The sequence below is a fragment of the Lithobates pipiens genome, unplaced genomic scaffold (genome assembly GCF_037356315.1).
Source record: "Lithobates pipiens isolate NorthernLeopardFrog02 unplaced genomic scaffold, aLitPip1_a1.2 Scaffold_16, whole genome shotgun sequence".
Classification (NCBI taxonomy): Eukaryota; Metazoa; Chordata; class Amphibia; order Anura; family Ranidae; genus Lithobates; species Lithobates pipiens.
Genome location: NW_027507748.1, coordinates 567,142,166 through 567,262,466, shown reverse-complemented (window position 1 = coordinate 567,262,466; position 120,301 = coordinate 567,142,166). Strand labels below are relative to the sequence as shown.

General features: G+C 44.2%; 1 protein-coding gene, 1 non-coding gene and 1 pseudogene across 3 annotated transcripts; 2 read left to right on the top strand and 1 right to left on the bottom strand.

Moving 5' to 3' along the window:
* Positions 1–16,815: 16,815 nt before the first annotated feature.
* LOC143986248 (U6 spliceosomal RNA) lies at positions 16,816–16,918 on the bottom strand. Its single transcript, XR_013276461.1, has one exon. It is a non-coding gene; the product is annotated as a U6 spliceosomal RNA (small nuclear RNA).
* Positions 16,919–17,412: 494 nt separating this feature from the next.
* On the top strand, positions 17,413–94,693 carry CSRNP2 (cysteine and serine rich nuclear protein 2). Of its 2 annotated transcripts, none has more exons than XM_077483678.1 (5): positions 17,413–17,913; positions 72,768–72,942; positions 82,182–82,441; positions 88,022–88,318; positions 92,673–94,693. In XM_077483678.1, the coding sequence occupies exons 2-5, from the start codon at positions 72,783–72,785 to the stop codon at positions 93,507–93,509; spliced, it is 1,554 nt and encodes a 517-aa protein (XP_077339804.1). In that variant the 5' UTR covers positions 17,413–17,913; positions 72,768–72,782; the 3' UTR covers positions 93,510–94,693. The 2 variants fall into 2 exon arrangements, with proteins under 2 accessions (XP_077339804.1, XP_077339805.1); XM_077483679.1 differs by lacking the exon at positions 17,413–17,913 and adding an exon at positions 58,578–58,689.
* Positions 46,967–47,074, top strand: LOC143986325 (U2 spliceosomal RNA; annotated as a pseudogene).
* Positions 94,694–120,301: the final 25,608 nt, after the last annotated feature.

The window sequence follows — 120,301 nt, the reverse complement described above, 5'->3', positions numbered from 1 at the left end:
AAAAAATAAAAAAAAACGAATTAAAGTTCAAATGTGATATATTAAATTAGATAAATTAAAGTGCCCAACCCAAGTGAGTGGATCAAACATAAGTGGGAAGCGGACCTATCCCAACCATTATCCGATGAAGACTGGGAAAACATTTACAAAATGGCACATAAAGGTTCCCTTAACGTCCATACACAGGAAAATGCATATAAAGTGATTTCACGTTGGTATAGGACCCCCCTACAGTTACAACGCATAAACAAACACCTTTCCCCACAATGCTGGCATTGTGTAGACAGCATTGGCTCCTACCTACATATATGGTGGTTGTGTCCCCAAATACAACCGTTTTGGAGAGAAGTTCATAGACTGATCAAACAGATCACATCTTTTGACCTATCCTTCCTCCCCTCACAATTTCTACTAAATCTGCCCTCGCTCTCCAAAAAACTATATTTCCAATCGCTTGCCATGCACATGGTGAATGCAGCGAAACTTTGTATCCCAACGAAATGGCGTTCTACTGAACCCCCGTCCATTGCTGAATGGTTGTTAAGAATCTGGAAAATCACAGAAATGGAAAATTTAATTCATCAATCGCATGATCAACCAGAAAAATATACCACAATTTGGGCGTGTTGGTGTCATTTTCTCTCTACCCCGGAATACAAGTCTTTATCTCAACTGGGTGGGTCTCGGGTGCGGAGCTGACAGGAATCCCCCGTTACTTCTTCCTTTTTCCCTCCCCCTTTCCCTCAGTCCTTTTGTCCTTCTCCTCCCCTTGTCCCCACTCTAACCAGCCTTGTACTGTGTTTTTCATTAATCGATGATCCTAGTGTAAAGCACTAATCTGAGACAGATTTGTAAGCTTCCTAATTGACCATGATAACTATTGTTCTCACCGTGCCATGACACCCTCCTTTCATACCTCGGTGTCCGGTTCAACCCCATTAAGGTTCTAACTTTCTGACCGGTAAATGGATGCCTTTCCCATAAAGAATTTGTACGTCTTACCGGATTCCCCTCAGGACTTCAGAAACACTAATGACATGGGATAAACCACCCTGTGCAAAGATGAATATGCTGACACATGTATTTCTACTGTTGCAGTACATACGATGTGATCCATGATTGTGTCCTCACCATGTTTGTCATTTATAGTTTGATGCCAAAGTGTCATTCTTGTACCTTGTCACACCTTTGATACTCTGTATGCTTCTACCAAACTGGCTGTTGCAGTTTTTACTTTGTTTGCATGTTAAAAAACCCTCAATAAAAATCTTTTGAGAAAAAAATTAAAGTGCCCAACAAAAAGTGCTCCAGACCAAAGAAAGTGCAACAGTCTATTTAAATTGATAAGGGAATGCTTCATTCAATAGATTTCAGTGCACCAAAAAAACTTCCTTCACCGCCGATGTGCTGGTCACCAATCTAATTGCGCGCTTACCAGATAGAGATAATTCCAAGCTCACAACCAATGTCACTAAAGCTCCCGGACAGACCATCAAGGTGGAACAAAGAAACTTCTCCAAAGGGCTTCCACAGGGAAGATCGCTCATAGGGTATGAACAAAAAAAGCTCCCATAGTGTAAACCAGATAAGTAACACTGTATTAAAAAGTTAAATGAGATACTCACGAACAAAACAATAAGAACAGCGTTAAATGACGGCCAGCGAGTGCCCATTCGCTCCAGTCACGTGATGGCGTCAACACGTCTAGACCACCCGACGCACGTTTCGTCATAGGTGACGTTGTCTGGGGTATTTTACAGTTCCACCCATCTTTTATTTTTATTGTTTTTTGCCCAGCGGATAATCCACGTGAGAACTGCTTTATAGTTGTTCTTTAAATCAGGGACTACGATGCCCCCCTGTTTTCTGTCTCTAGTTAGTACTTGTAAGCATATTCTTGGCTTTTTCCCTTTCCAAATAAGCCTAAGGAGTATTGTTTTCCAAGTTTTAAAATACGCTTGTGGGAGAGGTATCGGCAGCATCTGAAATTGATACATGATCTTTGGTAATAGACTCATTTTAAATATAGTGATTGTCCCCAGCCAAGACAGATGTCTAGACGCTATCTTACTTAAGTCCTTTTTAATTTCATTTAGTAAGGGCAGGAAGTTTGATTGGTAAAGCATGTCTGTGGACAGTGTAATCTTGACCCCTAAATATTTTAGCTCTTTCTCTCTCCAAATAAATGGGAACTTCTCCTGATATATAAGTGCCTCCTGAAAAGGGACATTTATATTCAGCATCTCCGACTTAACTGGGTTTATTTCAAAATTTGAACAATCACCATACTGTTTCAGTTCTTTCATCAAGTTTGGCAGAGTTATCCTGGGACATGAAACGAAAAACAATATATCATCACCATATGTGGCCATCTTATGTTCCGCTTCTGCCACCCTGATCCCCCTAATGTCCACATCCTGTTGTATTTTCATCAGTAATGGTTCAAATGACAGGACAAACAGTAGCGGGAACAGGGGGCACCCTTGTCTAGTGCCGTTTATGCATTTCAAAGGGTTCTGAAATGGATCTGTTCACCCTTGCTGTGGGACAGTTGTAAAGCGCCCCTATCCACTGCATATATCTAGTACCTGTGCCTGCATGAACCCCCAGTCTACCCTGTTGAAAGCTTTTTCAGCGTCGATTGATAGGAGTAAACTTCTTTATTACTTTATTTCATGCACCACCAACAATGTCCTGATTCCATTGTCTCTGCATTCTCTACCGGGTATGAACCCTGCCTGATTGGTATGTACTAGTTTGCTCATTAAAGGTTTCAACCTTCCCGCCATTACCTTAGCAAACAGCTTAATAGCATCATTCAGCAAGGAAACTGGCCTATAACTTGAACATAAAGAAGTATCTTTCCCCTCTTTTGGTATAATGGTTATGGCTGCCTCTAAAGCCTCCTTCCTTATTGCCCACTTTGTTCCAATTCCGTTTATGTATGAACATAATTTAGGGATCATGATATCTCCAAACTTTCTATAATATAACATTGTCAGCCCATCCAGACCTGGGCTCTTACCCAGAGGAGTCTCTCTTACTATTTTCCTTTTCTCTTCCTCTGTTACAGGTTCTTCTAACCCAATCCTTTGTTCCTGTGAGATTTTATTTAAATCTATCTCTTCTAAGAAAACCCTGATTTTATCCTTTCTTTTATTTTTTTGCTCGGGCGATTCATTTTTATTAATCGCTTACAGTTACGCATATTCTTGAAAGATTTTAGCTATCCTGATGTGTTGTAACTCATAGTTCCTGTACTATCTTGTATTTTTTCTATGTAATTTACAGCTATTTTCTTTTTTAACATCCTTGCCAGGGATTTTCCTATTTTATTGCCCCACAGATACCTTTCCTTTTTGATCTCATTATAGGCCGACCATGTATCTTGCTCAACTAGTTCTTTCAACTTTTCCCTTTTACAAATAAGAGTCGCCAGATTCTCTGCTTTTCCTATTTTTTTGTGTTGCTGTTCTATCCTCGCAATATCTTTTATCAGAGCATTCTTTCTCCTTTTCCTGCTTTTTTCCTTTCTGTGCCCATCTGGATCAGTATACCTCTAACATAAGCCTTGTGGGCCTCCCATTGTGTGGCTTCTGATATTTCTTCCTTATCATTCATTTTAAAGTACCACTCTAATTCCTGCTGGATATTCTCTTCTGCCTCTACATCCTGTAATAGCTCTTTATTTATTCTCCAGGGGGTTTTTCTATTTGGCTTCTCCTTGTGCTTACCGTATTTTTCGCTCCATAAGACGCACCTGACCATAAGACACACCTAGGTTTTAGAAGTTGAAAACAAGAAAAAAATTCTGAACCAAATGGTGTACTAAAATATTTTCCAGTGCCCATGATATGCAGAGTGACAATTACCATAGAAAATGCAGAGTGACCATTACCATAGAAAATGCAGAGTGGCCATTACCATAGAAATGCAGAGTTACCATAGCCTTACCTGATGTTATCCCAGCGGTCTGCCTATTCCTCCTGTCCTCAGTCCGTCCTCCTCCTCCTCCTCCCCAGCCATTGTTCCTGAGAGCCGACTCCTGCCTTCACCTCTTCCTCTAGCCACTCCTGTCAGAGTCACCAGCCCTGCGTTTCTCTGCCTCTATGGTGCTGTCCCGACGGACAGCTGGCACTTCTCCCTCCTTCATCAGGCCACTATGCACTAGGTGGTTGGGTACGGCTGGGTATCGCCAAGTATGACTGGGTATCGCTGGGTATTGCAGGGTATGGCTGGGTATGGCAGAGTATTGGCTGGGTATGGCAGAGTATTGGCAGGGTATGGCAGAGTATTGACAGGGTATGGCAGAGTATTGACAGGGTATGGCAGAGTATTGACAGGGTATGGCAGAGTATTGCAGAGTATTGGCAGGGTATGGCAGAGTATTGGCAAGGTATGGCAGAGTACTGCAGAGTGTTGGCAGGGTATGGAGGGATGGCAGTGACTGCACTTGTCCCAGAACAGCGCTGTGGGCACTACAGATGCAGCCCACAGCACTGCTGCCATCCGATCTCTCCCCTCCACTGTACAGAGGGGAGAGAGGAACCGGCGTCTTCATGACGCCGGTTTGTTTACAAGTAATTGCTCTGGGTCACATTGAAAATGGCTGACGGGGGCACCAAGATGGCTGCTGCTCCAGAGCTAGGTCGAAGCCGCGGCCTTTCCTAAGGCCGAGGAGCGCTCCGCATGGCGGTGGGGGGTGGTGCCAGCGGCGGGGGGCGGTGTGTATCGTATATTCGCACCATAAGACGCAGGCACATTTTCCCCCATATTTCTGGGAGAAAAAAGTGCGTCTTATAGTCCGAAAAATAAGGTAATTCTCATCATTACTGGCGCGTGATCCGAGAATGCGGCAATTTTAATGTCTACCTTAACTATATTGAGCAATCTATGATCTACCAAGAGAAAATCTATTCTTGAGTACGTCCCATGCACTGAGTGGAATATATAATCTCAGCAGTTTGTATTTTGCGTTCACCACACTTCTATCAGCTGGTTCTGTTTTAAGATATTTTTTAAAGCCTTCAGCAGAACATTCCCAGTCCTCTGTGCACGTGACGTATTGTCGATCCCTGGAGTCATACAAAAACTTTTCCAGGAGCACAGTGGGCAGAGACCCCTCCCTCCCCTCATCTAAATCTTGATCCTTTCCAGAGCAGATCCCTGAGAGAGAACCTCTCCTTTTTTTCCCCTTTCCCTTCTACCCTCCCCCCACCCCACTTCCTTTGTGGTAATTGGCCTTCCCATGACCCATGGATCCAAGGCCCTCCTCCTCCTCCTAGGCTCTTTGGTTCCTCCCCAGAGATTAGACTCTACCTGTGGGTCCTGTCAAACCAGCTGCCCCCCAAAAATAGGGATGACCCTTCCCCGCCTCCTCTCCCCACAGCATTTCACTAATTCTTTTATTCTTATTCTACCCTCTGCCTCCCCTTCCCCCCCCCCCCCTCTGCCCCCCCTTCGGCACCCAGTTCTTTATTTCTCAGTTCTTCTTATTTTCCCTTATAATTGGGTGCCATCTCTGTTCCTCCATGGTCGAAGTGTTGTTTCCAGCCTGGTATTTCGACAAGTGGTATGTCCAATCTGTTAGGTACCTGGTGATGAGCCCGACTTGATGGAAGAAGACTTCTCTTGCAGCTCTGGTTCAGGGACCATTGGAATGGAGACAGTGGCCCAGTGAGCGCAGCGGGGTAGGAGTGTCTGACTGGAAGCAGCGGCTGGTTACTTCTGGATGCTGGAACTGCAGAGAAGATGGTAGACAGGCAGGCAGCAATTAGCAGGCAAGGCAGCGGCAGCAAGGACCGGGTGCAACACACTTGAACAGCAGAAGAATAGTCAGGCGGGCCGGGTCACAACGGATAAGCAGACAGGTAAGTACAGCAGGCAGAAGAGAAGTGCAGGCAGGCAGAGGTTCGGCAACAGGGGTACAGTCCAAAGCAAGGTCAGGCAGGCCGGGGTCAGAGCAGGAGAGGTCAGCGAGGTCAGACGGTAGCCGGGTCAGATATCACAACAGCAGGCAGATAGCAGGTAGTTTGGGTACAGAGCTGCAGACAAACAGCACCGAGCAGATGCAGCAGCCTCCTTTAAATAGGCCCACTGGCGCCAAACCATGCTAACGCGCACATGTGAATGCCACGCACCCGCCCGTTCCATGTGGGAGAAACCCTGACATTGCCCCCCCCCCACAAGGGGCAACCTTTTCTCCATAGTTCCATGCTTTTTCCCCTCCCTGGGCCCCTTCAACATCTCTTTCTCAATGACTCCAGGCTCAGTTGCAGTATGTGGGGGTGGGTCACTAGTGAAGAGGCCAAGAACACCACCCTCTCACTACTAGAATATTTGTCACCCTTACCATGTCACCTGTTTCCTGGCTGGTTGGCCACTACAGCAAGTGACACAAACACAGTAGTCCATAGCAACAGCAATATACCTTCTTAGAACAGCTTATGTGCTTGTTAGACCCATGTAATGCACCTTCTCTAACTGCTCTTCAGTCTCATGTTGTAAACCCTGTTCTTTTTATATGCCTTACATGCACCCCTTTAAAAACCTCAGACCAGGCAATTGAAAGACGTTTTGGGAAACAAAACCATGCAGAGAGCCTCCAGGGAGAGAGGGTACCCTGGGTCCCTGCAGTATCTATGGGTCTGGATGCTTGTGACATAGTGACCAGAATACAGAAGCTGCACACAGGAGGGTGGGAGTCACCCAGATTAGGAGAAGTGAAGCCCCCATCACCTGGGGGCAAAACCCATGGAATATAGTTCAGCTAAAGGGGAAACTGTTCCCAATTCAGTTCTGTTTGCCATGGCCATGATTACTTGCATAACTAGGCTGTACAGCAAAGGGAGGGAGATCTCAGGGAGACTTATCACCCCTCACGGAGCCCAGAAAGGTCCATGCGCCCTCTGATGTGTGCAGGTTCAGCAGCAGCTTGTAGACAATAAGTGTGGGTAGACCTGATATCAGAAAGGGAGATGCCAACAGCAAATATGGCTGCAGTAAATACTGGTACTATCTCACTCACGTATGCCAAGGACTGCACTGGGCGCCTGGCCACGAGCAATATAGATGGTCTGAGTAGACAGCCAATCCCCACACATGCAGACGGTCATATGTGACCCCTACCCCCCAAGATCTCACAAACTGTTTGTATGGATTGGAGCTGTTGCAGCCAAATCTGCTGTAGCAAGGAACTGCATGGATCAATATGTATCCAGCCTGCTGATTAAAGAATCAGTCATGCTCATGTAGCATGATTACCCCCAAAAGAGCCACTGTAGATTTAATTGTTTTTCCCCAAACCGGTGTAGAGCACACAGCAATAGTCCATTCACTCCAGCTCATTGAACAGTCTAGGGGTTTGTCTTTTTGTATTTTATTGCTTGTAGAAACCTGGGAGGGGATTTGGGGTGCTGTGTGAGAAACTCCAAATGCTTGAGCACAATTCTGCAGAGGACAACTTTTTCTCCCTCTCTAAACAGCAGCAACACAGTCTTTCACTCACAGCTGGGAACCATGAAGTAGTCTGCAGGATAAGTAGAGCTAGACTGGAACAGTCTATAGGTTCATGCAACTGAAGTAGCTTTAGCACAGCTACAGCTAGATAGGTTCATGGCTGGGGGGGCATGAAGTAGCTTTAGCACAGGTACAACTAGATAGGTTCATGGTTGGGAACCATGAAGTAGCTTTAGCACAGCTACAGCTAGATAGGTTCATGGCTGGGGGGCCATGAAGTAGCTTTAGCACAGGTACAACTAGATAGGTTCATGGTTGGGAACCATGAAGTAGCTTTAGCACAGGTACAGTTAGATACAGTAGGTTTAAGGCTGGGGACCATGAAGTAGCTTTAAGGGTGCAGCAGAGAAAGGAGGCTCTACTCAATCCTGAAACAAGATCAGCCCATAAGTGCAGCCACTTGTAAAGTAACCCAGCATCCAGTAAAAAGGACACCAGGGGCAAGCTGTCCCCTTCCTCACAACTCGCAGATCCATTCCCCCAGGAGGGAAGAAGACAATCTCCTCTAGGCTTTAGACTATTTAAAAACATCCTAGCCACCAACTGGGCACACCACTAGGCGCTGCTCAATATTCAGGCTGATCATTTGAATTCTCCCTCCCTAAGCCATAGGGAAGCCCTGGGGCTGTGTTAGAGACTGTAGGGGTGGGTGGGTTGTAAACCAGCAAGGGGCAGGGCCGCCCACCAGGTGGGCCAACAACCCAGAAATTAAGATCTACGCATGTCCTTCTATGAACAGAAGAGAACTAGGCTTTCACATAAAGTTCCCTCAGCCAGCTTTACATTTGAAAGGTAAGTATGGCAAAAGTGATCATACTTCTCTTGCGGGTTACAGGAGTCAACTAAGACCCCTTTCACAATGGGGCGTTTTTCAGGGGCTTTAGTGTTGGCCGCTAGCGGGGGTTAAAACTGCCCCGCTAGCAGCCGCATACCGCCGCTAAAGTGACGGTAAAGCGCCGCTAAAAATAGCGCCGCTTTACCGCCGACACCCGCACCGCCCTTGTGTGAAAAGGGCCTTAAAGCACTTGGGCTTTCACATTGGGATTGCAGATGAGGCTTCTTTCAAGCACTTTACAGGCGCTTTTTTTTAACACTAAAGCGCCTGAAAAACGCCCCAGTGTGAAAGGGGTCTTACTTTTGCTCTCCTGTCACCCAGAGTCAGCTAGTAGCTGACTAAATTCCATTCTTAAAAGAAAAATATTAGAATTTATTTTTATTTTTTCTTAAATCATACTTACCTAGGTGGCTGCAGTATCAGTCCGATGCTGCATCTGTCCCCCGCCGGCTCTAAGACTGAGAACTGAGTGATCAAACACCGCTGATCGCTCAGTTCTCACAGCTCCCCGAGAGAGAGCTGGTGACTGTCAGTCACCGGCTCTCTGCTCTGCCCCCCACTGGAGCGATGGGCTGTGGAGGGGGCCGGAGCAGCTACCTCAGGCTCTCAGCAGGTGCCGGTCCATGTGGGCAGATCCAGACCATATGGTTGCGATCTTTCTCAAGCCTGGGATGGCTCTGTGACATCTGCCCGCTGTCTGCTGAAAACAGGTCAGAACTGCCCTCCTGTGGTCCACAGGAGTTGTACAGCCAAATGTGCTTTGGCTGTACTTATCCTTCAACTAATGTGACTCTCTGGGCTCCTGACCATATTGTTGGGATTCACCCAGGGGCCTGATTGACAACTGGGTCCGGCTCTCAGCGAAGGGCTGACGGCCAAAGCCAGCTATGCCCATGCCCTCTCCAGCCCACTGCTCCAGTGAGCACCGGAGGGGCAGAGTGGAGAGGGATGACTGACACATCACTAATCTCTGCTTTGAGAAGACAGAGAACTGAGTGACCAGCAATCACGTAATCTCTCAGTTCTCAGTCTTAGAGCTGACGTGCAACAGCATCCCAATATTACAGTATGGAGTTGAGTATGTGTTTTTAGATGTCCAACCCGCCACAGTGTGAAAGTGCCCTTAGAATAGCCTCTGTGTGTGGGACATCTGCTACAGGGAAGGCAGAGAGGCAGTGTTCTCCTCATGATCAGCGGGCTGTGTTGGCAATGAAGCCTAGTGCTGCTTTTTGGCTGAGGGCAGCTTAGTGGGTGATGAGGCTGCGGAGACTGCAGCTCTCTTACCTCGGTCAGATGAGGGGGAGAGGGAGGCTTCAGCTGTGGACTCGTCCATGTCAGTCTGGGTGACAAAGTCTCTGGGCAGTGGTTGTGGTGAGGCAGGGAGGCCGTCCTCTGCAGAGCCATCGTGGACTGCTGTGTGCTTTAATCTGGGAGGCGGTGGGCAGTGGCGTCACTAGGGTTGGTGTCACCTGGTGCAGCAAAACATAGTGTCACCCCCCTCCTGTCTATCCTGCCCAGCGCCCTGCAGGCAGGGCACGGTCACCCAGGGCATCTCCAAATGGCCCCTGTAAATTAAAGTATAGGGTGGTATAGGGCAGTTTTTGATGGTATAGGGCAGGGTGCGGTGGTATAGGGAAGTTTGCAGTGGTATAGGGCAGGTTGCGGTGACAGAGGGCAGATTGGGGTGGCATAAGGCAGGTTTCGGTGGCATAGGGCAGGCTGGGGTGGCATAGAGCAGGTTGTGATGGCATAGGGCAGGCTGGGTGGCATAGGGCAGGCTGGGGTGGTATGGTGCCAGGTTAGGACTCTATGTAGTAACATGTGCAGCAGTGCAGTAACTTACAGCATGCCTGGAGATGAAGGCGCTCTGGCTGCTGTGTCCTGGTCTCTTTCTCCTTCAGCAGTGGGATCAGCCAGTGAGTGAAGGAGTTAGTGAGTGGGAGGAGTGGAGGAGGCAGCCACACCCCCAGCTCCGCCCAATGCCGGAGACTTTGAAGATTGAACATGACTGGAGATCCCCGAGGCCGAGGGACAGCTTAATACGGGGGCAGTGCTACAGGCAGCCTCCCCCGCACGGCTTGGTGCTCTGCTCACACCGCAGTGTCACCCCTCTGGCAGGTGTCACTCGGTGCGGCCCGCCCCCCCTAGCAACGCCAGTGGGAACCCCTGATGTCTGCAATCACCGCTGGGCCATGATCTGCTGGTGTGCAGGGATCTCCTCGGCGGGCTGAGATGCAGATAGCCGGGTTTTTCACCCTGTGAAGCGGATCACGTGGCCATACTGCTTGGCAGCCAGGACACACCCCCACCTCTCTCCTCTCATGCAGTCCGCTCACCGCAGCTGCGGCCCGAGTCTCTGCAGCATGAGACTCGGGGCTATGGGACCCTGATTTGGGGCTTTAGCCCCAATAGTCACCCCCTGGCGACGCCACTGAGCCTGGTAGACAACAATTTCCCCAGGCTAGGCTATAAAAAGCACAGTGCAGAAAATAAGCTTTTGGTGGCTGTGACTAGGGATGAGCCGAACACCCCCCGGTTCGGTTCGCACCAGAACTTTCGAACGGACCCCAAATTCGAACGAAATTTAGAACCCCATTGACGTCTATGGGACTCGAACGTTCGAAATTAAAAGTGCTAATTTTAACGGCTAATATGCAAGATACTGTCCTAAAAAGGGTTTGGGGACCTGGCTCCTGCCCCAGGGGACATGGGTCAATGCCTAAAATGTTTTTAAAAATGGCCGTTTTGGCGGGAGCACTGATTTTAATGATGATTAAAGTGAAAAAAAAAAGTTAAATATTCCTTTAAATATGGTGCCTGGGGGTGTCTGTAGTATGCCTGTGAAGTGCCACGTGTTTCCCGTGTTTAGAACAGTCCCTGCACAAAATGACATTAAACGGAAATAACATCATTGAAAACTGCTTGCGGTTTTAATGTTATATCTGGTTCCTGCAATATGGTTGAAAACCATTGAGAAAAATGGCATGGGTAGCCCTCCCTGCCCATTACCAGCCCCTTTGGGTCTTGTACGCATATCAAGGAGAACCCTGTACCCATATTAAAAAAAGGAAATGCGTGTGGCCCCCAGGCCCTATATACTCAGAACAGCAGTATACAGGCGGTGCAAACAAGACAGGGACTGTGTAGGTTTGTTGTGTTAAGTTGAATCTGTTTGTAATTTTCAACTGGTACATTTTTAAAGTGTAGCTCCAGTCAAAAAAAAATATTTTTAAGCTTTTTGGAAAACATAGGGAAGGGTTATCACCCCTGTATAATTTGTTTTGTCGTCCATCTTTTTTCATCTCACTTGCTGTTGTCTCCTTCCGTTTGCAAGTAGGAGATGTTTGTAAGTTGGATGTTTGAAAGTAGGGGCCTGCCCTATATGCTCTGCAGAAATGGCGGAACAAGGTGTTGGTTTTGCCACAACATTGTAAGCCCTCAAAGTGACTCTTGGTGGGCGCTGGAGCGCCCTGCTGTGAACGATTATATCAAGAATTGCAATTACATGCCATTGTTGAACAGTGGTAGAAAAATTGACCTTTGGTGGTTGTGGTGCTGGTGCCACAACACTATAAGTCCTCACAGTTACTCTGGGTGGGCACAGGAACGGGCCCTCCTGTGAAATATTATATCAAGATTTGTAATTACATGTCCCTGTTAAACAGGGGCAGAAAAATTGGGCCTTAGGCACTGGTGCCACGACACTGCAACCTCTCCCATATACTCTAGTTTTATTGCAGGAATTAGCCCTGCTGCAAAGCATTGCATCAAAAATTGTACTTAAACGCCCCTGTTAAACAGGGGCAGAAAAATTGGGCTGATGGCATCACCCAGAAACAGAAATGTTCTTCCAACATATCAGCGGAGGAGGAAGAGGATAGACAATCAACATAACAGGACAGTCACTCAGCATCAGCATAGGCAGTCTTGAAGGGATGTGATATTTCAAAAAAAAATTATTCGGTTAAATCAGCTTCAGGTGCTTGGTAGCTGTGGGTGATCCAAGACTGATTCATCTTGATGAAGGTCAGTCGATCAACTGATTCGGTGGACAGGCGCACCCTGTGATCGGTAACAAAGCCACCAGCAGCACTGAAGGTGCGTTCCGAAAGAACGCTGGATGCAGGACAGGCCAGTAGCTCAATTGCATACTGTGCAAGCTCTGGCCGGTGATCCATCCTCAAGACCCAGCCAGAGGATTTTCGGTGGGAAAGGTGTCCAAGTCTGACCTTGCCCCTAGGTATTCCTGCACCATGTAAATCAGACGCTGGCGATGGTTGCTGTAACCGATCATACCTTGGGGCTGCGGACTAAAAAATTGTCTGAAAGCATCAGTCAGACGGCCACCTTCTCCACCGCTCCTTCTGACCGATGCCTCAGCATCACGTTGTCCAGGACCAGGAGTTTGTAACCTCCCAGTCTCTGGGAACACGTTGCACAGACCTTTCTGCAAGGCCTCCCGGAGATGTCTCATCCTCTTCTCCCTCTGCGATGGCAAGATAAGGTCGGCAACCTTACCCTTGTACCGTGGATCAAGGAGAGTGGCCAGCCAGTAATGGTCCCTCTCCTTGATCCGAAGAATACGAGGATCCTTCCGCAGGCTTTGCAGGATCAGGGAGGCCATGCAGCGTAGGTTAGCTGAGGCATTCGGTCCAGAGTCCTCTGGGTCACTAAGGGCAACATGATCCGCAGCTACCTCCTCCCAGCCACGTACAAGTCCACGTGTTTCTTGGGACTGTAAATCATCCCTACAAGACTGCTGCTGCTGCTGATGCTGAGTGCCAACCTCCACCTCCATGCTGACACAATCATCCTCCTCCTCCTCTTCCTCATCCTCTTCCTGTGTGATGGGTGGCACAGCAGGAACACTGTCTGGATAAAGGGGGCCTTGAGAGGCAAGGAAGTCCTCCTCTTCCTGCCTATGTTCTGCCTCAAGTGCCCTGTCCATTATTCCACGCAGCGTATGCTCCAAGAGGTGGACAAGAGGTACAGTGTCACTGATGCATGCACTGTCACTGCTCACCATCCTTGTGGCCTCCTCAAACGGTGACAGGACAGTGCATGCATCCCTGATCATGCTCCTCTGGTGTGGTGAGAAAAAACTGAGCTTCCCTGATCCTGTCCTGGTGCCGTAGTCGCACAGGTACTCATTGATGGCCCTCTGCTGCGTGTGCAGCCGCTGCAGCATGGCCAATGTTGAGTTCCATCTGGTGGGCATGTCACATATAAGGCGGTTCTTGGGCAGGTTCAACTCCTTTTGAAGCTCAGCCAGCCGAGCACAGGCATTAAATGATCGGCGGAAATGCACACAGACTTTCCTGGCCTGCTTCAGTACATCCTGTAAGCTGGGGTACCTGCCCAAGAACCGCTGCACCACCAGGTTAAGGACGTGAGCTACACAGGGCACATGGGTCAGTTGTCCCTGTCGGAGGGCGGAGAGGAGGTTGGTGCCATTGTCACAAACCACCATTCCTGGCTTAAGCTGGCGTGGCGTCAACCACCTCTCGGCCTGCCCCTGCAGAGCTGACAAAACATCCGCCTCAGTGTGGCTCCTGTCCCCCAAACAAACCAGCGCAAGCACGGCATGACATCGTTTTGCCTGCGTACTTGCGTAGCCCCTGGAACGCCTACGGACCACCGCTGGTTCTGAGGACAGAGCACTGGAAGAGGCCATGGAGGAAGAAGAAGAGGAGGGGGTGGAGGAGAGAGGTGTGTCACAACCAATAGTAGCATTTTGGAGGCGTGGTGGCGGAACAACCTCCAACACTACTGCACCTTGTCCTGCATGCTTCCCAGCTGCAAGAAGAGTGACCCAATGGGCCGTGAAAGACAGGTAACGTCCCTGTCCATGCCTGCTGGACCATGAGTCAGCGGTAATATGCACCTTACCGCTGACCGCCCTGTCCAGCGAGGCAAGGACATTGCCTTCCACATGCCGGTAGAGAGCCGGAATCGCCTTCCGTGAGAAAAAGTGGCGTTTGGGGACCTGCCACTGAGGAACCGCACATTGTACAAACTCACGGAAGGGGGCCGAACTTACCAACTGAAAAGGCAGCAGTTGAAGTGCTAGCAATTTAGCCAAGCTAGCATTCAACCGCTTGGCATGTGGATGGCTGGGAGTGAACTTCTTTCGCCGGTCCAGCAGCTGGGGCAGGGACATTTGCCTGCTATAATCGGACGTGGGTGTACCGCTAGCAGAGTTCCCGGAAGCACTTGGCTGTGACACACCTAATTCTACACCTTCATTCCTCTCAGAGCAGGTTTCAGAGATGACTGAAGGTCTAGTGGGGTTGGAGATGCCAGCTGATGAGGAGCAAGGAGAGGTCCGCTTTGTTCTTTGGTGTGGGTCTTTGAGGTACGCTTGCCAACGAGCTGCATGGCAGGTCAACATATGTCTGGTCAAGCATGTGGTGCCCAAGCGGCTGATGTTTTGGCCACGCGAGATACGCTTGAGACATATGTTGCAAATAGCAGCGGTGCGATCTGATGCACTTGTCTCAAAAAAGGCCCACACCAAAGAACTTTTAGAATAACGCGCAGAGGCAGCGCCCTGCACAGGCGGAGCTCTGCGGTGTGCTGCCCCTAAGCTGGCCCCCGGAGGGCATCCTGCCTCGTTGGACATGTGCCTCCTCCTCCTCCTCTCTCCTACCAGGCACCCACGTGGAGTCAGTGCCCTCATCATCCCCTCCCTCTTCATCGCTGTAGCAAACCTGGCAGTATGCTGCAGCTTGTGGAACATGACTGCCAGATTGCTGTCCTTCTTGAGCATCCCCTCTCTCTGCGCTCACGCTACTGCCTTCCTCTAGCTGAGTGTCATCATCAGAGCCCACAAAACACTGGGCATCCTCCTGGAGCATGTACCCAACACTGTGCTCAAAAAGAGTTCAGGAGACTCCTCAGGAGGACGTGGTGGATCTAGGGAAGGAGTCACTGATGATGACATTGAGAGGAGGGAAGACGATGCGTTGGCAGCTGCTTTGCTAGTACCCAGAGACTGGATGAGAGAGGATGAAGAGGGCTTGGTCATCCACTCTGCCAAGTAGTTGGCATGTTGCGGTTCAACATGTCCAGCTGCCGAAAAGAAGGACAAGCGTGTCCCATGGCCACGTGCTGATGACAATGCACCGCGTCCATGACCAGCACTGTTGTCTCAAGACACAGAGCCTGCTTGCCCTCTTTTATCAGCTCGCGCCTGTCTGCCTCTCCTTGCTGGCCTTCCAGACATGGTAATGGCCTGAAGGGAGTTGGGTAAAACAGCAGTGTAATTGAGTCACACAACACCCACTAAGCCCTGCAGATGCCTCTATTAGAGAACAGCAATAAAGGGTAGATACAGGTGTATATTGTGCTGGAGGCACAAAAAACCCACTAACTCCTGCAGATGCCTTTATTATAGAACACCAGAGATAAAGGGGTATATACAGATGAATACTGTGCTGTGCTGGAGGCACACACAACTTCCAATAACTCCTGCAGATGGCAAGTGGGCTCCAATAGAGAAGAGCTATGTAGGTGGATATAGCGGTGTGTACTGGGTACAGAGCACGCAGACAGCACGCACAAGCTCCTAACACTACTGACTGCTAGCTCTATTATAAAAGATAGATCACTAGCTATATAGGTGAGGTGAATATAGCGGTGTATACTGCGGTCAGGGCACACAGACAACAACCACAACAGAAGAGCAAGATCGAAAATCGGCCGATAACGATCGGTGTGTACTGTGTTGAAGGTACACAGAACACCCACTAACTGCTTCAGACGCCAACACACTACACAAGGCCGCCGCGCTGGCGGCCTTATATAGTGTGGGGCGTGTACTACACAGCCTGAGCTATGATTGGCCACAGGCATCCTGCCTTTGGCCAATCATGGCTCTCCTCGCTGCTGGCGCTGTGATTGGCCAAGCATGCGGGGTCACAGTGCATGCTTGGCCAATCATGAGCCAGCAATGCACTGCGATGACGCAGTGCATTGTGGGCTGTGAGAGCCACACGAATTTGGCGCGAACGGCCCATAACGTTCGGAATTCCCCGAACGGGCGAACAGCAGATGTTCGAGTCGAACACGAAGCTCATCCCTAGCTGTGACCATGTGCCTTTACACACTGTAGGGTCCCACACCCAAGTGTTACTAAGAGCACCCCTAGGGCGACCACTCCCTGGTGGACACAGACACCGCCGACCTTCTGTCTTCCCAGTATATGGCCAAACAAGGTAGAATGTTAAAATCAGGAGGTAATGGGCTCCTCCAGCTTTCCTGGGGGAATCACTCCCATGCCCCAACTGCCTGTTGGCACCCCGGTTCCTGTTCCAGCCGGTACTAACCTTCCAAGCCCTCATCACTCCTGAAGAGATTCATAGCCACCACCCCAATCTTGGTCAGGTCAGAAGGCAGCAGAACCTCTGCTAGATCACTGATAAGAATAGATACTACACTTGATCTTAGGCAAAAGGCCAAGAAAAAGTACGGAACGCCTCACGAATGTGCGTGTCATCCCTGCGCAGGGGTCGTGCTAATCGTCTCTGTATCGTTCCCATTTTAGTATACTGGCAGCAGCTGTCTTATCCAACGCCCGGGCACTCCATCATTCTTTCCCTCTTCTAATATCAATCATCTAAGCTCTCCCAGCACAAAGGGGCTGATTGGAGCAGAACATTCAAGCTGTTTCCCATAGCAACCAATCACGACTGGCATCTGATGCTCCCACCCCATTGAAGGAGAACCCGGGTTGTTTATTTTAGGTAACAATTGCACTTTCAGTTCCATTTTGTCCCTCCAGTGTGAACCATTCAACCTCACAGCGAAAACAAAAGCATCCAATCCTCCCCACAGCAACCACTAACTCTGACCACAGCCAGCACAGCAAACATCGCGAGACTTCCCGGCCACGCCCCTACACTGTACTGTAATAGTGATCCCAGAGCCCTATCCGGGCCCCAGTCCTTCCCCCTGCGCTCCCCGTATCATGTCACTTCATTACACCCGTCTACCCCACCTTCGTCCCCGACCCCGCCCACACACTGCACCATCTCCCATCATGCCTTGCAACCGGGCGGACTACATTTCCCGACAGCCCACCGGCGCTCCGGTGACGTCACAATGCCTATAAGTGGTTACATTGTAGCGAGCTCAACCCATTGTTACCGATGTATCGAGCCGGGGCGGACAGGGCTGGACGTGGCTGCTGTCCCCGATCTCTCCCCCATTGAGAATCACTGCAATCCTCCTCCTCTCCCTAACAATCACTCGCCGCCCTGTACTGTGTGTGTCCGAGCAGATCGAGGAGGACATGATCCCGATCTTACACCCCATGTCATTGATGTAGCCGCCGATCTCCTCTCCCTTCCGCCCCGGCTTCGATCAGGCTCGCTGCTGACCAATGCTCCATCCGTGCACAACCAGTCATCGCTGCCTGCCCACCGACACCCCCATAAACACAGGCCGGATCGCCCCGACATTGCAGCAGCACAGCTCGGGACTCGCCCTTCACTAGGCGCCGATCTGCACGTCTGGGGTCCCATCGGACAGCCAGCCTGGGAGGAGGATCCGCGGACACAGTACGTATGGTGAATGTGGATGGACATTTAAATCCCCAGCCTGGGAGGATGGCCTCTTCTCCAATACACCATCCATGACTGGACATGGGGCCCAGAGCACAGCACCCCCCCCCCCCCCCCCATATACACATCACTATAGGGGGTCTTCATATAGGCATCCCATAATAGTCTGCTGGAGGCTCCTTGTATTGCTGTACACAGAGCCTGCCTGGGCTCAGCTTTGTTCCAGGATTTCCCAGCAATCAGCTGCTACATAGATCTGTGCTAATAGCAGGCCTGGCTGAGTGTCAGCTGCTGCAGAACCTCTTATTACTGCCCTGCCTGTCATCTGAACTTCCCAATAGAAGGCATTCACAGACCTCTGTAATGTCATCATCCATCAGTTTATGGTGAGCCTTGTCATTACAATGACACTTAGCTGCAGGGGATCCCACCACCTCCTCCAGTTATTGGAGTAGAATTGAGCTCCCTGATGTGTGATGGAGTGCAAAGTATATGGGAGAAATGGGGGGACTGTGGATGGATAGCTGGCCTACCCTCTATCACAAGGGGAAAGGTTTCTGTGCTGGACTGACATGGGTGACAATCAGGAGGTATTGGGGGAGGTGACCGCCATTGATTGCTGGAGTGCCTGGAACTCCTTTTTTATTGTTGTTGACACAATTAATTCAATGTCAGCTTACCTTGTAATTACATACTGGATGGGAATGAGAGGGCCTTTCCAACTGGATGACTGGGCAGTCAGCGTCTCTAAGTTTTATATATACTGTATATGTGTTTAAAACGATTGCATGGCTAGAAGAATGTGAATCATACCTTATAAGCACATCATTTGATTTGAATTGGTGTTCCTCCAAAGTACAGAGTCAGTTTTGTGAGCTATATATATATATATATATATATATATTATACATACATACACACTGGTGGACAAAAATAAAAAAGCCCATCTGTTTAATTTTTTGATTTTTTTTTTTAAATTAAGTATTGTGTATACAAATACATACATGGGTATAAAATGTACTGTCTGCTAATTTTGTAGTGAACTACCAGACAAAAACGATAGCTCTACTATATGTATGATTGATATTTTAAGGTTTCTAGGTTTTGTGTGTATAATATATATATATATATATATATATATATATATATATATATATATATATATATATATAAAAATGTAGCTTCTATTTAGATATGTTCCTTTTGCGAATGTATGTTTTCTTTGCAAGTTTAGGTTATTGTATTATTTTCTGCTGAATACAGAATTCTAGGTTTACAGCTGTGGTTCTCCACCAAGGTTCTGTGGAAGGGTTCCTCTAGGGCAGGGGTCTCCAAAAATTTTCTAAACAAAGGACAAGTTTACTGACCTTCAAACTTTAGGGGGGCTGGACTATGACCAGTGGGAGTAGAAAATGTTCAGGCATTAGTGGGAGTAAATAATGCCATAGGCTTGGTGGCCAGTGGGTGTAAAAAAATTAATAAAAATAAAATACATCACTGGTTTCAGTGGGAGGAATATGTTAGTGGGAGAATTTGTTTCACGTCTCTGATATCAGTGGGAGTAATAGTACCACATTGTTGGTGTTAGTGGGAGGAATAATGCCCCAAGGGTTGGATAAAGGCCATCAAAGGGCCACATCCAGCCAGTGATCCGCAGTTTGAAGACCCTTGATGGATTCTCCAAACAAAGGGCAAGTTTACTGTCCTTCCGAATTTGGGGGGGGAGGGATGCAGACTGTGGTCAGTGAAGGGTGTTCTGGCGTCAGTGATACTAAATAGTGCCCCATTTTTGCAATGGTTGGATTTATGGCCCATTGTTGGTGCCAGTGGTAGGAATAGTGTCCCAAGGGCTGGATAAAGACAAGAAAATTGGAGACCACTGCTCTAGAGGTTGTTAGGGGTTTTCTGAGCAGTGGTCGATGTATACCTATTAGACAAGTCCCCAGGTACACCAGTGATTCTTTAGGTTAGGGCAGGGGTAGGTAACCTGTGCCCCTCTAGCTGTTGAACTACAAGTCCCATCATGCTTTTGGGAGTTATTGTAACTGCCAGCCTTGCAATGCCAGATGGAAAATGTTGTTCCGCAACAGCTGGTGGGCCCAGGTTGCCTGCCCTTGGGTTAGGGTATCTATAAGGGGGGATTCTCCTCCCTGACCACCAATGTAAGAATTCTTCTAATTGTCAATCACCTTAGTGTACTGTGAGCTGTAGATATATCCATGCAACTGATAAGTTATTTTAATGTTTTCCATGTAAATGGTGTATTTTTTTCTGCTCTCAAACCTCTAACTAGTAATTTTGCCATCATTTCTCTTCCTGGACTATTTGAATTTTTGCTTTGTAAAGCTTTGAGGCCTAGTAGCAAAATGGCTTCAACTCCAGCCTTCAGGTTCTTATCAAGACTGCGTTCTCATAGCTGTTCTTTTTAATCCAGTTCTCCTTGCAAATTGTCCAGATGAACACTTGTTATAACATGTTTTTGGTATTTAAATTCAGAGAACCCCCCCAACAAATTTGTAACTGCAATTATTACTGGTTTCTGCTTGACCAGTGGTCCTTGTCAAATGTGGTTTCAAATCGTATTACTCTGGAATTTAAGATATTTCTGGGACGAATGCCAAGACCTAAATGTATAGGATGTGAGAGGACATTTTCATTGCCACCATGTGTCGCCAGTAAATGTTTCTTTGTAAATTTTGCAACCTTGTAGAGAATAAAGAAAACGTTCTAGTGTTTATTTGGAAGTTGCATTTTCTTGTAATTCATGCAGCTGCTGAGTAGTGTAAGATGTTTTGAAATATCCAGAGCATCCTTTGGGATTGTCTAAATTTTGCATGATGCCTTAGAGGAATTGCAGCAACAGATGGATGCACAAAATAAATCTAACATTTCACCAGCAAATTCTTAGCACCTTGAGGGTGCTTTAATTCATAGTTGTCATTTTAAAGATATATAGTAGATGACTTTGTAATTCTCCTATGGCGGCCAGCAAAGAAGTCTATAGGCATACTGAATGCATCAAGAGCTTGTACTAATATTCACAACAAGGATTAGTGATGTGCACACGGATGGTTGCTTTACAACCCTGCTTAACAAAATCACAAAATGTCATCTCATGTGGGGGTGTCTAAACTATAATGTATTGTAGAGCTATGGCTAAACTGATGTACAGTGCATCCAGGAAAGTATTTACTTTTTCCACATTTTATGTTGCAGCCTTATTGCAAAATGGATTAAATTCATCATGTTCCTCCAAAATTCTACAAACTATACCTCATAATGACAACATGAAAGAAGTTTTTTTTAAAATCTTTGCAAATTTATTAAAAATAAAAAAACACAAATCACCTGTACATAAGTATTCACAGCTTTTGCCATGGCTCTCAAAATTGAGCTAAGGTGCCTCCTGTTTCCACTGATCATCCTTGAGATGTTTCTACAACTCGATTGGAGTCCACCTGTGGTCAATTCAGTTGATTGGACATGATTTGGAAAGACACATCTAGGGCTGCAACTAATAATTATTTTCATAATCGATTAGTTGGCCGATTAATCGGTTAATAACCTTGAAAAAAAAAAGTGTGGTGTATAATTCGGTTAATATGTAAAGTTTAAAAAAAAGACAATTTATTCTTAAATATCTCTATGCAGTGGTAAATATAACCAACTATATGATTAGGGAGCAAAATATCTAATCCACTCTGAGAATAACAGAAGAGATATACTGTGTATACTATTAGAGGATAGAGGGTGAATCTGGTAAATATCAGACTCAGATCAATTTTTTTGTTTTAATTTAAAAAACAATGTCTTCCTTCAAACAAAATGTAATTTTAAGAATGTTCGTTTGAATTTCTAATCATTAGTGGGGTAAAATCGATGTTCATTTTCAACCACAGTGACGGGAAAATTTGGAAATAGACAACTTCTTGGTCAAAGGATTTTAATACAGTGTATGTGGTTTTCGTTTAGAAATTACATTCATTTTAAAAACAGAATGTTAAAAATAAGTGAAAATTTCAAATAACATTCTTTCAGCGAATGTACAAAGATTTTTCGTCTTAAAATTGGCCAGCATAAGGCTCGGTACACACCTATGCAGTTTGCTTTTGATCTGTTTCAGCAGTGCTTTTTGCTGTGCATTTTGATTTTTGTGCACGTGATTTTGCTGCGATTTGCATTTTTGCCTTTTTTTTTTGGGCCAATTTGTTGGGCAGATTAAAAAACACAAATTGCTGCAAAATACATTACATGCTCTTCTGCAGCTTCTCCATTGAAGTATATTGAACCAAAAAAAGCACAGTTTTGCATTTAAAAAAAAAAAAGTCCCTGACCCTTTCCAAATATGCAACGGCTGAAAAAAGCATGGATGTGAATGCGTCCCATGTAAATGAACTGTAGTGCGTTTCTGCAAACCGCACCAAAAAAAACACATAGATGTGAACCAGGTCTAAGATGTTTAGTGACATAATGGGGTTAAAAAATTTTAAATGAGCCCTTTTATAGTACAAAAAAGCAGATAATCACTTCTGTAAGGGGTTATTTTATTTTTATTTTTTTACTGTAGAACTGTGAAAGTAATATTTACAGTAACGATTATTTGCTCGCTTTGTACTATAAAGGGCTCTTTTTTTTTAACCCCATTATGTTACTCGCCGATTATTCGATTATGAAAATAGTAATCAGTTTCATAATCGATTAGTTGTTTAATCAATTAGTTTGAGCCCTACACACACCTGTCTATATACAGTGGGGCAAAAAAGTATTTAGTCAGCCACCAATTGTTCTCCCACTTAAAATGATGAGAGAGGCCTGTAATTGTCATCATAGGTATACCTCAAGTATGAGAGACAAAATGTGGAAACAAATCCAGACAATCACAACAATTTATTTGCAAATTATGATGGAAAATAAGTATTTTGTCAAAATCAAAAGTTCATCTCAATATTTTGTTATATATCCTTTGGCAATGACAGAGGTCAAACGTTTTCTGTAAGTCTTCACAGGGTTGTTGCTGGTATGTTGGCCCATTCCTCCATGCAGATCTCCTCTAGAGCAGTGATGTTTTGTGGCTGTCGCTGGGCAACACAGACTTCCAACCCCCTCCAAAAGTTTTCTATAGGGTTGCAATCTGGAGACTGCCTAGGCCACTCCAGGACCTTGAAATGCTTCTTACGAAAGCCACTCCTTTGTTGCCCGGGCGGTGTGCTTGGGATCATTGTCATGCTAAAAGACCCAGCCACGTTTCATCTTCAATGCCCTTGCTGATGGGAGGAGATTTGCACTCAAAGTCTCACGATATATGGCCCCATGCATTCTTTCATGTACTCTGATCAGTGGTCCTGTTCCCTTTGCAGAGAAACAGCCCCAAAGCATGATGTTGCCATCCCCATGCTTCACAGTAGGTATGGTGTTCTTTGGTTGCAACTCAGCATTCTCTCTCCTCCAAACACAATGAGTTGTGTTTCTACCAAACAGTTCTACTTTGGTTTTATCTGACCATATGACATTCTCCCAATCCTCTTCTGGATCATACAAATGCTCTCTAGCAAATCTCAGACAGGCCCAGACATGTACTGGCTTAAGTAGGGGGACACGTCTGGCACTGCAGGAGTCCCTGGCGGCGTAGTGTGTTACTGATGGTAGCCTTTGTTACGTTGATCCCAGCTCTCTCTGCAGGTCATTCACTAGGTCCCCCCGTGTGGTTCTTAGATTTTTTTCTCACCGTTCTTGTGATTGTTTTAACCCCATGGGGTGAGATCTTGCATGGAGCCCCAGATCGAGGGAGATTATCAGTGGTCTTGTATGTCTTCCATTTTCTAATTATTGCTTCCATGTTTGATTTCTTCACACCAAGCTGCTTGCCTATTGCAGATTCAGTCTTCCCAGCCTGGTGCAGGTCCACAATTTTGTTTCTGGTGTCCTTGGACAATTCTTTGGTCTTCACCATAGTCGAGTTTGGAGTGTGACTGTTTGAGGTTGTGGACAAGTGTCTTTTATGCTAAGTTCACAGGTGCCAGTAATACAGGTAATGAGTGGAGGACAGAGGAGCCTCTTAAATAAGAAGATACAGGTCTGTGAGAGCCAGAAATCTTGTTTGTAGGTGACCAAATACTTATTTTCCACAATAATTTGTAAATAAATTCTTTCAAAAATCAGACAATGTGATTGTCTGGATTTGTTTCCACATTTTGTCTCCCATAGTTGAGGTATACATATGACAATTACAGGCGCCTCTCCTCTTTTTAAGTGGGAGAACTTGCACATTTGGTGGCTGACTAAATACTTTTTGCCCCACTGTAAAGTCCCATAGTTAACAGTGCATGTCATAGCACAAACCAAGCCATGAAGTCCAAGGAATTGTCTACTAACCTCTGAGACAGGATTGTATCGAGGCACAGATTTAGGGAAGGGTATCGAACGATTTTTTGCAGCATTGAAGGTTCCAATGAGCATATTAACCTCCATCTGTAAATGAAAGAAGTTCCTAACCCTCCAGGACTCTTCCTAGAGTGTGCCACCTGGCCAAACTGGAGAGATTGGAGGAGAAGGGTCTTTGTCAGGGAGGTGACCAAGACCCCGATGGTCACTCGGACAAAGCTCCAGCATTTCTCCGTGGAGAGAGAACCACCTAGAAGTACAACCATCTCTGCAGCACTCCATCAATCAGGCCTGTATGGTAGAGTGGCCAGACGGAAGCCACTTCTCAGTAAAATGCACATGACAGCCCGCCTGGAGTTTGCCAAAAAGCACCTGAAGTACTCTCAGACCATGAGAAACAAAATTTTCTGGTCTGATGAAACAAAGATAGGAACTCTTTGGCCTGAATGGTAAGCGTCACGTCTGTAGGGAATCAGGCACCGCTCATCACCTGGTCGATACATCGCTACAGTAAAGAATGGTGGTGGCGGCATCATGCTGTGGGTATGGTTTTCAGCGGCAGGAATTGGAAGACTAGTCAGGATTGAGGGAAAGATGAAAGCAGCAATGTACAGAGAAAACCTGCTTCAGACCTCAGATCGGGGCAAAGGTTCATCTTAGAACAGGATGATGACACTAGGCACACAAACAAGATAACAAAGCAGTGGCCATTGGACAACTCTGTGAATGTCCTGGAGTGGCCCAGCCAGAGCCCAGATTTTAACCTGATTGAACATCTTTGGAGAGAGATGAAAAAGGCTGTAGGTTGACGCTCCCCATCCAACGTGATGTAGCTTGAGCGGTCCTTCAAAGATGAATGGGAGAAACTGCCCAAAAATGTGTGCCAAGCTTGTAGCATCATACTCAAAAAGACTTGAGGCTGTAATTGGTGCCAAAGGTGCTTCAACAAAGTGTTGAGCAAAGGCTGTGAATACTTTATGTACATGTTGTTTTTTGTTTGTTTTTGTTGTGTTTAAAATCTTGGCAAATTTATTAAAAATAATTTCTTTCACGTTGTCATTATGGGGTATTAAAAGTGGTCAGCCTTCGCGCCGCTAAGTGGTAATAAGTGACTAAAGTGGAACAAAATCCAAAATCAGATATAATGAAACACAGATGCTGTGAAAAAGAGCCTGAGTGATATAAAGTGCAAATGCTAACTAAAAAATGCAGCAGGACAAAATAGTAAGCACAAACTATCAAATAATGAATATAAAGGGGTGGGTCCTGCGCAAATCGTGCCACTCAAATAAAATACACAAATTCAAAATAATATAAATATGTGCATACATACAATGCCGTGAAAAAAAATATAGTCCAAAAAACAGCACGCATAAAAATATATAAAAAATATATAAAAAAATGGAAAAAAGGTTTAATGATAGAACAATAATAAAATGTCCGCTACTCAAGGCTCCCAGAACTCTCACCTTTAAACGAAGTGAATAAGCAAATCAAACAAACTCCAGGATTCTCTTATTTCATTCATAAATAATAAATAATAGCCATCAGGAAATCCAAAGGAGGGATGCAATGATACAATTCCGCCACTAGAGGGCCAGTCCCAGCTTCCAGAACAGGTGAAATGGATCTTCACTTCTATTTCACAGTGTATGGCTCAAAATAAGAGAGAGGAGGGGGAGAGAGAGAAACAGGAGACTTCCATAGTGTAGTAGTTTAAAAAACGGCAGGTAGATTTATTAAAAAGCAGTAAAGACTCTCACATTTTAATTGCAAAAACAAGCACAATCAGGAAGAGGGTATAATGACAACTTCCTCCCGCCTTACTCTACTTCCGGTTCGTCCTCTGGCCAATCCCTACGCGTTACGTCATGTGACTTCTTCATGGGGAGTAAATCCTCCTTTGGATTTCCTGATGGCTATTATTTATTATTTATGAATGAAATAAGAGAATCCTGGAGTTTGTTTGATTTGCTTATTCACTTCGTTTAAAGGTGAGAGTTCTGGGAGCCTTGAGTAGCGGACATTTTATTATTGTTCTATCATTAAACCTTTTTTCCATTTTTTTATATATTTTTTATATATTTTTATGCGTGCTGTTTTTTGGACTATATTTTTTTTCACGGCATTGTATGTATGCACATATTTATATTATTTTGAATTTGTGTATTTTATTTGAGTGGCACGATTTGCGCAGGACCCACCCCTTTATATTCATTATGGGGTATTGTTTGTAGAATTTTGAGGAAAATAATGACTTTAATTAGTGATGCACGGAAATTTCGGCCGCCGAAACATATCGGCCGAAAATGCCCTTTTCAGCAATTTGCCGAAAGAGAAAAACGGCCGATAATGGAGCCGAAAATGGGGCGTGGCCTGGGTGGGGGGCGGGGCTCCGCCCCTGGTGACGCCCATCATAGCGCAGGAGAGCCACCTCCGCCGCCTTTTTGATAACAGCGCCGGGAACATCACAGCTTTCATTTCAATTGCTGTGTGTTCCCGGCCGTGCGCCGTCACACGCAGCCCCTCCCCCTTGTCCGGGCACTTAGATAGACAGATCATCCGCAGGATTGGACGGATGATCTGTCTATCAAAGTGCCCGGACAAGGGGGAGGGGCTGCGTGTGACGGCGCACGGCCGGGAACACACCGCAATTGAAATGAAAGCTGTGATGTTCCCGGCGCTGTTATCAAACAGGCGGCGGAGGCGGCTCTCTTCCCTGCACACAGTGCACAGGCTGGCTGCAAAATGGCACACTGGCTGCAATGGGGACACACTGGCTGCAATGGGGGATGCCTCCTGTACCACGTCCTCTGTCTCTGACCATCTCCTGTACCATGTCCCCAGTCTGACCATCTTCGGTACCACGTCCCCAGTCTCTGACCATCTCCTGTACCACGTCCCCAGTCTCTGACCATCTCCTATACCGTGTCCCCAGTCTGACCATCTCCTGTACCATGTCCCCAGTCTGACCATCTCCTGTACCATGTCCCCAGTCTCTGACCATTTCCTGTACCGTGTCCCCAGTCTCTGACCATCTCCTGTACCGTGTCCCCAGTCTCTGACCATCTCCTGTACCGTGTCCCCAGTCTCTGACCATCTCCTGTACCGTGTCCCCAGTCTCTGACCATCTCCTGTACCGTGTCCCCAGTCTCTGACCATCTCCTGTACCGTGTCCCCAGTCTCTGACCATCTCCTGTACCGTGTCCCCAGTCTCTGACCATCTCCTGTACCGTGTCCCCAGTCTCTGACCATCTCCTGTACCGTGTCCCCAGTCTCTGACCATCTCCTGTACCGTGTCCCCAGTCTCTGACCATCTCCTGTACCGTGTCCCCAGTCTCTGACCATCTCCTGTACCGTGTCCCCAGTCTCTGACCACCTCCTGTACCGTGTCCCCAGTCTCTGACCACCTCCTGTACCGTGTCCCCAGTCTCTGACCACCTCCTGTACCGTGTCCCCAGTCTCTGACCACCTCCTGTACCGTGTCCCCAGTCTCTGACCACCTCCTGTACCGTGTCCCCAGTCTCTGACCACCTCCTGTACCGTGTCCCCAGTCTCTGACCACCTCCTGTACCGTGTCCCCAGTCTCTGACCACCTCCTGTACCGTGTCCCCAGTCTCTGACCACCTCCTGTACCGTGTCCCCAGTCTCTGACCACCTCCTGTACCGTGTCCCCAGTCTCTGACCACCTCCTGTACCGTGTCCCCAGTCTCTGACCACCTCCTGTGCCGTGTCCCCAGTCTCTGACCACCTCCTGTGCCGTGTCCCCAGTCTCTGACCACCTCCTGTGCCGTGTCCCCAGTCTCTGACCACCTCCTGTGCCGTGTCCCCAGTCTCTGACCACCTCCTGTGCCGTGTCCCCAGTCTCTGACCACCTCCTGTGCCGTGTCCCCAGTCTCTGACCACCTCCTGTGCCGTGTCCCCAGTCTCTGACCACCTCCTGTGCCGTGTCCCCAGTCTCTGACCACCTCCTGTGCCGTGTCCCCAGTCTCTGACCACCTCCTGTGCCGTGTCCCCAGTCTCTGACCACCTCCTGTGCCGTGTCCCCAGTCTCTGACCACCTCCTGTGCCGTGTCCCCAGTCTCTGACCACCTCCTGTATAAAAATATTTTTTAAAAACAGCAATTTTCGGTATCGGTTTTGGTTTTCGGCCTAGTGTATTTTTCATTTTCGGTATCGGTTTCGGCACCAAGAAACCCATTCGGTGCATCCCATTAAAGTCTTTAATCCATTTTGAAATAAGGCTGTAAAAAAGTGAAGCGTTGTGAATACTTTACAGATGCAGTGTATTCTCAGTTGAAATACATATTGGCTGTCTTTCCTACCAACTGAATTTTGGTGTTCTCTGGACAGTTATGTCATCTAGGCCCTAGATCCTAGGGGACCCTTCCAGTAAATATAGCTAGGTACCTGACTTAACTGCCTGCAGGGCCTGGGGGTGACATTTATGTTTTTAAAGCATATCTTCAATTATACCAGCCTTTTTCAATCGGGGTGCCTAGGCAAAATGCCTAAAAATTGCTGACAAATTGTGTACAAGTCAGCAGATGTATCCTGCCTTTTTGTTACACAAAGCCACAGGTTTTCATTGTGCAACATTACAGCCTTGGGCACTGTGTAGGTCAGCTGCCAGTGTCCTAATGCCATTGGATGATGAGGAGGACATTGGAAACCTTCATAACATCCTTGACAACCCCTCCTTCCCCGGCCCTCTGTCAGCACACATTTTAGCTGCATGAGGCAGAGTAAATTAGGAATAAATGTTGCAATACTAGTTGGAACTAATGTTGGGTGTCCTGCATATGTGAATGCTGCGCTATGTGAATGTCCTGCTTGTGTAACTGGCTGCCAGATTTTCCCAGAACTCTACACTAAGATACAAGTGAGATTTTGAATAACAAAATATTAATAACAAAATTTTCATTTTTGGTGAGTTACTCCAAAGAGAAATTACATCTAAAGGGATGCAGACCTTGCCACACTCCTCATTAGAACCCTGCAGGTGCAGCAGCTGATGGATAATTATAAAACCACTCCCATATAGATTCACTCGGAATATGGACACAGACAAACCGCTATTTCTTCAAAATAAACAATCGGTAGGAATCTGCAACAAAGTTTGTTAAAATCCCTGCAATGTACATAGGTCACCAAGAGGGGAAGGCTTTTTTTTTTCTCAACAAAACCGGAGTTACTCTTTAAGCAGTGTGGTTTAGTGAAGCTTCACTTCAGCCATTAGAGGATGAGCAAGAGCTGTAACCAGCAGCATATAATATCAATGTGCAATGCAGCAGAGTCTTAATGGTTTCCACTGATGATCCCTCTGCCCCCAGTCCCACTGTACATGATAATACAGGAAGCTAATATTAATGTAGAACTAAACCAACAAATTTTCCAAAATGGTGACATTCAAGGCATGCCATGAATAAGAACTATCAGTTACTAGTGTGCTTATGCTGCCTCTATCAGATTGTCAAGCCATCAAATGTTTGGTGTCATAGCTGTTCACGTGTGCAGCACAGTGGTAACTGCAAATCAGAGGACTAAGATGGCAGCTTCCATGACTGTAAATGATTGGAGAGTTTAGTTCTTAAGACATTAAAGTACTTGTTATGTTCTTTTGTTATGTTGGTATGGCCTCTGACTAAGCCTGTAAGGGTGAAATATGTGAGAAAGGGGTGGTCTCCTGGTGGGGATAAACTATGTTGCATTTATGGATGAATAAAAATTGAGCAGAGTAACATGATCGGAGTGTAGCTTCTCTATTTCTGCGTGTTATGGCTGTTAAAAAAAATAAATAAATAATTAAATTGCATTTTCACGATGTCTACTCCACCATTACCTTCACAGTACAACCAATTTTTTTTAATTTATTTTAATTTATTTAAGGTACTTATATAGTGCCGTCAATTTACGCAGCAGTTTTCATATATATTGTACAATCACATCAGTCCCTGCCAATTTATTTCTTCTGGGACGTTGTGAGGCACAACACATATGACCAAGGAATAACTAATTTCCAACATTGTTGTTTAATACTGCATATATAAAGACGATAAAATGGAAACAAGCTGATTTGTAATGGATCCATGTTAATGCATGTCATACATATAGTGTTAACCATATACAATCCAACTGGCATACATCATTAAAACAAAAATTTCATCCATAAACTTGATGCGTTTGGTGGCTTTGTTCACTCTTCAGGAGTTAGATGCATGTATAGTAGGATGGCACCGATATTATGAGGGGGTGCTGATAAGTACTGAGCCTTACCCAGAAAAAATTGAACGTGAAAGCTGTAAATTGCAGGGTGTACTGGCAATTTGTCTATGTTGTAAATGGTGTTTATGTTCAATGGTGTAAAAATCAACTACCTATGATTTTAACTTCTTTTTCAGGTTCAAAGTGAACATGGCAGCACGTTCAGAAAAATTCAATGTGGAAGAGCATAGGACCATAATCAAGTTCCTGTTTCTCCAAGGGAAAGATGCGATGCAGCTCTATGATGAAATGTCGCAAACTTTGGGTAACAGTGGCCCTTCACGTGTAACAGTTAAACGTTGGGTTGGCAATTTTAAAACGGGCCATTTTGATATTGAAAGTGAGAAGTGGGAGGCCTATTTGTCTCTGTGCCTGCAAATGTGACCTGATCATGGAGGAGTGCTGAATATCAGCCAAAAGTATTGCTACATATCTGGGAATATCACGTGAGAGGAGCTGGTGCCGTTATCCTCAACGACTTGGAAATGAGAAAGCTTGCTGCAAAGTGGATCTCACAAAATAACTTTTGCAGGCACAGAGACAGAAACGGGCCTTCCACTGGGTTTCTAATTTTCAACACCGAAATGGCCAGTTTCAAAATTGACGACCCAATGTTGCATATGAAGGGCCACTGTCGCCAAAAGTTTGTGACATTTCATCATGGGTCTACTTCGCACCTTTCCCTTGGAGAAAAAGCAACTTGATTATGGTCCTGGGCTCTTCCACATTTAATTTTTCTGGAGGTGCTGCCATGTTCACTTTGGACCTGAAAAAGAAAGATAAGTTAAAATCGTAGGTAGTTTTTTGCACCATTAAATATAGACAATGGCCAGTACATCCTGCAATTTACAGCTTCCTTGCTCAATTTTTTCTGGGTAAGGCTCAATACTTATCGGTGCCGATACCAAGCATTTGTACGAGTACTTGTACTCATGCAAATGTTCCGATGCTTAATCTGATACCTCTAGGAATGAAGAGGCGTCACTCCCGGAAGTCAGTGGGTGAAGAGAAGTCAACAACACTTTGGCAGGTAAGCTGGCAGGGGTGCAGCAGCTAGGTTCCCAAGACACATGCGGGGTGTTTCGCCAGAATCGGCAACCCATTAGATTCAGTAACGAAAATGACGTTCCGTCAGAACACTGTAACACCCTGCCTCAGCCGTAGTAAGCCTGCAGTCAGAAGGCAGCAGCGGACATCTTGTTACACCCAGCCTATATAGAGAAATTGCTTACTGCGGCCGTGTGCAGGGTGTACCAAGATGGGCGTCGGAGTGTTCTGACAGAACACCACTTCTGTTACTGAAACTGACGGGTCGCCGATTCTAATGGAACACCAGGCATTTGTCTTGGGGAAAACAACATAAAACATATTTAATATTTATTATAAGTTGCAGTGAGGCCCATCTGTGCTCATTAGTTATGCCAATTGCCAATCAGTGCTGCCTTTCAGTGCCACCTATCAGTGCCCATCAGTCAGTGCTGCATATCGGTGCAGTCTCTATTGTGCTTTGAAAACTGTCACATGACATAAAAAAAAAGTATCAGCGAGTACTGGGGGGGGGGTGGGTATCTGTACTTGATCATAAAAAAAGTGGTATTTGTGTAACCCTAATGTATAGTATCTGTAAGATAAAATGTCAGGCATGTTAAAATCCTAATGATATCTCGTAATATAAAGGATAGTTCCAACCTCAAAAGCCACTAGAGGGTCTCTAATACTTACAAATCGGCTAAGAATAGAAATGGAAATATTTCCAAATGGTGATTGCCAGGGGAGTCTCACCCAGGAGCTGTGGAAGTATGACTCAGTGAGAACTGAAGGGGACAAACAGGAAGCAGATTCAGCGTGGGTGGCCAATCCATGATGGCACCCAAAGTAGTTGCTATAAAAAAAGAAGTTTATGCATATAGTGATAAATGAATAATGAAATCAAAATGGGTAATAAGCAATACAAATAATGTGAAATGTTTGCTGCAATGTAACAGTGAATAGTTCAAACATAGTGAGTGTGTGAAAGGTGCAGAAATCTGCACCTAGTGGTATAAGCAAGAGAGACACCTAAGTCTCAAAACTCAGTCCACAGAAAAAGGAGTGTGCCAGTAAAAAGAAATAGACCACCAAGTGCCCGGAGCGGAATATAAAGACAAAATATGGGCAGCCAAAGTGTAAGTCACCAAGAACTTTCATTATACTATTAAATATTAGAGTAAGAAGCGATAAACAAAAATTAAGAGCAGCACTGGCTGCAATCTAGCAGTAGTTGGAGAAAACACGTGATGCGTTTGTGAAAGGTACAAAAAAAACTGCACATGGTGGTATGAAAAGAAAAAATAATTGCCTCCACAGTATCACAACTGTAATATATAAATATATATTATACAGTTTACATACCCTGGCAGAATTAGTTTTCTTGGCCATTTTTCAGAGAATATGAATAGCACAAACACTTTTCTTTCCCTTATGGTTAGTGTTTGGCTGAAGCCATTTATTATTAACTGTGTTTACTCTTTTTAAATCATAATGGCAACAGAAACTACCCAAATGACCCTGATCAAAAGTTTGCATACCCCAGTTCTTAATACTGTGTATTGCCCCCTTTAACATCAATGACAGCTTGAAGTTTTTTGTGGTATTTGAGGATGAGGCTCTTTATCTTCTCAGATGGTAAAGCTGCCCATTCCTCTTGGCAAAAAAGCCTCCAGTTCCTGTAAATTCTTGGGCTGTCTTGCACATGAACTGCACGTTTTGAGATCTCCCCAGAGGGGCTCAAAGATATTGAGGTCAGGAGACTGAGATGGCCACTATAGAACCTTCACTTTATTCTGCTGTAGCCAATGACAGGTCAACTTGGCCTTGTGTTTTGGATCATTTTCATGTTGAAATGTCCAAGTATGTCCCATGCGCAGCTTCCTGGCTTATTGAATGTAAATGTTCCTCTAGTATTTTTTGATAACATATTGCATTCATCTTGCCAACAATTTTGACCAAATTTTCTGAGCCTTTGTAGCTCACACATCCCCAGAACATCAGCGATCCACCTACGTACCTTTCATCATAGGCCTCATTGACTCCTCTCCAAATGTAGCATTTATGGTTGTGGCCAAGCTCAATTTTGGTCTCGTCACTCCAAATGACTTTGTGCCAAAAGGTTTGAGTCTTGTCTCTGTGCTGTTTGGAGCATTGTAAGTGGGATAATTTGTGGCATTTGCGTAGTAATGGCTTTCTTCTGGCGACTCAACCATGCAGCCCATCTTTCTTCAAGTGCCTCCTTATTGTGCATCTTGAAACAGCCACACTACATTTTCAGAGTCATGTATTTCACTTAAAATTATTTGTGGGTTTTTCTTTGCATCCTGAACAATTTTCCTTAAAACTTAGTTGGTTTACCTGGCTGTGGTTTGGTTTCAACAGAACCCCTCGTTTTTGACCTCTTGATTAGAGTTTGAACACTGCTGATTGGCATTCTTAATTCCTTAGATATCTTTTTATATGCCTTTCCTGTTTTATACATTTCAACTACTTTTTCCGCAGATCATTTGACAGTTCTTTTGCTTTCCCCATGACTCAGAATCCAGAAACGTCAGTGCAGCACTGAATGAAAGATGCAAGGTTCTGTCCAGAAATTCATTGATACACACGCACACATCACAGGTGAGGATGGTTACCATAGCCATTCAAACCACTTTGTGTCAACTTCTGTGCATGTTATCGGGCCAAAATCACCAGGGTATGCAAACTTTTGATCAGGGTCATTTGGGTAGTTTCTGTTGCCATTATGATTTAAAAAGAGTAAACACAGTTGATTGATAATAAATGGCTTCAGCCAAACACTAACCATGAGTGAAACAAATGTTTGTGTTATCATTCATATTCTCTGAAAAATGGCCAAGAAATCATAAATTCTGCCAGGGTATGTAAACTTATGAGTGCAACTATATAAAGAACCCAGATGTAGACATACCTTTAAAGCATACTGTCTCAAAGACATCAATAGCGAGCAGGTGTCAGAAGCAAATTAAATAATTATTTGGATTCATGAGCCTAAACAAGAAAGGAAATGCTCAGAAACTGCAAAACTGTGGCCTACACCTTATTAAAAAAAAAAGCCATAAACGTTTGTTGGCACCCTGTTCCCTTAAAGCATGTTATACAGCACAGTACCTGTGCTGTGTCATTTGCCCCCCCCCCGTATAACCTAAAATACCTGGCTGATCCTGCCTGGTTCTGCTCTCCCCCCTGTAAACTGACCATAGTTTATCATGGCTGCTGAGCCCTGATACAGTGGTCAGTTTACGGGCCTCCATAATCCACAGCCCTGCTCTGTCTTCCTCTTCCCCCCCCCCTCCCTGTCTGTCAGCTCGTGACAGTGCTGATCACTCGCCTCCTACTGAAATAACTATAGTATATTCATGACGTCCCCTTTGTTAAATAACAATGTGTGTCCCAGTGTCTGTGCTATATATAAAAAAAAATGCAGATTTCTAGCTTATATCAGAGTGTCTCCCAGCTCTCACATGACTCCTCGGCTCTCTCTCCTCCCCAGCTGACATCAGCGGGAGTTCTCAGCCCCTCCCGCTATCCCTTTCAGATGGGGAGAGGATAGAGGTGAGGAGTCATGTGAGCCCCGGGAGACGCTCTGTTATAAGGTAGAAATCTGCATTATTTCTATATAGCACAGACACGGGGACACAAGTCCTCATTTAACAGAGGGGATGGTATGAGTATACTATAGTGCAGGGGTCTCAAACTGACGGCCCTCCAGCTGTTGCAGGACTACATGTCCCATGAGGCATTGCAAGGCTGACAGTTACAAGCATGACTCCCAAAGGTAGAGGCATGATGGGACTTGTAGTTCTACAACAGCTGGAGAGCAGCCAGTTTGAGACCCCTGCTATAGCGGCCTAACAATTTAGCAGCAGCTGTGCATGAATACTGGCAGGACCTAAGCTTCTTTAACCTGTTGGTCTCAGCTGTTATCTGCACAACCTGGTGGACATTGGCTTGCCACAAGTTCCTCTTAGTATGTTCATAAGATTGTACTTTTGTATAAGAGGCAGAGACCATATTTCTACAGAATATTGTGGCCCTCCAGTTGTGCCATGTGTTCCCTTCTTCTTTTTTGATGGTTGCATTTTTTTAAAATCCAAAATAAGTGGCTTTTAAAAGATTGGGAGGGACAAGTAATAGTAAAAGTTTGTTTTTTAAAAACAAACATGTTATACTTACCTGCTCTTTGCAAGAGTATTACCCAGAGTGGCCCTGATCCTCCTTTTCTGGGGTCCCCTGGTGGCGCACCTGGCTCCTCTTAAGTGCTACCACAGGGAGCCGCATTCCATGGGGGCACTTGTGCGGGTGCACTCCCAATTCCTACTGCGTCCATTGACACAGACAGCGGGTCTCGGGCCCCGCCCGCAGCTACCATGTCACTGGATTTGATTGACAGCAGTGGGAGCCAACGGCTCCTGCTATCAATCTAGCGAATGAGGACATGAGGCAGCAGCTGGAGCTGCTGTGCTCATCCCTGTCGCTGGAACGATCGGGCTCAGGTAAGAAAAAGGATGGCTCGGGGGGATGCTGCAGCACAGGTTTTTCACCTTTAATGCATAAAATGAATTAAGCAGGTGTGTATCATGAAATCAGTGGGTCCTAGCCACAGAAGAAAAAAAATGCGTGCTTAGCGAAAAATTGCGCTAAATGTTGGGCGTGGCTAAATGGGGTTTGGTTTGATAGTCTGAGATATATTACATAGTGTGGAATGCAGTAATGTTAAATAGGGAATGTACAATGCGGTATTTTTATGGCAGTGGGTAGTATGTGCAGGAGAGAAATGGGGTGTGTTTGGTAGTATGTGCAGGGAGAGGGGTATGGAGATGGGTAGTATGTGCAGGAGAGGAGTGTGGCATGTACAGCAGTGGGTAGTATGTGCAGGAAGAGGAGTGTATGTTGGTTGGTATTGTGTGCAGGTAAGGAGTGCGAAGTGTATGGAGGTGGGTAGTATGTGCAGTAGCTATTTTATTTTTTTACAATTATATATTTTCTTTAATCAGCCTTGTTGGTGGTCTTTGGTGAGATATCAGGGGTCTAAACAGACCCCTGACATCTCACTTTTGAGACGGGACTGAGGACACAGATTCCCCAGGCCCTTTCTCAGCCTTGAAGATGAATGGACAGGAGACGGTGGCTCCTGTTCATTCATAAACTTACACAGGTTACTCTGCTCAGTTATTACAGGTCATAGAGCGCATTCAGTAACAGTCTGTGTTTAATTCAGAAAAGAATGGGGCAGTAAATTTGCATATATACCGGCTTCTTCCTCCGCTCTTCATCCTGACACATCCCCCGCAGCCTACGGGAGAGGAGAGGAGGGTAGCTGGCAGACCGGAGGAGAACGGGGGAGCGGAGAAGGAGGACACAGTGGGCTGGGAGAGAACACGGGGAGCAGGGGAGGAAGAGGACACAACATCCCAGGAGGATCAGCGCGGCGAGAGGGACAACTGTAAGCACTGATGGCCATGGCAGGGAGCGAAGGAGAAGCCACTGTCATACAGGAAGATTGGTGCTTACAGCTGTCTCTCTGCTGCATCGATCATCCCCGGCTGTGAACCAGGGGACAATCATCCATGTGTGCAGGGTGGGTCACAGTGGGCCCCCTCCCCTTGGAGGCACATGTGCAGTGAACACCCTGCACCCATGGATGATACGCCACAGCCATTAAGGTGAAAAATCCACAAGGGTTTACAACTCCTCCTTTTATGGAGGCGTTGAACCACCCTATTACACAGGAAGCCTCTATAAGCCTCTAAAGAGGCTTACATCGCTTCCTTCAGTCCTTGGCACCATACTCATCATCTCCCTCTAATACAGATTAGGAGACTAGGCAAAATGGTATGTGGATTTTATAGAATATGGATAATGCAAAAGGATTAGCTAGCATTCTAGTGAGTGCTTGAAAATTAAAATGTTTTTCTATATCAAGATAAATAAAAACTTTTAAACGTAAAATAAAATTTTACACAGATATAAAAAAAATTCTATGCACCCCTGTTAAAATGGCAGGTTTCTGAGATGTAAAAAAAAGATAAATCATTGCAGAACTTTTTCCACCTTTTTAATGTGACCTATAAACTTGAAAAACAAATTGAAATCTTTTAGGTGGGGTGGGGATTGAGTAAAACTAAAAAAACTAAAATAATGTGGTTGCATAAGTGTGCACACCCTCTTATAACTGGGAATGTAGCTGTGTTCAGAATTGAGCAATTACAGTCAAACTCTTGGTGATTAGGAAGCAGTACACACCTGCTATCATTTAAAGTCCCTCTGATTAACCTCAAATAAAGTTCAGTTGTTCTTGTAGGTCTTTCTTGACATTCCTTCCAAAGCATCAAAGGGATCTCATTGTTAAAAGGTATCAGTCAGGAGAAGGTTACAAAAGGATCTCCAAGGCATTAGATATACCATGGAATACAGTGAAGACAGTCATCAAGTGGAGAAAATGTGGCACAGCAGTGACATTACCAAGAACTGGACGTCCCTCCAAAATTGATGTAAAGACTAGAAGGGAACTGGTCAGGAAAGCTGGCAAGAGGCCTACAGCAACATTAAACGAGCTGCAGGAATATCTGGCAAGTACTGGCTGTGTGGTACATGTGATGGTAATCTCCCAAATTCTTCATATGTCTGGTCTGTGGGGTAGAGTGACAAGACGGAAGCCTTTTCTTATATAGAAAAACATCCAAGCCCGGCTAAATTTAGCAAAAACACATCTGACGTCTCCCAAAAGCAAGTGGGAAAATGTGTTGTGGTCTGATGAAACCAAGGTTGAACTTTTTTGGCCATAATTCCAAAAGATATGTTTTGGTGCAAAAACAACACTGCATATCACCAAAAGATCACCATACGCACAGTGAAGCATGGTGGTGGCAGCATCATGCTTTGGAGCTGTTTTTCTTCAGCTGCAACAAGGGCCTAAGTCAAGGTAGAGGGAATTCTGAACAGTTCCAAATACCAGTTAATATTGTCACAAAACCTTCAGGCTTTTGCTAGAAAGCTGAACATGAAGAGGAACGTCATCTTTCAGCATGACGACAACCCATAGCATACATCCAAATCAACAAAGGATTGAGTTTACCAGAAGAAGATTAAAGTTTTGGATTGGCCCACACCTGAATCAGATTGAAAATCTGTTGGTTGTTCTGAAGAGGGCTGTGCTTGGGGAGCAGAGCACTGTGCCCAGAGCCCACGCAGTTGTGTGACATTAGCAAATAATATTCCCCAACGTCTTCTGGTTTCTCCTCCTGGCTAATCGGGAAGTGTGTCCTGAGATCCGATTTGGCCAGGAGTCCTAAGACCCGCTTGGCTGCGTGTCCTGATTGGCCGGGAGAAGCGACTGCTGGGACTTAGGAGGAGAGACGGGGGAAGCTGCAATCTGCATGGGGTAAGTGTGGGGCTGGCGGGTGATGGCCAAGTGATGCGGCTATCCAGTGACAGGGGAAAAATTGAGCACCAGCCACCACTGCGTATGACTGTGGATCCAACTTGACCCTGCGACTTCCTGTCCGACTTTGTCCGACTTTGATCACGAGGGAAACCCCACGCCAAAGTAAAAAAAAAAAAAAAGGGGTAGGGTCTCCCTCAAAATACATATACCCTTATCTGAGCACACAGCCTGGCAGGTCAGGAGCGGGGGGGGTGAGTGAGCCCCCCCACCAGACCATACCAGGCCACATGGCCTCAACATGGAGGGGTTCCCATTCACCAAAAAAAGTGTCAAGAAATAAAACCAGCACACAACTTTTGACAAAGTCCTTTTTTTTTGACAAAGTCCTTTATTAATGCCGCCCCAGCATCTCTTCTCCCTCCAGTGAGGTCTTTATCCTCGGGATCTTCTTCCTGCGCTAATGTCTTCTTCCTCTGGTTCTTCTCGGTCCGCTGATTTCTTCCTCTGTTCCTCCAAATCTTCTCTCCGCTGTCTTCTTCCTCTGCTGATTCTTCCCCCAACGCTAGCTCCTGCTGTAAATGTTAGCTTATATAGCCATGGGGCGTGGAATCTGGTGATGTCACCCAGAGACACCGCCCCCTTGGGGCTTCGAGATGGGCTTCCAAACTTTGATCAAACCCTGACAGCCACAGCCCAGGGTTGTCGGGAAAAGACCTACATCAACATGGGGTCAAGGTGCTTTGGGGAAGGGGGGCAGAGCACCCCCCAAGTTGAGGCCTTGTGGCCTGGGATGGTCCAGGGGGGGGGGCACTCGCTAGTCCCCCTCCCTTTCCTAACCTGCCAGGCTACGTGCTCAGATGAGTCAGGTATGGATTCTGAGGGGGACCTCACATTTTTATTTTTTTTATTTTTTTTTATTCTGGAGTGGTGTTTCACCTCAAGGTCCATACCAGGCCCGTGGTATGAAATTGGGGGGTAAACCCTACGCCTTTTAATTTTGGCATCTGGTTTCCCTTCAAGATCCTCGGAGCACAGGTAGCTTGCTAAGGTTGGATCAGTTAGGGCGATGACCTGAATTTGATCCAAATTCAATGATATTCAGTGGGCTGAAGTAGGACCAAAGTAGTGCAGGAACCAACCAGTTAAAGAGGAACTGCAGTCTGCTCACATCATTTTGTAATAAAAACATCTTTGCCATTCTGAAGCTTCCCTCCAACCACTTTGCATATAATTTTATATATACTGTGATTCTGTACTTGCCAAATATCCTGCAGAACTCTCCCTCTAATAGGTCTGGCTGCATCCATTTTAACTATGAGTATCTGAAGCTGCTGCCTGTTCACTTCTGGATTTACACAGAGGCATAACCTCAGCTCTGCAGCTCTCATTGTCCCTCTTTTGACTTCCTGGAAAACTCTCTTGAGTGAGAAAGAGAGCTGTGCATGATGTCATAAGCCTAGGCCAATGACCAGACAAGAAACAGAAAGCGGGCTATATAAGGTATTTACTGGAAGAAAAAAATGTTTTAATATCCAAAGTTATAACGACAAGAGCAGAAGATGGAATGTTTAAAAAATGACTAAGGACTGAGCCTCTTTCTGAGATTTGTTGTTTACAAGTTAAAAACTGTTTTTATTGTTTTCTAGAAGATTACTTGGAACCCCCAAATGTTATATTTCTAACACCCTAGAGAATAAAATGGCGGTCGTTGCAATACTTTCTGTCACACCGTATTTGCACAGCGGTCTTGCAAGCGCACTTTTTTTGGAAATAATACACTTTTTTTAAATTAAAAAATAAGACAACAGTAGAGTTAGCCCAATGTATTTTATATTGTGAAAGATAATGTTACGCCAAGTAAATTGATACCCAATATGTCTCTCTTTAAAATTGCACCCGCTCATGGAATGGTGACAAACCTTTACCTTTAAAAATCGTCATAGGCAACGTTTGTCACTTAAAACATGCAACCTGTAGAATTTTTTAGAGGAGGTCTAGGGCTAGAATTATTGCTCTCGCTCTACCGATTGCAGCGATACCCTACGTGTAGTTTGAACACCATTTGCATATGCGGGTATGCATATGGAAGCAAGCTTGTCGGGACGGGGCGCGTTTAAAACAATTTTTTTTCTTATTTATTTTACCTTTTTGTTTTGTTTTTTATTTTTACACTGTTTTAAAAAAAAAAAAATTGTGTCACTTTTGTTCCTATTACAAGGAATGTAAACATCCATTGTAATAGAAAACAAAACATGGCAGGACCCCTTAAATATGAGATCTGGGGTCAAAAAGACCTCAGATCTCATATTTAGACTAAAATTATGTTGTCATTTAAAAAAACAAACTGCCCTTTAAGAGCTATGGACGGAAGTGACGTTTTGACGTCACTTCCGCCCTGCAATGATATGGAGACAGGTGGGGACCATCTTCCCCTCACTTGTCTCCATATCAGGCCACAGGAAGGACCTGATCGCTTCCACCACTGCCGATTGTTCCGGAGATCGGCAGGAGGGGCCCTCTCCCACTGCTAAGTGATCTTGCGGCGATTCTGCTGCAGAGACTACTTTTATCTTAAACAGGACCGCTCACTGAAGAAGAGGATATCGGGGTTATGGCAGCTAGCTGCTGCCATAGCAATGATATCTTCCTTCAAAGTACCAACATATATTGTGAGCTGGTCCAGAAGTGGTTAAGACGGCTGTTATAGGGAACCATTGATTTAGGCTGGGTTCACACCATAGCGATGCGGGAACGCCGCGAATCCGCGGCGTTTTCCCGCATCGCATGCCTCCCGCCGGCAGTTCACTCTGCCCTATGCGGACTGCTGGGAGTGTCAATGAAATCTTAATGACACCCCCAGACCAGTCCGCATATCGCAGTGCGATCTGCAAACTCGGACAGGAATCGGATCGCATGGTGTGAACACCCATGCGATCCGATTCTGCTGCGGACCAAAAAAAGGGTCCTGTGCGAGTTTGCGGCGGGTGCGATGCGAATTCAGCCATACTATCTGTATGGCTGAACTCGCATCACACAGACAGATCGGATGTGATTTGCACTGCAGTGCGGTGCGAATCACATCCGGATCTCTCACCCGCAGCGGTTTGAACCGGACCTTATACACGTCATGCGACATGTGCTCTCAAAGTCGTACCAGTGTGAACCTGGCCCAAAACCTGGAGGATGATTGGCTACCATGCACAGCTGCACCACATTTTGCATGCTCCAGTTTTAGTAAATCAACCCATTTGTGTTGTTGACCCAGAAAACATACAAATGAGATGTTAACTGTGGCAGTTTCTTAGCAACTTATCTATCAAAATGCTTCAATAATAAAATCCGAGGCCACTCTCATTCACCTATTTATGCACTGGGTGTTCCTTCCTTTCTCTGATAAAGGATGGGACTAGGTACATTATATTTCACAAAATTTTTTATTTTTTTGTCTCCTCTTCCAACCTGGGGCTGGGGGAGTATTCGAATGTCCTGATTAGCTGCAGTTTCAGGGCATCTGATTGGTGTAACGTGTTACAATGAACTTTGGAGCATCTGCTTTTTGGTTATTTTTCCTGCCCTGCTTCCGCTGTAAAGACTAGGGAGGCTGGGCAGTGGAGTGTTGTGGAACAATTCTCAGGTCTGTGGGATCAAAATCTAAGAACCAGTCCACTTCCACCCATTGTGGTAATACTCCAGTGTTGGGTTTCCACTGTGACTTTTTCCAATCAGCCTCTTGTAACCTTCTACAGGTCTCATACCAGAAAAACCAGACTGACGGACCAAAACCTGCCCCATGTTCTGCCTTAGAAACCCGTTCATTTTAGGGAAAATGATTAATGCCCATATGTTGTCTTCTGGGCAAGAGTTCTAAAATAAAAAAGGGGCTTCCTTCCCAGCCAGCACTGTGCCCAGAAAAGGCATTGTCTGGGAATGACTGCGGTGTATAGCCATTCCAGCCTGTGCAATGTATCTGAAGAACGATGAGTGTTTTAAGGAGTATCAGGGTTGTGGCTCTGCCCTGCCCTCGACACCCATATATCTCTGCATGATTCACATCCGTATAATCCCTAAACAATCCTTAAACAATTGTCTATCATGTACAGTTTGCAAAAAAAAAAAAAAAAACCTTTATTGGATCTAAACCTGGAGTAAAAAAGTATGTGCAGATAGTTTGTGAACTACTGCAGTGGTGGCTTCTATAGATCTGGAGGTAAAGGTGGTTAAATGGAAAGTGAAGGTGCTTCCAGACCATACGAACGTTATTGAGGACTACACTTCCTCCCTACTATAAGGCTCAGTTGTTGCTGCTATGTCAGGGGCGCCCAACCTTTTGTAGAGAGAGGGCCACTTAAGTGAATTGGTAACCGGTTGCGGGCCACAATGAGTGGAGCGGGAGGATGACAGGTCCGTGTCCACTAACACAGCTCACTCTACTCTGTGGGCCCTCTGATCCAATTCGATTTGCCCAGAAGGAAGGGGCAGATCCCTTTCTTTTTTTTTTTTTTTTTTTTTTTTTTTTTTTAGGTAGGCAAGTGTAAACGGACACAAATCCGTTTACATCTGCTGCTCCATAGAGGTGAATAGTAAGTCCGATTGGGTCGGACCAATCATGTGAAAGGGGCCAAAGGCTGCTTTCACACTGATGCGCTGTGATTTGCCCAAACAGGTGCAGCGCAGTGAACCTGTGGATTTTCTGCAGGCTAGCTGCACTTTTCCGTAAACTTCTATTATATCCTGCAAGTTTGGCGCACTTTCTGAAGGCACAACAAACCCGCAGGTAATAACAGAAGTCTATGGCTCAATGCAGGTAACCCGCAGCTGCACTGCACCCGCAGATCAGTTTAAAAGCAGCCCAGCAACCACTTCAAAACAGATATATCCATATATACTGTAAATTTAGTAGTAAACTTACCTTTAATAACCATCTTTCATTCTGGTATTGCTGGCTGTTGCTGAGTGCATTTGGTACCACTCCGCCTGTGACAGGAGCAGGCACTATACAGAAAGCATTGGCTTATGTGGCTCTGCTCCACAGCCACTTGCTTGCACTACCAGTGGCTTAATTCACAAAACTGCTGCTCTGGGATGGCGAGCCAGTAACCCATGATCTGGGCTTGCCAACCTGCCATCTTAGAGTAGGAGGCCAAGGGCCACATATGGCCCCCGGGCCACTGGTTGGGCACCCCTGTGCTATGTTATATCGGGAGACCGGAGATTGGAGTTTTTAAACTCCAAAGCCAAAACTTACAATGTTTTTGGATAGAGAGCAGAATTAAGACCGGTCAGTTTTTCTTTTTTTCAGTCTGTCCCATTTGGGACCCTTTAAAGCAGTTGTCATCAACCCTGTCCTCCGGGCCCACTAACAGGCCAGGTTTGCAAGATAACTGAAATACATCACAGGTGCTATCATTTGCTGCTCAGTGATTGCAGTATTCTAGTCTGCATCTCCCCAAGGTAATATATAAAACCTGGTCTGTTAGTGGGCCCTGAGGACAGGGTTGATGACCACTGCTTTAAAGGTCAACTCCACTTTAGTGGTGAAAAAATAGCAACTAATATAGCGCATATAATTGCAACACAAGTCATATTGTATTTGAATATTATTAAAAAGGACCTTTCCTTTTCAATCTGCAGCGGCTGTAATTTTCTGAGAATGCAATGGAATATGGCTACCTGGAGTTGTTCTGCGCACAGAATGTGTACAGACCACTCCCCAGAAACATTATTTCCTTCTTTTGATTGGCTCACCAATTTTCCCAGAAGTCTTCCTAAGATACAAGTCAGATTTCAGGCATCTCCTGCACCAGAAATGTAATTTTTGGAGAGATACTTTCAATAGGAACATGTCTAAAGTGATGTGGGCCCTTCAGCTTTCCTCATTAACTGTCAGCTGTGCAGCTGCAGAGCACTAATTATGAAGCCACTCCCATTAGACCCACTCAGTACAGAGGCACAGAGAAACACAGAGGGATTTCTTCAGAATAACAAAAGGTAGGAATTTGCAACAAGGGTTGTTGTAATCCTTGCAATGTACATCGATCACCCAGAGAGGAATGTGTTTCTCAACAAAAGGGGAGTTGCGCTTTAATTCCTTTCCCAGAGACACAGCAGGAAGTAAGAGGAGATATATTCAGATATTTGTCACTTAACCACTTAAGGACCAGGCCTCTTTTTCAGATTTGGTGTTTTCATGTTTAAAACAGTTTTTTTTGCTAGAAAATTACTTAGAACTCCCAAACATTTTATATTGTTTTTTTTCTAACACCCTAGAGAATAAAATGGCGGTCATTGAAATACTTTTTTTTACACCGTATTTGCGCAGCGGTCTTACAAGCGCACTTTTTTTTGAAAAAATGCACTTTTTTGAATAAAAAAATAAGACAACAGTACAATTAGCCCAATTTTTTTTTTTATATTGTGAAAGATAATGGTATGCCAAGTAAATTGATACCCAACATGTCACGCTTCAAAATTGCGCCCGCTCGTGGAATGGCGTCAAACTTTTAGCCTCAAAAATCTCCATAAGCGACATTTAAAAAATTCTACAGGTTGCATTTTTTGCGTTACAGAGGAAGTCTAGGGCTAGAATTATTGCTCTCGCTCTACCGATCGCGGCGATACCTCACATGTGTGGTTTGACCACCGTTTTCATATGCGGGCGCTACTCACATATGCGCCCGCTTCTGTGCGCAAGCTCGTCGTGACGGGGTGCTTTTAAAAAATTTTTTTCTTCTTATTTATTTTAATTGATTTTATTTATTTTTACACTGTTTTTAAAAAAAAAAAAAAATGGATCACTTTTATTCCTATTACAAGGAATGTAAACATCCCTTGTAATAGAAAAAAGCATGACAGGTCCTCTTAAATATGAGATCTGGGGTCAAAAAGTCCTCAGATCTCATATTTGGGCTAAAATGCAAAAAAAAAAAAAAAAAAAAAGAGAGAAAATCTGACATTTAAAAAAAAATATACCTTTAAGAGGTATGGGCGGAAGTGACGTTTTGACGTCGCTTCCGCCCTCCTATGGTATAGAGACGAGTGGGGGCCATCTTAGCCTCACTTGTCTCTATGCCCAGCAGATGGAAGGACCCGATCGCCTCCGCCGCTACCGACGGCTCCGGTAAGCGGAGGAAGGTGCGGGAGGGCGGCGGGAGGGGGGGTGGCACCTCTCCCGCCGCCGATAGCGGTGATCTCGCGGCGAATCCGCCGCAGAGACCACCGTTATCGTACAGAGGACCGCCGCCTGAAGAGATGGACATCTCAGTTGTGGCAGCAGCTGCTGCCGTTACCGAGATATCCCTCTTCAAAAAAATCACGTACATCCCCGTTAGGCGGTCCCCAAGTGGTTAAATAGCCTCACCTATTGGAAGGTTAAAGTGTATGTAATGACAGCAAGAGGAAAAGTCTCCTTCGTGCATACGATGAGAATATTGGACGAACGATTATCTATTTTTTATTTATTTTTTGCATGCTAGTCTCATGTCGAAAATGAAGAGGTTACTCAATTTACGAAAGTTCTCCTATGACAGAATACAACTTTGGAAGTGTAATATGTTGTGTTATGAATTCTGACATTTTCCGAGTATGCGTGGTTTTACACTTATGATTTTTTATTTTTTTTGGACAAAAACTGTACTGATTAAACAAAATTTGGATAATCTTGAATTGTACAAGAAAAATTTTCGTGTTTGTCCCTTTGGATAATTTTGGATGAACTGTCGTGATTGGCTCTCGAAAGCTGTCTACTAACGACCAGATTATCGTATGCTTGCTTGTCGGATTCTCTGATCATGTGTACTAGGCTTAAAGGATAAGTTCACTTTTGGGAACATGTTACATGTCCCAATGCTGCAGCTGCTGCCCCATTCTCCCCCCCCCCCCCCCGGACAGTAGTACGGTGAAAAGTTCCTTGTACTAGCTGTCAGTTGTTACAATCAGCGTGGCCATATGGGGCTCCGTTTATGCGGCAGTATCACTTCTCTGCCTTTTGGCTAAGATCAAGTGTAGTATCTGTTCTTATCAGTTGCCAAAGGAGGCGCTGTTCCATCCCTAGTAGAGAGGGTTTGGTCAGCACTCTCCGATGGCGTAATTAGCATCCGGAAGGACGGTTTCGGTAGGGGCCACGTCGTGCCGCCCGACAGTAAACTGGGGGCCAATGCATGGTTTTGCCTGAGCCGTCTGGAAGGATGATCCTGGTGAGGATGGGTGCTGCCACTGGTCTGACCCAGAGGGTCGAGTACCTGGCCTTCTGGCCTGGATTGGGGTAGTTCTAGCCCTGGACAGTTTTTCGGGAGAGAATACCGGCTGCTCTCTACGTGGGGGGGAGGAGCGGTTAGTACTTCCTGAATGTAATTAGGAAGGAGTGATGGGAGCGACGGTGGAGCCTGATGGTAAAGGGCTCTCACCAAGCTTCCTGATCTTCATGCCTTCCTTTCTAGGGTGGGGGCTGCTGTGGTCCGGACCGTGGGTCAGGGCGGTCTTGAAAGCCTATGGAGTATGTGCCCCTGGAGTGGCAGTCCAGGGGTGCCTAAGAATCACTGTGAGTGAGGGTCACTTTGATTTTGGGCACCAAGGTCAACGCACCATAACACGCTTTTTTTAGCGCCTGCCTCTTGGGCCGGGCCTTTTGGCTGGGACCAGAGGAATTTTTTATTCCTGGCCGGAGGGCCTGGTCATTGTTTCACATAATGACCACCTTTTCACTCATCTCTCCACTATCCCTTCCCCACTTTTTATTTATTTTCAGTGTGTGTTTGTCAAGTCTTGTTTTGTCATTTTGCACGTTTGCTTTGATGAGTAGGGTCACAGGTCCCAGGGCCTGTCCTGAAAGTCTGCGGAGGGGGTGGACATGGCCTTCTGGCTTGGTTCGCCCTCTTCCTTAGGGTTGGGGTCTCCCTTCGGGGGAGCCTCACCTAGTATTTGGGTGGGTTTGTCTCGGCAGACCTTCCAAAGAACGGGGTCTGACTGGTTTCGGCCAGGAAGACCAAGTTTTAAGTGTCCTTGTCCCTGTCAGCAGCCTAACGCCCCGGGGAATTCAGGACAAGGCCCTCTGATTTTAGAGGGCTTGTGTACTCGTCTGCACTTTTTTGTGTCACTCTTTGTGTGTGCACATTTTTTATGCACCGGGTGAAGTTTTTGAGTGTGTTTTGCACGCCACAGGCTTTCAAAAAAAAAAAATGTTCAAGCTTCCTACTCAAACCTCTTTATGGTGTCTAAGAAGGGCAGACTACAACTTGTCTTGCATCTCATAATGTTTGATTGTTTTTGTCAAAATCTGCAAATTCAAGATGCCCATTTACCACAGGTTCTTGCACTTCAGAGAATTCAGTATGCAGCCTTGTCCTTGTCCACAGCTTCTCGAGTGTTCACTAAAACGTTGGCACCATTGTTAGCCGCCTTGAGTTTGTGAGGCATATGTATTATAACAGTGGTCATCAACCCTGTCCTCTGCGCCCACTAACAGGCCAGGTTTTGTGTATAGAAAATGGGAAAAATTCCCCCACAGTGGGGTTTTTAGGCAGCAAAAACATAAATGTAAAGGAGTATTGTATAAAAAAAAATGCAATATTTATTAATATAGGAAGATGTAGCACACTGGTAAAAACATGAGCTACACTGTGCAAAAATAAAGTACCGTATATACTCGAGTATAGGCCGACCCGAATATAAGCCGAGGTCCCCAATTTACCCCCAAAAAACTGGAAAAAATTATTGACTCGTGTATAAGCCGAGGGTGAGACATGCCTGTCCATCCCTGTGTGTCGTCCATCCCTGTGTGTGTCCATGCATCCGTGTGTGTGTGTGTCCATGCATCCGTGTGTGTGTGTGTGTGTGTCCATGCATCCGTGTGTGTGTGTGTGTGTCCATGCATCCGTGTGTGTGTGTGTCCATCCATCCCTGTGTGTGTGCATGCATCCGTGTGTGTGTGTGTGTGTGTGTGTGTGTCCATGCATCCGTGTGTGTCCATCCATCCCTGTGTGTGCATGCATCCGTGTGTGTGTGTGTGTGTGTGTGTGTGTGTGTCCGTGCAGCCTACCTGTGTCCAGCCTGCCTGTGTCCGTCCAGCCTGTGTCCGTCCAGCCTGTGTCCGTCCAGCCTGTGTCCGTCCCGGCCTGCGTCCCGTCCCGGCCTGCGTCCCGTCCCGGCCTGCGTCCCGGCCCGTCCCGCAGCTCTTCGTCGGTGGCCATTCTAGGATTCAAAAGCCGCGCCTCCGTCGGTGATAGGCGGAACACTCAATTTCCCACTGACTGCTGGGAAATTGAGTGTTCCGCCTATCGGATGTCCGTGATAGGCGGAACACTCAATTTCCCAGCAGTCAGTGGTCCGCCTATCATGGACGTCCGCTCATCCTCATACTACGGACGAGGATGAGAGGACGTCCGTGATAGGCGGAACACAGACTGCTGGGAAATTCAGTGTTCCGCCTATCACAGGCGAAGGCGGAGACGGAGGCGCGGCCTTTGAATCCTAGAATGGCCGCTGTCTGTCTGCTCGACACGCTGATCGGGCAGACAGACAGCGATGACTCGAGTATAAGCCGAGGGGGGCACTTTCAGCCTCAAAAAAGAGGCTGAAAATCTCGGCTTATACTCGAGTATATACGGTAAAACAAAATAGAAAAATGGGTGTACATATGCAGACAACAACTTCATACAAATACTGTACAGAATTAACGACAGTGGAGATAAGACTGATGTGTTTCAACCCAACATGGGGGTCTTCTTCAGAGGGGTGGCCCGCTAGAGGGAAAGAACATTGTGAGAACATGTATCAATTAATAATTCTATATAGGGATTACGCTCAGAAGTTGATCGGGGGGCTGCACAGGGGGGGGAGAGGGTGGGAAGGGGGGGGGGGGGGGGACTGGGGTTTTTGGGACCCTTTGTATGTTCTGTATGTGTTTAAAAACTGTTCAATAAAAATAAATTTTCAAAAAAAAAAAAATAATTCTATATAGTATGGATACCTTGTACTGTAGTATAGTTACCCAGTAATGTACATCCAAAGAGATAGAGAACATTTCCAGTGGAGATCCCTCTTAAAAACAGACCACTTGTCTCTCCCCACATGGGGTTCCAAAGCCCTCAGTCGCCGCCGTATACCAGGGGGAAAAAGGAAAACTGGGTCCAATGGTGTGGCTTACGAGAGGTCACACTTATAGCTACCCTCCCATAAACAACAAGGGAGGGAGTGCAAACATCAGCAGCCAGAAGGTAGACAGGTCCTACCTGCAGCGAAATTCCATGCAAATGTGCAATTAGCATAGCATGCACAAAATTAAATGGGCAGGCAAGTACAGTGCATAATTGTACAGTGCGAATTATATACACACACACACACACACACACACACACACACGTCTGTATGTGTTGAACACAGAGGAAGATTTCAAGTAGTCCCAAGTGCCCAAGGATAGTATTGCTCACCCATGGTTTCTGTGTGTGGGGCTTTGAGATAGTGACTGAAAAAAGTGAAAATGACACTCATCTAAAAACGAATAAATGAGTGAAACAATCAAGATTCAAAACAAAAAGTGAGCTACATAATATGTATTTAAATTAAGGTGAATTGTAGAGTATATGAGAATGGTGAAAAGAGGCAATAGGTGTATACTGCAGTGTGTGCTGGGGTGAAAAAAAAGGGGGGGTGCAAACACTAGTGTAAGACAAAAGGTGTACACAAATGCACAGTGAATATGTATAAAACACAAGACATGCAAATGGGGGGGGGGGGGGAGTGAAAGAAAATGTATGTGTGCCGTGAGAGGGAAAAAGAAATGGCAGGACAGGTACACCCAGACCGCAAAATACACAAGGGCTGCTAAGAGAAAGTATTACCTGGATATATTACATAGAGGACCCCGGTAGAAGGAGACTGTAAGTAAAGACCCCACCCGGGATGGGTCTTAAATACAGTCACTCCCTAACACTCAGAGTGCAAAAAGGCAAAAATCGCCCATCTATAGACAAATCAAATCATATGAAAAGTTTATATATCAAGCCTTCAAAGAAATGTTACAGCTAGATAAAGCTGGGATAATGCCCAGCCAAAATAGCAAAGGATGCATACCATTAGAGGGCTGGGTGTTCATATGGTCTTCCTCGTGTGGGAGTAGAGATAAGTGACACCTCCCTGTATAGGAGGCATTTATAACCCCAATGCGGCATCTGCACACCTGCAGGAGATCAACAGCAGGCGTGACCCGCCCACATGCCAACCTATCCCTACCTGATGGTGCATGGCCGCCAACCAGGCTGGCCTTGTGTGGCCTCCCCAGTGTCCCGGAAGGACGCGAGCAGCCCCGAAATTACATCATTCCCGTCGCAATTGCGTGACGTCCGTGCATCACGTGAACCCGCGTGGCCCCGCGCATGCGCCGTGAGGCACAGCGTTCGGGAATGTCCAAGGATGCCGCCTGGCAAGGGGGAATGCTCCCAACGAGCAAATGGTACCAGCCCAGATGCCTGAATCTGGAGACATAAGGCGGAGGTTTTATGTATTACCTTGGGGAGATGCAGACTAGAATACTGCAATCACTGAGCAACAAATGATATCACCTGTGATGTGTTTCAGTTATCTTGCAAACCTGGCCTGTTAGTGGGCCCTGAGGACAGGTTTGATGACCACTGCATTATAGGGTACCTGAACAACCTACTGCATGCATGAGTCGTAACTCAGAACTGGAATTCAACCTGTCCTTTACCATTTGGACTTTTTTATGCCTGGAATACCTGGGGTGGTCTTTTATTGTCCAGCCAGGCCAAGGTGTTACTTCTGTTTGAAAAGCAACAAAAGCTACAACTTTAGGTTTATCTACTGTATGTTCGCAGGTGATTATCAATTTGCCATTGCATGTCTTTTCTGTCTCTGGACCGGTGATCGAGGTAAGTGACTTTGACAGTCATTTGGTTTCATGTCTCGGCTCTCCTTTTGGATGGCAGTCTGAGCGGATTTACCCAGTCTACTGGGTCTCTGGTTTACTTAGATTTCTTGTAGCTTGGAGTAGTCCCTGTGTAAAAGAGAGTGTGTGAACGTAACAAAACAAATGGAGGCAATACTGCTAATGTATAAAGGGTGGGTGGTGTGAAAAAAAATATCAAACATAAATCACATAAATAGATGTGTGGAGTAGTCCCTGCTTCCCAGCCATTTGGTGGAACTTTCAGTGATCAGGCAGGCCTTGGATGATCTCCTAAATGGCCATCTGTGCCTGTCCTATATAAAGTCTGGTGACTAGATTAGGTCAGTTTCTACACACCCAATAAATCATATTAACCTGTCCTTGTCACCTTTACAGAATGGCTGTCTTGTTTACAGGCCATTTTATAGAACATATATTTAACCTATAAACTCGGAGTTAATGACCTTGCTGAAGCAGAAGGTATAATACCAAATAAATGTCACTTATTCCTGCAGATTTGACAGGCGGACTTTTTGCATGCTATTCATTGAGCGATGAGTACATTGTAATTTCCAGCTAATATTGTATAGCAGTCATTCTTTAAGTATCTTAAATTGAACTATTTTTTTCAGCAGGATGTTTTCAATTCTTGTTTTTGTGCTCTGACCTATGAACAGAGTTGTCGGCATTGCAGGCAAAAGATTGGGGGGGGGAAAGGAGGTATGACTGGAGAAGTTGTATGTCATGGAGGCTATGAAAGGGATGGGAAAGGCGGGATGTTATTGAAGCAGAAGTGAAACTAGATCCTTGGCTGTTCGTACAGGAGCATATTTCCTAAGCAGGTTATTGCATATATGTCCTTGTCTAACCCGTCTTCCTTGAAGCTTTCTGTGCTTCAATATTGTGCTGTTTGGCAGCCCATAATGTCAAATAAGGGTCTGTACAGACTGCAGTGCAGGTGTAATGTACTGGCGTTCTAGAAAGTGATGGTACTTTGGGGAAAGTTAAAGTGCACGCTTTTATTTTCTGTAGAAGCAAATGTTTCCAGGCTATTTAAATCTTGTTGCATTTTACATTAGTTTCACCACCCAAATGTATACTTTATGACCTATCTAGCTAAGTCCTAATGCATTGATGTAACTCTGGGGTCTCCAGACTTTTCAGTATGAGGACCACACCACAAAATTGGCAAATATTCACGCACACAAAAAAAATCAATTTGGTAAATGAATAACTTATTTTTTTTTTTTTTAATCATCATATGATTTAGAACAAAAAAAAAACTAGTAAAAAAAACATTTCCAAGTAAACCTGAGCCCCTCAGTCTCCCCCCTTACAGCAGCGTTCCCATCAAAGGCTTCCTTACATTGGCCTTCCCCTTACATCTGATTACCTCCTTACATCTGCATCCCAATCAGAGGGCCACTTAAAATCTTGCAGCAGGCCACAGTGTGGAGAACCCCGACCTAATAGCTTGTGTCTAAGCTTAATAAGCTGTGTCTGAGTTTAGTTTTTGTACTTAATAATCATACTGTAGGTACTTTATCTGCACAGAGCCCCTTGGTTTTGCCATCTATACTGCAAGGGTTAAAATGATGGGTTGGGTGTTCCTAAATACCTTTTTTAGTGGCTGTAAATGCTAATGATTTGCATTTTTTCATTAAAGAGGTCTTTCACACTGTGGCGCTTTTCATGCGTTTTAGAACTAAAATAGCGCCTCTCAAGCCCACCCCAGTGTGAAAGCCGGAGTGCTTTCACACTGGGGTGGTGCACTTGCAGAATGGGGAAAAAAAAGTCCTGCAAGCAGCATCTTTGGGGCAGTGTATACACTGCTCCTCCACTGCCCCTGCCCATTGAAATGAATGGGCAGTGCAGCCGAATCGCCTGAAAAAAGCTTCGGCAGCACCGCAACATGGGCGCGCTATTAACCCCTTCGGCCGCTAGCGTGGGTTAAAAGTGCCCCACTGGTGGCCAAAAAGCGCCAATATACAAGTGGTAAAACTACAGACGCTATACCACTAAGGCCCACCCCGCCCCAGTGTGAAAGGGATCTAACTGCCATTCAAAATGTGTAGCAATTTATCTTCTATAAGCTATATCTTTGGTTCAGGAAGATGTGACTGTATAAGGTATTAAACAGACCTGTATAGAAAATGTGCAGTGTTGTCCTACTTCTATTACTTCTAAATGGAGCAAAACTCTCTCCAAACTTTTTACCCTAGAAAAAAAACTTGCAATTTTCGGGTCTTGGAACCCCAGCTTAAAAATATAGCCACAGCTCGCTGATCAGGAATTTGTAGAACGATTTAAAAAGATGAATGAAGACTGTGGCTAACTAGTGTGTTTGCCCATTGCAAATTATTTTAACGCCCCTTTTGTTTTTAACAAAAAAATTTCAGTAATTTTGAATTAATTATGATTAATCCTGATGGCTAAGGCCGCGTACACACGGGCGGATTGTCTGCCCAACTAAGTCCGACAGACAGTCCGTTCAAAATTTGAATGAACGGACTTGACCACACACGATGAGCAGACAGTCCGCTGAAAGCGTGCGTGATGACGTGTACAGCACGTACGACGGGACTAGAAAAACGACGTCCTATACACTGCAATGCAACCTTCGGCCGTGTAAATCCTTTCTGAGCATGCGCCATACTTAGTCCGTCCAACTTGCCTACACACGAGCGGACTGTCCGCTGAAACCAAGTTTGGACGGACAAAACCAAGTTTGAACGGACAAAATTACGTAAATTCCGTAAGACTTTGTTCGTCAGACAGTCCGCTGAAAAAGTCCGCTGAAGCCCACACACGAGCGGATTGTCCGCTGAAACACGGTTCAGCGGACTAAGTTGGACAGACAATCCGCCCGTGTGTACGCGGCCGAAGGTAGTAAAATTTGTGGCTTCCCCCAACATTGGTGGCCAATGTAGATGTTTGTTGTTGGTTATTGGAAAGTTGCCCCTTTGCATTGGTGGCAATGGTAATTTTGTCAAAAATATTTTTGTCATAATATTCATCCACATTACGTTTAGTGACAAAAAAAACTAAAATAAAATTTGAATAAAGCGAATTGAAAAACTGACGAAAATCAATTCCATTTTTTGTCTACAAGCGAAAATGGAATTTAAATGACAGGGAGGTTTACCCACCTGAATTTTCACTTTCACAACTCCATCTGTCAAAGCCCCATCCTCCTGATGGGCTTATTGATTGAGAGACGCAGATTCCTTCTGGCTGCCTGGGAGTTCTGGAACAATGCCCTGCAAACCACGTGCTGAGTGTTTCTCCTCCCAGCAAGGTAGCAGTGCTTAGAAATGTGTAAAATAGCCTCCCCAGACCAGTTCTATGCCCTGTACATTCCCATTTACTTCCCCATCCACTTCCCCATCCCCACTTCATGTTGCTAGATTTTTACTCCAGGGGTATATGAGTTTGGAAATTCTAGAGAAATGCTTAAATACTGTAGCTGCTGACTTTTACTATTGGGGTACTTACCTGTCCAGGCATTCAGCAATGTCCTCACCCATGCTGATTCTTGAAATGGCTCTCGGGTGCTGCCAGTGACATCTTGGCTAAGGGATACTGGCAGTGGAGCCTTGCAGCTTCACACCCGGTTTCCTACTGTGCATATGCTTTCTCAATGGGACGGCGGCAGGGGGGGTGAGTGGTGGTAGGAGGTGGGGCAAACTTTTGGCTCGCTTTGCGGTGGCAAACTAAAACAAAAGTTTTAGTTTGGTTTTGACAGGTACCCGCTCCCCAAATGCCAAATGTGACAGCAAAGGTGGGGAGGAGAGGCTGACAAGTGGAGTTTCCCCTTTTGGGTGGAGCTCAGCTTTAAAGAATGCATTTTAGTCAAAAGACTTTGACTAAAACTAAATCAAAATTTGACCTAAAATTAACACGGATTGGTGGTCCATGTAGGTGAGGGATAAATTTGCCATAAGCTGCTCTAGCCTTACTGCTACCACTGCATAGGTGATATAGGGAAAATCAAGTTTTGCAACCCAATTGTGTAAATACAAAAGTGGTCCTTTCAGTTTATCCAGCAGCAACGCCAGTTGTTTAAGATAACATAAATAACCAGGATGTGAAGGCAACTGCACAGAAACTAATTTACTTCACCCTCCGAGTTGACATCTTGCTCCCAGAAACAGATGCTGGATCTTCATGATGCCTTAACAAAGATGGTGGCATCTTTTTGGGAAGATGAATCTCTAAACTGTTAAAAAATACTTAGTATGAATGCATGTGCTTAACATAAAAGTACTTTGGTGTTTAGTCCACTTTTATTTACAATGTTGATGCCTGCGATCTGCAAAGTTGTTGTTTTTTTTTTTTTATTGTAGGTGGGAATGTTTTGTAAAATGCATGTGAAACATTAACTTCACCAACGTAGAGTAAAAAGAAATTACACTATTTGCTGGAATAGTATATCCGTGCACCCACAAACAATGTTGATAAGAACAGTGAATAGACAATGATTTGTTATCTTCAGTCAGTGCCTGGTGATGTCATAGTTGGCACAGGCTGCCAGTGAGATGGCCTGGTAAATGCATTTCCACTGCTCCAGTCATCCCCTTGGCAGATTATTCCCTCATCACAATGAGAATCCTGATCAGAGTTAGATGAACTTGTTTAGAATAGAAGAGGGGATGGGTAATTAAATGGGATTTGGCAGGCAGGAAACAATCTATTCCATCACTGGCCAGCACTATGCAGAAATGGTGGTTTCACTTCTATCCATGCCATTCATATGTGGCCATGCTTTTAGGAAGTGTTACTTATGTTTGCATAAAGTTTTACAGTAATTAACAGTTGTCATTTGTCCATTAAACTTTACATTGTACTCATTTATATTTTTCCTAAAAACATTTTTTTCCTAAAACATTTAAACTGCATCCAAATATGGGGATTGATGGACAGTTTATAAAATATATTCATTTTTCTTTGGAATAAACATTTAATGCATGAAAATGAATTCTTTGTGTACTGTTGGTTAGCTAAAGAGACAATAAGTCAATGCTGCTTTATTTGAGGCAGAGATCACAAAAAATAAAAACAATCCCCTGCTTGTTAATGTCATAATATGCTAGTATGCATTGCATACTACATTATGAAAGACTTTCTATAAAAAAAAAACCTTCAGCAGCACACTGTCACCGCTGTCTGGGCTTCCACCTTTAGTTGATCTTTTCGGGGTTCGCAGGTTCCGGCCATTTTAGGGACCTAGCCGCGATGACGTTGCTTATGCACACGGAGTCATGATTGCAGCACAGCGCTCTCAATGGACAGTGACATCGGCCCAAATTATGTGAAAATCACCTAAACGGTGCACATTTAGGAGATAATGTTACCTACAGGTAAGCTTACAATAAAGCTTACCTATAAGTAAAAGTGACAGAACGGAGTTTACTACCACTTTAAGGCAACTGCCAAAGGCAAAGGAAAACTTGCTCTTTGGTATACAGTGCAAAAATATGTAGAGGTGACTGGACAAACGTGGTACAGCTTTTCAGTCCCCACTATGCCCAACATACAAAGTTTATGTTAGCCTGTAATGGTTTGTAACTTTGTACAGCTGTTTCCCTGTGTTAACCCCCCATGCAATTCCTCCAAGAGGTAAACTGATATTATACCAACTTCTCTTGCAGAGTCTTACAACAGACTCACAATACAAGAGTCATGGGTGTTCCCGCATATTATTCCTCTGCCAGTGCAGGAAAAGTAGCAGGAAGATCTGTTCTCTACATGTGCCAACCCTTCGCTCTTCCATTTATATAGCTCACATTATTGCACAGTGTGTATTAAGATAATATAAATATACACCTGTAACAGTATAGTACAGGTATAGAATTGTACACCTGAACCACAGTATAGTAGAAGTATAGGAGCATACGTTCGCTATCTGTCCATTGGATTGGATGACAGTTGGATGGAAACGGACATGCAGTCCGTTTCCATCTGACCGCCCCATAGAGGAGAGCGGGCTGTGTCTGTGTCAGAGCGGGCACGGCCCTGTCATCCGCCTGCTTGGTGGGAATCTGCGGAGAGATCCCCCGCTGAGCATGTGGATTCACCCAATGTGAAAGGGACCTACTACAGGAGGTGTTACCAGCCAGATCACCAGGTGAAAACTGAGGTGGAAAAGCCTAAAAAAGAAAATGAATGCTGCCACCACATCTAATGATTGTTGAGCTGCAATATATTACATTTTTGGTTTTGGGTTTAACACCATTTTAAGTTTGCAGACTGCACTGGCTGGTTGCCAACTTGTTCTGCATCTGTTACTCATAGTATTAAAGCCAGGGACAGCTAGGCACTTTGCCTGTTTTTAAAATGAAGTCAACAGTGGTCACCTACTTCTCAGCACAGGTTTTCTGATATTTTTCTGTCAATGCACTATAACGTGGTCTGTGTGCAGTCTGATTTGTTGCCAAGGAGCCGGTTAACGAATTAATTTCCTTAGACCCAGGCAGTAGGGACCTTTCATCTTCATCAAATATTATTTCCGCTCAATATGTGAAGGTGTAGTAAGGAGGCAGTGATGTGAATTCTATTTCCCCCCCTCACTATGAGCCCCCCTTCAGGATTATCTGTTGCTGGGAACGCCAGCCTACGCTGCTCTTATTGGATGCAGTCACTCAGTGTTACATAATTTTGCTAATTCTCCCCATCTACTTTCCCCGCCTGCTTAACATCACGAGAGGAGACGCATGCTGGATTCGAGCAACACTGCTCTGCGTTTCCCTTCTGAGATGTGGCGTATCCCTCTGTACAGTGAGCAGCCAGCAAGGTACAGTTTCAATGCACTCCTAAATAGATCTATAGGCTACTGTAATGTATATTTCCAATGTTCTACAAGATGATTGTATGTTTTTATGAGCAGGGCTCTCCTCATTCTCTTGTCTTAAATTGTATTGTAACTGTAATGTCACATTATTTTGTAAAGGGCTGCATAAACTTGTTGCTACATAAATCCTTTAGAATAATAATCTAGACAGCGCAGATTGTTGACCATATACTATGCTGGCTAGCTTTGATTTCTCACCATTATAGGTTTTCTGTAAATTAAACACAAATAATGAATTTAGGAAAACCTATACTAAAGTATGGAGGCTGCCAGATTTCTGCTTCTGAAGTTGCCAGTTTCCAGGCAGTCATGCTGATCTGACAAAGACCTTTAGGTCTGATATGCTCATGGATTCCAATAAAGGGTGATGTTTTATCTTGCATAAATATGTATATCCTCTTGCAAGTTTAATGCTGATCTGTCAACTTCAGTCCTCAGCTTGCTTCATGCTTTGTCTTGCTCAGTGATGGGTACTGAAGCCTGACATGGCCAGGCAGCTAGTGGTTGCTTAGGCTTGGCGATAGCAACCCTCATATTCTCTCATTACATGTTTACTTTAAAGCCCATTTGCAGGGAAAATTTAATTTAAATGGTACATTGTGCATCATGTACTTTACATTTTAAGTTTTGATTCCAAACACCTCTTCCTTAGCCATTCCATTGTGTAATGGATCGCAATCACGGTTTCCTTTATAAGCCAAGCTTATTTCCTGCCCTGGGGAGCAGATATTTTCCCCTGCTCTTTATCTTCTTGTGTACTGGCTCCTCACCACCCATGTGAGTTCTCCTGTCTCCAAAGCCTATGAGAGAGGACATGCCACCTTCACCATAATGAGGTGTCGTCCACAACATAAAGGCTGTGACATGGACATCTGAAGCAGGGCCCCAGGAAGTGGAATGGGAAAAAAGATCATCACTTGAACTTGACTTCAGGTAAGTAAAATGAGCATTTAGATCTTTTTTTTCCTTGCATGGTAAAATCCACTTTCTAATGCAAAATGGGACCCCGGCAAGGTTGTCCCTTGTCCCCCATTGATAAATTGACGTGAGAGTCCTTTCTTTGCAGAATTAGGGACCATCCTGATATCACTGATCACTCTGTATGGACACCATTTTATTTGAATGTCACAGCATATGCCGATGTCCTCCTTCTTCATCGTGAACCTTTTGACCGAGCTAGACAAATACAGTTCACTCTCTAGTTTCCGCATACATTTCCAGAAGTCTCAGGCATTAAACATCTCTTTACCCAAATACTCAGTTGGACATCTAATTTTCCATTTAAAGGGGTGATGGCACATATTGGATACCTGGGCACAAATCTGTCCAGGAATCTAGGTGACGCTTTTGAGAATAACTCCCCTCACCGCCCCCCCCCCCTTACTTTCAGTGATTAAATGGGACAACTGGCACAGAGAGACCTTCTCATTGGTCGGCAGATGCTTTATTATTCAAATGTACAAAATGCCTTGCTTACTGTACCTCCTGCAAGTTCATCCCTAATTAATTTCTTCGAGCCATCAGTACAACATTCTTAAAAAAAAATTATGGGCCCAAAAACCATTACATTTGCCCCAGTCGATCCTACGCCTATTGAAACTACAGGGAAGCAGGGCGCTTCCAGATATCGCTTCCTCCCAGGACACCTGCCAGTTAGGTACAGTCATTGAATGGTGCAAACAATGGCATTCTGCTATTGACTCTCCCCTGGTGCCCGACTGGGATTCCTTTTGGCTCAGATTACATCCTACCATTGGTAAGATCTGGTGCATTTTCTCTAAAGTGTTCAAGAGCAAATACATTTTTCCACACTTCTCCCCGTTCTTCCCCATTTTAGCTTCACGGCACTGACACATGTTGGTTTCAAGCTAGACATATTTGACCTTTTCAAATAAAATACAACTTTCCTACTTGTTGGCCGTCTCTCGTCTTAGTGTCATCTTTCACTTGTAACCTCACAGAATTTAAACGGCTGTGTGATGACCAGACGCCCTTGCAGGACACAATCTCTCTGATGTACTGTCTAGTGATTCTAAAAGCTGAAGGTTTTTAACCTTCATGCATTCTATGCATAATGGTAAAAAACAAACTTCAGTCTGCAGCATCCCCTACAGCCTCCCCAATACTTACCCAAGCCAGATTACAATCCATTCATATGCACAAGTGCAGCTTCTCTCACGGGTTCTCTGTCTCTTCATTGGCTGAGATGACAGCCAGAGTGGGAGCAGGGGGTGGGGCTGAGCCCTCTTATGTGAGTCTTGTGGACACACAGAGTGGGGGCTCGGGAGCGAGCATGCACGAGTACCCCCAGCAAGCGAAGAAGAGGAGGAGGAGGAGCCAGGAGTATTGGAAGAGAATTACTCCCCTGCTTACAAATCCCTAATGAATATGACAGAAGCATGGTAGTTATGCCTAGAGACGTGTGGACCCTGCAAGACTCCGTGGGGAGAGGAACAAGGTTTTACCCTTCCAACCCACCCCACTCCCCCTTTTTTCTTTTTGCTTTTGCCCCGTCCTTTAGTCTGCTCTGCTCGAATTTTTGTGCATGCAGAGCATTATACATATGTTGTATGTGGTAGTCACTTTTTTTTGTACTTTGCACTGCTACAATGGGTCCAGTGAATAGACATGACCATATTTCTCTCCATGGTTGTACGCCTTTATGGTGGTGTGCCATTGGTCATGGTACTAAGTCTTCTTTTCCACCATGACACATTAGTATGACCAGAGTGGATCTTTCATGTATACCCTTTGTACTTTGATATAGTGAAAATAAAAATAATGACTTGGGTCAATTTGCTTTACCAGGTAGAAAATCTGTCTCCAAACTGCAGTCTGATCTTGCTGACTCTCAGCACTTTACAGAGCACATGGAATAATTTCCATTGATATCTTGACCTTAAAACCCAACTTCTAATACAATCTGGCCAAATCAATGAAGTCCTAAAAGTCTTTTTTTGTAGTAGTAGTATTTTTTTGTAGTAGTAGTGTCGAATTCAGATAAGCTTCTGCAGCAATTGGCCAGTAACATTACAGCTGCCTTGCATCGACTTTTTTAAGGTAGCTCATGCCTTTGCCAGCACTGTCCTCATTAGCCTCAATGTTCTTTGATGGAGCACAGGTTATTTTTTGTGTTAAATGGCAACCAACTTCCTGTGAACCCCCAGGGCATCAATAATGTGCACCCCTGGTATTATGTAATCATGAAGCCAGTCTGAACCCATGGAATAATTCTGAAAGGAGCGTCATGCAGTTGGGCAGAGGGAACCTGCAATAATGCACAAAGATTTTTAAAAAGAAAAGGGGTGGCAGGTGGGCATAAATTGGATAGGGAAAGGAGAACTGGAGATGGACTTTAGACGTGTGTATTGTACCTAAGCAGAATCTCTACTTTGTCATGCCCAGCTTTCAGTGACATTAACAAATTTGCTAAAACGTCTAGCTATAACTTCTGAATAGTAGCTGTTGGTGGCTTCTAAACAGGTGTTTCCTTTTCTGTGTATCTGTCGTATAACGGATTGAATAGGACAGGTGTTCAAAACAATGGCAATATGCTTGAAGTATATCGAAACGTCTTTTTTTTTTTTTTTTTTTTTTGTGCAGTAACCCTTTGGGTAACAAACACAACAAGGAATTGGTCACACACTGGAACTCCAAATTATCTCAATGTTATCTTTATTGTCAAAGGGGTCAGACAGATACAGGCAATGGTAGACATTTCACAAGAGATAGCTTGCTTGTTTACAACCTTCAGGTAGTAATCCTGTTATTTGTCCTTGCGACTGTGCGAAAACTGCTCTGACCAAAAACTCTCGCTTTTTTCCCGGGAGTGCTACTGTGAGACCGGAATTGAAAGCACACATTAAAAGCGAATGCAAATATTGATGTAAATTCTGCAAAGCATTTTAGTGTCAGGTAAATGTGATGGATACCTCTCCATACCATCTTCTATTTTTAAGGTGGTTCTGTCGTTTTAGTAATTTATTTTATTGAAATAGGATATGCCCTAGTTTGCATATAAAGCTTGGAACACTGGTCATAATTTTCTGCTTTTAGGTCAAATGAGGAAGCAGATCACATAAATGGTCGCTTTTCCTTTCTTTTTTTTCTTTTTCTTTTTTTTAAATACTAATACACACAATAGTTGTTTTTGACAATCCAATATTAGCCTATTTGAAAATTCTCCTTTCATGTTGTGAACTCTACCTGCCTGCTGACCATCTCTTTCCTATCTTTTCTAGCTGACAAGCCCCGGCAAAACCCAGATGAATCCTTCAAATGGTCATCGCTGACCTTTTTCTTAGACACACGTACTGCCAAGGATCATACCACAACCAAGCATCGATACAGTGTACTGATGCTTGGTTGTGGTATAATCCTCGGCAGTACGTGTGTCCAAGAAAAAGATGTCAGCAACGACCATTTGAAGGATTCGTCGGGGTCTTGCCGGGGCTTGTCAGCTAGCAAAGATGCATGCTCTGTTTGTGAGACACGGTAGAGGTCCTGCCTGGTGATTATCCCTCTATGCCTATTGGATTGAGCCATCTCGATTGTCTCTGGTTCCTAACTGTAGAAGGGTGCTGTGATTCTATTGCTGATCGGACATTGACCTACTCTACAAGCTTACATAAGCTTGCCGTTTGGTAAGCTCGTATTTTACACGGTGGTGGATTGCACTTAGGGTGTTATTTGGATGATTAAGATTTTCTGTTCACCTTCACCGTCCACTCATTGGATTTTCTTTTATGGACTTATTTTCACCACTATTATTATCACAATTAATACTTGTCACTTTTTGTAGTCAATTCAATCTTTGAGGCTAACTACTGCTTTTGTTATTATTTTACCGCAGCTTTTATTTCCATATTATTGTCTTATTTGTGCATATCTCACAAGCATGGAGCTGCAGCTATTCATATATTGTTTGATTCACTGTTAGGGTTTATTAGGCAGCGCGGTATTTATTTTGTGTTTTCTGTGGCCCTTAACATGCCCTAGCATGCATTTATCATATTATTATTTTTATTATTGGTACTTATATAGTGCTATCAAATTTCACAGCGATTTAGGCTGGGTTCACATTTAATTGGCACGCGGCTCACAGCAGGGTGTCCGGGTGCATCCCTGTTCTCTGTTACAGGGACAAATCTGGCCTGCATTTTTGCCTGAATTGAATTCGGACCTGAAACGGAGCCAAAGACACGCAAGACCTTTGCAATTTGCTCTGCAGCTGCCACGGAGATGTGTGAACTGGCTCCATTCAGAGCTGATAGCATTCTGTGTTCAGGTTGGTACTGCTCATAGACCTAATCCAGGTGTAGGCTGCATAACCACTTGCCGAACAGCCGCCACAGTTTTGCTGCGGCAGAATGGCACGGCTGGGTGAAACAACGTTATGTAAGATCGCTCCGCCTGTGGCCACTAGGGGCACCTGCTGCTCGCCCCCGGAACCAATGTGAGTGCCCATTGGTCACCGACACCGCCCGGCTCCCACGATTACTTGTGACACACCGAAGGGAGAAGAGACTAATCATCTGTTGATACAAAGTATGAACAGCGATCTCCCCTAGACGGTCTCATCCCCCCCTTCAGTTTGAATACAGAGAGGAAACACCGTTAACCCGTTGATCGCCCCCTAATGTTAACCCCTTCCCTGACAGTGACATTTTTACAGTAATCCGTGCATTTTTATAGCACTGATCACTGTATAAATGCCAATGGTCCCAAAAATGTGTCAAAAGTGTCGGATGTGTCCGCCATAATGTTGCAGTCCCGAGAAAAATCACAGATCAATGTCATTATTAATAAAAATAATAATAATAATAAAAATGCTATAAATCTATCCCCTATTTTGTAGACACTATAACTTTTGCACAAACCAATCAATATACACTTATTGCAATTTTTATTACCAAAAATATGTAGAATACATATCAGCCTAAACTGAGAAAAAATTAGCTTTGTTTTAAAAAAAAAAAAAAAAATGGGGATATTTATCATAGCAAAATGTACAAAATTTTGTGTTTTTTTTTTTTTGTTTTTTTAAATCGTCGCTCTTTTTTTGTTTATAGCGCAAAAAATAAAAACTGCAGAGATGATCAAATACCACCAAAAGAAAGCTCTATTTGTGGGAAAAAAAGGACGTCAATTTTGTTTGCGTGCAGCACCGCGCAACTTGTCAGTTAAAGCGACGCAGTGCCGTATCGCAAAAAATGGTCTGGTCATTCAGCAGCCAGATCTTCCGGGGGTGAAGTGGTTAATGGATTCCAGGTGTATCCTAGCTGTGTCCATTATCTGTTACCTAAGCATAACCATATGTCTTCCCCCTCCCATAGACCAAAGGTCACCTGAAAGACCTTCTGTTGAGACAGATTCCTAAAACCTATAGACTTTAGCATCCTGTTACCTCTGGCTAAACAAGCTTAGCATATATACAACACAAAATACAAATGAAATAAGGGTTTGATCAGTTGTGATGTTTTCTAAATCAGACAACTTGTATTATTCTAATATGAATTTTATTTTGTCATTATCTATTAGTGTATCTATCATATATACACCAATATATATACACAATTATTGTATATATGTATAAATTCATGACTTGAGTTGGGGGTGTTCTCGATGTCTCAAAAAAAACCATCAAGTGATTCTGGTCTCCTATACCTTCTGTATTGAACTGTATTGTAATTGTATTGTCCCCCATTATATTGTAAAGCGATGCGTTAACTGCTGATGCTATATAAATCCTGTATAATAATTTATTTTGTTGAGAAATCTGTTTAAAAAAACAGCCCCCCTCAAGGCCAGTCCTACGATGGGACCCAGCGGGACCATTAGCCTGGGCGGCAGGTTCTGAGGGGCGGAACATTGACGCCCAGGAAGACAGTGGTCCCACCTGATCGCTCCTTATTCCGCTGTGTGGATGGCCTGGCGCCGCTGCTATTACATGTAATGGCAGAGCACAGTTGGCCGCCCACCAATCCTCTCGGCGGCTCCCCGCCTTTGCTGCTGGCAAGAGAAAGTCAGCTGACAGGCTGACAGCCAACAGCATGAAGAGGGAGGAACTTTCTGCTGAGCAGAGACCCCATGATGAAAGGGGGATCGCTATAGGTGCAGCTGACAATGAGAGAAAGTAAGTGCCGGCGCCACTATCTCATCTCCATCACCCCTGCCTGTGTCTAACCCCCCCACCACCCCTGCCTGTGTTGTCTAACCCCCCTGTATCTAACCCCTTCCCTACCACCACTGCATGTGTCTAACCCCCTCCTTACCACCCCTGCCTGTGTCTAACCCCCTCCTTACCACCCCCGCCTGTATCTAACCCCCTCCTTACCACCCCCGCCTGTGTCTAACCCCCTCCTTACCACCCCCGCCTGTGGCTAACCCCCTCCTTACCACCCCCGCCTGTGGCTAACCCCCTCCTTACCACCCCCGCCTGTGGCTAACCCCCTCCTTACCACCCCCGCCTGTGGCTAACCCCCTCCTTACCATCCCTGCCTGTGTCATCTAACCCCCCACCACTCCTGTCTATGTCTAACCCCTTCCTGTGTCAGCACTTCATTCCTGAACCCAGGCAGCACAATGTCTTGAGCCGGCCCTGGTCATGGCTATCTTGAGTAAGGTCAAATGATTCATGTAACATTTACTTTCTCAAACCCATCTGCCTTTAGCTTAAGCATGCAGGCAGGAGGGTGTGCTTGGTTGAGAAAACCCTTCCTGGGATGTAAGACATCATGTGCCTAGGCATGAAAATCAGGAAGTAACCGAAGAAATGCAAAAAAAGTTTAAGTTTAAAACAGGAAAGTATATCATATTTACTTATCTATTAGCAGCATAAGGATTAAAAATAGTTACTGTTGATTTGGAGAGTGAAGTTACACTTTAAACTGTTGGAATGTGGGACATAATTTCTTATCATTTATAGCAACTGATCATCTTTTGGGTTGTTGCACTAAATTACTGTACTTGGCACATTATCATGGCCTTATGTACCGTGTGATTAAAAAATACACAATTCAGTTTTAGGACTGATGTATCTCGGTTGCATGCACTGAAGCTTAGGTTCACACTGACAGCGGGATTGAAATCGTACGAGTTCAGCAGAAATAGCACTATTTTACAACCACATGTCAGTCTGACTTCATGAGCAATTTCAGAGAAATCTGTGCGGGTTCCTACACAGATGGCTATACAAATCGCATGCCGTAGTCGCCAAATGTAGTACAGAAATTACTTTTGGGAATCAGTGCGGCAAAGTTGGCTTCGCACCGATTTGGACTGTGCCACTGCCAGCAATAGCCATTACTTTGGCAAGCCAAATAACATTAATGTGAACCTAGGCTTAGAAGGGGATTGGAAGACTTAAAATGCGGAGGAAAAATATGCCTAGATGTTATAATTATTGAACCATGGGTGGTGGTAGTAAAATTGGTTTTGGTTTCTCAATTTAATGTTAGCAGGGCAATGGGCATCCAAAGCAATGTATGGGACAATTAGCACTGGTGCTAAATAAGAGAGCTCTGGATTAATATGTAAGACAACCTGGTACAAAGCTATGCAAAGTCTAGTGTCAGGTGATGGTAGCAATCACTATAGTGTGTTCTGCTTACATCTTTCCTCTGAATTTCTCTGCTTTTAGGGGCTTCACTGCAATTTTGTGTCTGCTCTTATTAGTCAATGACTGGAAGGCCAAAGTTCTGGGAGAGGAATAAGGGAGTGCTTTTGTGGAACTATTAAAGGGGGGGGTGCACGTTTTGATGCCTTTCTCGTTTAAGTGACATCCAGAACTCTTAAAGCAGGCCTTTATTCATTTTTTCAACTTTCCATCTATTAAATACTCTGCCCTTGTTTTAACTTTAAATAGTAAGATACATTTTTTTTCTTCCAGTAAATGCCTTCTAAAGCCCACGTCCTGTTTCTTATCTGGTAAAAAGCCTAGGCTTATGATGACATGCACAGCTCTCTCCCTCACTCTCGTGAGAGTTTGCCAGGAATGGAGGGGGGTGGTGAGTCATAAGAGGGCCAATGGGAGCTGCAGAGCTGGAGGTGTGCCTCTGTGTAAATCCAGGAAGTGAACAGGCAGTAGCTTCAGCTGCCCACAGTTAAAATGGATGCAGCCAGACTCAGTGGAGGGACATTTCTGCAGAATATTTGGCAAGTACAGAATCGCAGTATATATATATAAAATAATATGCAAAGTGGTTGGAGGGAAGCTTCAGAATGGCAAAGATGTTTCCTGGTGCCTCCATGGCAGCATACTGGTGATAGAGCTCCGCCTCAACTCCTCCCTCAGGACTAGTGAATAGCATAAATTAAAGGCATAGTCCCTCCCCCAACATTCTCCTTTTTTTCCCTCATACCTCTTGTGCTGATGAAGAGTAGCAGTACGTCCATACCTCTGCTTTTGGCAGCGTCCGCTGGGTTTAGCCTTTCCCGTGTGCAGCCCCTGTCATTGGGCCGCTCACAGCGCTGATAAGACTGGGAATCCCTCTGTGGATCTGTTGGGGTCTTCTTTCAGTTTCCTCACAGGAATGCAGTCTGCCACCATATCCTATGACGAATGCAGAGGATTCACAAAAAAAATAATTAGGTATGAGACCAACTATACGTGAGTATAAAAAAAAAAATGCAATCGCTGGCCTAACGTGGATCTTTTAAATCGTAGCCCTGTCCACTCCAAGAGGTCCAGAAAATCCTAGAGGCACTGTGGTGACGACAGCCCAGACCGTAGGTCTTATTCTTAATGCCATTGGGTCCCGCTCCTCTGGTCGCAGATCCCATTCTTCACGACATAGATCAAGATCCAGAAGATGAGATTGGTCCCCCTCTCCTAGGACCTATACAAAGAAATGCTGGACCTGTGGGGCTGCTCTGCTGCCGAACAAAGTGATCTGTAAAGACTGTATTTGCGGACTATGCATCCAGCCACAAGCTAGAAAGTCAACATGTTGTGGACCTGCTCAAAAGAACAACGAAGGACTCCTCCTTCTCTGAGCTTACGGCTTAGGTTCCCAGATGTCCCAGGTTCAGGATACAGAACCTAATCGTCCTGGTCTGCAGTCAGAACTCCCCTGCCTCTCAGGCCGACCCGCTAGAGATTCTCCACCTGAGGACTTTTCAGGGGACTCTTCAGAAGAGTCAGATCCTTCTGGCTTCAGTCATTTCTTGGTGAAACCATTCTTCCAGGCAGTCAGATCTGCAATAGCCTGGGAGGACGCAGAAGGACCTCCCCAGGAATCTAAAAGCTACTTCCCGTTCCTCAAAAGGAAGCAGGTTTTCTTCCTTTTGATGGGGGAAAATTAGTCAAGTTATTCAAAATGAGTGGTCAAAGACTGATAAACTTTCATTGGGCCGTTTCAATAAGTTATATCCCTTACCATAGTCGGGAACACAGTTGCTAAGCTCCATGCCAGTGGTAGATGTGTCTGTGTTGCAACTCGCAAAAAATATAACTCTACCAATGGAGGATTCCGCTTCCTTCGAGGATCCCCTTGACAGACGAATAGACCTGGACCTCAAGAGAAGCTACTTAGCCGCAGGAGCAGCGTGTAAGCCAGCGATCGCCCTCACCTCTGTCTAATGCCATCAGAGCTTGGACTGATAATATTGAGATGGATTTGCGCCAGGATGTTCCCAAGGGGGATATAATTAAAGCCTTGGAAGAGATCAGGTTATCGGCAGACTTCGTCGAGGTAGCAACCATAGACTCGATTAGGTGCTCAGCAAGGTCCATGCTGCACTCAGTAATGGCTAAGAGGGCTTTGTGGCTGAAACTCTGGATGGCTGACTTATCTTCCAAACAAAATTGGTGCAAAATACCTTTCGATGGTAAGGAATTATTTGGAGACAAGATGGCTAAAGCTATCCAGGTATAAACGAGTGGTAGCCGTGGTAATAATTAGCATTTGTGTAGTATAGGCGATGCTTAGACACTGTAAAAGTTCTAATAATGGAGCTGATCTGAATAATGTTTTTGAAGTGCTGATCTGCACAATACTTAATTTTACCCATTATGAGGTCAGAATTTCTTTTGACAGCACAGATATCAGGAAAAATACATATGCAAAAATGCTATGGTTTCCCTGCTTGTCCTTTTTAAATGCAAAAATATTACCTTTTTACTAGATTTTCTTGATTTTATGGGTGATAGATCTACAACATTTTTCCATTTTTCCATGGCCTGCTTAGATTTCTGCTCTCTGGGTTGGCTCAGTTCTGTAAGCCCATGCTGTTTGCCTGATATCTTTCTGCTTCTGCAAAAACCAGGAAGTTACCATGGCAACCAATCCAAATGACGAGGGTGGGGGAGGCGAGATGCATTCAACCTGCTGAGGAGCAAAAACATAAAGACCTAGTCAGGAGAGAGGAAGCGGAAATTCTAACATTACAAATCATGCTAGAGAAGCTCTTTTATTAAGCCCCTCTTTGTTAAAAGCAGTACTGTGTGTTGTTCTGATGTATTCCAGCTATTTTACTTATTTTCAGTAGGAAATTTAAGGAGAGCCCGTTTGCTTTTGTAGAAAACCATTTTATTTTAAGGTGTACATCATCTAAGCAGTTGGCGAGATATTTGGTACAGTTCTTCACAAAATGTCATAAATTCCTAGTTTAAAATTAGAAAAGAAAATGTGGAAATTGGAAAGAAAAACGACGGCTTACCATTTTATTACTGACCCAATGGTGACGTTACCAATACTATTTAAAGTGATTGTAAAGGCTCGTTTACAAAAAATATAAAAATAACAAACATGTTATACTTACCTCCACTGTGCAGTTGGTTTTGCACAGAGACCCTCTTCTCGGGTCCCTCTTTGCTGCTCCTGGCCCCTCCCTCCCTATTGAGTGCCCCCACAGCCAGCAGCTCTCTATGGGGGCACCCGCAGCCACAGCTCCATTCAGACATGGAGCCCCGACCCAGCCCCCTCTCTCCCCTTATTGGCTTACTGATTGAGAGCCGCGGGAGCCAATTGCGCCGTTGCTGTGTCTCAGCCAATCAGGAGGAGTGTCCCGGGGGTCTTAGACATTTGTGGACATTACTGGAGAGAGAAGGGGCTCAGGTAAATAATCGGGGATTGCTGGGGAGGTTGCTACACACAGGTTTTTTGATCTTAATGCATAGAATGCATTAAGACTACTTTAAAGCAGAACTAAAGGCAGATATAAAAGACACATTGTTGCAAGCCTTGTTTTCATTAATTAGTCAGTAAATGTATTTTTAAATGCCAGCAATGTAAGTAAAGGAATTTGAATTGTTATCGGGCTCTTGAAAGCCCTGAGCAGAGCTCAGGTGAAGGGAGTTGTAGTACAAGGAGTCAGAGTTCGTGCTAAGTAGTGGTTTGCTGACAGAAGGGAAAAGCAGAGTGCCAGATGAGTTTATCAATCTGTCCCAGAGATTTGTTGAGGACAAGTTACATTTATTTAACTGCAGTAGAGAAAAGTTTGATCCCCTGCCTTACCAGACAGGGCTGTGCTGTGTGGTAGAACTATTTAAAGTGGCTGTAAAAATCGGACATGGAATATGAACAAAGCATATCCCTCTATAGTGTGTACTTGTCTCCATTAAGAGTACTAAGTGTCATTTCTGTCTGCTGCTTAGTTCCTCTGCTATCTGTATGGGTGACTTCTGACAAGTTTTCCTGACACCAAGAGAAAAATGATGGGGGAAGGTGCTCCAGCTGATTGACGGCCTCAGCTCTGTTCCTGTGTGCTGTTTGGAGGGGGTGTGTTTCTCTTCCTTCCATGCAACTCCCAGAGCTCTCCTCCCTAGATTTTATCTGTGTGTTAAGTGGTTGCCTGAAGTTGTGGTATGCATTTTTTACATCAAACTAGCACGAATACCTTAATCTGTCCTTTAATGAGCCTCTTGTAATCCCATGTACAACATCATTCAGATTATTAACCACTTGCTGCCAGATCACGTACCTGGTACATCATTTGAGTTCAAGTGGTTGTACCCGGGGTGATGCTGTCCCACCAGGAGACCTGAGCCACTAGCCGGCATGTCTGCCCACTAGTTGCAGACCCAGTGAATGCCTGGATCAGCTTTGATTGGGTCACCACTATGGTAACCCGGAAGAGATGACATTACATCATTTCCAGTTTACCGTCATCTTAACGGCACCATTTTTTGAAAATCGAAATTATTCAAAAAAGCCGATTGTTGTGTTTTGAATGCTTTCAAGTGCAAAGGAGGATTTGGAGTCCTATTGACCCCCAGATCCCTCCCTAAAGAGACCTGTCACATGTCTATTGCTGTCACAAGAATGTAAACATCCTTGTGACAGCAAAATAAGTAATCAAAATCACGATCATGGATTTGATCATTGATCATTTGGTATCTATTTACTCGGCGCAACATCATTTTTTATATTTTACAAAAAAAAAATCTGTTATCTATTGTTTTCTTGCATTAAAATTAAAAAATATATATATTTTCCCAAAAAAATGCATTTGAAAATCCGTTGAGCAAATAATGTGTGACATAAAAAATTGCAAACCCACCAATTTATTCTTTAGGACCCCTGCTTTAGAAAATATATAAGGTTTGGGGGTTCTAACAATTTTTCTAGAAAAAAAAGACAGATTTTCACATGGAAACAAAGTGGCAGAAAATGAATGTCTGGTCTTCAAATGGTTAAAGGAAGGGGCAATACTAGAGTTTGGGGCTCTTTTGGTTTTTACATTGCTAATTGTGAACATGCTTACAAGTGGGGAAAATCCACAGATGACCACATGCTGCCTTTGTATTTTTATATCATTGGCTGAGGGAGCCTTGGTGACCCAGGTTCTATTTCTTAGTTGCAGCAGAAAAGGCAAAGTCGTTGACCTGTGCTGGTTGCCTGGATGACAGGCTGGCTGCACACAATCACAAATCCTTTGGCAAGTTAACTTTTATGTATGTAAATTTCAACCGTGTTTTTATCATTTTATTTGGAGTTCTTTTTTTATTTTATTTTTTTAACAAAATATAATTGTTCGTAGCTACAGTTGTTTATGTTTGTTTTCTGCCTGGTTTGCAGGCCACCCTTAAACAAATGGATGCTGTGACGAGCCGAAGCCTGAAAAGAAAATTTGAAGATGTCGACGTGGGCTCCCCTATTTCTACCCCAAAAGATTCAGATGATGAAATCTCAAACAGTGACAGTGCAGAAAGCTGTGACAGCATTAACGCTCCCACCACCACTGGACTTATCCGTAAGTTCCTCTAAATATAAAGCCTACTGCTGGAAGACCACCTTGTCAATGTAAATAACTCATTCATATTTTCAGAGATCTTAAAAGTCTACTGGTCATGCGTGTGCAACAATGGAGGCCATTTTGTGATGGAATCAGTTATTCAGAAAATGCAGTTATTTGGTCTTGTGCCATTCCTTTGTGTCCCATATCCCAGTGATTTCACTAGTCCCTCTTGATAAATAGGCCTTTTTTTTACGTATGAAATAGTCTGTTATCCTCCCAAATATTGCTTGATGATGCAAATTTGAAAGTATGCAATGCAGAAAACCGCATTTCCTAATTTAATTGTAATCTGTATCAATTCAAAACCCACTTTCTCTTATATTCACAGACTGACACAGCTTCTTCTGTTTAGACCATTGGGTTGTTATGCCACTTTCAGGAGAAGACTAAGCATAACATGTGATAATAAAACTAGAACTTTCTAGTTCTGCCCAAGGGGCGGTCCCTTAGGTAACAACCCCTCAGCATGCTACTGCAGCCTCAATTTTATTTTGCCTAGTGAAGGAGAAGGACCTAGGAACCCTGACGAGCCTATCGGTCCATCTTTTTTTCTGCAGAAGCTTGGCTTTTTGCACAAGATGATAGATCCTGTGATCTGCTATCAACAGCTGGCTGGGTGACGGGCTGGATACCCTTATCCTTGTAGTCTCCCCAGCCTGGCCATTGAGGGTGTGTAGACCAGAGCTCTGTGCTGGGTCGGCCACGACGAAACCTCAGCTCCAGAGGTGATCGGTGAGCTTTTATGCTCTGGGGGGCACATATGACCGGGCTACTGATGTCTGCGTCACAGTGTGCCGAGGCCAGCAGCCATCCTGTACTGATCAGAGAGTGGGTCTGTATGGGAATGTCTCCCGGCTCTTCAGGACTGGTAAGTACAGCTCTCCCTGCCTCGGTGGGGCTGAGCAGTTGGGCATTCCCTGGGAGGTCGATTTGGGGGTCCCTCACCTCCCTCTCTTCTCTCTGTCCCCATCTTCCCTCCCTATCTTCCCTCCCTCCCTGTGGGGGATGCTGCATGTGGCTGCTGAGCGGTGTGTGTGTGTCTGTGCAGGGGCTCTCCGGGGGGCTCTCACCTGTGGTGGGGCTGCGCTGGCTGACTGTGTCCTGAGTTCTGTTTCTCATGTCGCTGGAGGTGCCTGGGAGGCTGTGTCTCTGTCCCTTGTAGCGCTGATCACCGCCATTTGTTCAGCTCTGTCCCTCAGGGTTTCAGCATCAGCGGACAAATCTTAGGTGTGGGCAAGGGAAAGCATACTCTCCTGTTCTTCAGTGGTTCCCTGTGCTCTGGTGGTCATTTTCCCAGTGTTTTATGTCCTTATACTGGACGGCCATTTCCTTTGAGCCTGAGCACATTGCAAAGTGGTTTCAGCACCATTAGCAGCAGCTTCTACTGACACAGAGCAGATCCCTCTGCACCTGGGAGCCAACAGAGACCACAGGCACTAGCTGGATAGCGCAGAACTCTTCAGGGTGGTGAGTCCTGCGGGAAAGAGCCCCTCAGCCAGCAGCAGTAAGGAGGGTGGGATTGCCACTATCCTAAGTCCCCTTCGAGTGGCAAGACAGGGTAGGGTCAGCATGGCTTCAGAAACTGGTGTTTCTTCCCCTGAAGTCCAGGCAATTTCAAATGGTTCGCCTGCGGAATGCGCAGTTCCCTTGGGCGCCTTGTCGGTGGTCCTCAATTAGTTCGTTGCCAAGATGGAGGCGGTGCGTGGCCGCAAGGTGCTAAAAAGCGGCCCCTGCCCCCCCCCCCATCCTCTGGGGAGAGCTCTGACACAGACTCGGGCCCTGCTGAGGCTGGTGACCCCTGCTCTGTCATTTCAGATGACGCTGATTAGGACCGTTCGGACAGTGAGGATGAGTCCCGTCCGGGTCCGTGCGTGACAAAGCGTTTGTTGGAGCACTTATCACAGCTGTGAAGATTCAGGAGCTAGCAGATCCCTCTGCTGATGTAGCGGTCCCTTTTGGTTCCCGTAAGCCAGCCATTCACCTAAGGTGTTCCCGTATCTGACTTATTGAGACAAGTTCATTTACAAGGAATGGGGTCGACTGCAACGGACCTTTCGGTCCCCAAATAGATGGCGGTGCCCCTTTGGGGAGAGCCTTCTCAAAAAGTGGTCGGCTCCTCCGGTCGTGGACCCCCCAGTATCCAGGTTAAACAAAATAACCACGATCCCGGTAGAGGGGACTTTTGCATTTAAGGATCCCACGGACAGGAAGGTCGAGGCAGTGGCTCGTTCCTTGTTTACGGTTGTGGGGTCAACCATGCACTGGCATCTGCATTTGTGTCACAGACACTGAGTGGGCAAAACTGTTGCACTGCAAATTGGGAGAACAGCAGGCTTCTCCTGTCTGCGTGGAACTAGCAGACCAACTAGTATATGGCCTTAAGTACGTTTGTGACGCGGCCCTGGATACCCTCCCCCTGTTATCCAGGGCTTCAGTGTCAGCAGTGGTGCTGAGGCGCCTGATTTGGTTGAAATGCTGGTCTGCTGACCAGGCATCCAAAAAAGCCCTGATGGATCTTCCCTTCCTTGGCAACCGGCTCTTTGGAGCCTCTTTGGATGACATTATTAAGAATGCCACAGGTGGTAAGATTACTCTACTCCCACAGGCCAGGAAGGCTAAGGAGCCATGCTGTAGGCAAAGGCCCTCTTTTTCCGCTCACAAACGGCTTTTTCGCCTGCCCGGAGCTTTGGGTAAACGTCCCCAGCCCGACAGGATGACCACGGAAAGGCAGAAACGTCCCTGGAACCGCAAGCCTAACAAGCCTGCAAACAAAAGTGCTACCGCATGAATGTTTGCCCCCACCCATGACTTGGGTGGGGGGTCGCTTTCGGGAGTTTGCAGCCCGGTGATCCTCTCGACTGTCCGACCAATGGGTCTGCGATCTGATTTCCTATGGCTACAAGATTTCCTCTCTTGGCCGCAAAACAGATTCTTCCCCTCCAGCATACCCATTTTCCCGGCTCGCTGGGAGGCCCTCTTGGGGGCAGTAGGGGACCTGCTGAATCTCGGGGTGATTGTACCTGTTCCGGAATCTGAACATTTCCAGGGGTTCTACTCGAACCTGTTTGTAGTTCCCAAGAAGGAAAGGAGTATGTCCAATCTTGGATCTAAAAGCCTTCAATCACTTTGTGAAAGGGCAGAGATTCAGAATGGAATCAGTTCGCTCAGTAGTCGCTGCACTCCAAGGGCACTCCCTGGCATCCTTAGACATCTAGGATGCACACCTGCACATACCCATATGCCTCTGGCATCAAAAGTTTCTGCGATTGCAGTCGGGGAAGCCCACTACCAGTTTGTGGCTCTCCCTTTTGGTTTGGTATCAGCCCTCCGAGTCTTTACCAAGGCATTGGCTCCTGTGTTGGTGTTGCTAAGGCAAAGCAGGATTGCGATCGTGGGTTACCTAGACTATCTCCTCCTGAGAGCTTCTTCCTCCTCAGAGTTAGAAGAGGATGTGGCGATCACCATGCAGACCCTGCAAGAATTTGGGTGGCTGTTGAACCTAAAAAAGTGATAGTACTGACTCAGCGTTTGGAGTACCTAGGCTTGCTACTGGACTCCAGGGAAGCAAGAGTGTTTCTCCCTTCAGATAAGCTGCAGACTCTCCGTGGTAAAACTGCTGATGAACCGCAAGTGGTCATCGCTGCGCTTCTGCATGCGAGTCCTGGGACTCATGGTGGCCTCCTTCGAGGCAGTACCATATGCCCAGTTCCACACCAGAGTCCTGCAGAAGGGGATCTTGACAAAGTGGGACAGATCTCCGTTGTCCCAGGATTGACAGATCCAGGTGAGCCAGTTAGTCAGGGGTTCCCTGATTTGGTGGCTGAGGTCCCCGGTGCTTCAGTCCGGGAAGTTGTTCCTACCTCTGAAATGGATGGTGATCGCAACGGACACCAGCCTATTCGGCTGGGATGGAGTGATGGGAGTTCAGTCAACTCAAGGCCTCTGGTCCACAGAGGAATCCAAGTTGCCGATCAATCTGCTTGAAATGAGAGTGATCAGGCTATGCCTCTCCACATGGTCAATGAGACTGCAAGGGCGTCCGATCAAGATCCAGTCAGACACGAAGGAGGAACAAGAACCCTGGCCGCCACGCGGGAGGTTGCTCACATAATTCAGTGGGCAGAGTGACATGTACCGGCCCTGTTGGCCATTTACATCCCGGGTGTGGAGAACTGGCAGGCGGACTATCTAAGTCGTCGGATGCTGGAGCCAGGAGAATGGGCGTTGCATCCAGAGGTGTTCAGGCTACTGTGCCTGTGTTGGGGCACACCAGATGTGGATCTTCTGGCCTCCTGTCTCAATCGGAAGGTGCCATGCTTCGTGGGCAGATGCGTCAGACGCGCTGGTGGCTCTGTGGGATCAGTACCAGCTGATCTATGCCTTTCCTCCACTGAAACTGTTACTAAGTCTGCTTCGCAGAGTGGAAGCCGAGGGGATCCCAGTAATACTGGTTGCCCCAGATTGGCCTCAGCATCCTTGCTATGCAGACCTAGTGTGCCTGGTGGCAGACGCTCCCTGGTGACTGCCGTTGCGAGAGGACCTTCCGTCTCAAGGTCCGATTCTCCATTCTGCTTTACCATCGCTGGCTTTAACGGCATGGCTAATGGGAGCCAGGTGTTGAGGAACCGGGGTCTGTCAGACTCTGTGATCCCAACTATGTTGAGGGCATGGAAATCTTCTTCTTGGAAGATATATCTTCGTACCCGGAAGGCCTGTATCTCCATGTGTGAGGAGAAAGGATGGCATCCGCGCTCCTTTTCTATATCCAGGAGCCTGCTGTTTCTTCAGCAAGGGGTGGACCAGAAATTGGCGCCATTAAAGGACAAATATCAGCTTTGGCTGTCCTTTTTCAGCGACCCCTGGCGTCTCACTCTATAGTGAGTACTTTTGCTCAAGGGGTGTGACATGTAATCCCTCCGGAGCGTCCACTGTTACCCCCGTGGGATCTGAACCTGGTATTATCGGCACTTCAGAAACCGCCATTTGAAAATATCAGAGTTTGCCCTGTTGACTCTTTCCCAGAAAGTGGTCTTTCTAGTGGCTATTACATCGGCCAGGAGGGTTTCGGAACTAGCGGCCTTGTCCTGCAAGTCGCCCTATCTGGTTATCCACAGGATAAGGTGATGTTGTGTCCGCAACCGTCTTTCCTGCTGAAGGTAGTCTCGGCGTTTTCACATCAATGAGGACATTGTGTTGCCATCTCTGTGTCCTAAGCCGACACATCCTAAGGAAGTGGTCCTTCATGCTCTGGACGTTGTTCGGGCTTTGTCTGCCACGGTTCCCTTCCGGAAGTCAGACTCCCTGTTTGTTTCGGTGGCTGGTCCACAGAAAGGCATGGCGGTCTCGTCAGCCACCACTTCCAGGTGGCCGACAGATTGTAGTACAAGCCTATGCCTTGAATGGGCAGGTGCCCCCCTTTCCGGTCACGGCCCACTCCACGAGGGCAATTGGAACGTCTTGGACCTTCCGACATCAAGCGTCTGTCACTCAAGTGTGTAAAGTGGCAACCTGGTCGTCTGTCCACACGTTTACAAAGTTCTACAAGGTAGATGTCCATGCATCGGGTGATGCCTGTTTTGGCTGCAAAGTTTTGCAGGCGGCTGTATAGTTGCAATTGCATATGCAATTTTTTCCTTTTTTCCTGTTTTTTGTGTAAAAACGCAGTACCTTTAAGTTAATGCACTGTTGCATTCGTTACCGCAGTTTTTGGTGTGGTTTGAGGGTAGTGCTTCTCCGTTGAGGAGCACCCTGGTTTTTTTTGTGGTGGTTTTTCCACACACTATTTTTTTTGTGGGTAAAGTTTGTAGGAGCTACCCACATGTGATGGTGGATGAAGTTTTATGCTGTTTTAGCACCCCTCATTTTGGCACTGCTTGGGGATGTCCCAATGGTCTAAAGAGAAGAAGCTGTGTCAGTCGGTGAATATAAGAGAAAATAGGATTTTTTGTACTTGCCGTAAAATCCTTTTCTCTGTAATTCACCGACTGACAAAGCACCCGCCCCTCGTATTTTTCTTTACGTTATACTGCTTGTTGACGTACTGAGGCTGCAGTAGCATGCTGAGGGGTTGTTGCCCCTTGGGCGGAACTAGAAAGTTCTAGTTTTATTATCACATGTTAACATGTAATGCCTAGTCTTCTCCTGAAGGTGGCATAACAACCTAATGGTCTAAAGAGAAGAAGCTGGTCAGTCGGTGAATTACAGAGAAAAGGATTTTACGGTGAGTACAAAAAATCCTATTTTTATTAAACACTTTCTCCTCGGGGTGCAGGTTACTAGGCATAGTGGGTGTGGTGCAAGGTGGAAAGATTGGGTGCCAGTCACTTTTAGAAAAATTAACAAAGCGATTTTATTTCTCAACAGAAAAGGTGGGAGAGAGGGGTTAGGGCACAAGACACCCTTGGGCAAATGCAATAGCAATTAGGCAAACTCTGCAGGCAAAAATAGACCAAGCAGACCGCAATACAGAAAGGGGACCTTTAAGCTGAATGCAGCAATCTGTATCTTGTAGCAATTGCTGTCTCCTATAACAAATTCTCTCAGTATCCCACTGTACTCATCTTCAAGTTTTACTCACAGCTACCTGCTGCATTCCTGGATAAGTCTCCACTGAAGCTGTCCCACTTACTTCACTGTCCCCGGCTAGTGAAACTTCTGCTCTGGTACTCCTTCAGAACTTTATTCCTTCTACACTTGCCTCTGGCAACAGGAGAGGTTGCCCCCCTGGCAACTGCTTCTAATTACCTCTGGCAATGAACAGGCTCCCCTGGGGCTGAGCCCCTAACACACGTGGTTCTGCCCCAGGCTTTGGGCCTAACCTCTGCTGCTCCTCCTTTTTGGACTCTTGAATTACTGAATAAGGCCTCACATAGACCTAGCAGCCAGTAGAACTCCAGGATAGGCTTCAGGCTTAGAAGCCAGAAGCTGTTTGACACACATCCACCCAGGTGCAGCCCTGGGCGAGAACACCACTGATCACCTGTCTCCTTCTGAATAAATAGCTTATCCCAGCAAGCAAAGTGGTCAAAAGAAACTCCTGCTAATTGGCTGAGACAAAATATTTACTCATTACCTAAATTCACTGTAATCCATCATCCTATTGCCAAATGCAACAGTGCCACCTATTGACAGAAGAGAGACTACGAATTAAACAGAAATCAGTGGATCATGGACTACCAAATAGCCAGGCTAGTTACCACCTAGCACAACTAGATTTATTAGCAGCCCTGTTTAGGACCAGGGTGTTACACTTGACGTGACTATTTGTATGCTTGTATGTAGTAAGTGTTTTACTGGGTCAGTTAGAGGTTATAAGATGATGCCTGTAAATTAAAAAAAGTGATCTTTCTTGACATTTAAAAGTATTACCGTTTATCTCCCAAGTAACATTGAACTCATATTTATAATTTATTTGTAATTTAAATGATATTGAAATACTTTTTTTCAGGCTCATAGCTTGTATTTGTACCTACTTTTTAAGTAGGTGAAAGAAAAATAATTTTGGTAAACTGTGGCTCCAAAGCAAAGGTTATATTATGTATAAATGAAAACACCAGGACAGTTACATATATAGTATAGTTTAGTATAGTATAGTTTCTGTGCATTACTTAAAGCAGGTCACTCTGAAGCTTCTTATAAATTGGCCTTGTGTATGGTTTATTTGGTTTAGCTGTGGCATAGACTGCACCCAGTACTGTTTTATCATATCTTCTGGTGTGCACACATACCAATGCCAGTTGCATTATGGTATGAGGATCAGCACAGAGGTCAGTCAGCCACAATCTGCTCCATCATGGGTTCCCATTACATTTCGGAAGTCACAAGTGGAGCTTCAGCATTCATGTATACATACATGTGATATTCATTTGACATCGGTTTGTGTGTACTGCTTTAAAATTTCTAGTTTAAAATTCATACCGAGCCTTCCATCAGAAATGCTTCACACCGAATGCCGGAAGCAAACAGTGACTTAGGACACAATGGGGTTCTGAGGCTGAACATTAGGAATAGAGTTGTCCCTTAAAGTGTTCCGAAACCCACAACACTAAAATCAGTCTGTATATGCAGTAAAGCATGCTTGTTATACTCACTGTGGAATCTAAAATGTTAATTCTCTGCATTGTGTAAAAAAGCTGTTTGATCCTGTCCTCTGATCCTCATCTTCTGACTCCAATATATGTCCTGATATTTAGAGAGATAGGAGACAAGCTGAACATTCTCAGTTTGGTGTCTGTTGCTAGAGTTTTTTTTTTCTTGGATGAGTGCATGTAATCAGCACAGGGCCAATCAGTACTGTCCAGACAGAGAGAGGGTCAGGGGTTCTGCAACCCCATAGGATAATCAGAGTAGAATGAAAACTCCTCCTACAAGCATTAACCAGACCCTGATAGACGTCACAAGACTGCTATGTACTGCTGATGAGACAAGGTATATAGCAGTTTATATTTACTAAATTTAAATGTTCTGTGTACTGTGGGAGACATTTGTAAAATACAAGAAAAAACGTATTACTTATCCAAACCAAACAGATTTTAGACTATTTTTGACTTTACAGGCTGATGGACCTCCACTTGCCTGCATTATGCGCCATTCTAGTGGAAAAATGTTACAATATAGAGTCATTAAGATAGCCAAAGGGCTGGGTAGGTTATGATAGTTTCTCCCATCACAGCCTTTCTTTAAAAGGGTGCTTCTTCACTTCTCTAAACATAGACATCATGAGGGCAGCTGACTTTGTCAAAGGCCAAATTGGATGGTTTTCCTCAAAATGCTTCTCCAAACACCTCCTCCTTGACATCCCTCCCAAAAGCACCTTTGTCTTTGGTAGTCATTGGCTTGCAACTAGCATATGGCACGTAAAGTTAGAATACCTGATTTGCATACTTGTTCCAGGTCAGCAACCCAAGAAGCCCTTTCAGTCATTTACTTATTGCACTCTAGTAGTTCAATGATTTTAGCTGGTTGGCTGAAAGTTATTGTTTAAGATTTTTAAAACTATGATCTGATTTTTTTTTTGCTATTCATACTTCATTGGCAAACACACATTCGTTTTGAAGAAATTTAGAAAGATTTTATTTTCTTTAACGTTAATTTGAAGGTGTACATTAGATCTAATGTTGCTTTGTGTTTAGCAGGATCTTTTGTAAATGTCTTCAAAATAAATTTGTAATACATATCTGTCATGGTTTGTTCAGCGACATCCATCTTGAAGAGGCAGAAACTCCTGAGACAGAAGAATGTGCGCTTCGACCAAGTGACTGTATACTACTTCTCCCGGCGACAAGGTTTCACCAGCGTGCCAAGTCAGGGGGGCAGTTCCCTTGGCATGGCGCAGCACCACAATTCAGTGCGGAAATATACCCTGTGTGAGTTTGCACAGGAACAGGAAGTGACGCATCGAGAAATCTTACGAGAGCACTTGAAGGAAGAGAAGCTTCACACAAGAAAAATGAAGGTGAATGTCTTGTCCTTGTATCTGTTAACTGGTAGCCACCCATACATTCTAAGCCACGGTGATCCTGTATAGATGTGTTTGAAGGAAGATAGTTTTTTCCCATAGCATTTTGGCATAATGAAACTCAATATTTTTGAGTTGGCAACAAGAACTGTTCTTCCTCCAACCATACTTGTCAACAAGGCACTTTGATATTAACATTTGTGAAGGACCGTGTGACAAATAAGTCCCAGATATGTCAGCACCTTCAGCTTATTTTAGTGCATTATTCACAGAATATAGAAGCTTACACATGCCAATTAATGTCCCTATCAGTTGTAGGCTAGCTCACCTAGCAGTATGTGTTTGTGAGTGTTGGATAAAACTCGTGTCACTATGGGGTGGACATTTAAACTCTAGGTAGAGATCTGAGAAGAATTGAACCCGGGAACCCACCTTTGCAGGGTCATCAATCCAGCAGTCTGAGGCCATTCATCATTGTGATGTCTTTTGTGGCTTTTTAATGATTTTTGAATTAACAGAAACTGCTCCTGTCAGGTTTTTACTGCTGTGTGAGGCTCCATTAGGCAGATATAACCTCAGTCCTGCTGAATATGGTTCCAACAGATAGGAAGTTGAGAGAATAAGAACGCAATCAGAAATTAAAATCTGAAAGCTCAATTCTGATGTACACTACATTAAATGCGCTTGCATCACCTTCACAACCTCCTTTTCTCTTGTCTCCCTTGGGGTGTATGATGAAAACTCCCTTTGGAGATTTGTGATCTGTCTAGTATCTTTCTATTTCCTCAAATAGCCCCATGCATTAACTTGTACCATCCCCCTCCCATTTAAAATGTATTTCCCTGCTAGTGTATGGTGAAATTTAGGGTAAAAATGTAATGAAATCAAATCAATTTACTATTTATGGTGATGGAGAAGCAATACTGGACCCAAAGGTCACAGTATATATCTATATACTGTACTGCAAATTTAGAAGAGAAAAAGTCTATAGTGTACAGATAATCTGTGTGCTCGTAAACTTTCAAATCTATAAGGGGGCTACTACATCTTAACCTAAATATATTTAAACTAAATTGAAAATGCTTTCCATAAACGTAACTGAAAAAGTTGGAAAGCCCGTTCTAGTTGCCCTAACCTCTTAGTGTCGGTTCACACTGAGGCAGCGCGACATGCAGCAATACTGCCCCAGGCGACCTAGACACGACAGCTGCGGCGACTTGCAAAACGACTTCTCTGTAGAAGTCAATGCAAGTCGCCCCCAAAGTCGTACAGGAACCTTTTTTCTAAGTCGGAGCGACTTGTGTCACTCCGATTAGAACAGTTCCATTGTACAGAATGGGATTTGACTTGTCAGGCGGCTAAGTCGCCTTACAAGTCGTCCTAGTGTGAACCGGCACCTTATCCAACTTTAAAAATAAAAAAAGTTACAATTTCAAATATGTAAACCTGGTTCTGACTTGTCTTGTCCTCCTCCATTTATCTTTATGCATTATTCCAATTTATAACTTCATAACTTGTTTATATGTGGAATTCTCTAAAATGAAATGAATTGTTTATCTCTTGAGTTGACAACCACTGATGCAAGCAGTATATTGGGCCCTTACATCATCAAAGAGCTTCAAATAATAATCAGTTGTGACACTTTCACTGCAGACTGCTGGGGTCCATGGGCTACACAAGGAGTCCCAGTAGGCCACAGGTTGGGCACCAGGGGTTTGGAGCTTTATTTTCTCAAGAAGTGTTATCACCACCTCAAATGGTTTCTTGTATCATTTCGGGAGCCATAACTCACATGATTAAACACTTATAAATTGAATTTTACTTTCAAAATGCCACTAAAATTGATAAAATATATACAGAATATGGTCAGTTTAGCAAATTCAACAATGCTTTAAATGAAAAGAGAAATCAGTTTTCACTCATTAGTTTAAAAAAAAAACAATGAATGATATTTTCCTCGAAAGCCAAATATTTTAAACCGAAAATGTCAAATGTTCCAGCAATGCAAATTACATTCTAAGTGATGTCTGCTTAGCACTATTTGCCTTTGGATTATGTGCTGTTGCGTGGTAAATTTGGATGCGGTTTTAGTACAAACCTTTTAGTTTAGAAAAATACACTATTTATGGTATTCCCTGTATCTTAACAATCATACATAGATGAAGAATTTAGCAGAAACCCGTTGTCCTTTTTCGTAGAATTATTATTATTATTATTCTTAAAGAAGACGGTCAGAGATGCATTATAATTCTTGTGTCCTCTTTAAAGTGCTTGTTAAGGTTAAAATGAAAAAATATTGCAATGCCTCTTTAACCACTTAAGGACCGTAAGGATTTTACCTCAATGTCCAGGCAAGTTTTTGCGATACGGCACTGCATCGCTTTAACTGACAACTGCGTTTTTGTGCAAAGCTGTACCCAAAGAAAGTCTGTCCTTTTTCTCCCCATAAATAGAGCTGTCTTTTGGTGTTATTTGATCACCTCCTGTGATTTTTTTTTTTTGCGCTAAAACAAAAAAGAGCGACAATTTTAAAAGTAAAAGCATTTTTTAAACTTTCTACTATAAATAAATATCCCCAAAAAAAATTATTTCTCCCTCAATTTAGGCCGATCTATATTCCTCAACATATTTTTGGTAAAAAAAAAATCGCAATAAGAATTTTTTTTTTCACTAGTAATGGCGGTGATCTGTGATTTTTTAATGGGAGTGCGACATTGCGGCGGACAGATCGGACATCTGACATTTTTTACACTTTTTTTTTTGGGAACCAGTGACATTATTACAGTAATCAGTGTTAAAAATATGCACTGTTATTGTACTTATGACACTGGCAGGGAAAGGGGTTAAAATCAGGGGCGATCAAGGGGTTAAATGTGTTTACTGCAGGTCTTTTCCAACTGTATAGGGGATGGGCTGCCTGGGGAAACGCAGATCCGCCTTCCTGCATAGCAGAAAGACAGGATCTGTGTAATCTCCCGTCAGAACAGAGATCTGCCTTGTTTACACAGGCAGATCCCTGTTCTGTCACTGCGTGGAATGATTGTGGGTGGCCAGCGGACATCGCGCCCACAAAATAGAGTTCCCGAGCCGACATACAATGATGGCGATTCGTGGGAACAAGCTGACCTGCTGCAGTATGACGGCAGCTGTTCGGCAAGTGGTTAAGCTATTTACATGTGATTTCTCATGTCTGTTTTGTTTTTCTGCTTGCCTATGCTCTAATATACCTGGTTGATCCTGCCTGTGCTGCCACTCCTTCAAGTAAACTGACCACATTATCATGGCAGCTGATCCATGCTACTGTGGTCAGTTTACATCTTGGTCATCCTGGCAAATATACAGGCATGCTGTACTATTGCCCAGTGCGCCTGTATCAGTTCAAAGCAGATCTGTGTATAGCTGTGCATCCAAGAGTGATCACATGATCTACATTTTGGAAGATGGACAAACTGTAAAGACAATTTTTTTTTAAAACAAAGATCAGTGCCTATTTGAGCTTGATTTTGTCTGTTGACAGATAATTGGGTTATTAGGAAGGGTTACAACCACTTTAAAATCATATGTAATTTGCATATTCCCAACCTATCTGCAATTTTTTTCTGTATTCTGGGGTATTCTTTAGTATTTTTTCATTTTGTACCTGCAGTACACTTTGTGCCTTGAAAAGATATTCATACCCCTTGAGATTTTCCACATTTTGTCTTGTTACAACCAAAAATGTAAATGTATTTTATTGGGATTTTACGTGATGGACCAACACAAAGTGGCACATAATTGTGAAGTGGAAGGAAAATTATAAACGGTTTACATTTTTTTACGTTTAAATATCTGAAAAGTATGGCGTGCATTTGTAGTCGGTTCCCTTTACTCTGATACCCCTAACTAAAATCTAGTGGAACCAATTGCCTTCAGAAGTCACCTAATTAGTAAATAGAGTCCACCTGTGTGTAATTTAATCTCAGCATAAATACAGCTGTTCTGTGAAGTCCTCAGAGGTTTGTTAGAGAACCTTAGTAAACAAACAGCATCATGGAGGCCAAGGAACACAATAGACAGGTCAGAGATAAAGTAGGGTTTAAAGCAGTGTTAGGTTATGAAAAAAAATAATTCCCAAGCTTTGAACATCTTATGGAGCACTGTTTGATCCATCATCTGAAAATGGAAAGAGTATGGCACAACTGCAAATCTACCAAGACATGGTCGTCCACCTAAATCGACAGGGCTTTATGGAAGAGTGGCAAAAAGAAAGACATTGTTGAAAGAAAGCAAAAAGAAGTCCAGTTTGCGAAATGCCATGTGGGGGACACAGCACACATGTGGAAGAAGGTGTTCAGGTCAGATGAGACCAAAATTGAACTTTTTGGTGTAAAAGCAAAAGGCTGTGTGTGGCGGAAAACGAACACTGCACATCACAGGTAAGTTGGTCAGAGTTGATGGGAAGATAGATGGAGCCAAATGCAGGGCAATCTTGGAAGAAAACCTGTTAGCCCTTGTACACACTGTCGGACATTCTGACAACCAAATCCGTTGGATTTTGTCCGAAACTGTTGCATACACACGGTCGAACAAAGTTGTCGTAAAATCCGATTGTACATAACATGATGACGTTATTTCGTTACGACGGAACTACATTCAGGCTAGTAGCCAATAGCTTTGGTCTAGGAATTTGAGCTGAGCATTCGTGGCACTTTGTCCGTCGGAGTATGTCCGATCGGAGCATTTTGTCAGAAAATTTTATGGACAAGTTGGAAAACTTGGTCCGTCGGATACTCCGACGGAAACAGTCCGATGGAGACCACACACAGTCGGATTATCCGACAAAACGGTCCGATAGAACACATTCCGTCGGAATCTCCGTCCATGTGTACAAGGGCTAACAGTCTGCAAACGACTTGAGACTAGAGCAGAGGTTCACTTTCTAGCAAGACAATGACACTAAACATACAGCCAGAGCTACAATGGAATGGTTTAGATCAAAGCATATTCATGTGTTAAAATGGCTCAGTCAATCGCCAGACCTAAATCCTATTGAGAATCTGTGGCAAGACTTGAAAATTGCTGTTCACAGATGCTCTCCATACAATCTGACAGAGCTTGATCTATTTTTCAAAGAAGAATGGGCAAAAAATTCACTTTCTAGCTGTGCAAAGCTGGTAGAGACATACCCAAAAAAGATTTGCTGCTGCAATTGCAGTTAAAGGTGGTCCTACTAAGTATTGACTCAGGGGCGCTGAATACAAATGCATGCCACACTTTTCACATATTTACCGGTATTTGTAAAAAATTTGAAAACCATTAATTTTTTTCCTTCCACGTCACAACTATGTGCCACGTTGTGTTGATCTATTGCATAAAATCCCAATAAAATACATTTACATTTTTGAGTTGTACGTAACATGACAAAATGTGGAAAATTTCAAAGGGTATAAATCATTTTTTAAGGCACTGTATCACATACCATATCTCCCCCCCAAAAAATGTGCCACTATGCCCTTGTGCCTTCCCCACCATGGGGTTTTGTTCTACAGGTTTTTCCACTAAACAAAGTTTTGGCTTTTTGCTTCTCTCCATGGGCAGCTGACAAAAAATGGTACCATAGAATCTGAAGAAGCCGATGGCCTCACCTTAGAAGATGTGTCAGACGAAGATATAGATGTAGATAGTGTAGAAGTAGATGACTACTTCTTCCTTCAACCATTACCAACTAAAAGACGTCGAGCTCTGCTCAGAGCAGCTGGAGTTCATCGTATAGATGCTGAGGAGAAGCAGGAGCTTCGTGCCATCCGTCTCTCCAGAGAAGAATGTGGATGTGACTGCCGCTTATTCTGTGATCCAGAAGCTTGCCCATGTAGTCAGGCTGGGATCAAGTGTCAGGTGGGTTTTTGAAGTCTGCTTTTAATGTATTGACTCCAGAGGGAAAACAAAAGTGCTGTTATTTTACAGGACATATCATTTTTGCATAAGCCTCCTTCCAGTCTTGCTGTGTCTCTAATGTGGATCTCCTTTGTCATGTAGAGGCAGCATTCGAAACATTACTGAAAATGACTGCCAGGTCTCAATGATGTAGAAATTTTTTTGGTTTAATTTGCCATTCTGCAGTACCTGGGTAGCTGTCACTGAGCAAACATTACACAACAAAGCATAGTTTATGTTCATAAAGGGCAATTGTACATTTACTAACTGAGTGCAAAATGTATGCACAATAGTGAATTTCTGTCACCACTTGAGCTCCAATCACACCTATGCAGGTATGATGATGAACATGTGTTTTTTGTGCTATTGGGTTGCTCTACACACGACAGTCGGACAGAATTGCACCTAACTTTTTTTTAACATTTTTTATTGCATTGCACTGCAGCACATGGCAATGAGTTACCAAGCTGTATGATCTGGCACATGTGCTTTGTCTGCTTTGTTTGGGTGCCATTAAGAATGAAAAGCACCTCAAGCAGTCTGCAAGAAATCAGTATTGGACATGGGCTCGCATTGTGCAAGTGTGAACAGGCCTTAAAGAGCGTGCAAGTGGTTTTGTTCATATTTTCTTTATTATATTTCAATTTAATTATATCATATTTAGGATTTCATGAAAATAACATTTTAAGTGTTCCTTTTTTAGTCATGGTCAGATGTTATTTGAATACAGCCTGTTTACAGAGATCAGTGGTATGGATGGGCAAAATCTGCCTGGATCCTGCCAATCTTGTTCAAAGTTTTGGTGAATATAGTTGAAGTCTGTAGTAATTGATCTTTTTAAACTTTAGCCATTTAGGGCTAATAGGCAAACTACTGTCAAAAATGCAAGGGAGACTCAGCACTGCCATATAACAATGGCAAAAAAAACTGCAGGATGGAAAAGATCTTTTTATGTGGCTTGAAGGATAGCGTTAAAACTACACAAATCCTTAAGAATAACATCTGTGGAGCAAGTCTTACCATGGTGCTTGATGTTATAAGCAGTATGCTTTTTCATAGACCGACATACTGCAGCCTTTGTGGGGCTTTACTAAAATAATTAAAATGCAGCAAAGATCAGGGATATTAGGCCAAAAGGTACTACAGACATAGTACAGACAGGTGTACTACAAAAATTAAGACACAATAGGCAATACAGTAGTTCAAAATTGGCCAGCAATAGGACACATTTTTAAATGGGCAAGGATAGGCCCAAATTTACTAGAGACAAAATGCACAGGCTGGGGTTTCACTACATTCATTAAGACACCACAGAAGATACATAGTGCAAAGCTGCAGCAGGACAATTTTAATTAGGGACAGTAGGCCTAACTGGTATATACCTGACTTTTATTTTCTCTATGAGGGTAGGTGGTATGGTGAATGTGTGTATATAATGTCAGGAGGTTTAGTTGCACAATATTCTTGCACTTAACTTTTCTTTCTTTCAAAACGATGCAGTGAAATGCTGCTAACAAAATGCAGATGGTCAACAACTAGTCAATGTTGGTTTTGCTTTGAGCACCCTAAAAATGTATAAAAAAAGCACCATCAACATAAAATAATACTACACAAAACAAACTCTAAAATACCACTGTTAAAACAAAAGTCCCTTTTTTTTTGCTATGGATGGGGCAGCAGCTGCTGACTTTAAATTGACCAAAGAAATTAAATGAGACAAAAAACGCCTACAATAAACACCTCTCCCTATGCAGTTTGTCAGATTTCCTTATGCTTTGCCTGCAAAAGCTGCCAATTTACAGACTCTTTATAGTGAGGAGGCTGGTTTAACAAAAAACACCTTTATTGGTCCTTATAAGCCTGCTGACCAACGTTCAAATGCCATGCAGTGCATTATGGTTTTAATGTCATGCAACAAGTCGCAGCAGTGTGAACCAGGGCTTATACTACATCCACACTATCCTGCATTTGGTTTACTTAAATGCTGGGGAAATTATCTGGGGATTATAAACAAAGGCTATGCTTCCCAGATCAAGTTCTCCTGCGTTTAAATGTACACGTGTTTACATTTGTTCAGAGTATGTAATCTGCAATTTCATGCATTGAATTCTATTTTCTTTAAGGACACATTCATTTTTTTTTTTTTTTTTATTCTTTATGGATTTTCATATTACAGACATTATGCTAGAGACACAGCACACAAGGCCACAATAACAATTGCAACAAGCCATTGCGTACAAAATATTGAAAAAAGAACATAAGCTGAGAAAAGCAATAAAAAAGAAAAAACCATAGCACTCGACTTCAGCCGCATATCCTGGAAATAATGCACAGTTAGGCTAACCTGGCTCATCCGAAGTCAAGTGCCTACCATAAACTGACTGAGACTAGAACATGTAACTGGTCTTGTGGTAATTTTGCATTACGCAATAGCAGTATAATTAAAACGGGATGCATTTTTGACTGCACTCCAACTGCATAGACAGTCCAAAATCCAGGCTATCTTATGGGTATAGTTCACATTATTGCAGTGCTTTGAAAAAATGACAACAAGCTGGATTTTTCTGCACTGCAAATGCAACTAAAGGCATGATAATGCCCTGCAACACAGTGCACATAAAAGCACAATAAAGAAAGAAGGCAGATGCACTTCAAATGCACGTCACTGCAAATGCAAAAACGGTTTCTGATGTGAATAGGACCTAGGGCCCTTTTACACGGGCGGACCGTTCAGGTCCGCCTGTCAGTTTTATAGGCGGACCTGAACGGATGCTCCATAGGCCTCTATGGAGCGACGGATGTCAGCGGCGACATGTCCGCTGACATCCGACCTGCTCCAATCCGCTAAAGTGTAACGGAGGAAAACCCTATTTTTCCATCTGTCTGTGGATCAGATCAGGTGACGACGGACTCTACGGTCCATCTTCATTCGATCCCCCATAGAGGAGAGCGGCGCTCTAACAGGTCAGTCCCTGCACAGTGTGCAGAGACAGACCTGTCATCTGCCTGCCCAGCGGGGATCGACGGAGCCCGTCCACGGACACGTTCGTGTGAAAGGGCCCAATGTAGCTAAACTGAATACAGGTAAATGCACAGTGTGGACTCTACCATTAAAAATCATTACATGCATTTTTATATTTGAGTACTTACAGTAGTCAAGGTCTGGAAGAAACTAAAAATAGGACTACACAGGCCATAATTCATGATATAACTGTGGAAACAATAGTGGATAAAATTCAAAAATACATCCGGATTTGGCAGCCCTGGATTGATGAATACTTGCTGCTGGGCTTTGACAACATGTTGTTAGTACCCAGTGTTCTCCCAAAGCATATACACCAGTGACCAGATAGTGCTAAGACAGGCCCCTTGCCTGCCCGTGACTTCCCTGGAACCCCCATCCCCCATTCCTTCCTGCCACCCCCTACCCCCACCTAGCCAATGCACACCTTTCCTAGTTATAACATTGGTTACCATAACCAAACCTATAGTCTAACCCTCAACATGGTATTGTATAAACTTCAATTACTTTTATTCTATTACGGTATATGTATTTGCAAGTACCATTCACCATCATTACCTTGTGATATGATTGTACCTGTATTTTAGCATTCTCTCTTGGAAACTCAATACGGTTTTTTAAAACATATGCATTTAGAAATAACCTAAAAACAATTTTATGTAATTGCCATTGTGAAAGAGGCCTAAGGTGTTTAAATTTTAGATGGAGTGGGAAATGATTAGATAGCCTGTCAGGAATCTGTGTTAACACTGGGGAAATTGCCCCCCTTATTTGTTCTAGTATCCATCCTCACCAAAACAGAAAAATATGGAAAATGCTAAATTTTACAGTTGTCACAGAACAGGAGGAGATGGGAAACCTTCCAATGAGGATACCTGTTCAAGTGACAAATGTCTGAGCGGGCACTTCACTCACTTTGTAGAGATTTCTCCTGACTTCCTGTTTGTTCACAAGATGTGAAAGGACATTCCACCAATGAGCAAAAAAAAAAAAAAATGATCTGGGTATTAACACTTACCTCAACATATCAAAAGCATTTTTGGTAAACATACCTTTTTTTGTTCTAGAAAGAAATGGGTTAGCTTCATGATCGTTCAGGTTTGCAGGTGTGTGAGGTCTCAAGATAGAGCTCTAGCATCACTTATTGTCTGCCTAAGTTTCAGGACATCAAACTTTCAACTCAGATCTGGTCCTCCAATAGAATACGCACTATATACTGTGTTTAATCTAAAAAGATGTGTGGTCTTCCCTACTCCTGGTTTAACCCTTCTCTATTTTCTCTGAATTGAATAGGTGGATCGTATGTCATTTCCATGTGGGTGTTCCAGGGATGGCTGCAGTAACGTAGCAGGTCGCATAGAATTCAACCCTATTCGTGTGCGAACTCATTACCTCCATACTATCATGAAACTTGAGCTGGAAAATAAACGCCAACAGCCACGGCCTCAGCCACTAGAACAGGAAATTCCTCCTGACTCCCTCACTACCCAACAGCATCAGGAGACACAGGATTTCCATGAATTTATAGCTGAGAACTATCACTTGGAGAACGAGGCTGCTGTCCGGCACCTGCAAAGTGCAGAGGAGCGCCAGAGGCTGCTTGATGAAGGTGAAGAAACCTCAAGTGGCTCTAGCCTCAGTCTGGACTCCAGTGTAGAGAGTTTAGAGGTCTGTCTTCTGGAGGCACCCATTTCTCTGCCACCGTCCGATTGCCATTCCTCCGACAATCCTGTCTTGCTGTCTTCTGACTCCTCTGTTCTCTGTTACACTGATGAAGACTCTGGGAGGCCAGCCTCACCACCGGACTACACAGATGACAGCATGGTGTCCATTTATGATCAGAACTCAACCAGCTTAACTCCAGGGTCAGACATGACAGAGTCTATCGCCTCTGAGACTACGGAGTCCAGTGGCTCAGTCCAGATAGATACAGAGGATTACACAATGATGACTCCTTATTCTAAGGAGGAGACCCTAGAACCAGAGCCTGCTGGGAATTCCTCTGACTTGGTAACACAGACAAGCAGGCAAATAGAAACCTCCATGAGTGAAGGAGGGAGGTTGCAGGAAAATTCTGACAACCCCTGGTCAGGCCAGCACTTTTCTGCAGAAAGTTCCCTGACCATGTGACACTTTTGGCAAATGTTTTGCACAAGCTTCTCCATCTTCTCTTTTCCAATCAAAGTCCTTTCCTCAACTTTCCATGTGTGTACCTGTGGGAGATCTATTTATATTAGCATTGTCTTCATTTACAAATGTCTTTTTAATATGCGTGAAAAACAGTGGATGTGTGAGAAGGGGGGAGAAAAAATCTAAAGATGGTTCTGGGCCTTCTTACAACTTTTATGTGTTTGCCTAAGCCAATGATATGCCAGCTCACCCTTTGGTATGTTTAGCTTTATAGGGAGGATGGTTGCCATATTGCTGGGTTGTGTTGCAATATTATCCATGTTTGATATTTGGTGACCACTATAACTTTGCAATAGACACACTGCTCAAACCATTGTCTGATAAATGCAAGACTTTTACTTACAAACTAACAGCGCTCTATCTGTAGATCTACCACCTTCAAACATATGCCTGTATGTGGTTTGGCAAGATTTGCTCACCATGTGGCAGGCTACTTTTTTCCTTTGCATGATTCCTTGCTTTTTGGATTTATCTGTTGTGGCTCCCTAGCATTCCGTGTCTTCACTCCGACAGTCAATGTAGAAGGAATGGGAGCCTAACATGTAGACTACACAGATATACCCAGACATAGTATGGTGCTATTGAATAGGCTTAAGTTTCAAATGCTGGTGCAGAAGCACTTTAACTTCAAGACAAGACTAACCTACAGGACTTTCCTCAACTTTACGAAGCTGCTAATCTTCAACGTGGACTATTTAAGGGGACAGTTGTACTATTTGTGCATTCGAATCTGCTAGTCTTTTATTGGAATGGAACGGTATTAATTTTAAGCACCGCCCCTCCCCCCGCACCAAGCATTAAAGGGGTTTGTGCGATGTACAGTTTTTATTTTTTTATGTAGATTTTTACTTTGAAATATTTGTGTTAAATTATGAGATCACCAAATACACCAATGAAAAATATTTATTTATAGGTAATAAGTCAACCTATTACATTTTGGCAAACATTTTAAAAGCATACTGTCACTGCAGTGTTTTTAGTAAACTGTGACCTTTCTTCCTTGGAGGAACTGAAACCTGGTCCTAGCTTTATTGGCAAAATTCTGACATTTCTAAGACTCATTTTACCCAAGGACTAAATTAAATCAGCCAATAAAGTTATTGCCACATACAGCTAGGCTGGAACTTTTGTCTATTGTCTTTCTTTGTTGTTGACATACATGTCTTATTGTTTGCAGAATCCCTCATGCATTATCTTAAAGATAACCTTGTAAAGCAGTAGTAAACCCAATGTAATAATATATTGCAGCTTACCGAGCATGAGATGTGATGGCAGCAATATTTTTTAGTGTCTTCCCCTGGTGATCTGGCCATTAACACAACTCCTGTATTAGTGTCCCCATTCTAGATAGAGGGGAACCTTTGGACAGCAGCATTAATTTTGGGCTAGGTGAGTAATAGATGGACCGGCAGATTTAGATTCACTAACAGACTGAAGCTGAACTCCAAATACTTTATAAGCAGTTAGAGAAATTTGTTTTTTTTGTTTGTTTGCTTCTTTTGGGATAAAGGTTTTACATTAAAGAAAAAAACAGTTGACCTCTGTAAGCACTCCTGTTATTGGGAAATAGTTTCTTATCCCTCTAACTGCTACATCTGCTAGACAGCTGGTTTTGAAAGCATGGACTTACTGGTCGGATCAACAGGTGAAAATAAGGGAGAGTGCTTAATGCAGCCATCACATCTAAGAATTGGTAAGCTGCACTATAACAAATAGTTGCCTTTTGGGTTTAATATTGCTTTAACGTCTAATAGCGGAAGTATTCAGTACTTTGCGTAGCCTGATCTGGGGGGGGGGGGGGGGGTGATTTTTCTGTGTACCCTTCAGGAGGCGGTTATTTAAAAAAATCAAAATAAATCTTGTTGGAACCTAATCAGCCAAATTCTCTATTTACCAGATACAAGATAGTGAGGATGAAAGTATTCAGTTGCTCTGTAAATCATGCTACTGCCCTGGTATCAGTGTGCTCTCAACTCTGTATATTGTGTTCAATATTGTATAGCTCTCTCCCTGTGTGTTGGGAGGAACATCAAAAATAACTGTTTTTGCCCAAATATACAGTGCCCTAGGCCCTCTGTACTCCTGATAAATGGTTAACAAATTCTATTTTCATTGGGCCAGTGATTTGGTTAGATTGAGGAAGGTCGGGGATATATGGTTAGCCAGTCTTTATTTTTGGCTGTAGGCCATTCTTACACTGGATTCCTTATTCTGGCCTGTCCAATGGTAGAAAGGTGTTAGCCTAACTTTGAACAGTTTGCCATCTTAGACTTACGAAAAACGAAGTCCTAATTGGCTCTTCAACTATAGTATTATATATAGTTACTGACATACCGGTATGTGGCTTTCATAAGAGATGATACCTTTAAAATACAATTTTATTCACAATTTGTTCAAATGTAGCCTGCTTATCACAGGTGAGTATTTTTCAGAAATGTGATAAGAGGTTGTCCAAGAGTACCTTCAGTGTGGCTTGGCACTTGAGGTAAATCTTGACATATGCCTTACATTTCATAATAGGCACAAATTGCATGTGTTTAACACTGTGCATATTGTCCTACTGGACAGTTTGGTTATTCTATTTATTTTTTACCTATTAATATACAGGTTTTTCTTCCCCTTGCATTAATGTTGTGCCACCAGTTACCAAGTCTGATTACTGTAATGAATATGGGTACAGCACAATCATGGTTGTACGATAGTAAAAGCATGACCTAAGTGTAAAAAAAACTTGGAGGGCTTGACCACAAGAGCCAGAATCCTCAATTAGTTGTAATCAAGAACAGCAACTTAAAACTGGTTGCCAGAGAGATCAGTTTTATGCAAAGACCAATCCATTTTAAGTCTATAGAACTGTATCACAGCCAATGAGAATTCATTTTAATACCTGCAATCGAAAAAAAAAAATCTGCTTAATGTAGGAAAGCGATATTAACTTCAGATGTGTTTGTAAATGAGGCCTAGTACAAAGAACCATTTGTTTCCCAGTGTTTGCTTTTCATGTGGTAGAGCATACAAATTATTAACCTTTTGGAATGGTATCTGTAATACACATTTAAGGCTCAATAGAACATCTCCATATACACTATCTACTGCCCTCCGGTGATCCAGAAAGGCAAAAAAACTCTTCAATAAAGCATTATTAAATTTGATGTAAAAGGAGAAAGAAAATTCTTTCTGATATTCCCTGCATCAACTTTACCTATAAATATTAGTATCCAGTTATATTGTGTGCATTTGAGAAAGAATCCAGGCCTTTCTTGAAAGATCTCATTGAGTTGGCCAGAGCCAGCTCTTGAGGGAGTCTATTCCACATTTTGACAGCTCTTACTGTGAAGAAACCTTTCTGTATTTGGAGATTAAATCTCTTTTCCTCCAGACGTAAAGAATGCCCCTTTAACTTTAAAGTGAATAACTTAACACCAAGTTCACTATATACACCCCTTATGTATATGTTGATCATATCCCCCTTAATCTTCCTCTAATCCTTCCTCATAGCTGAGCTTCTCCATGCCTCTTATCAGCTTGATTTCCCATCTCTGCACTTTCTCCAGTCCCCCAATATCCTTTTTTTTTTGTGAACTGGTGCCCAAAACTGAACTGTATATTCCAGAAGAGATCTTACTAATGATTTTTACAGGGGCAAAAGGGTATATATTCCTGCAGTCCATACCTCTTTTAATACAAGAAAGGATTTTGCTTTGGAAACTGCAGCTAGACATTGCATGCTATTGTCAAGCCTATGATCTACCAGAACACCCAGCTCCTTCTCCACCACTGATCCCCCCCCCCCCCCAGTTGGATGTATGATGCATGTATGTTTTTAGCCCCCAAGTGCATAACTTTAGATTTATCAACATTAAACCTCATTTGCCACACAGTTGCCCAATTAAACAGTGCATTGAGGTCGGTTTGTAAGTTGGAGACATCTTGTAAGGACATTAATCCACTGCATAGCTTGGTCTCATCTGCCAACAATAAAATGGTACTGATTTGCTATGATATGAGGGATGCCATTTCTAGTTCCTTTCTATGACAACAATTTGCCTGACCTGTTATCTGGCTTCAATACTTTAAGTCAATGACCTACCTGGAGGAGCTCAAAGTAAGAACATACGATCTGCAAAATTGTTTCAGGTTAATGAATAAAACTACTTAAGTGGCTGGATTGATATAAGGACCAGACAGCTAGTGTTTTCATAAAGAAGTCAGCAATGGCAGCCTCAATTTTTATGTACAAATTTCCTTTAAAAGGGGCATTCCCTGTCACTTTTTTAGGTTTACGTTTCAAAAACAGATCTTTCGGATCACAGTTGTCAAACCTACACTGGAAAAAGACAGGAGTATAAAAATGTAAATCGGATTAGTGGTTTCGGTGATAGTGCTTAAGACAATGAGTTTGATATCTTTCCATTGATAAAATGACCCCCAGGAAGCATTGCAACATAAATGTTACGTAAATGTTTAATTGTCCTGTTGACAGTTTATTCATTGGCAAAATCCTTTAAGTTGGAAATGTCTAGTTAAAATGTTTTGTGGGACCCCAGTTTAAAATCTCAGCTCCCATAAAAGTTCTACTGGTTGTAAAGACCCTTGCTGCCCTGTGACCAAATGATATAACCTGCCTCCCTTGCTTGTGGTGTATCCAGGGCACACATGCCAACTGCACAGTTAGATCTGGATATGGCAACCTCTAGGGCTTGGTGATATGCCACAAATCCACCAAGTGAACTGGGAAGTCGTCTTCTTTATCAGCCCTGGACCCCTTAGAAAAATCCACCAAGCTTTTATGGAGGCTATTTAATTAGGCAGGGCTATCCCCAAGATTATGGTTGGGGGTAATCTTTTGGCATTAAATATAAAAAAAAGTTTTCTATATACATCAAGGAAATCAATTTTTTATGCCCGTTCACACTGGAATTGCAGAGGAACGAGCTCCGAATTCCTTTGCCATTCAGTGTAATGTGATTTTTCCACCCATTCATTTGAATGGGCTGAAATTTCACTGGATAGCACCAAAAGTAGTACATGCATAACTTTTAAAGATGCACTGCAACCGGATGGAATGGCACTATGTGATCCACTGCAGGCAAATGCACCGCATTTGTGGTCTGTGTTTGGGGTGGTGTCAGGAATCTATTGACACCTGCAGATCGCTCACCCAGTGTGTTGGGAAATGTGCACAGAACAAAGGTTTCCTGCATCAAGTTTCGGTGAGAACGAGCCCTTAGATCATGTAGGCCAGGGATATGCATTTAGCACTACAAGTCCCATCATGCCTCTGCCTCTGTGTGTCATGGTTGTGGCTGTTAGAGTCTTGCTATGCCTCATGGGACTTGTAGTTCTACAACAGCTGGAGGTCCGCTAATTGCATATCCCTGATGTAGGCAATTTTCTCTGTAGATTTTGACTGATCTTTGAGATATGGCTCAGACTGGAATAGTCTTAACCAATGGTTTTTTTTTACTTATTTTGTTTTCAAAACATGTATTGGCTATGTATTTTCTACCTTTCTAATATAGCGTGCAGTAAAAGATATTAACCTATCAGATGGCATGTTGCATACTACATACAGTAAATAGAAAGGAATGGTCCCCAACAATTACTTTGTTAGGCATGTCATACTGGTGTGTTTTTGGCACACACACAGCTCTTTTTTTTATTCTTTTTTTAGGGGCTGGTTTAAGGATATAAATGTAATGAGGTCCTTGTCATGCTACGGTTAGTAAAGGCTGCACTGCCTTATATAAGTTTACAAATCAATACTTTGGAAAATGTTTTTATGGCCCCTTTCTCCAGAGTAAACGGAATTTGCAATTATTACTATAATAATTACTAAAGTGCAATATTTTTTTCAAATTACATAGGCATGGCCTTCAGTAGAGATGATGTGGCCCCTTGAAGATTGTCATACACTTTTTGACGACAATCATCTTAGTTTAATTAACCTGTGCTAATTGTTGCTCATATTTGGCATTGACTGCCCTCGGATGTTAGAATCATTAAGGCATTTTTAGAAGTATAGGCACCTCCATCAGATAACTGACGTTTTCAGGAGCCATACCACAGTGGAACCCGATATTCAAACATCTAGTGGTAATTTTGCTTGTGGTCTGGCCATATTTGTGATAGCTGTGATCCTTTATTTTTTTACATTTACACTGTACACTAGAGAATGAGGGAAGCAAACAAAATGCTATCTGGTTTTGTGCGTAGTATGATTTGTTTGACTACCAGTACAAAATGGTGCCTATGCTTTGGTTCACAAATGTGCAGATTATACATGCCATTATGCACATGTCCCACATCGAAACTAACTTCTTTAGCACATGCATGGAGTGCCATTAATTCTTAAAGTGGATGTAAACCCGTACATATACCCAGTGAGGTAAACGGCCTCAGATGATACACAGAGGTGAAACAAAGCTCCCTGCAAAAGTTTTACATGCACATCTGCTGTCTTCAGCTTTATATATTTAGAAATTTCAGAACGTGCTAGGAAATTTTCTCTTTCTGGTCGGCACTGCAGTGAAACCTGGGCATACAGCCAAGATAGCTGATTGGAGGAAAGGCACACACTCCCTCTCCTCATAGCTAGAGACTTTCAGAGCTGTTAAATATTTCAGCACTCTTCTAATCTATAGCATCTTCCCCAACACAAAACTCAGGCTGCTTTTATCTCAGTTAACAGAAAACTTGTCAGAAGTTATGCTGAGAACAGAAGAACGGAGCAGGAGAAAGCTACGGGGACATAGTGCTTTTGAAGAGAGATAAAACACTGCAGATATATGTACCCAGCTCAAATTTTATTAATCGGGTTTACATTCACTTTAGTTGCATCCCTATGTATCAACATGCATAATTGCACATGTTCGCGTCTCACATACACGGGTTGATTTACTAAAACTGTGCAAAATCTCCAGTTTTAGCAACTGTTCTTTAGCAGATATCCAGGGTGCGTGGATAACTGCACGGTACCATAGCAAAAAAAAAAAAAAAAAAAGGTCAAGGACGTCTTGCCTGCATTTCTGTACCCGCAACGTACGCATGCACATGTGAACCTAGCATAAAATAAATATGGTCTTACAAAAAATGGGTGCTAGGTTTGTACTAACGGGGTCTTTTGTTATGAATTTCCAAGACCTGAAATTGGCAAGCATACATATTTGGGCAGTTGGAGCCAAGCTTTAATAAACAAAAAAGTCCCATAAGCTACCATATTTCCATCCTTTCCTGTTTGTGTCTAAGTTTGTGTCTAAGTAGGTATAGTTGATATTCTATCTGCTCTTTACCTATCCTCATTAACCAAATCATACTACATGTTAACCAAGTAGGTATAGTAGGTATAGTTGATATTCTATCTGCTCTTTACCTATCCTCATTAACCAAATCATACTACATGTTAACCAAACACTAAGGCCTGCATCAGAATGGGAGACATATGTCTTACCATAGGACCAAAAATTGCAAAATGGCTATAGTAATTCATAAAAGCACAATGCCACCCACAGGCGTGGGTGTGTGTTTCTAGCTACACCTATTGGTGCAAATTTGCTTTCATATGTCTGGTGTCAGACATATAACTCCCACCACCTCAAGGACCCTGCTTGGGCTGGGCTGAATTGAAGTTGTATAATGGTATATAGTGTGAGTGCTTTAACCAACTGTAAAGAAAAGAGACCTTTTAAAATATCAGGTTGGCTTAGAAAATTTCAGATAGTATCTCAGTTTTTCTCCCACATGGTTTCCTTTGACTTGTAGAACCCACCAGCGTTTCAAACTTTGATTTGCCCACACCTGATTGGCATAATGGTGCATTTATTTATTCCGTGACACAGGATCTTGCAAAATGTAACCTGCTGCCCCTACCCGCCCCCTTCCTTTTATAGCCAACTTTATTCCACTTCTCTGCACTTCTGGCTGGTATGTGATGCACAGTCTGCCTGATCTATACTTGAAATAACTGTAAGATTTTAAGACAATGGAGTGTGTTTGTTTTGTTTAAAAAAAAAAAACACAAATGCTATATGTTAAAAGAATATAATGTGCCCTTGGTTGGGCAGTAAAAGACTGACACGTGACTTGCACAGCTGGATTATTATCCAGGATTACATTGATGGGGTCGTGCAAGAATTTAATACTTTATAGACTTTTCTGTGTAATGCTACAACAAGGTGCAATGACAAACTTATATATATTCATGGAGAAGTAATGCATATATATTTGTTTTTATGACCATAACAGGATATAAAAGGTGCTGTGAACAGCTTGGTTATGTGAAAGAGAAAAGCAGGGTGGTTAGTGATGTACAAAAATGTCCATAGAATTTCAAAAAGTTTTATCAATTTTATATAGTTAGTTTGTACTTGATTTTTTTTTCTTTCTAATTCCTCTCATTGCCCACATTGGGTGACTGCATTCTGCTGATGTTGACAAGAACTCCCAGCGTGCTTACTGATTGGCTGAGAGTTCACATCTGCAGAAACTGGGTTGTTGACGCCTGACTTTTCCCATGCAGCCACCTTGTGGGAGATGTAACTTACTACATCTTGCATAAACATGCCTTTAGCTTACATGGCACAACTCTTTAATTTTTGTAGTGTTAGCTTAATCGAATTCCTTAGCTTGTTCATCATTGTAGCAAATTATTCACCTCTAACCCTTTATTTTACAATGCTGTGCACAAACGTATCATTTCAGTGTAAATTCAACGCTTTGCCATTTTTTTTTCCCCAGCCTTCTCATTTGCATTTCTAGGATTTCTGAATTGTGGCAATTCTGTATTTAAGAGAATATTTAAATGTAAAAACAAATAAAATTATGCTAAAATTCTATTTGTTCTGATGTTTTTTTTTTCCGTCAAACCAAATAGTTCTGTTTTTATTCTACAAAACGTGATCTATTCATATGGAAATGGTTGAAGTGGTTAAAAACAGCTTTCACAAATGAAGTGATTTGTGAAAAGGGAAAATTGTGGCAGCAAATACACCCCTGTATGAAAGTTAATATATCCATGTGGTTATCAGTGCAATGTGTAAAGTGGATGTTATAGATCTTGCTCTCCTCCACCTTCTGTTTGAGGATGACCCACAGATGCTCAATAGGGTTTAGGTCTGGAGACATGCTTGGCCAGCCCATCACCTTTACCCTCAGCTTCTTTAGCAAGGCAGTGGTCATCTAGGAGGCGTGTTTGGGGTCATTATCAAGTTGGAATACTGCCCTGCGGCCCAGTCTCTGAAGGGAGGGGATCATGCTCTGCTTCAGTATGTCACAGTACATGTTGGCATTCATGGTTCCCTCAATGAACTGTAGTTCCCCAGTGCAGGCAGCACTCATGCAGCCCCAGACCGTGACACTCCCACCACCATGCTTGACTTTAGGCAAGACACACTCCAACAGGGCCCAGTCGCAAGTGGGTGGCTGCATATAAAGAAACCAATTTCTCCATTTCCCCTGCTTCTCCACCTCTCCCTCCCGCAGTCATTCAGCAGCTGCAGGAGGAAAATGGAGAGATGAGTTCCTCTATGCCAGTGTTTCTCAATCTTTTTTCAGTCAGACCCTTGAAGTATACCCCTAGGTGAATGGGGCTGCACTGCAACAACTCTGCAACTGTGTGCATTGCATTGCAGTTGCAGCATAGTGATGATGGATTTAAAGGGGTTGTAAACCCTTGTGTTTTTTTCACCTTAACCACTTTCAGACCGGACCATTTTGCTGGTAAATGACCAGAGGTCTTTTTACACTTTGGCACTGCGCTGCTTTAACTGGTAATTGCGCGGTCATGCAATGTTGTACCCAAACAAAATTTGCGTCCTTTTCTTCCCACAAATAGAGCTTTCTTTTGATGGTATTTGATTGCCTCTGCGATTTTTATTTTTTGCGATATAAACGTAAAAAGACCGCAAATTTTGAAAAAAAATGATATTTTCTACTTTTTGTTATTAGAAAAATCCAATAAACTCAATTTTAGTCATACATTTAGGCCAAAATGTATTCAGCCACATGTCTTTGGTAAAAAAAAAGTCAATAATTGTATATTTATTGGTTTGCGCAAAAGTTGTCACATCTACAAACTAAGGTACGTTTTCTGGAATTTACGCAGCTTTTAGTTTACGACTGCCTATCTCATTTCTTGAGGTGCTAAAATGACAGGGCAGTACAAAACCCCCCCAAATGACCCCATTTTGGAAAGTAGACCCCCTAAGGAAATTGATAAGAGGCATGTTGAGCCCATTGAATATTTTATTTTTTTGCCTCAAGCGATTGAATAATGACAAAAAAAAAATTTTTTTTTTTTTTTTACACAAAGTTGTCACTAAATGATATATTGCTCACACATGCTATGGGCGTATGTGAAATGACACCCCAAAATAAATTCTGCTGCTTCTCCTGAGTACGGGGATACCACATATGTGGGACTTTTTGGGAGCCTAGCCGCGTACAGGGCCCCGAAAACCAAGCACCGCCTTCAGGCTTTCTAAGGGCGTAAATTTTTGATTTCACGCCTCACTACCTATTACAGTTTTGAAGGCCATAAAATGCCAAGATGGCACAAAACCCCCACAAATGACCCCATTTTAGAAAGTAGACACCCCAAGCTATTTGCTGAGAGGCATGTTGAGTCCATGGAATATTTTATATTTTGCCACAAGTTGCGGGAAAATTACAAACTTTTTTTTTTTTTTTTTTTTTTTCACAAAGTTGTCACTAAATGATATATTGCTCATGCATGCCATGGGCATATGTGAAATGACACCCCAAAATAAATTCTGCTGCTTCTCCTGAGTACGGGGATACCACATATGTGGGACTTTTTGGGAGCCTAGCCGCGTACGGGGCCCCGAAAACCAAGCACCGCCTTCAGGCTTTCTAAGGGCGTAATTTTTTGAGTTCACTTCTCACTACCTATTACAGTTTTGAAGGCCATAAAATGCCAAGATGGCACAAAACCCCCACAAATGACCCCATTTTAGAAAGTAGACACCCCAAGCTATTTGCTGAGAGGCATGTTGAGTCCATGGAATATTTTATATTTTGCCACAAGTTGCGGGAAAATTACAAACTTTTTTTTTTTTTCACAAAGTTGTCACTAAATGATATATTGCTCACGCATGCCATGGGCATATGTGAAATGACACCCCAAAATAAATTCTGCTGCTTCTCCTGAGTACGGGGATACCACATATGTGGGACTTTTTGGGAGCCTAGCCGCGTACGGGGCCCCAAAAACCAAGCACCGCCTTCAGGCTTTCTAAGGGCGTTACAGTTTTGAAGGCCATAAAATGCCAAGATGGCACAAACCCCCCCCCCCAAATGACCCCATTTTAGAAAGTAGACACCCCTAAATTTAGGGGTACACTAGTGAGACTAGGTAATAAATGGCGGGTGCCCTGAAACTATAAAAAAATAACTAACCAACCAGCGTCACCTGTAACAGTTATATGGTGATCACTGGTGAAAGGGTTAACTAGGGGGCAATCAGGGGGCTTTATGCGGTAGTATATGGGGGTCCCTGGCGCTATAAAAAGCTGCGGCGAACCTAAATACCTACCTGCCTAACTAGCGTCACCTGTGACACTAATACAGCGATCAGAAAAACGATCGCTTATTAGGCTGGGTTCACACTGGAGCGATGCGGGAACGCCACGAATGCGCGGCGGGTTCCCGCATCGCATGCCTCCCGGCGGCAGTTCACACTGCCCTATGCGAACTGCTGGGAGTGTCAGTGAAATGTTAATGACACCCCCAGATCAGTTCGCATATCGCAGTGCGATCTGCAAACTTGGATCGCATGGTGTGAACACCCATGCGATCCGATTCTGCTGCGGACCAAAAAAAGGGTCCCGTGCGAGTTTGCGGCGGGTGCGGCGGGTGCGACACGAATTCAGCCATACTATCTGTATAGCTGAACTCGAATCGCACAGAGATCGGATGTGATTTGCACTGCAGTGCGGTGCGAATCACATCCGTTCTCATAAACCGCTGCAATGTGAACCCAGCCTTAGTGACACTGGCGACGGGGGGTGATCACGGGGTTAAACCTTTATTGGGGGGGTTAGGGGGGTACCTTAGAACTAAAGGGGGCTAACCCTAACTGCCCTAACAGTTATTAGTCACAAATGACACCTGCCGGGTGATCAGGGGGTTAAACCTTTATTAGGTAATAAATGGCGGGTGCCCTGAAACTATAAAAAAATAACTAACCAACCAGCGTCACCTGTAACAGTTATATGGTGATCACTGGTGAAAGGGTTAACTAGGGGGCAATCAGGGGGCTTTATGCGGTAGTATATGGGGGTCCCTAGCGCTATAAAAAGCTGCGGCGAACCTAAATACCTACCTGCCTAACTAGCGTCACCTGTGACACTAATACGGCGATCAGAAAAATGATCGCTTATTAGGCTGGGTTCACACTGGAGCGATGCGGAAACGCCGCGAATCCGCGGCGGGTTCCCGCATCGCATGCCTCCCGGCGGCAGTTCACACTGCCCTATGCGAACTGCTGGGAGTGTCAGTGAAATGTTACTGACACCCCCAGATCAGTTCGCATATCGCAGTGCGATCTGCAAACTCGGATCGCATGGTGTGAACACCCATGCGATCCGATTCTGCTGCGGGCCAAAAAAAGGGTCCCGTGCGAATTTGCGGCGGGTGCGGCGGGTGTGGCGGGTGCGGCGGGTGCGGCGAATGGCTGAACTCGAATCGCACAGAGATCGGATGTGATTTGCACTGCAGTGCGGTGCGAATCACATTCGTTCTCATAAACCGCTGCAATGTGAACCCAGCCTTAGTGACACTGGCGACGGGGGGTGATCACGGGGTTAAACCTTTATTGGGGGGGTTAGGGGGGTACATTAGAACTAAAGGGGGCTAACCCTAACTGCCCTAACAGTTATTACAGTCACAAATGACACCAATGCAAAAAAAAAAAAAAAAAAAAAAAAAAATGACATTGGTGTCACTGTGACTGGGGGGGCAGGGGTAATTGGGGGGGTGATCGGGGGGTAAAGGGGGGGTGTGAGTGTGCCTGGCATGTTCTACTGTGTGTGGGATGTGTTGGTGCAACTCACTGATCCGCTCTCCTCCGTGTCGGAACGAAAAATACCGACACGGAGGAGAGAATACATCACTTCCTCTCCTGTGTTTACATTACAGGAGAGGAAGTGATGTCACCGGGGATTTCCATTCGTCGGGAGCGATCGCGAGGGGGTGGCCATGAATGAATGGCCGTCCCCTCGTCCGGGATCGCTCCCGAACGAAAACCGACCGCCGCAGGCACCGGGCGGGGGCCCGATCGGGCCCCCGACCCGCGGGAGGCAAATCACGTACATGTACGTGCTTATGCCTGCCCGTGCCATTCTGCCGACGTACATCGGCGTGAGGCGGTCGGCAAGTGGTTAATGCATCCTATGCATTAAGGTGAAAAAACACCTGGCAGTGACCAGCTCCCCCATTTTACTTACCGGAGCCCTGGAACTGCACCTGGCAAAGACGTGCTCTTCTTTTACCCGGGGGTTCTCAGCTCCTGATTGGATAGATTAATAGCAGCGCAGCCACTGGCTCCCGCAGCTGTCAATCAAATCCAATGATGCAGGCGTCAGGGGCCGATTCCTGCATTCTATGGATGCAAATGCTGGACTCCGGAGCTCGCCTGCAAGGTAACCCCTCAGGAGAGCGCTTCTTCTAGGGGGTTATCTGATAAGGGGAAGAGCCACCGGGGACCCTAGAAGTCAGTGTTCGGGGCCACTCTGTGCAAAATGAATTGCACAGTGGAGGTAAGTATGACATGTTTGTTATTTAAAAAAAAAAAACCCAAACCTTTACAATCGCTTTAAGGGGTTAAAACAGGTGGCCATGAGGCAACATATTGTCTCTTTACTGGCTGTCAAATGCCTCTGAAAAGCGATCTGAGCATGGATCACTTTTCAGAGGAACAGCTTTTTTTTTGCTGATACTTTGAACAAGGAAGATAAAAAAATCAGTTCTGTTTGTACACATATAGGGGGTCAGGACTAAATGCGCATACATAAAATGTGCATACATACATCTAACCAGTGGCAGCTGGTGCTCAAAATTTTTTGGCGGTGCAAAAATTGTTTGAAAAAAAATCATCAAATGCAACCACTGTGCCATCAAACACTGCCACTTTGCCCTCAAATGCTGCCGCTGTGCCCATCAAACGATCCCACTGTGCCATCATTTGCTGCCAGTGTGCCCATTATATGCTGCCAGAGTGCACTTGAATGCCCCCAGTGTGACCTCCGCCCGCTCACAGTCTGCCCGGCACTAACCCTGTCTTGGTGGGGCAGCGGGTTACGGCGATGAGCGGGGTCCTCCATGCCTTTCCTGCCATCCTCCTCTCCCGTCCTCTCCTCCTGATAGGCGTCCAATAGTGGCGCCTGTCATTTCAGCCAATCAGGTGACAGGTAACAGACCTGAGCACCTAATTGGCGGAGAGGCAGTTTAGTGTTAGGAAAGGGAATAGTCATTCGCTTTTCTAACACAGCTGAGTGACCAGCGAGTGCCAAGCATGGCGCTCGCAGGTCACCTTTTTTGATGCCTATTGGAGCCTATGGCTCTAATCAGGTGCTTTAAATCCCCCCCACCGCTGTAATTCAGGTGTCCTGCGCCCGAAAAAGGGGCTAGGTGCCTGAATAAGGGATGGCCATAGATAAATTCATGCAATGCACTAAACAATCTATTGGTGATAGAGGGGGTGGCAGGAGAGAGGGGGCGGCGCTCATGCACCCTTAATGCACGAGCCGCCACTGCATCTAAACACACACACACACACACACACACACACACACACACACACACACACACACACACACACACACACACAATTTTAAAAAATGGCAGTGCTTTACCTTATCTCTTCCTGCTGGGTACTGCACTGTAGGGGGAGACAAAGAGCACATCACAGTCACACTGCTTTCACTTCAGAATCAGCGTGACGAGCTCCATGCAGAGTGCCGATTACAGTTCGGCTCACAATCGGGGAGCTCGTTCTCAGCCACTGCGCTCCTATCGAAATATACAGGGGGACCTCAAGGGGCCCCTGAAGCATGGGGCCTGGTCACCATGGCGACCTCACAACCCCTATACTTCAATCCCTGGGCTGTGTGACGAGTTCAAATTTACACTAATATACAAGCTGTACACTCACTACTTTACATTGTAGCAAAGTGTAATTTCTTCAGTGTTGTCACATGAAAAGATATAATATTTACACAAATTATATTATTACACACACACACACACACACACACACACACACACACACACACACACACACACACACACACACACAGTGGGAAAATAAGTATTGATTGCTTATGTGGTATTTTGGCCCATTCTTCCACACAAACAGCCTTCAAATCTTGAAGGTTCCTGTGGGCCACTTCTATGAACTCTGATCTTTAGTTCTCTCCATAGATTTTTTTATTGGATTCAAATCAGGTGATTGGCTGGGCCATGTTCACAGCTTTATTTTCTTTCTTTGAAACCAATTGAGAGTTTCCTTGGCTTTGTGTTTGGGATCACTGTCTTGCTGAAATGTCCACCCTCGTTTCATATTCATCTTCCTGGTAGAGAGCAGCAGATTTTTCTTTATCAAAAATGTCTCGGTTCATTTTTCCAATCATCTTTCCTTCAATGAAATTAAGTTTGCCAGTACTGTATGCTGAAAAACAGCCCCACACCATGATGCTCCCAGCTCCAAACTTCATTGTTGGTATGGTGTTTTTGGGGTGATGTGCAGTGCCATTTGACCTCCAATCATGGTGTGTATTATGGTATCCAAAGAGCTCAATTTTGGTCTTATATGAGCAGACTGTATTCTCCAAGTATTTCACAGTCTGGCGTAATTGTGCAGCAAACTTTAAACGAGCTTCAACATGCTTTTTCCTTAGCAATGGAGTCTTGCATGGTGAGAATGCATGCAGGTCATGGCGATTGAGTGCATTACTTATTGTTTTCTTTGAAACAATTGTACCTGCTAATTCCACGTCTTTCTGGTGCTTGGTCCTTGGCTCTAGGACAACTCTTCTAATTATTATTTTTTTTCACTCAACTGTCAGAAATCTTGCAAGGAGCACCTGGTCATGGCCAGTATATGGTGAAATTATGTTCTTTCCACTTCCTGATTATGGCCCCAACGGTGCTCACTGGAACATCCCGAATTTTCAAAATCTTTCTGTAACCAATGCCATCAGTATGTTTTGCAACAATAAGGATGTGAAGGTCTTGAAAGAGCTCTTTGCTTTTACCCATCGTGAGATGATTCTTGTATGACACCTTGGTAATGAGAAACCTTTTTTATATTATTATACAGGATTTATATAGCGCCAACAGTTTTCGCAGCACATTACAATATGAGGGCAGACAGTATAGTTACAATACAATTTAATACAGGAGGAATTGGAGGGCCCTGCTCGTTAGAGCTTACAGTCTAGTAGGGAGAGTCAAGTGAAACAAAAAGGTAATAACTGGGGGGGTGAACTGATGGAGAAAATGCTGTTGTTAGCTGTGTGTAGGATAGGCTTTCAGGGATCATCTAAAAGCTAATAGAGTAGGAGATAATTGGACAGGTTGGCGTAAGAAGTTTCATAGGATTGGCGAGGCTCTGGAAAAGTCCTGGAGGCAGGCAAAGGAGGAGGTGACAATTGAGCTAGAGAGCAGGAGGTCTTGAGAGGAACGAAGAAAACGATTAAGTTGGTATTTTGAGACTAGGCTATTGATGTAGCTGGGGGTTAAATTGTGGATGGCTTTATAAGAAGTTGTTAGTATTTTGAATTTAATTAGTTGGGTGAGCAGGAGCCAGTGGAGGGATTGACAGAGAATAGTAGCTGACACAGAGTGATTGCTAAGGTGGATGAGTGACATGAGTGGATGAGTGACAGCAGCATTAATGATGGATTGAAGGGGGATAGCCTATGTAGAGGTAAGCCAATGAGTAGGGAGTTGCAGTAGTTGAGGCGAGAGATGACCAGGGAGTGAATTAAGAACTTTGTGTCATTGGTTAGAAAGGGGTGTATTTTGGAGATGTTGAGGCGGCAAGTTTTGGACAGTGATTGGACGCGACACTTAAAGGAGAGTTTAGAGTCAAGGCCATCAGTTGAGACTGAATCAGCTGATACTAATTTGCACTGACAAGGGGTGTTCAATACTTTTTCCCTGTGTCATTTTATTACACAAATCTTTATTTCTGAAATTATTTGTTTTGGTTTCTTTGTATGCAGTGGTGGTGGCTATAAAGGCAGCAGGAGCGCTGCCCCCTCTCTCCTGGCACCATAGATTCATTGCATGAATCTTATCTATGGTCGCCACTGACACCCCCTATTCAGGTGTCCAGCACCAGGCACCGGAATTACAGCGGCAGGGGTGTTTTTTTTGGAAGCACCTGATTCGAGCCTTAGGCGCTAATAGGCGTCCAAAATGGTGGACAGCGGGCACAATGCTGTGCGTTCACTGTTCACACAGCTGTTAGCAAAGTGAAGGAATTCGCTTTGCTAACACTGAACCGCCTCTCTGCCAATCAGGTGCTCAGGCGCTGTGATTGGACAACTAATAAAGAGGATGGAAGAAGACATCCAGGAGTGTGCAGGACACCGCCACTGACCCACTGCGAGACAGGTAAGTGCCAGGTGATGCACAATGGCAGCATCTGATGGGGCACAGTAGCGGCAAGTGATGGGCACCCTGGCTGCATTTGATGGGGTACATTAGCGGCAATTGATGGGCACACTGGCAGCAATTGATGTTTTTTTTTTTTTTTTTAGTTTGTGCCCCCCCAAGAAAAATTTTGAGCACCAGCCACCACTGTTTGCATGTGTTGTTACTGACATGTGGGGAACATGTCATGCCAATAGCACCTTTAGAAATATATTTACCTAGAAAAATGGTGACATGTTCAATACCTATTTTACCTGCTGTGTGTATGTGTGTGTGTGTGTGTATATATAATATACACCTTTACAACTACTTTAAAAAGTCAACATGTAGAAAATATGGGGAGAGCTAAACTTCTCTTGATATGAGACGTAGATAAAATAGATTAGATTGCATTACTTCAGCTGCCTATATTTCTGGTTCAATGCAATATCTCAATATGTAGTAACCTCTGTTTATGCATTCATCATCTCTGTATTTGTGGAAGGTGCTAAAGAGGGCAATAACTTCTCCACAGGATATGGAACCCTTGCAAAAAGATCTGAACAAATTAATGGGATGGGCAACTAGAAGAATGTAAAATAATGCATTTGGGTGGCAAAAATATGAATGCAATTTATACACTGGGGGGGGGGGGACCTCTGGGGGAATCTAGGATGGAAAAGGACCTGTGGGTTCTAGTAGATGATAGGCTCAGCAATGGCATTCAATGCCAAGTTGCTGCTAACAAAGCAAAGAGAATATTAGCATGCATTAAAAAGGGGATTAATTCCAGAGATAAACCGATAATTCTTCCGCTCTACAAGACTCTGGTCTGGCCGCACCTAGAGTATGCTGACCAGTCCCCAGGAAGGATGTACTGGAAATGGAGCGAGTACAAAGAAGGGCAACAAAGCTAATAAAGGGTCTGGAGGATATTAGTTATGAGGAAAAGTTGTGAGCACTGAACTTATTCTCTCTGGAGAAGAGACGCTTGAGAGAGGATATGATTTTAATTTACAAATACCACACTGGTGACCCCACAATATGGATAAAACTTTTTCGCAGAAGGGAGTTTTACAAGATTCATGGCCACTCATTAAAATTAGAAGAAGAGAGGTTTAACCTTAAACTACGTAGAGGGTTTCTTTACTGTAAGAGCGGCAAGGATGTGAAATTCCCTTCCGTGGGCTGTGGTCTCAGCGGGGGAGCATCAAAAGTTTCAAAAAACTATTAGATAAGCACCTGAGCAACCACAACGTACGGAGATATACAATGAAATACTGACATATAATCACACATAGGTTGGACGTGTGTCTTTTTTCAACCTCACCTACAATGTAACTATTATGCTTAGTTTGCTATGTAACAGGGTTCTTTTAAAGTAATGCTGCGGTCTTTGAATTCCAGGCAGCTAAAGAGTCCATTTGTGCAATCATTTAAATGTATAATTGTAGGACAAATAATGCGACTTAAATTTTGTGAAAAAATTAAAAAGACTTTTGTGACTAGACATGGAGTGACTGCAGCCATTCATTGCAATTGTCTACTGTTCTAATGCCTGTAGCACCCAGAAATCCAGTGGTGCCAGCTTGTACATATGATTTTTACTACTCTATAGCAACACAGCATACCGATTACCGTACCTACAAACTATAATGCTGGTGCAGCATTTACAATAACATTGTTACTGGAGTTAAGAAAATGGCACACAAGAAGTATTAAAGATAATCCATACTATTGAAATAAACCAGACAAAATGATCTAGTTTTTAGTCTGCTCTGGTGTCAATGTGTTATATTGTGCTCGGAATAAAAAAAGAAAATCTAGACTGATACTTCTGATAGGTACAAATACGATTGTTATTCCTAGCTGGCAGCTACTATCACCTGTGGGTTGTGAATGGAAGTCATTCCAGTGACAGAATGCAGCTTATGTCTCTGCTTTATATTACATTTTACATTACATTTTGTTATGGAAGAGGGGGAAAAAAAAGCATTCATCCTTTGGGAGATCCTTCTTTTATCTCCTTATATGACCGTTTTCTATGAATCAGGAATCCAACATTTGGAACACACTATTTGGAGAAACACCACTGGCTATTACTGTCTCTAAAGGTTGGGAGATCCATAGATGTCCCCCAGCTAAGCTGATTGCCAAAGCTGTATATACTTCATATTGAGGTAAGAGTCCAGAGAGCATTAAGTGGTGTATATGAAGATCCCTGATTGAAGATACCCTTTGATGACACATTCAGCAGTTGTATACCCGCTGACATTTATTTTATTTTTTACAGACTTGTAAAGGCAAAAGGCATAATGACTTGTAGGTAAAAATTAAAATGTTGACTATACAACTGCTTTAAACACAGTGGACTATTCTTATACTATATAGTTTTATATATTTGAGCTATCTGGGGCTTCATGCTTATTTGCAGTTTGTTTATCTATTTATTAGCTATTTGCACGTTACGTTATTTGCACTGGAGTTTATTTTGTGTCTTGCAATATTTACTGTCATCTTGCACAGTACACTGCATTGCATAAATTTGCACAGGATTATATTTTACATAGGATATTTTTTCATTTGATCACAGGTAACATGCATTTATTCTATTAAGTTGCACTGATCATTTTTTTTTTTTTATCCTACACTAATTTTGTGCACTGTATACACTTTAGGTCTAGCTGCAATTTTTATGAGATCAGTTCGATTCACTTGCTAGCGCAAGGGACTACACTGTTTATTTATTCATCCTTTTCTACTTCCGTGATAATACTAATTTGTATTAAAGTCAAAGCCAGCCAGGCCATGAGCATAATCAGAAGATTTCCCTTAGGACAGGTGTCCTCTGCACTTTGTGTACACCTAGATGTCAGTTCAAAGACAAAGCCCTTCTGTGAAAACAGTTATTACAGAAGAGAACTAGCAATGCACACTTCTGCACATTCCTAGTTCTCAGACCCCCATAGTAAAACTGTCAAGTTCTATTTTTTTTTTTCATCAAAGTGTTTTCAAAAAATAAAATTTACTTCAGTGGTATGCTGAGGAGATGAACACAATGATACTTCACGACTATTACCTTTTTTGTTAACCATTAGGGCCCTCTATATATATATATATATATATATATTTTATTTTATTTTTTTCTTCTAATTTTAAAGATCTCACATGCGAGGTGGTATCAAAAAGTTTTGGGACTGGCTCTTTTATTTTTTACAAGAAAGTACTTTATCTATGTTTGCACACCGTCACCTTCACAGCAGTCCCTGTTGGTTCTGGAATGTGTCCAGGAAGTCTTCTTTTCAAAGTGTCTCAAGCATCTTCTGCGATTCGCACTGGATCTTCACAATGGTGCGTAAATTTGAATCATGTTGTTTCTGGCGAGAAACACCCATGGAGGTGAGCTCGGTGATGGGGTACGTTGTCACTGTGGAGCATCCAGTTTTTCACAGTTGCTCTAACTTGCAGATGTGGTCAGAATAGCACTAGTTGCATAGCTAAGAGCTGAAAGTCACGGGAGCTGCACATTGAGAGAGAGATCAAGTGGCAGTCTTAGCCTTTACTCCCGCCAGGCCATGCTCCCAATGCGTTTCACTCTGCCCACTGGAGCTTACTCATGGTGATGGAGTCTGCCCATGAGTAAGCTCCAGTGGGCATAGTAAAAGGCATAGCTTTGTTGGGGTTGGGGCTAAGACTGCCCCTTGTTGTGACGTGCAGCTCCTGGGACCTTCAGCTATTATCTATCATTTTCTGGAGTGTGGGTGGAACAGAACTATACTACCTTGCACCCTGAGTAGCTCACATATACACCATGGGTTATCAGTTGCACAGCGCCCGATGCACACAGGACAAAGTCTTGTGAAGGTAGGTGCTCCCTAGGACTGTGCATGCAGCCTCATGCTGCCAGCTGTCTGGTGTTATATTCTTCATAATAGAAAAAAAAAAAAAAAAAAACATTAAGAGTGGCAGTCTTTTGCAATAATAAAGTGTACACACTTGGAAAGCCTGGAGAGCTCACCACGAGTCCAAGACACATATGGAATGACTACAAGGTTTAACTCCTCAACATATAACAATTTCACATGGCCAGACCCTTTAAGGTGAACGCATTTTAACCACTTTCAGACCGAACCAATTTGCTGGTCAAAGACCAGACCACTTTTTGCAATTCGGCACTGCGTCGCTTTAACTGACAATTGCGTGGTCGTGCGACGTGGCTCCCAAACAAAATTGACGTCCTTTTTTTCCCACAAATAGAGCTTTCTTTTGGTGGTATTTGATCACCCCTGCGGTTTTTATTTTTTGCGCCATAAACAAAAATAGAGCGACAATTTTGAAAAAAACGCATTCGTTTTTACTTTTTGTTATAATAAATATCCCCCAAAAATATATAAAAAAAAACATTTTTTTCCCTCAGTTTAGGCCGATACGTATTCTACATATTTTTGGTAAAAAAAAAAAATCGCAATAAGCGATTATTGATTGGTTTGCGCAAAAGTTATAGCGTTTACAAAATAGGGATAGTTTTATAGCATTTTTATTAATAATTTTTTATTATTTTTTTTTTACTAGTAATGGCGGCGATCAGCGATTTTTATTGTGACTGCGACATTGTGGGGGACCCATCGGACATTTTTGGGACCATTGTCATTTATACAGTAATCACTGCTATATAAATGCAGTGATTCCTGTGTAAATGACACTGGCAGTGAAGGGGTTAAGTGTTCCTAGGGGTGTGTTACTAACTGTGGGGGGGTTGGGCTTTCATTTAGTGAACACTGATCTCTGCTCCAATCACATGGAGCAGAGATCAGCGTCACTAGTTGCTAGGCAGAATGGAGAAATGTTGTTTACAAGGGCACTTCTCCATTCGGCCGCTCCGTGAGACGATCGCGGGGATGCCCGCGGCAATCGAGTCCGCGGGTCCCGCGACCGGACTCACGGGGGTCCCGACCAGCGCGGGAGCGTGCCGCCAGCGGCGCGCTCCCGATGGCAGGGCGGCAAATTTAAAAGGGACGTACATGTACGCCCATTTGCCTGCCCGTGCCATTCTGTCGACGTACATCGTCGTGCGCTGGTCAGCAAGTGGTTAAAGAAAGATTGTAAAGCAACTGAAAATGCTGGTTGCCTGGTTAACAGATGGACTGTCATTAAATATTTTTAAGTCACTAAGCCAAAACAAATACATTGATCAGACAAGTCCTTGGCCATTCCAAGTACTGAAGGCAAATGGTCAGCAAGACAGATAGCGAGCCTGTTAAGAAAATTACAGCCTCTGTTTTTCTCTGTCAGCATTCATTTCATAAAATAAAACCCAATTACAGAACAGGCAGTCTAATTTTACCAGACACAATGTGGAATTATACTTGAAAAAAAAAAAAAAAAAAATGCATAAAGCAGTCTATAAATTTAGCATTAATACACATGTATCTTTAGAAAATTCCAGGTATAAGCTCAAGAAAAAGGTATTTTACTTGCACAGTTTTTGGTTAGCAAGCATAGGGGGTTATTTACTAAAAGCAAATCTACTTTGCGCTACAAGTGCAATCGCTGTAGATCATCAGTTGAGTATTTCCTTAATAGAGACTCCGCCTTACCTTTCAAACAGGGGAGGTTCATCATGGAGCTTTTAGAGTTTGCCACTACGCATAACTTTTTCTGGTTTAACAATAAATGCTACCTACAAAATAAAGGCATGGCTATGGGGGCAAAATTTCCCCCCAGCCAATATATTTATGGGTACATAGGAGGAGAACGTCGTCTTTGCCAACCTTAAACCAGAATTGGTCTTATGGGCTAGGTTTATTGACAACATCCTCCTATGGAATGGTACGAGGGAGTCTTTACACACTTTCATGGAATTTTTTAATGATAGGGGTATAGAATATAAATAAGAGGCAGACAAGTACACTATTAATTTTCTAGATTTACAAATAGAGGTGGAGAGGGGCAGTTTCTCACTTCAACCTACAGATAAGGCCTCATGCACACGAGACGCAGTTAAACGCGTGTTCAGAGGCAGTTGGACACTTTTTTCAACTGCCCCTGAACTCATTCAATGTTATCCTATGTGTCCATGCACACAGTCTCGTTTTTTTCCGTTTTTATGCAGTTGCGTTTAATCTCGTTTTTCCAGAAGCAAAAAAATGCGTTTAGAAGCAAAAATTTCCACGTTTCAGACGCAAAACGTGGCAAAACGCCGCTGCCGCGTTTATATGCATTTTTAAAGGTGACCTTTTTTTTACATTAAAAATCTCAAAAATGATTGCAAATGATGAAAAAACCATTAGAAAAATATTTTTAACAATTGCAATTGCAAGTGGACAATCCACAACTTGTGGCAAGTGACATGGCAAGTGGACAATCCACAATTAGTGGCAAGTGACGTGGCAGGTGAAGTGGCAAGTGACGTGGAAAGTGGACAATCCACAACTTGTGGCAGGTGACGTGGCAAGTGACCTGGCAGGTGACGCGGCAAGTGACCTGGCAGGTGACGCGGCAAGTGACCTGGCAGGTGACGTGGCAAGTGGAAAATCAACAACTTGTGGCAGGTGACTGGCATGTGACGTGGCAAGTGGACAATCCATAACTTGTGGCAGGTGACGTGGCAAGTGGACAATCCACTTGTGGCAGGGGACGTGGCAAGTGGACAATCCACTTGTGGCAGGGGATGTGGCAAGTGACGTGGCGAGTGGACAATCCACAACTTGTGTCAGGTGACGTGGCAAGTGGACAATCCACAACTTGTGGCAGGTGATGTGGCAAGTGGACAATCCACTTGTGGCAGGGGACGTGGCAAGGAACGTGGCAAGTGGACAATCCACAACTTGTGGCAAGTGCCGTGGCAGGTGAAGTGGCAAGTGACGTGGAAAGTGGACAATCCACAACTTGTGGCAGGTGATGTGTCTGGTGACGTGGCAAGTGGACAATCCACAACTTGTGGCAGGTGGCATGGCAGGTGACGTGAAAAGTGGACAATCCAGATCTTGTGGCAAGTGACGTGGCAAGTGGACAATCCACAACTTGTGGCAGGTGAAGTGGCAAGTGACGTGGAAAGTGGACAATCCACAACTTGTGGCAGGTGACGTGGCAAGTGACCTGGCAGGTGACGCGGCAAGTGACCTGGCAGGTGACGTGGCAAGTGGAAAATCAACAACTTGTGGCAGGTGACTGGCATGTGACGTGGCAAGTGGACAATCCATAACTTGTGGCAAGTGACGTGGCAAGTGGACAATCCACTTGTGGCAGGGGACGTGGCAAGTGACATGGCAAGTGGACAATCCACTTGTGGCAGGGGATGTGGCAAGTGACGTGGCGAGTGGACAATCCACAACTTGTGTCAGGTGACGTGGCAAGTGGACAATCCACAACTTGTGGCAGGTGATGTGGCAAGTGGACAATCCACTTGTGGCAGGGGACGTGGCAGGGGACGTGGCAAGTGGACAATCCACAACTTGTGGCAGGTGACGTGGAAAGTGACGTGGCAAGTGGACAATCCACATCTTGTGGCAGGTGACGTGGAAAGTGGTGTGGCAAGTGGACAATCCACAACTTGTGGCAGGTGATGTGACTGGTGACGTGGCAAGTGGACAATCCACAACTTGTGGCAGGTGGCATGGCAGGTGACGTGGAAAGGGGACAATCCACATCTTGTGGCAAGTGACGTGGCAGGTGATGTGGCAAGTGGACAATCCACAACTTGTGGCAGGTGACGTGGCAGGTGATGTGACAAGTGGACAATCCACATCTTGTGGCAAGTGACGTGGCAGCTGACGTGGCAAGTGGACAATCCAAAACTTGTGGCAAGTGACGTGGCAGGTGACGTGGCAAGTGACATGGCAAGTGGACAATCCACATCTCGTGGCAAGTGACGTGGCAGGTGATGTGGCAAGTGACGTGGCAAGTGGACAATCCACAACTTGTGGCAGGTGACGTGGCAGGTGATGTGACAAGTGGACAATCCACATCTTGTGGCAAGTGACGTGGCAGCTGACGTGGCAAGTGGACAATCCAAAACTTGTGGCAGGTGATGTGGCAAGTGACGTGGCAAGTGGACAATCCACAGCTTGTGGCAAGTGACATGGCAGGTGGCAAGTGATGTGGCAAGTGGACAATCCACAACTTGTGACAGGTGACGTGGCAGGTGATGTGGCAAGTGGACAATCCCCAACTTGTGGCAAGTGACGTGGCAAGTGGACAATCCAAAACTTGTGGCAAGTGACGTGGCAAGTCACGTGGCAAGTGGACAATCCACAACTTGTGGCAGTTGGACAATCCACAACTTGTGGCAGTTGGACAATCCACAACTGGTGGCAGATGACATGGCAAGTGACGTGGCAGGTGATGTGGCAAGTCACGTGGCAAGTGGACAATCCACAACTTGTGGCAGGTGCCGTGGCAAGTGACACGCTAAATACAAGTACACTGCAGCTCTCACAGCTGCTGCTACTCACTCTGGTCTCACAAAATTGCTGAAATAGTTAATTTTTGAGCTGGGGAGGGTCTATGATGTTAGCTTAAACTAAACGCTTCTAGACGCAAACGCGGTAAAACGCCGCTAAATCGCGGTAAAAATCGCGGCAAAACGCGCGTTTCTAAACGCCGGTTTCAACATGTGTCCAGCAGCGTTTGCATCTGCGTCTCGTGTGCATGAAGCCTAAGAATGCATTTATTCCCTGTGAGAGCTGCCATCACCAAATCATTTATGTAGAAGCCACAAGAGGAGTGATGGGGACCAACAGAGAGACAGCACTGAGTCTGCTCAGGGGCCACTGACATATCCAAGATGGCGGTGTTCAATAATAGTCTCAGGACTCAAAGAGCTAATGTTCCCCGGGTAATATTCTAGTACTAGTCTGAACTTCCAGAACTCACTTTTTCTGGAAAGCTCAGTCTGCATGTAAATATGGAGGAAAAAAAAATTATATTATACAGTCAAGAAGGATGCCCAGAGTTTACTTACACACCTTAGAGCCAAGATCCATCTCAGACCCCGCAGAGGGCTAGATCTGCAAGCATGTGTGACCTCACTACAATAGGTGGTCTGCATTCCTTCCGGTGATTTCCACACTGAAAGT

Bases quoted from the DNA above. Each gene is read 5' to 3' on its own strand.
- CSRNP2 (XM_077483678.1), top strand. From the start codon at position 72,783: ATGGATGCTGTGACGAGCCGAAGCCTGAAAAGAAAATTTGAAGATGTC. The intron at 72,943-82,181 runs GTAAGTTCCTCT...TGGTTTGTTCAG, and splicing joins CACCACCACTGGACTTATCC to CGACATCCATCTTGAAGAGG. The intron at 82,442-88,021 runs GTGAATGTCTTG...CTCCATGGGCAG, and splicing joins TTCACACAAGAAAAATGAAG to CTGACAAAAAATGGTACCAT.